The sequence below is a fragment of the Cavia porcellus genome, unplaced genomic scaffold (genome assembly GCF_034190915.1).
Source record: "Cavia porcellus strain 051 isolate PalLab524CR breed Dunkin Hartley unplaced genomic scaffold, mCavPor4.1 scaffold_19, whole genome shotgun sequence".
Classification (NCBI taxonomy): Eukaryota; Metazoa; Chordata; class Mammalia; order Rodentia; family Caviidae; genus Cavia; species Cavia porcellus.
Window position 1 is genome coordinate 32,476,673 of NW_026947502.1, and position 101,303 is coordinate 32,577,975.

At 44.0% G+C, this 101,303-nt stretch overlaps 3 protein-coding genes across 8 annotated transcripts; 2 read left to right on the forward strand and 1 right to left on the reverse strand.

Moving 5' to 3' along the window:
* The first annotated feature begins 4,688 nt into the window (after positions 1-4,688).
* Positions 4,689-11,245, forward strand: LOC134471691 (uncharacterized). Its single transcript, XM_063231342.1, has 4 exons — positions 4,689-4,828; positions 9,335-9,778; positions 10,450-10,719; positions 11,077-11,245. The coding sequence occupies exons 2-3, from the start codon at positions 9,335-9,337 to the stop codon at positions 10,657-10,659; spliced, it is 654 nt and encodes a 217-aa protein (XP_063087412.1). The 5' UTR covers positions 4,689-4,828; the 3' UTR covers positions 10,660-10,719; positions 11,077-11,245.
* Positions 11,246-19,619: 8,374 nt separating this feature from the next.
* On the forward strand, positions 19,620-58,517 carry Slc25a48 (solute carrier family 25 member 48). Of its 6 annotated transcripts, XM_063230922.1 has the most exons (9): positions 23,327-24,087; positions 24,165-24,256; positions 24,421-24,464; positions 28,665-28,736; positions 29,422-29,680; positions 42,507-42,764; positions 51,649-51,782; positions 55,217-55,350; positions 58,129-58,517. In XM_063230922.1, exons 4-8 carry the CDS (start codon positions 28,716-28,718, stop codon positions 55,337-55,339), a joined length of 795 nt encoding a protein of 264 aa, XP_063086992.1. In that variant the 5' UTR covers positions 23,327-24,087; positions 24,165-24,256; positions 24,421-24,464; positions 28,665-28,715; the 3' UTR covers positions 55,340-55,350; positions 58,129-58,517. The 6 variants fall into 6 exon arrangements, with proteins under 6 accessions (XP_013011695.1, XP_003473220.1, XP_063086989.1 ...); XM_013156241.3 differs by lacking the exons at positions 23,327-24,087; positions 24,165-24,256 and adding an exon at positions 19,620-19,852 and having other exon boundaries at positions 57,943-58,517; XM_003473172.4 differs by lacking the exons at positions 23,327-24,087; positions 24,165-24,256 and adding an exon at positions 19,620-19,852.
* A 9,756-nt stretch (positions 58,518-68,273) lies between these two features.
* Positions 68,274-70,816, reverse strand: Il9 (interleukin 9). The gene is made up of 5 exons (XM_003473264.1): positions 70,703-70,816; positions 70,573-70,608; positions 70,452-70,484; positions 69,424-69,555; positions 68,274-68,387 (listed from the first exon to the last, which is right to left on the reverse strand). The coding sequence occupies exons 1-5, from the start codon at positions 70,814-70,816 to the stop codon at positions 68,274-68,276; spliced, it is 429 nt and encodes a 142-aa protein (XP_003473312.1).
* Between the last annotated feature and the right edge of the window lie 30,487 nt (positions 70,817-101,303).

The following is a 101,303-nucleotide window of genomic DNA, read 5'->3' on the forward strand; positions in this document are numbered from 1 at the left end:
CGTAGGGTTTCAGAGTGAGGCTGGCTGTAGGCCAGCCTTCTGCTTCCTGCGGACAACCTTCACTGACTGTTGCAGCCTTCTCAGGTCTCTGCGGTCTCGGAACACAAGCTGCACTCAGCATTGTGGGGGCCGTGTGTGCCTGGAAATGTCACCCAGTGGGACTGTAAACATCCTAGCTGCACCATCCTCACCCATGCCTGCCGGAGCGAGCCAGTGGCCGCTGTCCCATGGATGAGGTCTGAGGATGAGATCCTAGGCAGGGCTGGTGTCCCTGTCCGCCCAGACTGTGCAGTCTGTCTGTGCAGAAAGCATGCTCCTTCTATACAGAGAGGACCAGAAACAAAGGCTGTGTTGGCAGGGGGACCTGGACATGCTGTCAGTCAACTGACCTTGACCGCTGCCTCTCCAGACGGCACAGGGGTTGTGAGGTGATGACACATTGACAGTGTTTACTTGGCACATGCAGAGTTTGGTGCTGAATCCTGGTTTCACCGCTACTGCCCTGGACAAGTGATTCCTTGTCCCTGCACCTGATCGTACCCAGCCAGTCTGCAAGCGTGAGGTCTGGTGAGGACTCAGCAAGGCTGCGAAGGCCAGCGTCTCATGAACCAGTCCACATGGAAAAGAATCAGAAGCTCTGATTTTCCACAAACTTAAAACTTGTCTCCTAGAAAAATTTTGTTCATGAAATAAACGAGGCACAGCCAAGGAGAAAATATTCACACTATACATTTCTTTTTAAATTAATTTTTATTAGTACATGTTTTTAATGCCTAATGAATGCATTCACTCTGGGGAATTGGTATGTGTGCATATTGCATCTTAATTCTTTTTTATTTTCCCTTTTTATCCCCCCTTCTACTCTCCCTCCATTCCTGGGTCTCTTTCTCGTGCAGAAAAGTTCTGTTCCCTACCCATTACGTACAAAGAACTCTTACAACAGGACAATGAGAAGACAAGTATATATGTGTATATATTCACAAGTATGTATATGGCAAAATGAAAATGCTAATGTGATAGCATAAACTCACTTGGTCCATTTTTCCCAGTTATAACTGAAAACTCTAGACAAGATTCACAAGCAGAATACCTGAGAACTCTGTAGAAGACAGATGTGGAGAATCTAACATAGATGTGGATAAGCGATTATGCTGAAAGTGGGTCCCCATATTCTCTCTCTGTCTCTATCTGTCTGTCTGTCTGTCTGTCTCTCTCTCTCTCTCTCTCTCTCTCTCTCTCTCACACACACACACACACACACACACACACACACTTCCCCCAGATGCTCCAATTATATATAGCAAGGCAGCAGTGGCAAGAGGATGCTCTGAAGGAAACCCTGTCTTCTTATCTTTCTGGGTTTAGGGCAGGAAAACCCTGATGGACACAGAATGTAGGAGAAACCCAGAGAGGTCGGTAGCCAGAAAAGCAGTCTCCTACTTCTATAAATAAATGTACATAAGACTCAGCCTAACTCTTGAGCTGTGCACGAGTGGGGCAAACACAAATCAGCACAACGAAGCATTAAAGGCTAAGCTGAAATTTAAACTATGTGCGTATGTTTTTAAAACATGATTGCTAAATAATTTATGCTTAAGACAAATCTAAATCAGTACACCAAGGCTTTGAGACCTGAACTGAGATTTGAATTACTATATCTGGAAGGCAATATAGAAATTTTCAGCTTGAATTTAACTGAACTGATTACCTACTAAAACAAAAACATAAACATATTCCAGAAGATTATGTACAGAACCCAAAGTTTAGAAACAAAATGACATTCTCAATCTTTGGATAATCCAAAATTGCCCAACATACAAAGAACTAGAAAAATGTGGCCAATATTCAAAGGAGAAAAACCAGTTGCTACTTCCTCAGTGACTCAAGTGTTGGAATTATCAAAGAATTCACAAAAGTTGTAAGAATGCTCCATCAGGTTGAGAAAAGCACATTTAGAGTGCAGAAGAAGATAGTTCTCAATAGAGAAATAGGAACTATAAAAATAACCAAATGGAAGTATTAGGCTGAAAAATTCTAATTCATAATGTAAAAATTGGATGATTTCAGTAGCAAAATACTGAAGGTAGGAGGAAATATCTGCTCATTTAAATGTAGATTAATAGAAATTGTATTATCTCAAGAACAGAAAAAAAGGACCAAGAAAAAAATTAAGCACAGTCTCAGGGACCTGTAAGAAAACACATAAAAATATAACATGCATGTCACTGAGGTCCTAGAATGAAAAGAGAAATAAAGTGGGAAAAATACATGATAAATAAAGGTTTAAACCTTCTCAAATTTAGCAAAAGACATAAATTCATGTAGTCAAGAGGCCCTTAAATACCTCAGCAGGATAATGTGAAAGAAAGCCATGTTAGTCTCATTCTAAACTATTGAAAAACAAAGATAAAAGAAGAAAAATCTTGGAAACACCTAGGGAAAAATCAAGGTTCTCGTATATCCTTGCTACTTAACGAAAGAGGAATAAAATAGATTCATGCAATAGCGCGGATTAATCTCAATAGCATCATGCTGAGTAAGAGAAGCCAAATAAAAAATATGCATTTTGACTTCACTTATATAAAACTGTAGAAAAGGTAAAATACTAGGGACAGGATGCAGACCCAGTGGTCCAGGGATGGGAATGCAAGGGAGGGGGATTATCAAAGTGCATGGTGAAATTTTAAGAGCTGCTAGAAATGTTTATCTGGAATATAGTAACAGCTTTGTGCATTTATCAGTATGAGAAAGCTGATCAAATTTAAGTTTTGAACATTTATAGTTTATTGTATTTTAATTATAACAAGTTATTAAAATGGGCAAGAGATTTGAGCACTTAACAAATTGGCACCATTGGCAAGGAAAGGTACTCACATCTTTACTCACCAGGAGTATACCATGAAAATCACAATGTATAGCACTGTGCAGCTGCTAGGACAGCAAACATTACAAAGTGCTGGTGACAATGTAAAGAAATCAGACCCTTTGTGCATTGCTATCAGGAATGTAAAAATGGGACATCAGTTAGGAAATCAAGCAGTTTGTTAGTTATAAATGCACTTACTATGTGATCAAGCTATTAAAATCCTAGCTATTTACTAGAAGCAATGAAAGCTACACTCACAAAGTCTTGTGCATACTATTCGTTGCAGCATTATTGCTCGTGGAAACACCTGAAATGTGTCTACACAGTGGAGCGAGCAAACAAATAGTGTTATGGCACACTACTCATCAGTAAAAAAGAGCAAACGGCATGCCACAGCTAGGACAAATCTGAAAGCATAGTGCCGAACTTAAGAAGTGAGTGTGCAGAGAGTATTGTGTTATTCCACTTATTCTAGAACATGAAAAATGGATCTACAGTATCAAAGAACAAATCAGTGGTTGCCTGGGACTGGGAAGAAATACCTCTGTAAGTAATGTCATTAATTACATAGGTGTATGGATTTATGAGCAGTATACTTTCTGGCATATGTAAATTAGCACTAAAAAGTTGATTTATAATATAGGAGGTAACTATGCAATCTGAACTAAACACATATAAAGTTAAAGAGTTCAAAGAAACATGGTATTGGAACCAAGAGAGACAGAGAGATGGATAGCAAATAAATTCTAGAAATTGACTTGAGTTTAGAATAGCCTAAGAATTTAGAATGTGGTTGTTGTGGTATTCCAAATCAAGTTGGGAGAAAATAAATTATTCATAAATGATGTTGGATCAACTGATCATTTAAAATGAAAAAACAAACAAACAACCAAAAATAATCAATCTACTACACTTACAAAAGTAAATCCCACAGGGCTTTAAAAGTCTATAAGGAGAAAAGTCACCTTAAATGGCCTTGCAGGAGAAGAGTTTCAGAATCCATGAGCACTGGGTAGGAGACAGTGAGGGAGTCCCACTTTGTCCCACTTTGCCCAGAAATCAGCTGGGGGCGGGCTGAGGTCCTCTGTGGTACACGGAGCTCTCCTGCTTCAGCCCTAAGGCTAGAGAGGAATCTGGAGCCCTTCTTCCCATCCCAGTGCTGTGGCTCAACCCTCGTTTGTGAAATGGCACAAGAGTGGCACACTCCTGACTTACAAATGTCTAGTGAGGACCACGTGATGCTACGTGGCCAAGGAGGTGTCACATGGCTGTTCCCTCCTCCCTCTGAGGAGAAGCACCAGGCCTGGGCCGAGAGCAGGGTCATAGCTCTGTGTGAGAAAGCAAGTGTTCTGCATGGAATCAGTCCTCCCTCGAGTGTGTCACTTAGCAAGTAACACGGCAAGAACCAGGGAAGCAGCTGAACTTGAGTGACAAGCCCAGACAGCCTCATTCAGGTGCAGGCGTGAGGACCTTAAGAGGCTTAGCCATGGACAACTCACTCCCTGGCCTTAGTGGAACCGGCCCTTGGCTCTCCCCTTCACCTGCTACTGGAAATGCTGGGTCACTCAGAGGTGTCCTGGAAGAAGTCTACACAGCCCACTGATCTCAGGTGCAAAGACCTGATCTGATTCCAAAAGATGCTCAAATTCTCTTTGTTTCTCCACTTTACTGGAGAGATCTGGATTAATACGAATTAAGAGGCAGGTGATGATCACAGGTGCTGGGCACTTGGGTAGGAATCTCCATGGTAACAGAATCCTCTGGCTCTCTTGTTTGGCATCAGGCTTCTAGTGGAATCTTCTCCTAACAGGCAGAGGGGTTTGGCAGATGAAGAGGGGACCAGGAGGAGGATGAGGCCAGCGAGGGAGGCCTTGTCCTTCAGGCCTGAGTTTGAATCACGTCAGGACTCGGGGCTGCTGCTGACTTCACCTGGGAGCACCTGAGGCGGTGCGCACTGAAACTGTGAGCAGCATCATACCCCGCACGGGACGCCCCCATCTTATGGCTCACCCTGCTGAGATAGCTCTGTGCTTTCTCTGCATTTGCCACATTTTGAATAAACTTTTGCTTTGCGCCATATATCTGCCTTGACACCCCAGTTTTCCACTGAGAGTCTTACTTCATTCTTCATCTGAGTGAGGGCAGAGACCGGGAGACAGAGGGTCATTACGGGGTTCCCCAGCACCTCCCCCAGACACACCCTGCTGGACGTAACAGTTCCTTCTTGAGACTCCTAGGGAGCATCTGTTCCGTGTCTCCTTCCTGGCTTTTGGTGATGGCTGACAATCTTTGACATTCTTTGGCTAATGCCTGTATCAATGCAGTCTGTGCCTAAATTGTCACGTGGCCTTCTCCCTGTCTCTGTGTCCAAATTTCCCTCATCTTCTAAGGACACTACTCAGGATTTATGGCCTCCCTTAGCCCATGATGACCTTATCTTACCTTGATTACATCTGCCATGATATTGTTTCCAAATCAGTAAGGTCACACTCACAGGTCCCCTGTGAAACACAACCAAGTATGAGTTTCAGGAGGACACAGGCTTTGCAGTGGTGCCCTCTTGGGCTCAGAGCCTGGTGCTGCCATTCAGCCACCCTCTGCTTCCTCTGCTCAGCAAAGTTGGGAGGAAGTCCACCCTCCCAAGGGACTCCTAAAGCTTGCCTTGTAGAGAAAGGACTGCAGAGCTCCATGGAGCATTTGGGATGGCAGAGATTCAGCAAAGATGGCCCTGAACAGGTACCTAGAGCTCTGGGTGGCTCTGATGCCTGTTCTGTAGAGCTCAGTCCATGAGCCAGACTGACTCCATGAGCCAGGGTTTTGCATTACAGGGGGCCTCTGTGTTAAGGCTACGTGCAGAGAGATGGGGTGAGCACTGACTATAAAGTCATGTGACCAGGAAAGGGGATTCAGGATCCTGAGGCCCCAGCAGAGTCAGGAAGGATAAGGAACAGACTGCAATGGACCAGACCGTTGTATGGAGCCTAGAGTCCACAAGCTAGTACAGTTTGAGGCTCGCTCAGCATCAGTGGGTTCCCACATGGACTCTGGAATGGCTCCGTGAAGCAATGTGGAACACAGGCTGGTTTTCTACTACCAGAACTCTAGGCCTCTATGAGACTTCTGGGCCTCAGAAGAGGTTCCTCACACTGCTTCCCTGCATCTCCCACCACAAACACTGAGTCTGGCAAAACTTAGCTCTTGGCTGAGGCACCCGTGGTATTCTCTTTCTATCTCTTTCCTTCCCTCCCACCCTTCTTGTCTGTCTTCCAGTACTGTGTGATTACCATAACCCAGGATCCTTTTAGGCCCTGGGGATATATAGATCGATCTAAACTGATGGAGGGAGGAGTTTATAACTAATGGGATAAGCATTAACCAAGCAACATGCAGACAGATGGTTTACAGTGGAGCAGTGGGCATGCTGAATGATAGGCAGCAAGGTGGTGAAAGTCAATATTAAGATGATATCCTGAGTGAATCAGTGCTCAGCGCTCCTCCATTAGATCCTGGAAGGCAGAGCCTCTGGAAGGCAGTGAGTCTGCGCTCTGCACCCTTCCATTACATCCTGGGGGAGTGGCTGGACTAGAAGACAGTCAGGCCATGCTCAGCACACCTCCATTCTATCCTAGAGGGCAGGGCTGGCTGGAAGACACTGACTTTGCCATCTGGGCCTCCTGTGTTGCATCCTGGAGAGTGGGCCAGCTGAGAGAGCGAAGACCTACAGGAACCCCAAGACCCAGCACAACAGCCCAGCACCTAGACACACACTCACTGCTGGAGGGCAAAGTCATCAGTGAGGCCAGTAACGTGGATCATCTGAAGCAGCAGCAAGGACACAGACAGCAGTTGCACCGTGGAGAGCCCCACTGAGGGAAGACCAGTATCAGCCTGTACATCCAGAAGCCAAGATCAGCTCCGTACCCAGCACATCTCTGGGATGTAACATGGACAGTGTCACAGAACTGCAAACACTGGAGAAGTTAAGGCTCTTGGGATGGCTACAAAGAGCCAGCTACATCTGGAGGACATCTCCTTTCCTCCTTGAGAGAGGCCTTGGAGTTCATGGTAGAGTTACATGTTGTAGGAGGTTGGTGGGCATCAACATAGAAGACGAAATAAAGAGGATAAAATGGAGAATGGCAGAAGTGCAGAGGCAGGGTACAGCTCCAGGTCCCCAGCCCACCCATAAAGGGCCTGCAACTCAACAAGATGGATGAAGTTGGAAGTCAAATACTGAAAGTTTCTGAAGTGATAACAACAGAAGTGAAAAAAGTGGAAAAGGCTATAGAAGGAAAATGATCTCTCAGATACAAAAAGAAATGATGCCAAGATATTAGAGAAGACACAAAAGAATAGATGAGTTTAGAAAGAGGTGGAAAGAAAAAATGTCCAACGAAGGACAGAAATGGAATCTGTGAAACAGATACAAAAAGAGATTCAGGAGATTAAAATGGCCAGTGAAAGTATATGTAACAGACTGCATGATGGAAAGGATAGAATTTCAGATCTTGAAGACAGAATTGCAGCTAGTGATCATGAAAAGAAAGGTATATTAAAAATGACAAGGGGCCACGAGAAATCAATTGAACAGCTACAAAATGAAGCAAAGAAGAACAACCCAAGATTGATTAGGGTCAATGAGAAAGCTGGAGACAGGACAAATGCCATAACCATTATAAATATATATGTGCCTAATAGGGGAGCATCCAACCAGATAAGACAGTAATTGGCAGACATGGAAAGTCAAATAATTAATAACACAATTGTAACAGGAGGCTTCAATATCCCATATCACAGAGAAACAGATCAAGAAAATCAACAAAGAAGTAGCAGAGCCAACCCAAACCTGAGAACAAATGGCCCTACTCCAGCAGCCAGAAAAGATTCCACGAGCCCAGCACTGGCCCCAGAGAAGAAGCCACATCCTGAGCAACCCCCTCCATCATCAGGGGAGCATCTGTGAACCACCACCCTATGCCTCTCCACCATTCTGGGAATCATGGGTTAGAAGAGCTTAGGTTCCTGGACCAATCCCCTTCTCCAGGGGCTGGCAGCAAATGCAGGAAGCACCAGAGATGCAGCAATGGACTGATCTGGAAAAACAGGAAAAGGTCAACACAAAGGAGTTAAATACAATCTCAGACCTCCAGCCCCCACAGAACAAGTTCAGAAGACACGGACATAGAAGAAATTTGAAGTCACACACCTAAACTTCTGAAAAGATAACAGAAGTAAAGAAGCAACTTTGTTCTTGCCCTGATTGGCTAATTTTACATGCCTATGTCTGATGGTCTGGACAGCTTTTTTGAATACAACAAGAAGCATTAAGGGAGCCATTGTTATTCCTTATTGTCTTGTTTTGAAGTACTGTATCATTTTTACAGTTCTGTTTTCTTTTGATTTTATTTCATTTTGTTTTATTTGATTTTATTATGTCTGATGGTATGGGCAGCTATTTTGAAGATAAGATATATTATGATAGCCATTGTCAATCTTCTATTATTTTGAAGTTTCTTCAAAATTTTGTATCACTTTCATTGTTTTATTTTGGTTGATTTTATTATGTCTGATGGTATGGACAGTTACTTTGAAGGTAACAAAAAGCATTATGGTAGCCATGAATGATTTCCTATTATCTTACTTTGAAGTCCTCTTTCACTTTCATTGTTTTGTTTTGATTGGCTTTATTCTGTTTTACTTTGTTTGGTTTTGTTCTCTTTGAAATAAACAAAAATTTAAAAAATGACATCACCCTTGTGTAAGCAAGTGAAATAAGGGGCATGACCTTCCTCTGAGCACCAAGGAAGGCATCACCCAGGGCAACAGAGAGGGAAAGGATCCCAGAAAGGATTGTTAGCATGCATAAAGGCCCTGTGGCAAAAGGGTGCTTGGCAAATTAGAAAGGTCAAAGAGGTCTGTGTGGCTGGGCCGGACAAAGTGAAGGAAATATAAAATGAGCTCAGAAGCTAAGATTAGATCAATTATTTCTTGAATAATTATCAGTTAAGTACCTATCATAGGCATCATGCTGAAGGGCCAGGGAGGCACCAGAGAGACTGAGACTACTTCACACTAGAGCAAGCAGACAATAGACAAGAAAAGCATCTCAGCGAGGCAGAAGTGATCTGGAGTCATCCTGAGGGGATGCTGGGTGCTGGGAATGAGCTGAGAATTGAGGAGCAGATCTGGGCCAAGACAGGGCCAAGTATGACAATGCTGGGGACTGGGAAGAGGGCTGGTGTATGAGGAGCAGGGTGAGCAGGGGAGACAGATGTAGTATGCTGTTGCAGGTGTTGATGGAACCAGTGCCTCAGGCTTTTGACTTACCTTACTGTGGCTGAAAGCTATTGCTGGGCTTTCAAAGGAGCACAGTTAGATTTGGGCTTTGCATGGCCCCTGTGACTTACTATGGGCAGGACTGGAAGGAAGTTGGGGTACAGTTACAGATGGAACAACCTCTCTTCCCAGATGACCCTGAAGAACCATGAAGGTGAATCTGAGGCTTTGTTCTCTCCCAGCCTGCTGGAGGAGGAGGATGCAGGGCCCTCGGCCAAGAAACCACAAAGCACCAGTTCAGCTAACAAGGAGCTGCTCTGCCTCTCCTGCAAGACTCCAGAAGGTTCAGTGTGCCTGCCCTTCTTCCGCACCTATGACTGGCTCTTGGCTGAAGAGAAGTTGGTCCTGCAGCCTGAGGTTTACATGAACCAAGGAAGCCCGTGGACCAGGCAGGCACCATTTCTGGAGGATTCAGTGCCAGCCAGTGGCTTCTTCCCTTACTATCGCTCCAAGGAAGACAGTCTTCCCAGCCTTGCCTTTCCTAGCCGGTGGCATGAGCACTCCCAAGACTCTCTCCCTGGTGGGAAGGCACAGGAGGACTGGTTCTGCGAGACACCAGTCAGGGACAGATGCCCTGTGAGTTGGGTCCATGAAAGGACGGAGGAGTACCAGGCCCCTGAGATGCTCCTGGCCTCTGCCCCGGGGTCCTCACCCCAATAGGATGCTTTCCAGACCCCCGAGGGCTTCTGGGCTCTCAGAACCACATGTCACTAGTTAAGATCACAGAGCCTGGAGCCAGGATGCCCCTGCTCAATTCCAGCTCCACCACTTGTTAAGAAAGTGGCCTGGAAACTGCTTTCTTCTGGTTCTGTCTAAAGGAGGAAAAAGGAGCAGCTGCTCCGAGAGCTACTGTGATGACTGTGCCCAGTAATGTTGTCCTTGTGTCCAGCTAGGTGCTCAGTCACACGCTTCACATGCATCTTCTCATGAATGCTAATTACAGTCCTGCAACTTAGGTCATATTGTTCCCATTTGATGGCTAAGGAAACACAGCTAGCAGCTGCAAGCCTGGGATTTGGCCACACACCCATTCCCTGTTACCTTACAGCTGCGGGCACTGTGTCCTGTGACTATAGAGGGAGATGAGTTTGAGGCCCAGTCCCAGTCCTCCCCATGGTCCCTCTGGACATAGGTTGGTGGCTTTGTGAAGTGCTCCTCTTCCTGCAGAACCGGCATGGGCCTTGCTTTCTTCCCCGACCGTCCAGCCACCAGTATCTGGCTGACCCCCTTGTTTCCCTCCGACCCAGGATTCTGCTGCAAGCTCTGATTTCATCTCCTGGTCCTCACACTTACTGGCCCCCGGCCCCATGCTGCTGCTCTCTGCAGGGAGCTCCTGTGACTCTCTCTCTGGGACCCAAGGCTTTTGTGCCACAGGATTCGTGCCTTACTACAGAAGCCCCGAGGAGAAGCTGCACACTGCCCCAGGGCCTCCTGCTTCACTGTCCAGGAGAGACTAGGAGCTGCTGGGGAATGAGGCCTGGCACCCAGTTCTCTGCAAAGGCTGAAGGTGGCTTGAGGTGAGTTTCTCACAGCTGTCAGTTTTCTAGAGATCAGAGCTGGGCTGGGATTCAGCTCTCAGGCCTTTGCTTCCCACCTGCACCCTGGCCTCAGGGCCCTCAAACTGTGACCAAGTAACATGCTCTCCCTGCAGTAGGAGGTCAGCAGGAGGAACTGACACAGCCCATGAGGTTCACCCCATTCTCTCAGGGCTTGGAGCTGCACACGCTGGTGTGACAACTCCTGTACCTGTGTGCACATGAGGAGGCTTGCGGTTGGCCTGTATCCTGGAGGAGCAAGAGGGAGCAGCTTGGCCATCTCACCCCACCCCACAGCAACCTGCCCACTCCCAGGCTTCCCCTGCTTTGTTCTCCTAGCTGGAAAAACTGCCCAACAAGGAGTGACCCGCTGCAGCTGAAGCGGTTCTGCCGAGGAATGACTGTCTGGCCCAGCACTCCAGCCTGAGTTTCCTACCATAGCCTGCCCTAAGTTGAGACCCAGGAGAGCAGGGGCTGCCTGAGCAATGGAGGAGCAGGGTGCCCAGAGGTCAGTTTTGCAAATAAACCATAGAACTATAAGGCTTGGATCAGTGCATTCCTTTGTTGCTTGGAGAAATACCTGCAGCTTCTATTTCTGAGCATTTACTATGTACTGTCTTACAGAGAGCATCTCTGTGATCCTTAGACATCCATTTTATAGGTGAATAAACAGGCTCCGGAAGGCAAGGCAGCATGCCCAAGCCCATGTGGAAGACCAGGCATAGAGTATCTACCGGTCTCCCCACACCACACGCACCCGGAGCCCTGCAGCTGATGTCTCCTGGATGCACAACAGAAGAGACCCACCCACGACACTCCCTTTCCTTTCCTTATGGAGCCGTAGCTTTCAAGAGCCCTAAGACTATGTTTGCATTTGGCAAATGTTAATCCTGGCTCATGGTGGTAGAGAAACTGGGTGTATTTATGCAGACAGTGAAAGTGAGGGCAAAGGCCTGTGGGAGTTTCTACCACCTCTTGAGGTAGCTCATAGGCCCTAGAGTCGCCAAACAACAGGTGTGAATCAGCCATCAGAGAAAGTGCTTAATCTTCCTGAGTCTTATTCTTCGCAGATGAGGAATGGGGAATTGCTGTGCCTGAGACTCAAAGAGATGTTACTAGAGCACCGTGGGCTGGAGCATGAGGTGGAAGCGTTGGTACTCTGAGGCTTTGGTAAACCAAGGCAGGTAAACAGGAGAAATCTACCTCTACAGCTGCACTCCGCTCCCAGTACGCGGGCTTCTTGAGTCTCCTCTCCAGAGAGACTCCTGTATTAGAATCTCTATTGCCTAAGCATAGCCCAGGCTGGCTCCCTGCCAGGCAGCACCAGGGAAAACCTCCGGGAAACCTTCCAGAGCTGTCAGCCAGGAGGGCTTTTCCACCCGGGAGCCCCAAGTGCTGTGTGGCAGCGCCCTCTGCTGGCAAGCCTTGACAAGACGCTCACAGTTGGGGGTGCGGCCCAGAATCTCATCATTTGAACGTCACCGAACAGGACACCAGTCCCTCTTCCAAAAGTCAGAGGCGAGTAGGCAGCAGCTTCCCTGCCGGCCCCTCTGTCCTCACTGTGCAGCCGCTTACTTCAAGCATCACTCTCAATCAGTGATGGCCTGAACACTGTCCCAGCATGCTCTGCACGGAGCCCCTCGCAGAACTGCCAAGGAGAAGCTCCCCAGTGCTTGGAAGTCGTGGCATGTCCTTTCCCTTTCCTTCCACCTGGGGAGCAGCCTCGGAGCTGCTCCTGTCTGCAGCCAGTGTAGCAACGATGAAGCAGGCCGAGCTTCCCAGGGACAGCTCACGCATAATGGCTCCAGACAGTGATGCAGTCAGGTGGAGAGGTGGGCGTGGGATGGCCTGTAAAGAGGCGTGAATGTTAGGGTCACTGAGGAGAGGAGGACAAGGGAGAGAGGAAGGAAAGATGCGACCTGGGTTGGTTGCATGCTCATAGTATGTACTTGGCACGCAAGGAAATTCTGCTGCTGTTAATAGGCATTGGGCATTAAATTGGACATTGAAAGAGCCAATGGGAAATGGGAATTATCAAACCTATTATCAAAGGATGCCAGCTCTCCCGTCTGTAGGAACCCTCTGCAGGGAACAATGTCCTCAGAGTCCTGCAGGGAAGACCTGAGACAGCAAGGCCATAGGAGGTACCATTTCTGTCTGACCCTAGCAAGATGAATCTCTTTGTGCCTTGCTTTTTGTTTTAACCTATGTCATGGTCAATGGCTGCCTGCTGTCCAGCGGGTAGCATGCAGGTGTGAACAGATGTGAACAGCAGCACTGTCCACGCTGCTCCAAAGTGCAGAAGGCAGGTACAAGGCGTGACCCAGATCCCTCCCAGGAGCCAGCATTCTGCTGTGTCCCACAGCCCAGGGCTCTGGGACTCTCTGAGTCCAGTCCATAGCTGCTGCTAAACTGGCCCTGGCCCTCCTTTGGGTGATGAGTGTCCCGAGCAGATCTGTGGTGCACCTTCTGGAACAGAGCACAGTGGTTCATTCTGAAAATGATCCCACTCCTTTCACTGTGCGCCAGCTCATTAGCAGTTTAATCAGCAAGCTTCTGGGCTGAGAAAGCCATCCAGCGCTGCCAGGAGCTCTGCTTGCCAACACAGGGCCTTCACTTCCCTCGTGGGTGCTGGCACAGGCCTGAGGGGTTAGCAACCTGCCTGACAGCTCTTAGGTGGTCCTGCAAAAGTGGCCTTGGGAACTGACCAGCTTTTTACATGACCAAAGGACCACTCTTCAGAGACCTTAGGCAGCACATAGCTTGAGCATTCATGCTGATGGCATCTCTGCCTCAAGACTAAAGGGTCACTGTGTGCTGCAAAAGCAGAGCTCAAGGATAGGGTGTGACTTCCCACCTCTTCAGAGGATTTTGTAAGACTCCCCAGCAGGCTCTGTGCTCCACCCTAGGCTCTTCCCCTCAAAGGGCTGCTTCTGATTCTCACGCCTGGACACAGGTTGTCTGTGCACCCAGGTAGGAAGTCAGCAGGGGCTGCATGAGTCCCCTCCTATCTCTAAGCCCTTACTTCTCAGTGGGCCCCTTTAGGATCAAGTGTCAGTGAGCAGACTCCATCTTGCTTTGGAAGAAGTAGCCCTGGCCAGCTGCTGCATGTTGACTTGGAAGAGGTGACATGGGTGTCTGGCTCTTCTCCAGACAATACTCCTCATCTCTCTTGTCAGCCTTGGGGTGTCTTGACTGGGACCCATGGCTGAGCCCACCTGGAAATGAGCAGGATGCTCAAGGACATGGAATCACTTAGTTTAAAGGGGGAGGAGGTCAGAATATTCCCATGGGAACAAAATTTCCCAAATGTGACCGATACAAGACCCCCTATGAGCATGGCCATCACTGGAGGATTTGGCCAAGTGTGTAGTCTGCCTGCAGAGAAAGTCTGGAGGAGAAAGGACATCCCATTCCCTTCTAAGGCACTGTGGGCACAAGGCACTGAGTGGGACATAGCTATGGTAGGCAAAAAGATATCAGTGCCTGGGCTTGGGAAGGGGGAGAGGGAGCCACAGGTGGAACCACACTGTTGGTACAGGCACACATGGTCACCCCACAAACGCTATCTCAGGATGAGGGGTAGCTAGAGGGGAAGTATTAGGGGTGGTATCAGAAAAGACAAAGGCCATCCAAGTTGTTCCCGGTTTACTCAGCTACGTTGTGGCTGTGGGATGATACTCTATGCCTTGATTGGATCTCTTTTAACATCTTGAGCCTCGGAGGCACGTGTGCTGCTGAATGGAGCTGGTGGCAGGCAGCTACGAGCAGGTCCTTTTTGGGTTCACTGTACACCCGGATCGTAAGGCGAACGGCGACCCCGAGCTCCATTGGAGTAGGAGCTTCTTGTTCCCTGCTGTGCATCAGCTGCCTAAAGTGGTGCCAACCATGTGGTTGAAGTCATCATGTGTCCCAGACTGGCCTTAGACTTGAAGCAACCCTCCTACCTCAGCTTCCTGAGCACTGGGATTAAAAGTGTGTGCCGGGAGACGGGGAGAACATGGCGGACAGACAACAGCAACTACTGAACGCTCTCTAAAGGCTCGGCTCAGAGGCCAGGAATGATGCGGACTAAGGAGATACGAACCAGTAGAGATATGCTCTGCTGACTCAGGAACGAACTGGGCTGAGAGAATCCAACTTGGAATACAGTCCTGGCGCTAAAATAGGAACAGAAAAATCTCGGTGTGGAGGCTCGACTCCGCGCCATTGGAAACCGCGGTTTGGATTTCCCGCCGCCCGGCGGCTGGCTACCTCCACAGCGGCTCGGCAAGGAGAGACACGCAGAGGCTTGGGAACGGGAGTCTGTGAACGGAGTCGGAAACGCGACGGACAGGGAGGAAGGCTGACTGGTGGCGAGGTGAGCGAGGAACTGACTCCCTACCGCAGTTTGACTCCAGCGGAGGTTTTTCTGGGCGTGGGCAGTCCTGTAAGAGCAGGGCGCGGTGGCAACTGCAGCCGCACATTCCCCTCTAGGACGGGATTGGTGAAAGGTGCCTGGCCGGAGGGACGCTGCTGGCGGACTCCCTAGGCTGGCCTAACCCAGATCCCAGAGCCTGACGGTGGCCCGGAGGAGCGACCGACTCCCGTGTAGGCTGCCTCCTCTGCAACTCCCTGGGGCGCAGCGGTGAGCGGGAACAACTAGCCAGCGCAATTTGATCAAGCTGTGGCTGACAGGCAGGGAAGCCGGGCCTCCTGTGTAAGATTACATTTTATAAGGAACAGAAAATATGGGGAAGGGAAGCAACAAAAAAGGCTCCTCGACCCCCAATCCTGAGAATCAGGCAATAGTGGACACTGCACCAATATACATTAAGCGCCATATAGAGAGCCTCATAGACCAATTCAGGAATGAAGTTATCAATGACCTGAAGCTAGAAGTATGCAGAATAGTTAGAGAAATGCTAAGCACCACCCAGGAAAAAGCAGATGGTGGAATGGAAGAACAGAAAAAGAGGGGAGAATTGCTTGATGGAGAAAACAGAGAAAGCATTGAGTATGTGAAGCAGGTGCAAAGGGACTATCAAGAAATTAAGAAGTCTACCCAAGACTGGCATAACAGCTTGAAAGAAACTAAGGACAGACTATCTGAATTGGAGGGCAGACTTGAAACATGGGAGAATGAAATGAAAAACTTCTTAAAAATAACAAAGAAACACACAGCAATAATACAAAGACAAGAAGATGATAAGAGGAGCCATAACTTAAGGATTAAGAACATAAAAGAAGAAGTAGGGACACAAACAAGTGAACTACAAAAGCTACTCACAGAAATAATCCAGGAGAATTTTCCTAATTTAGCAAAAGGTAAAGATACTCAAATGTATGAGGCATACAGGACCCCAGCTACCTACAACCCTAACAGAGAAACACCCAGGCATATAATAATAAAAATTCCAGAAATTCAATACAAGAACAGAATATTAAAAGCTGTAAGAGACAAGAAACAGATCACTTACAAGGGAAGACCCATCAGAATTACAGCAGATTTCTCTTCACAAACCATCAAATCATGAAGATCATGGGGAGAAATAATTCAAGCTTTGAAAGATAATAATCTACAGCCAAGATTGAGATATCCTGCACAACTGTCCCTGGAAATTGATGGAAAAACGAGGTGCTTCCAGGATAAAGAGGAACTGGGGGAATTTGCAACCACCAATTCAACCCTACAGAAAGTATTGCAGGATATTCTAAAAAAAGAAAAATACAAAGAACCCAGAAATAGGGGCGGGGAGGCCACAACGAATGGAGCAGAGAACAAAATGAAGAAGACAAACTGACAGCTACTGACAGAAAAAGAGCTCAACAGAAATGAGACAGAGAAGATTGGATGATAGGAACAGTTTTTTTTGGAGAAAATGACATCTTAATAGGTAATGCTGATTTAGTACCATCTTGTTTTGAAGTCTCATCTAGCTTTTGTTCTTCTGTCTCCAATGGTCTAAACAGGTTGTATCTTATTGGATTTTGTTATGTACGATAGTATAAGAAAAAACCTTTTAAAGACAAGGGGATTATACAGAGACCATTGTTCATTTTCTGTTAGTCGATTCTAAATACTCTATAATGCTGTCATTCTCTTAAATGGATTTACATTGTTTTGATATACTTAATGCTACAGTATATGAAGTTGTACTCAAGGACTTCAGGGAGGGAGTCAATATGGTAACTATTTTTGGGTCAGGATTATCTGGTGGTGAAACACTATTCTGCTTAAATGGTTATGTTTTGATCTGCCCTGTTTCGCTGTTATGCCCTCTTTTTTCTCAATCTCCACTCCATTATTTACTTTTTTATTTTTATCCATTTAATTAAAGGGAAAAATATAGCAGGATATAATATAGTAACCCACTTTGACTTTCTATTATCTCGATTTGAAGTCCTGTGTTACTCTCACCATCTTGTTTTTGACTGAGGTTCCTCTATTCTGTTTTGCTGGATAGTATCAGGTTCGAAAGTTTAGGCATCAGCTGAGAAGATAAAGAGATTCATTATAACGCCCATTCTCGTTGACTTTTATCTACTTTTGAAGACCTACAATATCTCCAATGTTTTGGTTTTGTCGGTTTTATTCTTTACGGTTTTGTTCAATTGTATTACAACTAATGATATAGGCAATTCTATTAGAAATAGCGGGAGGCATTATGGTAACCATTGTTGATCACCTTGTATTATGTTTTTATATTATCTATTATGTCCACCCTTTTGACTTGACCGATTCTGTTCTGTTATGTCACATTTGGTTTTACTCTCTTCCAAAAAAGCAACAAGAACCGTGGGAGCAATGAAACCCAAAATGTGTAATAGTCACTGTACAAAAGAGAGGAAAAGAAAGTGCTCTAAACTATATAACTGCATGTATATTTAAATGTATAAGATAGAAAATGATATCACAGAGTTTTATTGGATCATTGAACAGAACTGTCTGCAGTATCATTGTTGGAATGTCCACTCTACAAGCTTTAATTTTGTGACTTGAACAATTATTTCTAAGATGGCAATATGTAATCCATTAACTAGTGATTTCCTACTGCGCATTTTTTTATTCTGTAAATCTGTATAACTTGTACCCCTTCACTGTTTTTTTTCTTTCTTTTCTTTTCTCCTTAAATAAAAATTAAAAAAAAAAAAACATCTTGAGCCTCAGTTTCCCTCAAGGCAACAGAGTATATTAGTCAGAGATCTACCGAAGAAATGGACCCAGCTGGTGCACATGTGTGTGCACACTTGTGGGTCTGACCTAGTGGGTCAGAATCTGCAGGAAAGGCCAGAAGGTTGAAAACTCAGGTAGGTGCTAAAGCTGAAGTCCCAGGTTGGAATGTTTTCTTCTGTAGGCTTTTTGACTGACTAGATGAAGCCCACTAGGATGAACAAGGATAATCTCCTTTTCTCAAATCAGTCCATTATAGATGCTAGTCACATTTACAAAATACAGTCAAAGCAACACTTAGATTAGTGTTTGACTGAATCACCTCAGACTGTAGCCCTGCCTAGTGGATACATAAAACTGACCATGAGTGCCTGCTCAGGTAGACTGGGAACTGTGGGTGTGGAGCCCTCAGCCCAGACTTCAGCTTATAAATATCCACAGGGGAGGGTTCGTGAACGGAAGTTCTCTGTAGAAGCCACATGCACATGGAAGAGCCTGTAGACAAACTAGAATATCATGATTATGGAGAGAGGGAATGTGTACATTGGGATCCACAGTCATCTTGGGCTATTTTCAGTCACTTTTAATAGCCATTTTTAAGTCCATTTCAGCATCTGACTTAACGCAGGCATCCTTATGAATACTGAGTAGAACTCTTGGAATAACAGAGCTAAGCCTCCCGCGTCTCTAGCCTCCACAGAATCTATAAGAGAGCAATTAAATCTATAGCAGAAATTCCACCAGCTAAAGTCAACCATAGAAGCTATAGAAGTCAGTTACAACATCCCCATGATGCACTCGCCTTCCACACACATTAGAATTTGGGGGACATGTTAGATATTCACACTGCCTGCTTACCTGATGCTCCCACCGATGACATTTGTAAGTATTAACATGACTTTCTTTTGTTCTGTGACTGTAAAACCTATGCAAACTCTTCCACAGGGAAACACACCATTCAGGGAAACAGGAATTGGTGTTCCCAGGCCATGTTCATTCATATTTGGCCCAGAATGAATGATTTTCTTGTTTCCTTTCAGGTGGAATTTGTTATTTTATATCAACAAGCTCCAGTCTGGTGTCTGTGTGCTTAAGGAGAGCACACAGGTGCAGAGTGTGTGTGTGTGTGGGGGGGTGGGTTAGGAGCAGTTTTAGCTCAGCCGAGAGAACAGGTTTGGAGCTTGGTTCCTGCAAAACACAGAAAGCTGTCCCAAAGAATTGTGGTGGGGTGGCGCAGGGATTTCTGTGGCTTTCGTCAGCTCCCTTCACTCCTGGGCCCTTCTCTGAGAGCCAGGTCTTTGGGAAAAGACACAAACCTGTTTTCAGTCAGCAAAGCCTGCAGCTCGGATGTGGCAACGTTCACTTCCTGATTTAGACCAGTTTTCTAAAAGCCTGACATCGGCGTATGAAATACACAAACGTTATATACCTTAGGTATACAATAACTTGCCGCATTATATGAAATGAGGTTACCCTACCAACCTCACAGTTATTACAAGGAGTAAACTCAGGTAGAGGAAGTGGAGTAGGATTTCCATGCAAAAAAAAAAAAATGATGATCGTCAAGAGCTAGTATTCACTTAAACTTGGCTTAACGCTGACTTCCGAGCGACACGCTTTCCAACACGCATGAGGGAATTCCACAGGACAGCCCTTTCCTCTTTGGACCAGGACCTGCGCGCGCGCTCTTCCTGCCTGAGTGCAGCTCCTTCTAAGGTCCACTAGGGGCATGAAGTCAGCGGCCACCGGCGCTTGCAGAGGTGAGCGCAACAGGCTGGGACTCCGGGTTTGCAGCAGGAGCAGCAGCGCGCGAGGAGACTCCCACTCTCCTCGGCGCTCCTGGACTGGCGGGCGATGCTCTGACCCTGAGCGGGCACCTCCCGGCTCGGAGGGCGAGGCGCCCCGCGGCACCAGCCATGAGCAGCTTCCAGCTGGAAGATTTTGTGGCGGGCTGGATTGGAGGTGAGCGCGCTGAGGAAGGTCCCGCGGAGCGGGCACCGCGAGCTGCCGAGCCCCGGCGGAGTTTGCACGCCTCCGGGCTGAGTCGGGAGCGTCCACCCCACGCTACACCCCTGGCTACGCCGGCTACCGCCCCAGTGCTCTCGGGTGGTCTTGCAGACTTTTGCTCTCTCCCGGGGCTAAACTCGAGCTTCGCAGCGACTCACCCTGAACTAATTTGTCTCAATGTTAGGACCTGAGGAATTCGATCCAGTAATGATTAAACAGCCCTTTAGAGCCGGCAGCAAATGGGGCCTCCAGGGTGCGCACACACCCTTCGGAGACCTGGTGTGCTCCTGGATTTTGGGACAGGTCTCTGGAGTTTGGGTATAGAATCCGGGCGTGTGGTGGTGAGGAGCCCTACTGGAGAGCTGGATGGCGATAGGGGGCGCCCTACCAGAGCGGACAGGGATCTAGGCGGGTGGTGCCCAGGACAGCTGGGAAGCGCACGTCCTGTGTTCAGCGGCTGTCTGTGGTCAACGGTCAGCGGTCAGTCGTCAGCCAACGCCTTCCTTCAAGGAACCTCTATCTGGAACTAGCTGCTTCCAAGTTTTCCTTTTTCTCCTCCTCTTTTTCCTCCTCTTCTTCTTCTTTTCCTCCTTTTGCTTTTAAACCTCTTATTTTATTTTATTATTTTAAAGAGAAAAAAATGATAAAAATAATGAGATAGTTTCAAAACAAGTTAGCAGGGCAGTTATAATAATTAATACATTGCTCATGGCTGTCTTCATAGTGGTTATTTAGAATACCTCTTCCCAGCTGGGCGTGGTGGCTCATGCCTGTAATCCCAGCACTTGGGAGGCTGAGGCAGGAGGATTGTTGAGAGTTCGAGGCCAGCCTGGGCTACAAAGTGAGCTCAAGGTCAGCCTGAACTGCACAGTAATACCCTGTCTCAAAGACAAAAAAAAAAAAAAAAAAAAAAGGAAAAGAAAAGAAAACCTCTTCCCTCAGGTACTGGGACCATGGGCATATGAGGGATGTTTGCTTACTGTAAGAAAATTCTTTTGAGCCATCTAAGGAGTATCTTAAACAGGATGCTGTTAAATGTCAAGAAAAAAACAGACTAAATGAGCAACAAACCACATAGGACTCCTGATCCTCCTCGCTTATCAGGAAGCAGGCTCTCCTTCCCCAGTGGTGGCAGCAAAGTCCTTGTCTCAAGCTTCCTGAGCAAAGATGGCTTTTCCACGGTGGTGGGCAGTTTTGTGGGCATGGGAACGCATGGGTGGGGTTGCGTTTTGCCTCTTCCGACTACCGGCCAGGGGCCTGCAGCCATGCACCTTCTGGGCATATCCAGGCCTTCTTGGGCTGGACAATCCTTCAACCACTGAAGGATGGGTAGACGGAGGAGACCCTTCCACCTGCTGCCGTTACCTTCAGGGGGCTGCAGGTGGCTGTTTGTGAGCCGCTCTGGCGGCTGGGCTGAGTGAGAGTAGCTCCAGCCACTGATTGGACAGAAGCATTTCCTTTCCCCCCTCTTTTCTGAGATTTCCTGCTAACATGTTTGTTCTATGTCTATGAAATGATCATGAGTGTAGTGACAGCTGGTGTTTAAATGAGCTAGGTATGTTTTAAAAGCACATTTATTGAGGCTTATTTTGTATATTGTAAAGTTATCCCATTTTACATGTGTAATTACATGATTTTTAGTAACTTTACTAAGTGCAGCAATCAGCATCAGTTGGTATTAGAGTATTTTTATTCCATTGGGAGGACCTCTCATGCCCATTAGCAGTTGAGTTCTGCCCCTACTGTAGGGACCTACTTTCTGTAAATTTGTCCTCCTTGAATATTTCATACTGATTGACGCATGCAATATGTAATCTCCTGTGTCTATGTATATATTATTATTATTATAGCAACCCCAGTGAAATATGCAATGTTACGTCCTCCCGTTACAGATGAGATCAGTACAGAGAAATCCAGTGGCTTGCCTAAGATCATGCAGCTACATGGGATTCTAACCCAGGCTGTCTGACCTCCAGGCCTGCCATGGTCCTAGCCTCCAGATTATTGATAGCTGTTCTTTGTCTTAATGATCTGACATGATGAAATTTTGTCATGGTGCCCTCCACATTTTGTTTCAAGTTATACCTGTCTCTGAGATCCTAAGGTCTGGACACTGCTAACCCGATGATCCCATTTTGTAGTTTTGCACCTCTCCCTTCAGATGAGTAGGCTGATGGATGTGGAGTGGGAAGGTGCTGGCCCAAGGCTGAATCTGAGATGCTGTTGGGGCCTGAGGGGTCCCCGCACTCACTGCGAGGGACACTGGAGACTGAGGACCAGAGCCCCCTCCTTTCTTTCAGGGAGTGTCCTGCAGAGCGAGGCTGAGAGTGTCCGCTCCCACTGTCCAGCAGCTTTCTGCCTCTGCAGGGAGGCAGAGGAGACAGGGGAAGAGAAGAGGCAAGGGAGAGCAGGTGGTTCCGGCCCAAGGGAACAACTGTTCTGGACTGAGCTGGTTTCTCTGTCCCTGGAAACAACTACTATCTCAGTTCTTGAACTTAATTCTTTCCACATTTCTGGTGATAGTACCTCGTATTCCGGGCCTTTTACTCAGCTCACCTTGCCTAAACCACCTCAGAGACGCTGAGGACTTTCTCCTGTTTCAGTCTCTGTCGCTAGTTTCTGCAACCCTACACTCTACATTCAGGTGGTCTAAGAATAAACTCTCTTCCTTTCCAGTCTTACAGGCCTTGGGAAGATGTGTGTGGACAGGCATTTCTCTGTGACGAGATCTAGCACATGCAACAGCTTTCAAAAGGGATCTGCTTATTTTGCAAACATAAGTAAAATTTAATTGGAGTTATTTCTCATAAATGCTTATATTGTTGAAAATCAGAATTTAAACTCAGCTACTCAAAAGTAAACAACTAATATATGTAACTAGGAGGTTTTCAAACAGGGTAAACCAAAGCAGGCACCTGTGTAGCCAATCAAATGCTGTGGTGTGCTGAAGCTTTGATCAGTGGTGGGCCAAGTAGCATGGGTAGGTCTGTCTTGCAGGTCCATGTGAGTATTTGTGCACTGCGATGTTTGCACAAGGTAAAGTGCCCTAACCAAGCATTTCTCACACTACTATCTCTGTCATTACATGGCACATGACTTTTTCTTTTCTTCATTTTGCTGTCCATCCTCCCTTTTCTTGTGCTGCTTTGGTAAGGACCTGAACTACTCTTGCTGTGGAGTTACCTGGCTCACCAGTGGTTATTGTTTAATTAAATATTTTAAAATATTTTTCAATTTGCTTCTTAAAATGCTCCAAGACACTCTTGTATCTGTCAAATAATCACTCCTAATTCCCTCAGGTCCTAGCTCTGGCAGCCTTCAATCTGCTTTCTGCATATACAGATTTATCTATTCTGCATAATTCACATAAATGACTTTGTACAGTAAGTTGCCTTTATGGCTGTCCTCTTTCCCATATCAGTGTGTTTTTTTTTTTTTTTTTTGAGATTCTGCATGTGGTGGCATGTGTCAGTTTTTTTTATCCTTATTAATAGCTAAATTATATTTCATTGTATGGACATTTTATTCCGCATATATCAGTTGATAGACGTTTGGGTTGTTTTGGATATTGTAACACCGCCATAAACATGTTTGTTTTCAATTCTTGGATATATCTGTGGGAATGGAGTTATCAGACTGGGTAATCATTCTATGCTTGTTTTTTTTGAGGAGTTGCCAAACTGTTTGCTACTATTTTATATTCCTACCAGCAAGGCACAGAGATTTTAACTTCCCTACATGCTTGTCAATACTTGCTATTTTCATTTTTTATCATAACCATCATAATGAATATGAACTGGCAGCTTACTCTGATTTTGATTGAATTTCCCTAATGATTAAGGTACTGAGCACCTAATAATGTGCTTTTTATCCATTTATAAATCTTCGTTAGAGAAGTTGTTCAGTTTCTTTGCTTTCAAAGCATTATTTTACTTGTAAGCGCCCTGTGTATATTCTGCATTCTAAGCTATTATCAAATAGATGATTTGAAAATATTTTCTATCTGCAGTTGTCTTCACTTTCCTTGGAGTGTCATGTGATGCAAGAAAACTTTTATGAAGCTGGCTGATCTATTTTTTCTTATATTTTTTATGCATTTGGTGTCATTTAACAGTGCTTTGCAAATCCCAAGTCATGAAGCTCTTTTACCATGTCTCAGTCTAACAGTTCTGGAGTTTTAGCTCTTCTGTGTAAGTCTTTGATCTATTTTGGATTAATTTTTGCACATGGTCTGGAGTAGGGGACTAATCCTGTCTTTTGTGTGTAGACATCCTGTTGTCTTAGCACCTTGCTGCTCTTCATGGGGGATGCTCCTTGAATTAAGGCCCTAATTTGACTCCATTTTCTTTACCTTCCCTGGTAAGTGGACTAATGTTAAGCTGTTGGAAGCTACTACTAGCAACTGATTATTGACTGAATGCGTGAATGCTTGTATCCGAGCCCTCTGTGCTGTTCCAAGATGCAGGTGGTAGAGACCAGATGTCCCGGCTCTGGGTGACCATGTGTTCTTCTTGGATCTACAGGTACAGCCAGTGTCATTGTTGGCCACCCTCTGGACACAGTCAAGGTATGGTAGCAGTGGTTCTCATCACCTCTGTAGAAGAGTCCCAGAGCAGGTCTGCTTCTGGAATCCTGCCTGCTATTCTGGATCACGCTGAGTCTCCAGGCTCTCTGCCTGCCTGGGAGGGGGTGGTAACATCTCAGGAGGCCTCGTTGGGGTCCTCTTTCTTCTCTTCACTCTGCCCCTGCATCCCAGAGGGGAACCCTTCCTGAGACATAAAACCCAGTCTGTGTTCAGCCTAAGAAGCTCATGCTGGGGTACAAGGCTATCAGTGTGGCTCACATGGCTGCCTTGAGTCCACAGGAAGATGGCACTGGGCCCTTGTTTACTCTGGAACATCATCTTACTTTCTTTCTGGCTGAATTTTCTCAAGAGTCCCCACCCAGGGAGAAAGACCTGGGCAAGTACAAACAGCCTAAAGCTTAGTTCTCACCTCGCTCTCTACTCTTCTGTGATCCAGAACAGAGCACGTAGCCTCCCTGAGCCTAAAATGGGCATGTGGGACTTCCCTAGTGAGTCTGCCATGAAGATTGTTCATAGGGACTCTGAAGACAAACAATGAGCAACACAGCCTCACCCTAGGGAACAGACTTGCCAGGGTGCAGGAAGCAGATGCTGGCTTGTCTGAGATCTTAGGGCTCACCCATGGGAGGCCCACCTACCAGGACCTGGGCTGCTGACCAGATCAAAGGCTGTTTCCCCTGCCCTGGGCTGCCCATGCAGGGGTGCGAGACAGTAGCATGGAATTGGGATGTGTGGCATCTAGAACTGTATGAAAATAGTCTTGGATTGTTTTGTGCAGCAATGAGAAACTAATACAGGCACAGCTAATATAGCTTTCTTCATCTATGAAACATAGGCAGTATTCATGCTTCTCAGTATTGGGGGGATTCAGTGAGATAAGTTCTCCTAGGTGCCTACATGCACTGGGTGTGTACAAAATGCCACCTTTTGTTGTCACAGGGATCCTGGAGTCTCTGTGAGGACGCAGCATGGCAGGCTTTTGCTCTATGGCTTTAAAATGATTCGGTAGTGCAGCTTTGCCCTTGAGTTAAGCCACCTCAGGTACCATTTGCTTGAATACCCAGCCAATGTGGAAACCTGATTTCCCAGGGACACTTACCATTCTCACTATCCAGGGAGAGGCCTGGGATTGTGGGGCCAGCAGGGGACAGTGTTGGGCCTCATACTAGCTTTATTTTATTTCATTTTTTAAAAGGATAGATTTAGTATTTTATTGTCATTTTTAATCAGATGGCAGTTGGGTATATAGTTTCCATACTTTATACTTTTTGTAAATAAAAAAGTGTTAAACAGCTGATATCTGGTTATATTCTTTAGAAAACAATTAGACTAATTCATTAATGGTGGCGTCAAGCTTTTCCTTATTAGCACCTGAAAATTCACCCACTTTTTCATCCTGTTTAAAAACCTGGAAATCGTGATGAATTGGACTTCATGCTGGCTTTAAATGGGATGCAAAGAGAGACCTACACTGCCTCCCATGGCCTGCGTCATTGTGCTGACTGGGAACCACCACCACCACCACCACCTGCCTCCAAGATAGACTTCTGCAGTTCTGCTTAACAAGGAGACCATGCAGAGCCAGTTTCCATCTTGGGGCTCCTCCCAGGGGGTCCCTCCTACCTTCCAATCTACCAGTGCATTTTCCTTGGCAGCCCTTCTGGTCCTTAGGCTATTTTTCTCCATAGCACTCATCACCATATAATACCTATATTGTCTTGGGGATTGTTTTATATTGACTATCTTTTCCAACCCCACTAGTTCATAAGTTCTATAAAGTCAGAGACTCTGTCATCTTTATTGCTGAGTTTCCTGAGCTTGGGACAGACTCCTATGATCTAGACTCTCATCAGATATTTGATTTTTTAAAACTAATTTTATTGGTACATTTTAGACATGCAGATATTTATTGAACGAGATCATAAATACATTTCTCTGATAATGCAAGTAACACTTAGGAACGATGTGATACCATTTCCTAATATTTTCTATGGCTACATGTGGTTGTAAAACAGACAGGTGCCAGTCACACCCTTGGTCATGCTGTTGGTCACAGTCACTTTGATATAGAGGAAGGAAACTCCCAGCTAGCTGGATTTCCAGTATGAGTTCATGTTTCCTAAGATTGAAGAATGCATTCTAGGAATGAAGGAGGTTAAGACCAGAATGTATTTATTGTGGGAAGAAAGCTCTGAGAGAGACAGAAGGGTTCTGAGCACGTTGCCTTTTCTAGGGATTTTTATAGAGTAAAACCATAGGGTGAGGCAGGTCCAAGGTGGGCAAAAATGGAAAATCACAAGATGGGCATGAGGTGGGACAAAACTATGATCAACCAGTAAGATTAGGAGCATAGTTACTCAGGTAATATTGATTAAGTGGGAATCAAATGGGGAAGCAAGTCACATAGCAAATGGGCACCAAACAGGACAGGGCTTTTCCTGCAGGGGCAGAGTCAGTGGCTCTGCCCGGCTTTCCCAAGGTGATGCATGCCTATTTAGAGTATCAATCACTGTTGTTTATCCTTTGGGGATTCATTCTATGGGTGGATTCATTCTATCTTTTATATTGAGGTTTAGCCCTCAGCAGCTGTGTCTGGGTCTTCTCCACAGTTGCCTTGTACCCCATCTTCTGCACTGGTTCCTTTGAGCACCTAGTCCTGTCTGGCTACCTATAATATTTCTATTTAATTTAGCTCTCTATAATTTAGCTCATATCAAAGGAGATTTTTAACCTTACATGTGATAGTGAAATTTTTATGGAGAGAATGTGTTCCGTTATGAGTTGTACAGTTAAAATTACTTTTAAAGCTATACAAGTTAAAAATAATGAAAGTCGTCCCTGCTTGCCTTAGGAAAGTTGGAAATACGAATTCCATACAGAAAAGCGCCATCTGGGAGACTGCTGCTTTGATGGTGTCTGCTCCTCAGGAGGCCTCTGCGCTTGACTCAGAGTGGAGCTCAGACAGTGCGGGAGGAAGAGCCATTTCTCTGGGCCTTAGCTCCTCACTGCACCCTGCATGCTAGGGACAGTGCCAGTATCTTCTCTGTGCCTCCCACAGCTCCTTTCTACACAGTCGGAGCTCACTATGGGTTCTGGGAAAGCATTTATGGAGAATTAGAGGCCATGCCATGCCTCTTAAAAGAACTGGACCCTCTGAGACCAGGGTAGGGGTGCTGTAGGTAATTTTGTGGGCTTCCTCTGAACATCTGTGTTTGTCCACTACTGCCCCGTGGTCACCAAGGCCAACATCCCTTAGAGGTCACTGCACCTTTACCACTCAGCTTCTTGTTTGGCCAGTGCAGAACAGCCACTGTGACAGGACTGTACTCAGCTTCAGGCAGGGAAAAAGAGAAGGAAGAAGGTGGCCCTGCACTAGTGGAGCAATACAACATAAACCCTGCCTAAAGGAGCAGCATTCACACTCAAAGCAACAGGCATACAAGTGGTCAGGAAGTCTTCCTTCCAGGAGAGGGAGCAGCTAGGGCAAAGATCTGGAGCTAAGAGTTAATACTCCGGAGAGCGAAAAGTGCATGTGCTGGGAATAGGGGACCAGGAATGGGAAGGCAAGGGCTTGTGGGGTATCAGGCAGGCCTAGGAGTTTCCCCTGAGGCCTCTGACCACAGATAAAAAGTGTGAAATTTGATGGGTGGCCACTGGAGATCTGTAAACAGAGCCACAGTGATGTCACTCTGGTGGTGTTTGAAAAAGATCCATCCCACTGTTGTGTTGAGAGTGGGGAAGGAAGTGGTGGGAGGGGTGCAGGTGAGAGGCGAAGGGAGCACTGACCAGGGTGGTGGTCCTCTGGGCAGAAAGAGTAGGTCTCCCCGAGGGTGTTTAAGGGGCTGAGTGGCTGACGACATGATACAGATTAGTCTGGCTTTTTGTACTGGAGAGGCAAGGATTCTAATCCCATGCTATCATTTGTACATACCGAACGGCCTCCAGCCTTCTCCCTGGAAAAGGGGCCTTCTGTTGCATGAACAGTGTGAATGGGACTTTAAAGGGAACTTTGCTTGCAGACCACAGAACACTAGGCTAGCTGGGATTGACACCTAGACTTCCTTTCAGTCTGAGTCAGTTGAGTCAGTTCGGGCAGGGGTTTCCCCTCTCTGGGCATCTTTTGGGGCCATAGGTGTGTCACTGATCTCTGAGTGGGTCCCGCAACCTTCCCTGTCTCCACAGACTCGCCTGCAGGCTGGCATCGGCTATGGAAGCACCCTCAACTGCATCCGCATGGTATACAGGAGAGAGAGTGTAAGTGGCTCTGGTGGCTGGAGGACGCCTGCCATGGCCTTCCCTGGACCTGGGCCCTGGCCCACTAGCATGGCAGGCAGGAGGTCTTTAATTCCTGCCCCTCCTGATTGGCCCAATTTTCCCTTTTCATCTCATACCACACCTCGAACGGTACATTTTACTTTAACCTAACCTTGTTGCCTAATATGATATTCTTGGGGGGTAAAACTGGTTTTGTGTAACTTCCCTGGAGAAATCTTGAGAGTCCATGTAGAGAACCACTGTATGGAAAATTCCTGCAAAAACAAGGCAATCTGTTTTTCAAATAATGAATGGCGGGTCAGCCATTTGCTAACAGACTGCCCTTGACCTTCGATCTGTGCAAGGCCTGAGCTGGAGCTCGCTGCAGACACCAGAGCTCATAACCATCCATGTGGCAGATACAGGCCTAGGTCAGTGTACCATCAGATAGGAAGGAAAGTGTTCTGCAGAAGCTGTTCCTCCTCAGGGCAATCACCTGCCACCTCTCCAGTCTCAGCATGATCCTCTCCTACACTCCCATCACGGTTTATTCATCCTGGGCATCTCTCCCAACAGCCTCCAGGCTCTAGAAGAGAAGGAAAAGAACCCTATCTGTGGCCTGCTGGCCTGCACCCAGAGGGTGCAGCCCTGGGTCTCATGTTCCCTCCCACCGGTCTCATCACAGGTGTTTGGCTTCTTCAAGGGCATGTCCTTCCCTCTGGCCAGCATTGCTGTCTACAACTCAGTAGTGTTTGGGGTCTTCAGCAACATCCGGAGGTTCCTTGGCCAGCATCGCTGTGGGGAGCCTGAGCCCAGCCCTCACCACAGCCTGTATGACCTGCTTCTGGCCAGCATGGTAGCCGGCGTGGTCTCTGTAGGGTTTGGGGGGCCTGTGGACCTCATCAAGATCCGGCTGCAGATGCAAACACAGCCATTTCGGGAAGGTAAGAGGCCAGGGGAATGGGCATGTGACCTTTCCTAGGTGGCTAGATCTGGAGTACAATTATTAGCATCTGTTTTATTGGGCAGGGCACTTGTGTTTTTCCACAATACTATAATCATTATTTCCTATAGAAGTAAGTACCAATGGTTGTGTATGTGTGTGCCAGAAGCCTGCTAAAAGCTCTGCATAGGTTGTGTTACCTCATCTCCCTGACAATTCCTCGAGGCAACTGCTGTCATTATCTCTGTTTTACGGCTAACAAACTGAGGTTCCTACAGACTAAGATACTTTCTCAAGAACAGATCATGATTGGCACATGGGGATCATCTACATAATCAGCAGCTCTCGGTGCAAAATGAAAATGCCAAGGTGCCTTGTTCAAACCTGGATGTGAGTTTTATGTTGGCCACAGCAGAACACCTGCCCTGAGCCAGCCACCCATCTCCCTACCCAGCAGGGCATGTGCGGAGCCTGAAGCCAGGCTGTCCCAAAGAAGTGCATCACTCTCTAATGCCCATTGTCATGGTCACCATGTGGGGAGATGCAGGACCACAGTGGGGTCATTGGGTGGGCATGTATTTGCCTTCATCTGCTGGGTATACTGACTTGTGTCTTGGTACAGTTTAGTTTATTAAACAAAGTGTTTAATCCTCTGAGAAATGTTTGAAAATTTTTGATCTGGCCCTTCCCAGAGATAAAGCAAAGATATAGAGGGATGAAGGGCATCATGAACAGACTTAGAACTCAGATATCCTGCCCCAAAGCTGACTATTAGTTCCACCCTGTCCACTTCAGAAAACCTTTCCTAAGGTTCTGGTGCAGAGGGAAACTCTATAAGTCTAAAAACTCTTTGGGGTCCACATGTTGGAAGAAGTTCAAGGATGAGGTTGCTTGGCTATTGAAAAAGCAACCTGATATCTTGGTTACTTCTCTCATTGCTGAGACAAAATTCCCAACAGCCAAGGTTAAAGTAAGAAACATTTATTTAGTTCAGCTCGTAGAAGTCCCAGTCCATCACCGGCTGGCTCCAAAGTGAGATGCGATGGCAGAAGGTCTTCATAGAAGGTAAACAGTCCATGACCAGGCAGGGCAGGCAGAAGGCAGCAAGGAAGAAATGAGCAGCTAACAAGTCCCTTTCTTCTCCAAGATATCCACCCACTCACAGCTGTAATCCTGACAGTGCATCCTTGATCTCAGCGTCACACACTCTAGATCTAGTCACTTCCAAAAAGCCCTGCCTTTGATTCCATGAGGCTTAGAGGGGAGAGGGACAGCTAGACACAAGCCATAACACCTTCATTACGTTCTCTTGGTGCCTCAAAGAAGAGAACCTAAGGGTAGGTGTCTGTCTGCGTGCATATGTGCACTGTGTACATTGTGTGGCTTCTTGTCTACTGGGAACACTTTAGACACTTTATCTTGTTTGACATCCAACACAGCAGTGTGAATTAGGTATGGTTATCATCTCTCTTCCTTTACCTGACAAACATAGTTAGGCACCTGCTGTGTGCCACAGAGCTACATGCTGGGGACATGGGGGTAGACTGAACAAAACAAAAACCCAAAACTGAAACAGAAACAAAAAGATCTCCATCCTGTCTCCATCCTGCTGGAATCATCCAGGCCTGATTCCAGCAGACAGACAGAGAGAAACTGGGTCACTACCATTTGTGACAAGTGGGGCTAATGCTTGGGCTGTGAGCCGGGCTGCTCAGAGAGGGAGCAGGGAGGGGAGAGGGACAGCACACAGGGGCCCAGACACCTGGATGACGCACACACTCAGAGTCATGCTCAGGGACTCCCAGGCCTGCCTCACCTGGGGTGTGGGAGGAGCATGGCCCACCTGGCCTCCGTGGATCTGGAAGTGTAGGTCCCTTTCCTGAGTCAGCCCTCTGGGCAGTGAAAACACAGGGACCCAGGAACCCTCCTCCTCCTTTCGCTCTGAAGGGTGCTGACAGTGTCTCAGGAGAGCAGGGGTTCCCTGACCGAGCTGCACAGCCCCTGCTGCTGGCCTCAGGAGGCCATTTCATCAGTGATGGCAGAAAGAAAGGGGCTCTCTTAAACCCCTTGAGGAAGTGACAGAAAATGAACACGTGTTTATCTGTCCTTCCCAGTGCACTAGGAGCCTGGTTTTCTGGGAGCACAGAGAGGTTCTGCATGGAAGGCTGGGGAGGGCCCATGAGTTTGGAGTCCTTGGCACCTGAGCCCAGAACTCAGTTTCCCCGCAGGAGTGGAGGATTGAAGAGCCAAGCTCAGCTTACCCATCAGCCTCTGTTTCCTGGCTTGGCGGAATAGTCACAGCTGTGGAGGCCACACAGCCCATGTTTACTGAGCCCTTAACCTGTGCAAGGCACAATGCCAAGAGCTTCACATGTGCCTTGTCTTTACCACACCCCTTCTGGGGGTTTCACAAAGGAAAGGCTGAGGCACAGAAAGGTTCTATAACTTAAGATCTTTGCCCTAGGGTGAGGTAGGGCAGAGATACTGGCCCAGGAGGTCTGACTCTGAGCCCACAGCTGTCTCTGCCCCAAGACTTTCTAGAACTTGAGGCTATAGCAGCTTTGGTGCAGCTGTACCAAAATTTTGGTCCTGTACCTGGGCCTTTGCACAAAATTTTCATGCATTAAAAACAGCTTAAAATTTTGGGAGAAGTTGGGCTGGGAATATGTCTCCAAAATTTCCTGATTTTGCTCAGGAAATGGACACAATTCCTGGTCTCCCAGGCCTAATAGGTCTCAACTGCATGATTTTCGGGTGATGCTCTTCATCACCTCCCTGCAAAATTTCTTGGAGGAAGGCCCCAGAGTTAACCACAAGTGCGAGGCAGTCAACTCCTGGGGAGGAGTGAGAAGTGGACAGAGAAGCACCAAACAGTATTTTGTCTTCTAAAAATTAAATGAAGGAGGATATGATTTTCTTTAACTTCTTTTGTAGAAGCCCTCTAGGCCAGAAAAAGAAAATTCAAAGACTAATTTTTTTTTTTTGCAAGCCAGTAACAGTGTTTTTTTTTTTTTAATTGGTACTGGAGATCAAACTCCCAAGCGCATACTTGCAAGGCAGGCACTTATGCCTGTTGAGCTAAATCCCCAGTCCCTCAAAGACTAATTTGGATGAGGGCTATGACATCAGTGAGTCGAGGAATCCAGGCAGTGTGCCCTCTACTATTTTTATGGAGATCCATAACTCTCTTACCACCCTGAGTTTCAGTTTTCCTTTTATGATTAAAAGTGCAGGACACTTTTCACCATCTGCTGCTCCCTGCTGTGAAAAGCAGCAGCTCAAACACAAAATGCCAGCTTCAGTGCATGGGGGCAGTGGCGACTGACAAGGTGAGCGCCCATCCATCGGGGACAGCCGTGACTCTGTTCCAGCTGACTGCTGTCACACAGCTTGAAGTACTTGGAGCCTCTGATTTTTTAGAAGAGGTGAAAAGAGATGCTTCTGTAAGATATTTCAACTGGAAAGTCCTTGATAATTCCATTTAAAACAACCCGTGTGAACTTAATAGAATAGGGCTGGGGCTAGAGCGCGGGTCAGCTTGTCTGTGTCTATTCCAGGTTGGACAGGGCCATGTCTGGGTGGTGGCTTTGCTGACAAGGACATTTCCAGACAGTCTTGGGCACAGTTTGTGGGTTTCCCTTCTTGATTTTTGGTTTTAAAACTAGCAGTCCACTTCCAGGGCAATGACTATGTGATGCGGGAGACAATATCTTCTCATTGAAGGCACAAGTCAGAGGGCTCTGGCTTCTCTGGTTTTGGATATGAGACAGGTGACCTGGAAGGAACTTTGAAGTAAAAGCTCAACTCATCTGGTGGGCAGACTGACAAATAGAAAGCCAATAATTGTTCACTGGTAGTGATTCATGATTAAAATTTTACAAACTATAGGATGTCAAAGGCAGAGAGAGAAAATACCACGCACCCACACACAACCCAGAGTGGACACCCACTTTTGGCACATTAATGTGTCTTGTTTTCCCGTTCTATATACTTATTCTAAAGATTTTAAGAAGTCATACTTATCCTATATAGCCAATTTTAAATCCTTTCAAACTCAACATTGTAACAGAGACATTTATTGCTTCTCAGCCTTTTGGCTAAGATCAAGTAAATAACAAATATTTTAGGTTATTAAAACGATATCTTAGTTATTTTTCTCTGATGACTAAGATAAAATAGCTGACACCCACAGTTAAAGGAGCAAAAGTTTACTTAGCTCACAGTTTGTAGAAGTTTCAGTCCGTAATCTACTGTCTCTAAGGCAGGGTGCCATCGTAGACAGGCATCAAGAGGCAAAATAGTTAATGATGGGCAAAAGATAGCAAGGCAAGCAAGGGAAAGCCACAGCTCCCTCTGTCCCTTTTATTTTATCCAGGTTACTTAGGCGGATTGCATCCACACATTTCATCCTAGTACCTCTGATCCTAGCATTGTACCATGAATCAGTCACACACTCTAGATACAGCCATCTCTGAAACAACCCCACCTATGACTGCCTGCAGCTTTGGGGAACATCTAGACACAAACAATAATTGGAATGTAACATTCATTAAAATACATGATGTTACATGTGGATATGAAATATTACCTAAAGGCTCATGTATTGAAGACTGGGTCCTCAGTGATGCAGTGTTCAGAGGTGGGGCTTTGGAAGGGGGATTGGGTGATGAGGGCTCTAGATTTATCAGTGAATTAATCCATTGACAGATTCATAAATTGATGGCATTATTGGGAGCAAATGGAAAATTAGGAGGTAGGGTTGTTTGAAGGAAATGGGTCATGAAATTATGAACTTGAGTCCCCAGCACCCTTTCCTCTTTTCACCCTGTCCTTTCTTCTTCCCTCCTTCCCATATCTCTCTGTTTCCTAAATGCCATGAGCTGAGAAGATTTTCTTCATGATGTTTTGCCTCACTTAAGGCCAAAGCCATGGAACCAGCTGATCAGAGACTAACACCTTTGAAGACATGAGTCAGAATAACCCTTTCCTCTTTAAATTGTTTATCCTCAGGTATGTTGTTGCAATGATGGAATTCTAACACAGATAAGTAATTCTAAAACTACCTGTGCAATGTTCCATCAACCCCCATCCTACATACACAGAGAGGGTCAGTGGCATATGGTAAAAATTTGGTTTCTGGTGTTAGACTACCTGCTCTAATACTCCTACATTGAAGGCACGGAACATTGGATGACTCCTCTAGCATCATTAATTTACATAACTATACAATAGACATAACAATAGTAGCTATTTCCTAGCTGGGATGGAATTGGATAACACGGCATACATGGAAGTCTTGGCATGATATCTAGTGTACTAAACATATGAAATAAGTGTTAACTACACTACCAGTAATATATTATTTAACAATCTTTCTACTGGTGAACATTTAGGCTGTTTACAAGTTGTCTTCTCCCCCAAATAGCAATGTCATCAGCAAATCTGATTATAAAGGACTGCTTTTATTTAGGATTATTTCCCTAAAAGTGTGGGCTTTTGGACTCATGAGTGGGTAAAGGATGTGACCGTGTTTAAGATTCTTGGTACATGCTGTGACATGGTTATTCAGAAGGGCTGTGCCAGATTACATGGGCAGCTGTTGAATTTGGAAAGGGATTTCCAGTTGGTGATGAGTCCTGTTGCACACTGAACAGCAGTTTCCCCTCAAGAAAATTATTCTAGTTTCCCAGAGGTACTCTCTGGAGCCTCTACCACTTGGCAAGCACAGAGGGCTGGCCTGGGCTTGGTGGAATGTGCTTTTTACAGTGAAGAAATCTTCCTTTTAAACATTACTATTACCCTTTGCCTAGGCACGGTCCTACCTGAGTCCCTCACTGGGCCTGGCTGGAGGTCAGGCTGGGTCCTGAGGACCAGCAGTCCCCCTGCTGCCCAGGCCAAGTCTTATCCTAGAGGCTAATGGTCAGTGCCACCCTCCCTCCCCCACTGGGCAGCTCTCAGGTCTGTATTTCCAGTAAAAGCCTAATTAAAATGCAGATCACAAGGCCCTCCCACAAAGGAGGGCAGAGTTTAGAAGAGCAGAGTAGGACTGGGCGTTAATTGTGTACCAACCACACTAATTATTCACGAGGCCCAAAAAGGGGCTGTGAGTTACTTCCATTATTTGCAAGCACTTCCTGAGCAGGTGGAGGGGTGAAGTGGAAATGCTGGAGGTACAGCCATTCCTTTCAGGAAGCGCAAGTCTAGAGAGGGTCCAGATGTATGCAAAAATGAGAAGGGCCCCATAGAAGGTTCTGGAACTCCTGATTCTGGTTGTATGGATCTCTGGAGAGAAAGGGTCTCGATGAGGTCTTTGAATCCTGAGTGGGATTTGGAGTCAGGTCATGAGTAGAGGGTGGCATTTGATACTGAGAGAGCAAGGTAGGGGAAGGTGCAGTGGCAGGAAAACGTAGACATGTGGTGAAATGAGGGGGCAAGTTATAAAACAGAGAGGACAGGAGGTTGGAGAGATGCAAAGCAAGTCATGAAGAGCTTGAATTTCTTAGCTGAGAATGGGTTAAGAATCTACTTACCAGACAGTGAAGCAGCTTAGACAGCGTTATGGTCTTACCAGGTGGTGTGCCATAGAAAGATGGACGTAGCCTTTGAGGGGATAGAGAGTGGCAGAAATGAAAGAAGTAGGTAAGCTGACATGGTGACTGCTGCTCCTGCCCAGAGCCAAAGGCCTGGGAACAGGGAGGAGTAGAGATCAGAGGCATTCATGGTACAGAACCAACGGGCCAAGCGTGAGGAACAGGTAGGAGCGAAACACATCAAAAGTCACCCAGGTGACCTAGGAGATAGAGTCAAAAGGGTACAGAAGGAAAAGGCTTTCTTTTCCAGAGAACAAGAAGAAAAGAGAAAACATAGAGATCTTTTGAGGGAAGAAGGAAGGACGTTAAAAGAATGGTGTCAGAAGGCCTGGCTCCGCCATATTGAAGATGGTCTGGGTGAAGAACAGGGGACACGCAGTAGCCAGGACATAAGGAAAAGAGAGCCTTGATTTCTGGCCATGCCAAGAAGAAGCAAGCTGTCCTGAGTGGAAAAGGAGCTGCTGAGTGGTGGAGGCTTGTTGAAGGGTGGAAGTAGGCAGGTGAGATCATCAAATCTGCCCCACAGCTTGAAGCCCCTGAAGTACATGAATCTCTATAGTGATGAAATGCATCAAGACCATTTCTCTGATTTCCCTGAATCCTCAGAAATTCCCAGCTGGGAAGTTTGCAAATTGTATTTCTGAAATCCTGAGTTTACCAGTTTGTCTCCTTGGCAACATAGTTCTATTACTATGTCATTGCCAGGCTGCTTAGTCTTGGGAAGGCACAGTAGATTTACCAAGACTTTCCCAGTACAGAACAGGATTTGTCTATAGTTGTTCTTTAAATTGTTCCATTCAACTCCTCGAGAAGGAAGACTCTATGTGTCCCTTAGAACATGTAAGGGACACAAAACTCTGGAGGCCACACAGGGCTGTATTGCCTTGGCTTTCTTCTCAAGTAGATTCTGAGCTGCCAGTAAGAACTGAGGGTTGGAGCACTGGCAGCCCAGGAATGAAGTGGGAAAGTGTGTGGAGAAGCTAGGGAAATGGCCATGCAATACAAAAGTCCTCGAGTAACAGTTTTACTTTGCAAACTCTAGTCCCACATGACTACCAGAGATTAACAGAGATGCATACAACATAATGCACCATTGTAAAAATCTTACATGCACTAATGGTAAATCTTTCTTTTAAAAAATCTATTGATAAGAGCAAGTATTATCCTGGTTTTGGACTTGATACAGGTATTTTTCATTTTGACCTAATGTGCTAATAGATAGACATTAGTGACCTCCCATAGTAGGCTTGGCTGCAGGTCACCAATGCCCAAACTTGGGAGGTCCAGCACTTCCAGATGTAGAGTCATATCAGGCTAGAGCATTAATAACTGTTTACTTTCAGTAAAGGACATTTTTACAATGTGTATTTTAGTAAGGTGTATTTTCATTCTCTTTTAATGTTCACAAAGCCAAAAGAAGTGGACCAGCCACTTATCCTCCTCATTCCCCACCCCATACCTTTTACAAACGTTGAAGAAACGAAGGGCAAGTGAGGCTAAGTCCCTCCCACAGGGTTGTACTGTAATTAGTGACTGAACAGGAATGCAAATCCTCTGTGCTTCTAATGCTGGGCTCTTTCTACTAAAGCAACTCTCTACTTTGGACCCTACAGATCTCAAGGAATTGCTAGGCTTCTTAGCAAAAGGAGCTAACAAAGAGCTTCCTAGTGATGACACCCTGAGGGTTCCACAACTTGCTATACCTAAACCCAAGCCAAAAATTTATAGCTAGCTGATGGGCTGAGGTTGTACATGTTACTAAAAGCTGCAATAGCATCATTGACCACTGCTGTCTGTGACTTTGGGAGTTTTCTTTTAACCACCTAAAGTGTCTGGCCCAAGGATCAGTCTTTGATGAATTCTGAGGCTAGAGGTTTTGGAAATTTGGTGCTGGAACACACACACGCGCACGCGCACGCGCACGTGCACGCCAAATGTTCCCATTCATGGAATGATGCTGAGATGCACAGCGACCCAGGCACTGGGTCATAGCACAGGCCACAGTGTATTTTTCCTTCCATCAGGAAATTCACTACTGCAGGAGATACAAAACACAAGGAAAATAGCATCAAAGTCAGATCTGATCATATACACTCCTAGAAAAGCTCCCTCAGAGGTATCTGACTTCTAGGTAGCTTCTAGCCCAGAAGAGAGAGAGAGAGATCCAGAGAGCTTGAGGACAGGAGCATGAGAAGATTCTGTGCAGGACTGCTGGGACTCTTCTCCACTCCCGGGTGAAAATGACAAACAGGGTGGGGCCAGTTCCGCTGACCAGAACATCATGCCAGTCTTGGTATAGAGAGTTTTAAAAATCCCAGAAAATTAAATACATTTCACTGTAGAAGAAGGTATACCTAATGCCAATCCTTTCACAGTCCCCTGTGACCAAACCTGAAATGTTTGAGGTCAGTATGTTGGGAGTCAACAATTCAGTGTGAGCTGAGTACTAACCCAGCATTCAGCAATCTGCCTCAGGTCCTTATACAAGCGGAGTGCAAGTCCAAAGAGTCTAGTTGCATATTTCTAAGAGCTACTTTCTAGCACATCCTACATTAGCTCTCAGAGTCACCAAAGTTTGTTTTTCCAGCTAAATTCTATCATAGCTTTACAGTGTTTATGCTCTTGCTGCTTGTTAAAAATAATTATTAGGTAAATTCTTCATTGATTTAGGTTTTTTGAACTTGGGCTAACCATTAGTAGTATGATGGGTGTTTTTTTTTAGATGAGCCTAGAATTATGAAGGCTGAATTGATGACACTGTGGTTTGTGTCTCCAATACCACTGTTATGTATTAATAACTGTAATAAGCCCTGTCCCAGAGAAGTTTGCATCTCAGGAGCGCCACCTTAGTATTGTGGAGTTCTTTTCCCCTGAGGATCCAGGGAGGGTGGTAGGCTGTGGGATCTGAGCACTGCCTAAGTGGACTCTGACCAAAACATTTTGCTTCTAGGATAAGAAGTGATTTTTATGGCAGGGTGTGGTTCCATAGATGTACGTAACTGTCAGAACTCATAAACTATGTACTTAAGAGCTATAGTTTTTATTGAATGTAAATTATACCTCAATTTCAAAACAAATTAATTTACACAATGATAGGAGGCCACAAGAGCAAAGACCAGGGCCTCATGAGGGTGATTTATTTTTATGGGAATGGAGATGAGACTTGAGAAGAGAGAAAAAAAATTCATGCCAAAAATGCTTAATTTTGAGATGATAACAAGGAAACATCAGATAAACCCTGAAGGGGAAATGCTCTGTTAACAAGATGAAGGTGGTGTACTCTTACAAACTGTCATAAAAAAGAGGAAAGACATGGAAATAGTCCAAGTTAAAAGACTGCATTCTCTACTAGGGAAGAGTAATTCTATAAAGAACATATATCATGAAATCAACTGAAAAATGGTAATAGATTTGATAAATAGTATCAATGTAGATGTGTGAGATGGATAATTCTTCTATGGTTATATTAAGACACCATTTTTTCTCTTAGAAGATATATTTGGAAGGATTTAGGGATAAAGAACTATAATGTATATAACCATGCTGATACAGCTCAGAAAACAAAATGATATATGTATGATAAAAATATATGTATGTTTATGCAAAGAATTTCTTTATTTCTTGTTTTGAGAAGAAAATAGAAAAAGTACAGGCTTGGTTCTCATTCGGGGCTTGTTGGCAAAGCAAGTTTTGCTGATGTGTTTTTCCACATCGGTCTCTCCATACAAAGAACATTTGATCAGGACACTGCCCCTCATTCAGTAACCCCTGAAAGTCATGTCCTATCATAGTTGGAAGGGATTTAGACAACTAGGAGGAGATTCAAGGACTTTGCAGTTGCTATGACTTATTGGATAAATGTTCCCCCATGACCCATATATTAAAGGTTTGGATTTCAGGCTGGTGCTATAGAACATATTAGAACCTTTAGGAGGTGGGGCCTAATGGGAGGTACTTAGGTCACTGTGGCCCCAAAAGGCCTATTGGAATCCCAGCCCCTTCCTTGTTTCCTCCTGCTCCCTGACTGATGAGATGAGCCAGTTTGCTCTGTCATGCATTCCCACCATGGTACCTGCCTTGCCACAAGCCCAAAATAATGGGGCAGATGGACCATAAGAAGGATTTCCCCAAACTGAGGCAAAATCAACCTTGTGTCTTAAGTATTATGTTGTACTGATGGAAATCTGATAACACAATAACATAAACTGGGGCCGGTACAGAGCTGTGTCAGCATCCTGGTGACTATGATCTCTATGTCAATCATATTAGTTTAGTAGTCACAAATCAGTAATTCTTGAGCAATAAAAGCTACATTATTTATATTACATACTTGGGAGGATGTAAGAAAATTTCCTTATTGCTTATCTTGGAGAGAAATGGAAAAAAACAACACAGATATTTTTATTGATGAGGCCAGTAGGCAGTTTAGATAGTGTATTTTCAAGATCTTCACCTCTGAACAAGTCAATCACTATCTGTGTTTCAATCAGTAACTCCTGAAAGCCACATCATATTGATAGCTGATTCATGAAAACCTTGACTCCTGTTCAGGTCAATGTTACCTGGCGACGAAAGCAGCCTGAACAAAGTTTACACGATGACAATGACCTCGAATCTGTCTAATGACAAAATTTCCCCTGGTGGCCCTGGGTGATATCACGGGTTTGGTAAAGGAAGGAGATTCTAATGACGTATCAGTGGGCTTTCAAGGGCAACAGTATCTGATCTTACTCAGAGGGGACTTGTTCCCCCTGTGTGACTTTCACTTCTGCTCACCTCCTGTGGGTCATGTGGAAGGACATGAATGTGCCCTGCCTGCGCTGGTTTTGGCCAAGTTTGGATGGCAGGGCTTCTCTGCTCCCCCCCCCCCACCCCAGAGAGACACAGACATAGGAGGAGTTGGTTCAAGTGCTCCTCCCAGACCACCTCCACCTCACAGACTTCTGGGAAGAGTTTAACTGCACGTTCCCTTCTGTTCCCAAGTCTCCAGTTCGGACTGTGGAGTCATGAAGCTGAATGACCCTAACCTTTCAGCCCATAAAGCTCAGGAGACTTGGAAGTCAACTCTATGCCATGAATGGCACCTACTGCCTGTGTGCACAATGTGTAAAATCAGGTTAAAACACTGTATGCAGAGAACTCAGCCCAGGTGGCAAAACAGACTTGTGATCGCAGACGTATTTTACTCTCTTTCTTTCCCAACCCTGTCACCAGAGTTCTTTGATGAGGGAGTGCTGACAGCAAGAGGCACTTTTTATGCATGGGGACTGAGAGGTGGTTCTGGGCAAGAGCTAAAGCTCGCTGATGGCCTAAAGCAGGGGAAAAAGGAGCCTCAGGCACAGCAAGAAGCTCTGACCAAAAGGGAGAGAAATCCTCTGTGGGCTATATGGCCCCCTTCAGGAAGATGCCAGCCAGAATGAACTACAGCCTGCCAGCCCAGACCCCAAGACAGAAAGGAGGCAGTTCACGCAGGCCCTGGACTTTGCAGAGTCAATGACCTTGGTGCTACCCTACAGCTGTTTCAGGGTGTAGCCTAACCAGGGCTAGAGTGAGTCAAGGAGAACATGCCTGGCCTCCCAGTCATGGGGCCCTGCATCCAATTCACACCAGCCACTTCTCTCTCTGCTCATCAGTTACTGAGCCCCTACAGTGCTTTCATCTCCACATGGCCTGTGTGTCACCTCATTAATACTCATGGCAGCCTGTTCCTCCTTTAAAGATAAGGAAACAGGTTCTGAAAATGCTGGGCTGACTGGGTCAAAAAGTGGTAAGTGATAGAGCTAGCACGGCACCCATCTCATATATTTTCCCCAGTACTGGGTATAGGTATGCACACACATGTGTATGCACATCCAAGTATCACACCACACACAGTGTGAGAGTTTCCAGCTTCTTGAAGAAGAGTGTGTGCTTGTCATAATTGATCCTAGGTGTTCTGCAATCACTTCTGTTTAAAAAGATGTAGCGATGGTTGACCCGGAAGCTCTGGGAATCCTAAAGCAACTTTTACCTTTCACCTGCCTAGGATTATCTCCAATGTGGCTGTGTAGATTAGCAGGGACTTCTTCATGGGACTTCAGCATCCTAGTGTGAGCTGCCGAAAAGGTCAGAAGTTTTGGTGAAAATTGATGGCCATGAGTAGGTACTGTCAGTGGGTTGGGCAGGCTGCAGGCCAGGAAATGGTCAGGCTTTTGCCCTCCTGGGTCACTTGCTATGTTTTCCCTTCTGTCTTCACAGCCAGCATTGGTTTGAAATCCAGAGCAGTGGCGTTTGGCGAGCAGCCTGTGTACCAGGGGCCAGTACAATGCATCATTACCATTGTGCGGACTGAGGGCCTGGCTGGTCTGTACCGGGGTGCTGGTGCCATGCTGCTGAGAGACATCCCGGGCTATTGCCTCTACTTTCTCCCCTATGTGTTCCTGAGTGAGTGGATCACACCTGAGGCCCGTGCAGGTCCCAGCCCCTGCACCGTATTGCTGGCGGGTGGTGTGGCAGGTAAGGACAGAAGTAGCCGGAGCCCTGTCCCTGGGTAGCCATTGTGGTGGATCAGGGCCAAAGCCTGCCATGCCCTTCTCAGCTTGCAGGGGGGCGGAACTCCTACAGCCACACACATGGGCTTAAGGCATTACTCCATACCAGGTCCAAAAGGCAGATGAAGGGCTAGGAATGAGGAACGGCTCCTTATTCTATCATCTACCTTCTTTCGGAGCTGTGAGATGCAGTCCCTGTGTGGATTCACGGGCCTTTCAGGCACAGGTGTGAGCTTTTACTCTGTGCCAGGCACTGGGGAACTCTGGGAAGGAAATCTGCTCCCATGGTGCATCTTTACTGAATATTGGTGCACCATGTACCTGTCTAGATTTTTTATCAGTACATGTTTGCCATATATAATGATTACGTTTACTGTGGGAAGTTGGCACAAATGCATAATACATATTAATTCTTTTCTTTTTCATTTCATGTCCTGTTCTTTCCCTGCCTCCGCTCCTTTCAACTCTTGGTCCCTTTTGCAAAATCTCTATTTTCATTTTTTTCCTTCAATTCTTTTTTTCCATTCTGTTTCCCTCTCTTCCTCCCACTTTCTCTGTCTCTTGTTCCCCTGTTCATTTGAACAAGATCCCTCTACTGACTATTTATTTTGTATTTTGTTGTTTATTTACAGACCTACATTTATTAAGTCTCTCATTTAGAGAAACTATACAGACGCTTGCACTATGAACCTTTTATTTTTAAATTTCATTTTGTGGAAAAAATAAAAATTCACAACAAAATAATAGGAGAAAAACAATATTTAACACATTGTGTGTTATTTTCTCAAAGTAGTTACACAGAGTACAAGATAGGGGCATATAAAATTCTCCAAATAACACTAGCATAAACCTTTCTTTTCAATGAACTAACAGAAAATAGGAGTGTAACTGACTTGTATTTTTTTCTTTCCCTTCCCTTCCCTAGTTCCTTTTGAACAATTTCTTCCCATTCCATGATGTCTTTTGTACATTTTAGTCCTTATTAACTCTTCAGTTTCTCACACCAGGGAGACAATAAAGTGTTTACACATGTGAGTCTAATTTCACTTATGAAGTATGGTTTTAAGTTGCATTCATTTACCTATAAATGCTGCAAGGTTGTCCTTCTTTTTGGTTGAATAGTATAAAAAGTCCACTGTATAAAAAGGCCAAATCATTTGTATCCATTCCTCAATTAATGGGCATTTAGGTTGTTTCCAAGATTTAGCTACTGCAAATTGTGCTGCTATAAATGTGGGTGCACATATATTGCTGTGATATGTTTTTACTTTTTCTGAGACTATACCCAGAAGGGGAATAGCTGGGTTGAATTGGATCTCTAATCCTAGTTTTTTGAGGAATTTCCACATGGAATTCCACAGTGGTTGCAGTCAGTCAATACTCCCACCAACAGTGGAGAAGAGTTCCTTTTTCCCCATAGCCCTGCCAGCATCTGTTATTGATTGATTTGTTATTGATTTCTTGATACTAGCTCTTCTTACTTCAGTGAGATGGAGTCTGTGTTATTCTAATTTGAATCTCTTGAATGACTAATTATATTGAACATTTTTTCATGTATCTATTTTCCATTTGTATTTATTCATCTGAAAACTGTATCTCCATCTCAGACATCCATTTTTGGGTTGGATCTTTGAATTTTGAGGGATCTCATTTTTTTCAATTCTTCATATATTCTAGATATAGTCCTTGAACTGAGGGACTACTGGCTAAAATTTTTTCCAAGACAGCTCCATGAGTTGTCTTTTCTCTCTATTGGTGATTTCTTTTACTGTTCAAAAGCTTTTAAATAGGATCAGATTCCAGTTGATTCTTTGTAGTATTTCCTGTGCAGTCTGTTTTGTTCCTAAGGTTGCTGCTTATATCTATGTCTTCAGGATTGCTACCTATATTTCTCTTCCAGCAGATTTAGTGTTTCTATTTTAATTTTTAGATCTTTGATTCATTTTGACTTTAGTTTAATGAATAGAGATAGATATGGGTCTAGTTTTAGTCTTTGGCAGGTGGAAAGCTAGTTTTCCCAGTATCATTTATTAAAGAGATTGTCATTCTTCTAGTGAATATGTTTGCCTCCTTTGTCAAAGATAAGATGGCTGAGTATGTTTATAATTGTTTCTGCATCCTCTAACTTATTCCACTGATCCTCAGGTCTGGTTTTATCTATTTTTTTTTCTCTTTGTTTTTTGGTCAGTACATGCTGATTTTATTACAGTAGCTTTGTAATATAATTTCAAGTCAGGAATTGTGATGCCCACCCTGCTTTGCCTTTGTTGCCAAGAATTGTTTTTGCTGTCCTAGGTTTATTCTGGCTCCAAATCACTTTCAGGAATGTTTTCTTTAGTTCTGTGAGTTACGTTAGTGATATTTGTTTTGGATTGCTTTGAATTTGTGTGCAGGCTTTTGGCTTGGCAGTCTGCATGCCAGCATGACAAGCAGAAGGTCACTTGAGCCCCCACCAAACTTGCCTGCCAGGACCCACAGTCCTGGCTCTCTCTTGCATGGAATTTGTATAACAATTTTGGGAGTTTGATCATTGGCACTACATTGTCTTCCTATCCATGAGCAAAGGGTATCTTTCCATTTTCTGATATTCTCTTTGATCTCCTTTTTCAGAGATTGCAATTTTCAATATATATCTTTTACTTCCTTTGTTAGATTTATTTCTATGTATTTTTTTGGATGCTATCATGAAGGATATGGTTTCCCTAATTTTCCTCTCAGTGAGTTTGTTGTTTTTGATTTTTCAGTGTTTACTTTCTGCCCAACTATACTACTAAATTTGATTATTAAATCTACAAGTCTTTCAGTGGAGTTTTTGGGGTCTTCTATGTAGCGTATCATGTCATCCACAAAAATGACAATTTCACTTCTTCTTTTCCTGTCATTATTTCTTTTATTTTTTTCTCTTCTCTAATTGTTCTGGCTTATGTTTCTAGAACTGTATTGAATAGGAGTGGTGATAGTGAACATCCTTGTCTTGTTCTTCGTTTTAGAGTAAAAGCTATTTTTGACCATTTAGTATGATGCTAGCGGTTGGTTTATCATAGATGGCTTCTATCAGATTGAGATAAAGACCATCTATTCTAATTTTCTGTAGAGTTTTTTTTAAAATCATGAATAGGTTTTGGACTTTGTCAAATGCTTTTTCTTCATCTATTGAGATGATAATGTGGTTTTGGTCTTAGACTTTGTTAATATGGCGTATTACATTTGCAGATTTGTGTATATTGAGCCATCCCTGCATCGCTGAGATCAGTGTTTCTTGGTCAGGGTGTGTAATCTTCCTGATAATATGCTGCATTATGTTTGCACGTATCTTTTGAGGATTTTGGCATATATGTTAGGAACATTGGCCTGTTTTTTGTCCTTCTTACTGTTGTATCCTTCTCTGGTTTTGGTATTATGGTAATACTTGCTTCTGGGAATGATTTTTGGAATATTGCTTCTTTTTTAATTTCATTAAAGTTTTTCAGCATTAGTGGCTTTATTTCTCCTCCAAATTTCTTTCTCCAGATTTCAACAGTAAATCTGTCAGACGTGGACTTTTCTTTGTTAATAAGTTTTTAATTACACATTCAATTTCATTGATATTGGATTATTTAGAATTTTTATATCTTCTTGATTCAGTTTTGACAGTTCATATGCATCTAGGAATCCGTCCACTTCTGTGTTTCCTAGAATACAGGTTCTTAATAGGTATTGATGATCTTCTGGATTTCTGCCGGATCTGTTGCGATTTCCCCCTTTTCATTCCTAATTGCTTGGATTTGAGTCTTTTCTTTCTTCTTTTCAATGAGGCTGCTTTGGGGTTTATCAATTTTATTTACTCTTTAAAAGAACCAATTGTTTGATTTATTCTTTGTACCGTTTTCTTAGTTTTACTGTTTAGTTGTACTGTTTTCTTACATTCATTTATGCTAATATGTGGTCTGTTTGGAGACAGTCCCATGCTGAGAAGAATGTGTATTTGGATATTCTGATGTGTATTCTGATATTGTGGTGTGAAATGCTTGGCAGGTATCTGCTAAGTCCATTTATTCACAGGTTTGGTTTAATTCTGATATTTCTGTGTTGATTTTGTGTCTATTTGACCTAATTGTGAGAGTGCAGTATTAAAGTCCTCCATTACAATTGTGTTAGTGCTTATTTGATTTTTCAGGTCTGTTAATATTTGCTTTATGTAGTTGGGTGTACTTCTTGTTTTCCCTTAACAAATATGCGGCAACCTTGTTTGTCTCTTTTGATCAGTCTTGACTTGAAGTTCCCATTTTCTGCAAATAGGATAGCTACCCTTGCTTTTTCTGGGTTCCTGTCACATGGAGTATTGTTTTCCACTCTTTGACTTTCAATATATGAATTTCTTTTGGAGTTAAATGCAGCATATTATTGAATCTTGATTTTTGAACCTTTCTGCCAGTCTGCGTCTTTTGATTGGTGAGATGAAACCATTTATGTTGATAGTTAGAACTTATATGTACTGGCTTAACTTTTTCATGTTATTTTTCTATTGTTGGCTCCTGTCTTTCCTCTTTGTTTCCTTTGCCTGTTGAGCTTTTTTTAATAGGTGTTCTTATGTTTGTCTTCATTTTCTCTTTGTAATGTATTCTTTGGAGAATTTTGAAATGCTGATTTGGTGATCATGAATTTCTTCAATTGTTCTTTGTTGTGGAAATATCTTCTCATCTGATTCTGAAAGAGTTTTGTAGGGTATAACAATCTGAGCTGGAGGGTATTTATTTTTAGGACTTGAAATACCTCATTTCAAGCTCTTCTTGATTAGAGGGTTTATGTAGAGAAGTCTTGTGTGATTCTGATGGGCTTTCCTTTATAGGTGGTTTGTTTCTTTCCTTTGGCCTCTTTTGATATTCCGTTATTGTGCCAAATTTCTGGAATCTTTATTTACTAAATGCTTTAGTGTAGTTTTTAATCATGGCTCCTTGGAGTTCTATATGCTTAATTTATTTGTATGTCCAATTCTTTATCCATGTTTGGAGAGTTTTCTGTTATTATTTCTGTGAAGAGGTTTTTCCTAATGACTTTTGTAGTATCTCCAGCTTTCTCACTGACTCTAATCAATTTTATGTTGTCTTTCTTTGCTTGGTCTTCTAGCTTTTAGCTTAATTTTTCATGGTCTGTTGCTATTTTTAAGATATCTTTCTTTTCGTGGTTGCTAGCCATAATCTTGTCTTCCAGATTTTCTATTTAATCATTGCCTTCAGTCTGTTGCATATACTTTCAAATGAGTTTTTAATTTCCTGAACTTCTGTTTGGATCTATTTCATGTATCCCATTTCTTTCCATTTCTTTCCTATGTTTGGTATTCATGTCTTCTTTTTTTGAGCTTCTCTCTCTCTCTCTCTCTCTCTCTCTCTCTGTCACACACACACACACACACACACACACACACACACACACTTTTTAATCCATGTCTGCTTTAATATTTTTCATTTTGGGGCTTGGGGCTTAGCTCAGTGACATAAGTGCCTGTTGGCAAACGTGAGGTTGTGAGTTTGATCCCCGGCACCAAAAATAAATAAATAAATAAATAAATAAATAAAGTTCATTTTGATCATCATTTCTTTTTGCACTTTAGAGATTATTTTTTCTATAGCCTTTTCCATTTGATTTTCTACCACTGTTGCTGTTATTTCTGAAAGCTCCAGTGATTAGCTTCTGATTCCCTCTCTCTCACTGTGTTCTGGGCTTGTCCCAAGTGGGTTGACGGTCTGAGGTTGCCTCTTGCTTCTGCATCTTGTCATTTTGTCTTTTCTATTTTTTAAATTTTCTTTTGTTTTCTGTGTTGAAGCTTGTTTATTTCTTACTGTAGATAGCTTTATCTTTAGTCTCAAGGCTTTCCTAGAAAATGTCTGTTTCAGGGATGTCGTCTAGATGTAGCTGGCTGTTGGGCTTTGTGTCTATCCCAAGGGTTTACCTTCCAATGTATTGAGGGTGAGAAATTGCTATCTATTTGGCTCAGGCTCCAGTCCTCTGGGTATTTGGTACTGGACTGTGATGGCTATGACCCCACACAGCCATGTTACACACAAGCCATGTTGCATAACAGGCATGATATCCTGACTAAAGTAGTACAGTTAACAATAACTATCATCTCAAGCGCAGCCTGATTACTGACAAACTGGTAACTGTTATAACCATAGGAGCAAATCCTACAGTTATGTAACAAAATCCAACATACACCAGGAACTTGTATGCAGTGGCTTTCCCTCAGTGGAGTGATTTTACTCTGCCGTGGCAGGGGTGGGGGGTTAAGGAGGATAGGGGCAAGATACTGATGATTGAGATCCAATATCGTAGGACCAAGGCTGGGGGGCAGAGAGTGATCACCCAATTTTGGGAAACTGGAGGACACAGGAAGAAAGAAATGGAAGCGAGAGCAAATGAGTACTGAAGTGGACCAGAAAAAGAAGAGACAATGTTTATCCCCATGAAATTACCCTAAAATCATGCTAGATAGTTGAGGAAAGAGAGAAAAAAGACAAGTAGAAGAAAACAGAAATGGTAAGAATTCTAAGTCATGAAAGTAAGAGCAAAGGAAAAAAAAAAAGAAAGAACAACCACAAAAATCAAAAGAAAACCAAACCTAACTGGATAGGAAAAGAAAAACCATTCCTCTGGTGTCTACAGTTCTGGGGTAGGTCCAAGTCAGATCCCAGAAATGTGTTGTGTACTCTAGCCAAGTTCACAGTGGAATTTGTGCTAGGTGTGGGCCTGATCTTGGCCTGATGTGGGGGCTGGGACTGTCTTCTGTTGTTGGAATTCTCCCAGAATCCTTTGATATAAAATGATGCCCCCATCCACCCGCTTCTATTGCCCAATCTGTGTGCAAAAGCACAATGCTGACCTACCTAACTTACCAACTGCTGGCTCGTGTTTTCACTGCTTCTTTGAACGTTTTCCACTACACTGGTCCCACCTGCCCATCATGTGTGACCTCACCCACACCCCTGGGCCTTGTTGGTCATTGAGGTCTCACCTGGGCCACGCTGGTGTGCTGAACTTTTTAATAGGAAGACTTCATTAGGCCAATAGAGTAGGAATCAACCTCCCCATTTAACAGATGATAAAACTCAGGTTTAGTCATACTAGATAACAGCCTAAGATCCTACAGCTACAAATAGTACAGCAGGGATTCTGTAGTCAGAAAGACCTGAGTTCAAACCCACACTTGCTTATATTGTGACCATGTTCATGTTGCCTAATCTTATACAGAACCCTGCACTTCATCCACTTGTTATTTAGGATCAAAGTCACCATCCCTGCAATGGTTTTCCAGGCCCCCTCTGATTTGATTATCTGTAATTTTCTTACCTCATGTTTCTCCCTTTGCTTCCTCTTCTCCAGTCAAAATATTCTCTTTGCTACAACTTGACTATGCCCTGCTCTCTCCTCGCCACTGGGCCTTTGTACTTGCTATCATACTATTTGGATTGAGAGTCATCTCAGTGAAGGGAAAGGAGTTAAAGATCTGACTAAAGTGGAACAAAAGAGAATAGAATAAAACATATTAGAGGCCCCAAGTATATACTGCACATCTGAGAGGTTGTGCTGTGCTGTAATAAGAAGTTGAGAGCTGGAGCTATAGTCAGGGGAACCTTTGGAAGTCAAGAGAAGATTGCTTTATAGCAAGGCTGACGTCACATGTGTGATGCTGACAGGAAAGATTCTACCTGGAGAAGACAATCTGTACTCCTCCTCCTTCTCCTTTTCATACCATCAGAAGTAGTTATGCTTTAAACTCACACCAATTGCAGAACAAAGTCCAGTCCTAGCCTCCAAGCGCTGGTGTTCCCTTTTGCCCTGGTGTGCAGGAAGCCCACCCCTTGCCTGCTCCCACTCAGAGTCTGTAAACGCGGACTAGCTGAGAGGACAACAAGTTCCCTCTGCCTTCCTTTCTACTGAGATCAGGTGCAAGTGGCCAGTATCGTGATTCCCCTGGTGAGGCTGAGGGATGAGAAGGAGCCCGGGCAGCAGATGAGAAAAGCAGCAGCCCATTGTCCTGGAAGATGGAGGGGAAGGGTCCATATCCAGAGGGGTTTCCAGGGGCCTCTGGGGAGGGACTGCAGAGCCTGGAGGTCATCAGTGGCAGAGGGCCTAAGGAAAATCAAGTTCTCTTTTGGGACCTTTTGGGCATTGTTTATAAAACCTAACAAACCAGCCGTCCCGGACTTTGACAGTGATTTGTTTTCTCTTCCGGCCCAAGAATGTACCAATTTCTGTGTTTATACAACCAAGTGGCCTTGTTTGCCTAGAGTCCTTTAAAGTCACAAAAGTGCTCAAACTGAGAGATCTGAGTATATCCCATGAGGCTGACCCAATGGTATGTGGTGCCAAGATTCTATTCTACATATTTGGGAAGGAGACTTGAAAAATAAAAATAAACCAAAAGGCAGCCTCTGATTGCGCTTTGCTGGTCCTGCTTGGTGAGCAGTCTGACTGCACATGCTTGCTTAGCTTCTCCATATTCAAAGAAAAGCCTGCCTCTGGGAGTGGCACACCCTCCGCAGGGTGCTCACCCTGGCTGAGGACTGGGCCATGCTTGAAGTTTCTCAGACATCAGGTCATTGTTCCTCACAGCAGGCTTGGGGAGAGAGGCACTGTACCTCCATATTACAAGATGCAGGGTCCCAGACTAGTAGGAGGTGGGAGCCTCACTGAGTCCCCCAGCAAGTGCAGGGAAGGGTGGGAAACAGACTCTGTGCAACCCAATCACAAACTCGATCCCTTGCCCACAGCAGCTTATGGAGCTCAGATTGATAGAAACCTAGAGGAGCCAGGCCCCTGTGCACCCTGGAAAGCCCCACCCTGACACCTGTGCCTTTCTCTCTCTGCAGGAGCAATTTCCTGGGGGACAGCAACTCCTATGGATGTTGTGAAAAGTCGACTCCAAGCGGATGGGGTCTATTTAAACAAATACAAAGGTGTCCTGGACTGTATATCCCAGAGTTACCAACAGGAAGGCCTTAAAGTAAGTAACAGAAGGCCTATTGGGTTGCCTGGGGTGGTGGTTCAGACATGTGGGGGCTGTGACCCTTTAAGGAAGGGAACTGGGAGCCTAAGGTGCTGGCAATTATCCTGAGCAGGAGCTCAGGTTCACTGATGTCACCTCCAGCCAGGGAAGGAGGTAGAGACAGAGTTTCAGAGAGACAACCAGAGGCCCACATTGCTGGTGCTTGATTAGGACACGGCCAGGACCCACATCTATGGTCACCACAGTTTGCTTCCTCGTCAGGACAGGAGGTGAAGTCTTGTGCCCCTCCTCCGATTGGCAAGTTCCAGAGCCACCTTGCATCTCTCCTGCCCCTCAGTTCTGTTCTCACTAGGTACGTGCCCCTGGTTGGCCTTTTGCTTTCATGTCTCAACCAAGACCATTCCCATCAGCTCTGGACTCGGCTGTGGAGGCACCTCTGACCTGGCTCCGTAAGCCTTGTCTCCTCTGTTGTCCACCCTATGGCCCATGAGCTTAGCTTAACCACACACCTCTTTCTCCCAGATTATAAGCAAATTGTTCCCACAGTTGTCTCCACAGTTATAAACAAATTGACCACGTCCTAGAGAAACCACCCTTTTGCTCCTCTTCTACAGGGCACAGTGAGGTCTTAGCATGGTTCTTAGAATAAGTAGTCTTGTGTTCAAGGTAAGGGCAGATTACCTGTGAGTTGGGGTAATTTAAACAAATGGATCTCTCTGGGCCTTGGTTTCTCTGAGGATGCTCATTCTTACCATTGAAGGTCAAATGAAATTAGACATAAAAAAGTTGCAGAATTTCATGCACAACACCTAGGAAATATTTAGGAACATTTGTTATTGATTAATAGTGTCAATATTACTTTCAGCAGTGTTTTTTAGCATTGAGCCTGGACCTCTTCCCCCAGCTGCCTTCCCCTCCCACCTGCCCCAGAGACCTGTAAGTGACTCTGCTCACCCTTCTGGACTGAGCACTCCTATTTCCAGGTGCCAGTTTGTTTCTCCTGTCCCCAAACATGGTGCACCTCACATTTCTGTGACAGACAGCTCTGTCATACCTCCTCTTTTTATAGCAACACTGTGGGGGTCCTGTTCTACTCCCTCCCTAATTTGAGGGAAAATCTAAGAACTCAGGATGACTCAGAGGAAAGGGAAAGATCCAAACAGCCCCAAAACTGTGGTCCAAGGGCTCAGTCTAAAGGACAGCACTACCAGAAGTTGATATAATGTCCAGTCCTTAGTATTAAAAGTCAATTGCATATGGGTCAGAGATTTAGCTCAGCTGCTTAGTGCCTGCCTTGCAGTTGCACAGTTGTGAGTTCAATCCCAACTCATGTGATGGCCACCACCACAGGTCCCTGAGATCGTTCCTTCCTCCCACCCAAGAGCTTGTTAATTCCTTCACTCACTCAGTGACTCACTTTATGAGCATCTGTAGGAGGTCGTGGTGCTGGCAGGTGCTGGAGAAGAAAACCATACCTAGCGCCTCTGCTCATTGCCCTGGGATACAGTGGGGGGCAGCAAGGTAGAGCTGAGGGGAGAACTCTGTGGAAAGTGACATGATGTGGCAGACACAGCATGTACAGAAGGTGACAGCCTTAATCCACCTTGTGGCGGCTATGGTAGGTTGGCTAGAGGCTGCAAGCCTCCTCTGGAGAGTGTGGCAGGTAGAGGGGACCAGAGGAGGCTCGGTGACGGGAATGAGCTGGCTGCCCCAATGCATGACAGGTGGTCCACCAGGGCAGTTGGGTTTTGTAGGCCAGGGAGAGTAGGGACTTGACCCTGGGCAGAAGGAAAGCACGGGGTCTTCATGAGGAGGGACTTGGCCTAGAGGCTGTGTATTCCAGAAGCTCTGGGTAAAAGGCAGCCTGTCTGTGCGTTCTTTGCCCTCTATGGGCCTCACAGCCCAGCAGGCCTTAGATGCTGGAGGGAGGTCTGTTTGTGGGGCAAAAGGCCCACACTTGAAGCTGGGCTCTCCTGGCTCAGCCTCACAGCGCACAAGTGAGCCAAGCTGACAACCACCGGGTGCCTCTGTGGGTACCAGCATGGAATTTTCCTCCCGGATCCTGACCCAGTTCCTTGCTGTTACTTAGTCACTCTGGGTGAGCCTGTGGCATTCCGAATGCGCTGAGCCGGTACAGAGGGCTGCTAAGGTTACCAGCAGTCTGTCCGTGCCCTGCCTGCATGGCTCCCGCTCTGGGTTGGCCGCTCGCCTGCCTCTCAAGATCCTGGTTCACTGATTCCATTCTGCATCCTGAGGCTGCTATGGTCACCTGGCATCTTGTTAATGACAGCAGCCTTCATGACTTCTGTCCTCATCAGTACCCAGAAGGCAAGGAAACTGAGGAAACACAAAAAGCTGGTTTCTACTTTCTTAAAATGACTAATTTGTTTCCTTAAACTAGTGTCTTATAGATGGATCAGAGCAGGTTGAAACCACATGCCCAGTAATTCTTGGGTCACTTATGCTTGGGTGAGGATTTGTCTTTAGATGGTTATTTCTTCCCCTAGAACAAATTAAACCACATTTCTCCCCACCCCAGGCTTCATTCAGGACTTGTCTGTTCCCATCACTGCCTGGCCTGTTATCGTTGCTCCAGGAATGGGGCTTATCTCTTCTAATAGATCACAAGCTTCTCACATTTGTCCATGAGTATCATCACCGAACAGGAAGATTCCATGAGGGAAGGGAGACCTTGAGAAGCGTCCCATCCTCCTAGGGGTGGAAGACACAGACTGGGACAAGTAACAGCAAAGGCAGCGCTCCGCAGCTTGGCAGTGTGGGTCAGTCCCCCTCAGTATTCACCATGTAGAGAATCAGATGACTCAGTGATGGAGGCTGGGTCCTTCTCCCTGTCAGGTGAGGACCACCAATAGTAACATTGGCAGTGTGATGTTGGCTGGGACTGAGTGCTCCCTGTACCCTGAGCCCTGTGGGAGGGCTGCTTTGGAAGTGCTCTCTTTTAGTCCCTCAGTCAACCTCAGCAGCTCAATACTGCTGTGACTCCTGCTTTCTAATTGGGAAAACTGAGTTCCAGAGGGCTTGCCTGAGCAGCATAGGCTAAGTGTTGGGAAAACTGTATCCCAACTCCGTGTCCATAGTCTTAAGAGTTCTTCACTTGCACTTTGGGGTTGTCACCTGATGTGCCTGTCACAAGGGCTGGACATGGCTGGTGGCTCTTTCTAATTAAGATTTCCAGACAGAAAGGCGGAAACAGAATAACAGAAAAGACAGAGACGGAGAAAGAATGATTAAGAAAGAATGTTTGAGGAACAATGCCATCAGATGCAACTTGGGTCAGGGCAGAGGCGTGATTAGGCCATCCCTTGTGGTCTTTGCTTGCACGAGTCTCTGGGTTTTGTTCAAGCCAGAGGCTAAGGTGGGCATCTCAGATGGTGCGAGTGGCCCTAGAATAACTGACTTCCTGGGCGAAGGTGTTTTTCAGAGGCATCACCGTGAATGCTGTGCGGGGCTTCCCTATGAGTGCTGCCATGTTCTTCGGCTATGAGCTCTCGCTGCAGGCACTCCGTGGGGACCATAGTGCCACAAGCTCGTGAGTGCCAGCCAGGTCAGTGTGCTTCCTTCGCAGCCTTTTGTGAATTTGAAACTCTTCTTCATTATGAAAACATCGTAGTCTCTCAAGTGTCCCTCTGTCACTGTGATGGGCTGGAACGCTCACCCTTTGACCCATCCTACAGCAGTCCTAAAAACTCCCCAGGGACTAGTGGCATTCTGAGTCCCTGGACTGAACCAGGCCAGAGTCAGCCAGTTCAACTCCCCATTCCCCATCACAGCTTCTGCAGTCCTAGGAGAAGTGTGTTTAGGTTCTCTGCACGGATGCAGTCACTCAGGCATCAACCGAGGTCCCATCGTCTTGCCTACACGGGACACCATCTCCCTGCTAATCTTTAGACAGAGCCTGTCTGACAGCAGCTAGCGAGCTCCCAGAGCCCCTCAAGGCAAGTATCTGCTGCCGTTCCTTGCCTGCTGCATTTCCTCCTTTTTCCTTTCTCATTACACAAAGATCCCTGCGGCCTCTAAAAAGGGAAGCCAGAGCTCCAGTGTCCTCAAGGGCTCCCCAGGGCCCTGCAGACACAGCCTACCATTGGTGCTACTTCCTTCTCCAGGACCACAATGCACCACAGTCCTGCACAGCCCATCCTCCCTCTCATCTGGGTTCGTGCTCACATTGTGCTCCCAACCGACTCCCTCTCCTCACTCCTCCCTTCCCCGCTGTCTGAGCCTCAGCAGCGCTTCCTCCTCCAGCCCTGGGCAGAGCAGCCGCTTCTCGGGAAGCCCGTCTAGTAATGTAGGTGCTGGGACGACTCCAGCCCTGCCCCACCGCATCCCAGCTGCCTGCTGGCTCCCCTGGCTTTTAACCAGGTGAAGGCCCCAGAGCACCCCAGCTGCTCCCCGCCCTCACACGGAGCTGGCACTCAGATGGCCGCTCAGCAATGGCACTGGCCGGAGCGTGGTTGCCCTCCAATATCTCTGCAGTACCTCCTCTTCCTGCTTTCACTTTCGCTCCCTCCTTCTGTTTCTCTGGCCCCAAGCCTTGTCTGGTTACCTGCCAAGTTCAAAGGCAGAGAGTGAGTCACCAAACTTTCTAGTCAAAAGCCATTTCGTTTCAGCCTCAATGACTACAAATTCTTTCAGGGAGGATGTTCTTCATCAAGGGAGTCTAGAAAACCTTGCTGTGGCCTCCCTGGGGTCCGGGGGCCAGACGGGGCCTTTGTGGGGTCACAGTGACTCGATGGGAAGCATGAGGGGACCTGATCCTGGAGGAAAGGAGAGGGCGCCATCAGTCGGGCTGACCACAGTGAGCCCTGGACCGACATCGGAGCTGGCTTTACGTAAACTGCTTTCAGCTTTTTACTAAAGCACCGACATGCACAGCTCTTCTGGCTCTTTGCCCTTTTGTGTAAAATGAAGAGTGGTGACACATTTTACACAATTAAACCTTGGCGAAGGGTCCCTGAATTTGGGTCACATCCAGGACAGTGCAGAGATTGTCTTGTTTTTAAAGCTGTGCTCATACCTCAGCTGCTCTCTGCTTTTAAAAATCCCATACTAAAATCAGTATATTTGTTGTTGTAGACAAAGCAGAAAGAACAAAATAAAGAGACCTGCAGCCATAAGAGCTTGTTACTATTCCACATATTTTCAAGTGTGTCCCCCAAAGCAAAGTCTACTTTACACAGTGTATATCACCCACTTGCACCTATCTGTTAGTTCAAGGCCATTTTTCCAAATTAAACCTTTAGCTCCAACATGGTTTTATTGCCAAGCCCTCCCAGATCCCAGCCTGGATGCTTGCCCAAGTTGTCATCCTGGGCTACTCGTGGCCACCCTGATGACTGGCATGTAAAGGAGGAGGACGTTTCTGATGAGCCAGCTCGTCATGGTCGTTCTAGATGTGACTGTTAGGAAATTGGAAGCTTTTCTTCCCGAAAGAGCTCTTTCTTGCATGGGGTCGGGCATCTGTCTTCCTTTGGACAGTGGACTGCCACGTGAGAGAGGGAGGTTCCTGGAAAGCGCTCTAGGTTCTGTCTTGAACAATCCTAGCCCAAAATGTTCCACTTCCTCCTCTAATGGAGAACCAGGAATGTCAAGGCCTTTTTGTTGTTGCTTTAGGGCTAACTGTGGCCAGGCCTGGAACCCAGATCCTTTGCACTGAACTACACTCTCAGCCCTTTTGTTTTTTAAAGATAGAATCTTACCACATCACTAAGTTGCCCAGGCTGGGCTTGAATGTGTGGATCTCCTGCCTCAGCCTTCCAGAGTATTGGGATTGTAAAGGTGTGCCACTATGCCCAGATCAAGGCCTTTTAAGAAGAACTAGACTTGAATCTAAGATTTCGGGCAGGTCATGCTCCAGGCAGCAGCAATATACTCTCTTAGATGAGTGTATATTGCGTATACCAATGCCGCTTCCATCATGGAGACCAAAGAAGAGTAAGATAATGTTTATTACAGGAGCAGAGGGCCCCTCGGTTCCTAGGGAGGAGTGGGATGGTGACTCTCAGAGTCCCTGGGCACAAGTAACAGACATGACATGTGAATTGTTTCCAGATGTCTTCAGGGGGATGAAACAGCCAGCTGCTGCAAGTGCCATGGAGGAAGCACACTTCTTATTCACCCCTGTGTCATTCTCTTCTAGACCACATGTCACAGTGACCCAAGGACACAAGAAGCCAGTGTGTGAGGCTGCTTTTTTGTGATAGGCTGAATTTTATCTGCTGACATCAGAGGTTCACGGAGATAGTCTCGAAGCAGGCAGTTCAACCTTAGAGGCTACTGATACCCTTGAAAGATGACCTCCTCATACTTCCTCATTTTTTCCCAGGCTTGATGTCACCTGAACATGGCCTCGTTATGCTATGGGTCAGTGCTGGTAGCATCTACAAATGAGTAGCAGTGAGTTTACAAGCGAGAAAGAAGCACCTTGGCCATCCAGATTGTGAACCAGGTGGGCTCTTGGGTAGCATGCTGACCTTGGCACTCCCTCCTTCACAATTAAGGCTCTTCCTCACTTCCAGCTGGACTGCTGAGCTGCTGCTTCAGAGGCAATGGACCACTGGCCAGGCAGTCACCATCTATTTTGGCTCTGAGCCAGCATCTGGAAAACACTGGAGCAAAATAGACTCTACCCTCCTGGCTTCTGTGAACTCAGTGGGGATTCATTCAAGAGCTGGATTTAACTCTAAGTTTCTAAATAAAAGTGTTGAAAACCTCTCCAAGTTGTTTCTGTATCTGATGGCTCTTCCAAGCTTCCAAGAAGTATCAGCATCCTCATTCCTACCCTGTTGAGGGCCCTGGAGATGTTGCTGGCCCAGAGAGAGACCAGCTTCACCGGGTAAGCAAAAGAACTATGGATGGTAGCTTTACTTCCTTTGTACCACCAGCCTGAGGCAGGCAGGGCAAGGCACAGGGGTTGGAAAGGGCAACCAGGCAAAGCATTCTCCCTGCCCTGAGCAGTGGCGTGTGTTGGTGGTACATAGTGATGCACTTCAGAGATGCTGTCCCTGAGCTTGGATGGCAGTGGGTATTATCTGGGCCTGATTTTCACATGGAGAACAAAGTGAATGCTTCGTGTACACAGAACATTTCTAGAGTGACTTCTAGATTTTCTTTCCTGTTAGAATTATGTGGAAGGGTGTGTTAGCGGTCACTTTTCTGTTATTGGGACCAAATATCTGACAAGTTACAGAAGAGTTTATTTCGGCTCACGGTTTTGGAGGTTTCAGTACATGGTAGATTTACTCCAGGGGAAAAATATCATGGTGACAGGAGGAAAGCTGTTTAACTCATGGCATCCAGGGAAAGTGTACTACTGTGTATATTTGGGTGTCTCATCATAGCGTGAGTATATCTTAGGGGTAATGTCTAGTCCCCCATCCCTTCCTTTTTGCCTCTTCCCCTGTTCTCTACTTCTACAGACCATGAGTTGAACGGCTTGGCCAGATGGTAACCTGAGAGTTCCTCCAGGAGGCACCAATCACCCTCACTCTTCGCTCTCCTCAGGCCCCTGGAGATGTCACTGGCCCAGACAGAATCCTGCTCCACTCAAGTGAGCACAGGAACCATGGATGGTGGCCCCACATCTTTTCCCCAAGTCACTAGGACACAGCATGGTGGTTGGAAAGGGCCTCAAAGGTGCTCTCCCCAGCAGTGGGACACTCATTTTTCCAGTCACTCAAACATCATACATTTGCTGAGCACCTGCTGGGTGTCATCTCAGATGTTGGGGACAATACAAGGGGCCCCACAGCAACTCCATGCTGGCATGTTAGAAAGTCTCTATTGGCAGCAGAGCTGAGTCTTTCTGCCTACCCAACATCACCTGGCCTGGGCGGGTGCTGAGGATGCTGGAGAAGAGATGCTTTTGGTATCTGGCTCACTTGCAGGTGGACCCAAATCTCTACTGTAGCAAATCCTAAGGCATCTTTGTTAGGTTTGCCTCAGGAAGGCTACTTCCTGGTCCTGGTTCTGATTGTGCAGTTGGTTTGGAGGTGGTGCTGGCAGCATCATGAGGCTTGTTAGATCCTTGTACTGGGCACTCCTGACAAGGCCAGGGAACAATAGCTTTTTTCAGCTAAAGTGCTTCCCAGGTTTTTTTCATCACCCTAGTGCCCCTTGATGATAGCAGAAGGTAACTGAATAAAGCATTGCTGATCTAGTTTACAGATGGGCAAACTGAGGTTTGAACGGATGTGAGACTCTGATAGGGACTTGGATCACCAGTTTCCTCTGGTAATTTCCTGAAGGCACTCTGCCCTTGTGGTCCGCCTTAGAGTACCACACTAGCAGAATTTCACAGTGCAAAAGAGAGAAAGTTGTTGGAGATGCATAATACTGGGGTCTCCAGCCATCACTGACGGCCTTCTGTAAATGACAGAAGCTTCCCTTCCATACATCCACCATTGCTCTGTGGTTCAGCCACTTCCTCTCTTACATCTAGTGCTAGGTACATAACGGGTATCCAAACACTTGCTGAAGAAATAACTGAGTGATCCAATGGACCCCTCTGGACCAGGTGCTGTCTATCACCTCCCTCCAGGACTCCCTGTTCTGCAATTTTATTCAGCCTAGACAACTCCAACCCATCTTCAGGGTTAGGAATGTCCCCATTCAAGCCCAGCTTAAGGCTTCCATAATTCTCCCTCTCCTTTCAACAACTCACAAACATAAGTGTTTTATTTTCTTTGCAAACAAAGGAAGCATCATAATGGTTATTGAGAACCTCCTGGAACAATAGAAATTTAGAGACTTTCTACTTGTCAAGGAGGGGATTAAAGCAATGGAGATGCATTTGTCTTCTAGAAGTGTCACATAGCCATCAAAAAGAATGAGACAGGACTTCCACACCTTGTTACAGAAATATGTCAGAAGTATATGAGTACAGAACTGACATGGCAGGGAAGAAAGTATGTTGCTCATTTTCATTTTACAATATATGTCATATATGCACAATTATCTGGGCACTGAAAAGTGTCAGGAAAGATCTAGACCAAACTTTATGGTGATGTTCCTGGGAGGCGGACGTGGTGGAGGAATTTCAATTTCTCCTTTGATGCTTTATGTCCAACAAAGTGGTTTCATTTTTCACAGTGAGCACATGTTGGTTTTATGCTTTACCATTACAAAGCACGTGTGTGTGTGTGTGTGTGTGTGTGTGTGTGTGTGTGTAGCAGGACACACCCTTGGCAATTGCTTTCCAGACTCCCGGCTGGCTCCACCATGCTGCCCGCCCTCAGCAAGGCTGTGACAGCTTTGTCACCCCTTATTGCCCCACGTGGAACAGGTGACACCTCAGGCACACTTCGTGCATCCAGGTCCCCCCAGAAGAACACCAGGGCGGGAACAAATGAAACTCAGTTCTAACGCAGAAACTTGACCCCAACCCTGACAAATCCCATGGAACAAGGAGGGGTCATCCAAAATAATCTAGTGGACAGCATTTGGGGCCAATAGCTTGGGGTTTTTTTTTCAGTCAACGTATATATGGCTTTTCTCTCATTCCATCACACCCCCAAAACAGCCTGACTTTGTCCAGTTTTGTGCCAGTCATGATGGCAGGGACCTTGCCCTCGGGCACCTCAGGTTTAGACAGTGATTTCTATGTCACTAAGAATGTCTTTAAAGAAATTATATTGTTTTTTTTTAAAAAAAAAAACAACTCCAAGCAGAGCTCCAGTTTTGATGTCGATGTCCTGGAGCCGAAGAGCTGTCAGCGTGGCAGGTAAGACTCAGTGAGAACCGTAGCTTTGTGGTCAGCTGCACTGGTCAGCAGCTGGCCTTTCCCATCCAGGAAACTGTGAGGGCCACCACTATGTTCCCTCCTTCCCAGCCTCCCACTGCAGGGGGCACTGCTTTTCCTCCTTTTTCTTGCCTCAGACTCGCTCTACAGAGCCAGATTCTCTTCCTCCCTTTAATAAAATTTTGCTGTCATTAAAAATTATTTAGGGCCCCCCAAAACTTTTGCTTATTTACCAATATGCACCAGGAATAAAAACTTCTAAAAATATTTCTGCATATAAAATACAATCATAAACTCACTACTTGTCAGCATCGGTAACATAATTTATTAAAATGTTTCTTTTGAGCAAAAATGATGATAAGGTTGGCCTTGCTTTTCATATTTACTACTCTGCTGTCTGGTTTGAATGGAAGGCAGCTGATTCCTCCATCTGCTCCTGCTTTCAGTCTATGCAATGTCACTTGATATGCAGTATCTGGAAAACGTCAAGCATATTCATGAGAAAGTGAGAGGGAGGAATGCAGATGACATCTTTGCGTTACATAAACATAATTTTGACCTTGTGAATGCCTTAGAGAACCACTGCCCTGTGAGGCAAATCCCTCATCCAAAGATTTGAGATGTGTTCTTGGCTGATATACCTCATGATTGCCACTTGGTGGCAGCAGAAGTCAACTAAAGCCTTGACAGGAGTCCCCACCTAGTGGAGGATGACCTAGGTTGGCCTTGGTGAGAGTATTTGCCCTCTGATGCTTTTCTTCCTGTTTCTGGGTCACTATTTCCTTTGTTGTTTTCCATTTCCTTTGTAGTGGACACAAAGTCAGATTAAGGTGATCACCCTAGGATTCAGTCCTAGGTCAGCCATTGGCTACTTGCGTGATCTCAGAAAGCTTTTGTCCCCTGGCCTCAGTTTCCTCATCTATAAAAATGGCCACACTGGCTTCTTTTACCTACTATCTCTGACTTCAGCGAGATTCAAAAAAAAAAAAGGTTTTAAAACTGTGAAATCCAAAACATAAGGGTTGGAGGAAGGCAGGAGGCACTGTATCATTTCTGGTTTGGGATTTTTGCTGCTTTCTTAAGTCTGAGTTTTTGTTCTGTTTTGTTTTTTGAGCAGACACGAGGTTCCTGTAGTGGCATTCTTGGGGCAGATCTCTGCCTGTGAAACCCCGAGAACTGCAGGTACGAGGCCTTCAGACCCTCAAGTGGACACCCCATAAGTGTAGAGAAGGTGGGGGGATTGAAGTAGACTTTCACATGACCTTTCTGATGTTCAGGATGTCTGTAGGGGCACTGATTACAGCACTAAAAGGTTCTGACTTTCAGAAGGTTCCAGGAAATATCAAAGAGGTTTCCAGGAAATATTTGATGCAGCAGAGAATCTAAGCTAAGAGGATCGGGAATCCATCCGGAGATCCATCCGGAGATATGATACCCCTTCCTCGGTCGGAGCGTGCAGAGAGGCCCACGTGGCTCAGTCTCCTGGCCTGTCACAGGGACTTGCCCTTGCGCTTTTCACCTCTTCTCAGTACCAACCAGAGTTCTTCCTCTGACATCTGTAGAAGTTGAGGCAACGGCAATGTCCTACCCGCTGTATGCTGAGCCTGGCATTTGGCACTTGATGCTTGTGGTTGTCAAGTGCTTCAACTTGATATGCAGGCCTCTTCAGGCGTGCAGAAATGTGTGAAGCTTGCTCTGTTTTCCTACTGAATTTAGTTGTTTTTGTTTTTTGTTTTAAATTTACCTAATGGCTGAAAAAGAATTGCCATTTCAGGGTAAATCTTAGGAATTTCAAGTTAAATGCTCAGCTCAAGATTTTTTCTTCCTTCTCCCCCACCTGGAGATGACCTTAGATCCTGTCGTGTGGGATGGGAGATGAGATCTGAACCTCGGAACATGCTCCTGTCCTGCCCTGCTGCTCTTCCTGGCCAGCACCAGGCGTGCCTTTCCCTCAATGGTAGTTTCTACAGAGGCTGCTTCATTCCCACCTGGTACCCGATGATGGGACCCAGGTTCACCATACCTGCTAACCCTGAGACTTCATCCTGCTTTGGGGAAACCTTCTCCACTGAAACCCCCAAAGGGCACATCCAGCCCGCCTTCCTAAGGGTGGGGTACGGGTGGTCCTCCCGACTCCACACCTGGTTAGGTAATCCGGAGCTTTTTCTCTTCAGACTCATCTCCCAGGGGATTTATGATAGCCAGCTCAGGTGTCCCCGCTCTGAGGTCCTTAACCCTAGCCGTCACACAGGCTCAGGGCACAGCCCCATTTCAGGGCACAGCAGGGGCTGCCTCCTCCTCTCCTCTCCAGCATCTCTTCTATACCCTGTCCCCAGCCAGAACTGGGAGCTTTACCTTTGGAAATCCAAGTGCCAAGAATTAGCCTCTCTTTTAATAAATAAAGGACTATTACATCAATGCATGCCAAAAAAAAAAAAAAAAAAACCCATTTGACATAATGCAATACTAGTTCATGATAAAATGCTCAACAGGCCAAAAATAAAAGATAACATTCTCAGGCCAGTAAATAGCATTTATGTACAGCCCCCACCTGAATCATACTTAACAGTGAAGGGCTGAAGGTTTCCTCTAAGAGCAGGAAGCAAACATGGGGGTCCACTCCTCATTGCTTTTTTCAACATTGTGCTTGGAGGCTCTAGTCAAGGCAGTTAGGTAAGAAAGTGAAATATACATAATCCAAATTGAAAAAGAAGTAAAGCACTTCTGTTTGCAGATGATATGCACTTGTATAGAGAAAATCATGGGACTCATATCTTAATAAAACTATTGAGCAAGAGAAAAGACCGCAAGAACCTTTTGGGAATAAAGAAAGGACCTTTTTGTGTTCCTGCTGAGGTCCTCTTGTGGGGATAGGGAGGTCTTGGACCAGGAAAATATGGGGAGCAGCACAGTGACATGGGGCATAGAAAGAGAATTGTTGAGTTGCAATTTTACGATTTTCCTGAAGGATAGATGGAGGGATGGGTGGATGGTCTTGACCCACACCCTCTGCAAACTACTCCTGGGAGCTGGCCACCTGCTTAGAGCAGCGGAGTTAGAGTGGGCAACGTGCCCCTGGCAACTTATGTAACCTTTCTGGGCCTCAACTGTCTTCTCTGTGCAATGGGATATGTATAATATATATAATAACGAAATAAATACACCATGAGATTGTTGTGAGAATGCAATTAGATATTCCTCACGGCATGTTTGGCAGAGGGCCTGCTGCATACTATGAACTTAGTAAATGTTAGTTTTTCTTCTCATTCTCCAAGGTGGCTCCTTGATAAATCTCAGCTCTGTGAATCACAGGCAAGAGATCCATATCAGCACCACTTCCTTTGGCAAATCCTCCTCAGAGCTTCCTACAGGGGCAAATCTGTGACTTTCACAGCTTTTGCAAAGAAGAGAGGGAAAGCACCAAGCCAGCAGGTGCTTAGAGCTGCATTTACACCACTCTGTTTTCTCAGAGCAGCTATCAGCTGCTGCCCCACTGTGATGCTGCTTAAGTGAGCACGGCTGATCTGGGCATCTCCCAGGAAGCCACACTGTGTACCACTCAGAAAGCCTGGCTGCGCCACCTGGGTGCCTTGTGGCCCAACCAGTTAGAGAACAGCAAAAACCTCTGCCTAGCTACAACCAGCCAAGCCCTAGATAAAGAATAAATGGGCTCTGAGTTAGGGAAAAAACAAAAACAAAACAAAACCCTGTTTGTTTGCTCAGCCCGCTGATTCCTTATCACCATTCTGAAACCCAAACAATTTAGGAAACTCAAGGTCGTTGTGACTCATTTGGTTGCAAACCTTGATCGCTTTGTGAGAGCACCACTGAGAGAGTTAGCTCCTGTGTTGGGTTTTGCTCCAGAATATTGATGCGTTTAATTAGGGAACCTTGCCCCAGGCCCTGCCATGGGTGTTATGTAATATGTGGTACATGAATTGTGTATTAGCTTTCAAAAGGGCGAACACGCTTCAATTCTGATCCTCATCTGACCCCCAGGTTCCTGGAGGAGAGCACATGTACTGGTACTGAGGTGAATCTATCTTAGCCTCGGGCAGTGGTCAGAGGAAATGCAACCTGCAAATCGGATGTAAACAGGATATGAGGCAAGCAAATGGGAAGAGCAGAGGGTTTGGAACCTGAACCAGCAGGGAGCGATTCCCTGCCTCAAGTATCACTCACTAGCTGTGAGATCTTGGGGAAGTCATCCGACCTAGAAAGCTTCAGTTTCCACACCTATAAAGCACAAATAATATCTACTTCCTACCATTGTTAGGGATTAAATGAAACATGCATGACCAGTACATCAGAGCAAATGCTTAAATATTAAGAGCTTGATACTAATGAATGTGTCACTTGCTAGATACTCTCTGCTCAGTACTCACTGCGTGTCATGCAGAGTTGTAAGAGCCAGGGGGGAAAGGTGACCTGTCCTTGGGTATCTGCAGGCCACAAGGGAGTCAGGCAAGACAGGCATCCTGAGTCACCCTATTCAGGGGGCTATGCAAGGGCAGGGGTCCAGCACTGGCAGCCCCACTCATAAGGAAAAAAAGAGCCAAGAACCCTGAGTGGTCTCCAGGACCAAAATATACAGGAGGTGCTGATATGTATTACCAGTAACAATCGGAGTGCTAATTCTCCTGTTCACTGCTATGGGAGACTCCCTGGCAAACCTCTTTTGTAGAATTTACACCGTTTCCACCCCATCCCCACTGCTTGTGATGTTTCCATGCCTCTAGGAAAGCAGGGGTGTCTCCAGGAGAGATTACTGTCAGTACATTTTAAGTCTGAGACTCCACCAAAAATGCTTGGCGGCCTTCAATAGCATCAGTGGCCTTTTGAAATACAGCATAGTGTGAAACATAGCACATTGAACTTTGATTTACATGGCCCCAGAAATAACTGAGATCTTTCTATCCCAATTAAGGCTAAAACTATGGTTGGGTGTCACTGTGGGCCCAGGGTTTCTGCACTCTGGATAAAACATTTCCCTGGCCTCAGGCTTTGGGCAAAAATCCCTCTCACCCGTGCTGTGCAGGATGGGCTTGGTGGCAGGCAGAGGGCAGAACATGGGGCCCCCTCCTCTCTGAAGCAGCCGCACAACTCCAGGGCTGGGCCTTCTGAGAGGATACCTGCTTGCGGGGCAGGTCCCATGCAGACTTTGCTGGACATTATAACTGATGACATCAGAAGCGGATCTCAGCGCTTTGAGCAACTCTGACTCTGGCTCCTCTGAACTTTCTGTATTGTAATGAGAAGCAGTCACGATGGGCTAGAGTGGCTCTTCCATCTGGGAGAGGAGGCAGTTCCTTTTCTGGAAGAACCTAAGTGACTTCTCCCCCACCATGGACTTTATCCTGTCAAAGCCCTTATGTCCTGGGGCTTGAGGTGTAGCTCACTGGTAAAGCCCTTGCTTGGAAAGTACAAGACCCTGAGTTTGATCCCACACTCTGCAAAAATAAAAAATAAACATAAATAATGAAAGGATCTGAGTTCTTCCCAGTCCTCCAAGTGTTCAGGTTGTGGGGAGTGGGCCATTTCTTCAGACAACCCTGATCCAGTCTTAACTCTGGCTCCACCTGCCCACAACATGGGGCCCTGGAGGCCACATAGGAGTCTGCCCATCCCAAGGGGCTAGGTGATGTGAGCTCAGCCTAGACCTACCCACAGGTGTCAGGGAGGCCACCACAGTGTGCCCTGGGTTCTGTCCCTCCCCCAGGGATAAACAGTCCTGACACAGGCACGAGTTACCACTGTGTTCTTACATCCCAAAGCCTTGTATCTGTTCAGACCACACTCGCTTGGCACCTACCCTGTGCTGACCCAGGCCTTAGAAGTGAACAAAGCAGTTCTCTGCCCTCAGGGAACTGGCAAGTGAGCAGGGAGGGTCAGATAATAACCAGTAAGCATGGAAGCATCTTCGAAGACAGAAAGCCCAGTGAAGCGGAGGCCAGGGAGAGCAGCAGCGCCGGGACAGGCAGAGTATTAAGGTGTGGTGTGCAGCTGTGTGATCCCAGCCATAGACCGTGTTTCAAGGGTGCCTTAGAACTTACCCCATGAGAGCCTGCACCCAGCCAGGCCTTGCGCTGGTATGTGCTGTGTGCTTGCCGAAAGCCTTGCAGGCGAATAGATGGTATTGATCTCAGGGCTTCTCTGTTTCATGGTCTGCCCCAAAAGATGTTCCCTGTGACAGTCTGCAAGTTCAGCTTCAAGCTGTTTGCTGTCTTGTGCACGACCGTCCCATATTCTTGAGCAGTCCCGAAGCTACTGGATTTACTAAGTGGTCACCTTTTCCTATTTCCAGTGCACGGTTGGTTTCTCAGGAATGAAGCTCCTGGGCAGTGCCCTGTGTGCCCTCAGCGTGCCCTCAGGCTCTGATGCCCTTCAGACTGTCCCAGATGAGCACTTTATAACTGTACCCCTGCGGTCCCACTCTCAGAACCATGTGTCATTTTATTGTGGAGTCTTTTATCCGTTCTCTTCTTTGACAGTTTCATAGCTTTCTTTGTTCTGAGCATCAAGGAAAGAATATGTCATGAAGAAGCACTCAGAGACAGCTTGTATTCTTTTTCCCATTATATTTATTCCAAAATAAAGTTATAACATCTTAAACAAATGATATCAACTGATTTTAATTTAAAGTAGCTCACTTGATTTTTTAATTATAAAAACTTATAGAGAAGACTTTTAAAAACTCAATAAATAGAATAAATAATGTGTCATCTTCATGCTTAAGCTTTTCTCCCCTTCATCATTTCTTTCTGGAAAGGTTCCAGGAGATGCTGCAGAAATGTCACCGTGTTGCCTGCTGTGGTTTGGTTGCATGGCTGTTCACAAGAGAAAAACTGCGGAGATAAAAGTTGACAAGGACAGTGACTAAAGCAGTATGGAACCAAGCAGCCCCAGCAAGAGCCCTGCTCAGAGGCTGGGAGGACAGGAATACAGAGGAGTGAGACCTGGAGCAAATAGGAGTCTGCTCACATTCATCTTTGGACGCCTAAGAAGTCGCTTGGAAGCTCCCCATTAGAGGAAACTTTTACCTGGAACAGTTTGAGGTCTCTAATGTATCATCATCCTTTTTCCCTGTCCTTTCAAGGCCATCCTAAATCACAATGGCTAAAAGTGAAACTTTAGGGTCACAGAAACCCAAATTCAAATCACAATTGTATCATTTATTAAATATATAACCTCCGGCAAATTAGTTAACCTTCCTGAGCTTCCGTTTTCTCTCTCACATGAAGATGAGAACTTTGAACAACTGTTCCTAAGACAACTACTTAGCAAAACAGGTTATATCGGTCTAGAAGCTGTTGGTGGTAGGACACCAGCAATTACATAACCAGCCAGGGCTGCTGTGCAGGTCAGCAGATGCTAACACGGAGGGAAGCAGAGAGGTCCTCAGCCCCAACCCCAACACAAGGACATATGAGGAAGATGGGCAAGTGGCAAGCATCTACCTTGGTCTGCGTGCATTTTACTTTAAAAATCTACTTAGACAGTTGAGGGAAAAATCTTTAATTTAGAGACCACCATATCTACTTAGTTAGCAGATGGACTCTTTTAGATAATTTAAAGCGGGATCTAGTTCTTATTTTTTAGGTTGTAGCTTCTAATTATAATTGGGATAGATTCTTTCATTATTCAAGAAGAAAATGGCTACACAGATACCAGAATTTTTTTTTAATTCAGGAAACAATGGAATCCCTGGGATAAATTTCACTTTGATTCCATTGTTTCTGATTACATTTCTTAGGTGTCACTTTATGAACATTGAAATACCAATTTCAACTTTATCATCATGCGCCATTTAGTCACAGTGGACACCCATCATTTGCATAAAAATCACCTACAAGAACATTTCACATATAAATGTAAACTCACTGGACACTTGTTGTTCTTTAGGACTTCAACTGTTCTTTTTATTCGGTTGAAGATCAGTGAGAATTTTGTTTTCTGTATGACACTGGTCATCTGTGACAGCCCCTCCCGGAAGCATGGCGTGGTGCAGTTGTCCTAGAAAATAACAAGGATTTCTGAAAAAGAAGCACTATAAGGACAAAATCACCTTAGAAACTATTTTAATTTGACTCATGTAGTCTAAAGTCACACTATTTGTTCAGAGGTCCCTTGCCAGTTTAGGAAGGGACCTTCATTCAGTATTTCAAGGCTTTCTCACTTTTCCACACTGACTCTGCCAGAAGACTTCTAGCATGTTCCATCCAGGAAACACAGGCTGTAGGCTGTGGCAAATACACAGCTCATAGCTCTTTCCCAATGCCCTGTCCCCCAAGTCTAACAGGAGAAAGTTTGACAGTGCGGAAGGAGGAAGCCCCTGATACCAGCAAGTGGGGTGTCCCTTGGGTGTGGGTAGCCTATCAACAGAGTCAAACCCCGGCACTGTGGACCAAGTGGGTGGGGCTCTTCCTCACCTCTTCTCACCTCTGTGACTGATGGTCAACACAGGGCATGGTATTGACCTCAGCTGGGGTGGGAAATTCAACTTCTCCCAGGCCCGGCTTGGGTGAGCACTCAGCCTTAGTTGCGGTGAGATAAAAACATTTCTTTTTCCTCCCTCTGCCAGAGTGGGGAGTATCTCTTTTGGGGTCCCTTCCATTACTCACAAACTCTGTTCCATCAGAGCATAGTTCAACAATGTAACTGCATACTGTATGTATGACCGTTTATCTAAAAGGATAGCCACACTTTTTTTGAAATATTGAAGTGTTCTAACTTCTCAAAGACCATAAAGTTATCCAAGTACAAGGAGATGAATATAGCACAGAATTTCAAGATCTGCAACAATTACAAGTAAGTAATAGTTTCTCACTTAAAATAGCAAAATGATTCATTTTTAGTTAAAAACCTTAACCGAAAATAAGATCAAGATCATTATCTTTTACTATACTTACAGAAGGGATGGGCAGGCACAAACAACGGGTCACCTGCAAAAAGAGAAATTTCAGGGTAAGGATTCCGTATGTGAAAACCAAAATTAGTGAGGAAAGTTCTTTACAAAGAGCGGGCACTCACATTGGCACTGCAGTTGCATGTGGACTGTGCATCTTTCTAAAGTAGGGAGAGAAATGAAAACCCACATGAGTTGTGCACAGAGCTCTCCGCTGTGGTCAGCCACTGTGCTCCCTGCAGCCCTTCAGCCTACCTGCAGATTATTGATGAGGTAGTTGATGTCCCTGATTCCCGCAGAGGTGGAGCACTGCTGCCCTGTTGCAGAGCAGAAGAGCAAGGCAGAGGTGAGGACCGCGATCAGGAGCATCTTGACAGAGGACTGAGCTCGCTTGGATTGCAGACACCTTCCAAACTGGTGGCATTTAAAGCCCCTCTCAAACAGGGAAAATCCCTCTCATCAAACTGATACCAAGGCCCACTGTTTCTCTGTAATTTAGGGCCACTTCATATTGAAAAAACAAAACAAAATAAAAAAACACACTGAGTCACTTGACAAAGATAATGTTGTGCCAGGAAATAGCATTCCTCAGAACATACTTTTCACAGGGTTGAGTTTTAAGGTTTCAAAATCATATTTTTTTTAAGACAAGGATTCTGAGAGTTACAATACTTTCCATGAAAGCTTTGGTCTGTGCTTTCCCTCTTTTCATTATTGGAAATGCTGATATAATAGCCACTATGGGTGCGGTAATAAAGAGCTGGGGAAGGGGCAGGAGAGGGACGGGTAGGGTGAATGGTGTGGTGGGTACCTCTTCTTTCGGTGGGGGTTTTCTTCCAGTGATTGCAGTCTCAATCTTGCTAGATTGTATTTCCAAATCTTCATAATGTCTTTCATGGGATGGAGCAAATTCTCCACCTCAGGCAAATGCAACTGAAAAAAATTCTATACAGGAATCTGAGAGAGGAAATTTACAGTTGTAAGTGCAAGAATGCTCTAGCAGTGCCTGTTAAAAATTGCCCTGGAATGTTCCTTTGTATCTGGTTGGTGGTGATGGTTGGTGTTGAGACAGGGTTTCATTGAAAGTCCAGTCTGGCCATTTCTGAGTACCTGTATAGACCTTACCTAGCCCCGTGGAGATCAGATCAAACCAAAGCAAACCAACTCAGTAGTTAAAATAGCATCACGGCTAATTTTTGTGCAGGATATTGGGCATTGAGTCCAGAACCTTTACACTGAATTCCATCCTATTAGGAAAGAAAAAAGAAGAAACAAAGACACAAGGTCAACAGGACATGTTTATTTCAGAACTGACCTGAGAGGGAGCACCCCCACATTCAGACCGGTCACTTTCACACGGGCCAGATGGTCTCTTATAGGGTCATGAGCATGCAGGGGGCTGTGAGAGGAAAAGGTCCAGAATGGAACTGCTGTGGGGGAGAGGTCAGTGGAAAGGAGTTGTAGCTGCCTGCCAGGAACAAGGCTTGGGAAAGCTCAGGAATGCTGGCTGCCTGACAGGAGAGGGCAGAAGGATGGTGGGAGTTACAACTGTAGCTGTGCTTACTGGGCCTTACGAACCCCTGGGTAGACATCTTTCGCAGGTATAAAACGATAGCGGATGGCTTAAAGTGGTCTCTGGTCAGCTTAGGATTCCGGAGGTCAGACCCCTTCATAGCTCACCCCTTTTTTCATTTTGTATTTTGAGACAGGGTCTTGTTAAATTACCCAGGCTATGATCCTCCTGCTTAGCTTCCTACAGTGTTGGAATTACCACATCCACTCATAGCAAACATGTATTGAACATTTCCTACATACCAGGCACAATTCTATGTACTTCATATAAATTAAGCCACATAATACAGTCAAGCCAGACAGGCACTAGTTTGCCATCCTCCAGTTTCTACCTTCTAAAACATCTATATCTCAGCTTTCGGACCTTGTTTATCACTGTGAGCCAGAAAGCAGTCTCACTGTGGCTCTGAAAAGTAAGTATTACAACTATCCCTATCAGAGAAACTGAGGCACAGAGAAGCAAGTAATTTGCCTGAAGTCACACAACCAGGAAGCCACAGAATCTGTATTCATGCCTGGAAATCTGTCTCCTAATTCCTAACCTTCCCACTCTGCCCCTTGTCTGGGTGCCCTTTGGCTGTGTCTCCTACCAGGACATACATTCCAGTGACTTTAGGCTCTTTTCACTCTCTATTCTCAGCAGTTGGAGAGGTACATGAGGAACCATGAATTAATTCTCACTCATTGATTATTGAGTTAAAACATTAATTTGAAACATAGTTCTTCAAACAGAAAAGGGCATGTAAACTGGAATTTTGTAACACTGCAAATAGCTTCTAGGGTGTGAATTTGGAAGTATGTGAAAAAGAAAGCATATCTTCTATAGAATAGACTAAAAAAGTTGAGACATTTTTTTGACTCAGCACTTTGAGTTATGGCAGTCACCAGAGACAAACATACGTAAGGTTTCCTCAGCACCGTTGCAAGAATCGGTGGCTAGATTGTTTTTCTCACTGTATATTATTCTTTACGAAAGGCAAGGAATGGGCAAAACTTGGCTGTGCAGTAAGGAACTGGTATCTTGATGGGAAACAAGGAAAAGACAAGGATTTTGGGGGGGCTAAATTTCTCCAAATCATCCCACAGCTTTGATTTGTATACATTCCTTTGCAGACATTAAGGAAAAACACCTAGACAACATCCCAGACTCAGGCAAACACTTGTTACACCATCCAGGATCTGTCCTTGTTGCTTCTAAAACTACCCTGGTTAGTCATTGTCAAAATGTACCTAAAAGGCTGCTTTTTCAGCTCATTTTTCTGCTCTGGGTAACCATGTGACATGGTTTGATCAATGCAACCTGTTGCCTTTCTCAGACCAAGTCCTAGCCAGACCAGCAGGCTTCCGCTCACCCCATGCCCTGCCATTCCCAAGAGTCAGTGCAGGCCAAGGCAGTCCATGTGCATGGGTGGTTCTTGGGTGTGTTTTTAGCCTTTGTAAGCATCAGTGTGCACCAACCCTCCCCACATCAGGAAAGGAATCTCCTCAGAGCATTTTTGTAATGAACCTGCTCATAAAGAGATCATCAAAGTGATCCCACTGAAAATATCAGCTACTCACTAGGCTGAGATGAAGGTTCCTTAAGTCCAGATGCTTGAGGCCATCCTGGACGACATAGTGAAATCTCATCTTAAAAACAAAAGATCAACAACTAAAGAACCCACCCCCCCCACACACACACTAAGAATAAATTTAAATTTAACCAAGGAAGTAATGACTTCTGTAATGAAAGTTACAAAATGATTATGAAAGAAATAAAACACACACACACACACACACACACACACACACACACACACAAAAGAAAAAAGAAACAAAGAAAGGAAAGAAAAAGAGAAAAGAAAGGTCTCCCGTGTTTGTGCACTGGGAGAATTAAGAATTGATATTGTTAAAGTGTCCATCTCCTCAGAGCAGGGCAGGTAGCTCAGCAATGCACCACCTTTGCATGGACCCATGGCCTTGTCTGGTCCAGACCCTCAGGTTCTGCTCTAGGCCTTGCCTACCACCTTCCAATCACCTTAGTTTCTTTTTCCAGCCTACAGACCTTTGTCTTTGCTCAGCTCCATCAGGAATGTTCTTCCTCAGTACTCCCTTTGTGACCTCTTTGCATCCTCCAGGTCTGCCCTGGCCACAGTAATCACTGCAATGTGCTTGTATCCTTTTCTGTCTTGTAAATTAACACATAACCATTGCGCATATTTATGGAGTACAGTGTGATATTTCAGTGTGCCCACAATGTATACCAATCAAATCTGGGTAATCAGTACTTCCCTCTTATCACTTCTTTATTTTTAGAGCCTTCTAACTCCTCTCTTCCAGCTACTTTTTTTTTTTTTTTTGGTACCGGGGATTGAACTCAGGACTGTGTGCTTGCAAGGCAGGCGCTTATGCCACTGAGCTAAATCTCCAGCTTCCTTTTTATTCTTTTTTTGTTTTTATTGTTTTGTCTTCCAGCTACTTCGGTAAATCTGTAATATGTTGTTGAGAACTCCCTGCTGTGCTATGAGCACTAGAATTTGTTTTATTTATCATACTATGTTTTGGTACCTGGCATCCAACCTCGCTGTATCCCTCCTTCTCCCCAACCGTCTAACATCTAGTAATTACCACTGCACTCTCTTCTACTTTGAGAACAACTCTTTTGGCTTCTACATATGAGAGAGATCATGTGGTATTTGTCTCACTGTGTGTGACTAAGTTAATTTAATGCTTTCCAATTTCACCCATTTTGTCACAAGTGAAGGGATTTCATTTTGTTTTATGGGTGAATAGCATTCCATAGCATATATATATATATATATATATATATAATATTTTTTAATCCATAATGGAAACGTAGGTTGATTTTATATCTTAGCTATTGTGAACAGTAAACATGGGCATGTAGATATTCCTTAAATATGCTGATTGTGTTTCCATGGGCTGTACACCAAAAAGTTAGATTGTTTGATCATATTGTAAATCTATGTCTTGTTTGTTTTTTCAGAAAACTCCATATTGTTCTCCGTGACCCCTGTGCTAATTTACATTCTACCAGCGGTGTGGAATGTTCTCTACATCTATCCAGAATTCACTATTTTTTGCTTTTTTTTTTTGCAATAAAAGCCATTTCCACAGGAATGTGATAAATCAAGAAAATAAATAAAAGACATACAAATACGAACAAAGAAAGTCAAATTTTCCTTCTTTGCAAATGACATGATTCTATGTAGAAAAATACCTAAAGACTCCATCAAAACTGATAAATGAGTAAGGTAATGTGCAGGATACAAAAGCAACACCCCAAAATCAGCAGCATTTTTACAATGAACTTGCTGGTAAAGCTTGGACAAGATCCGGTGCATTGAGGGTGGTGTGGTCGTAGACTGAAGTTGCTGACAGAGAGATTATGAAAGTGACCCCGCTCAAAATATCAGCCACTCACTAGGCTGAGACAGGCGGGTTGCTCAAGTCCAGAAGCTTGAGCCCAGTCTGGACAGCATAAAGAAATCTCATCTTAAAAACAAACACACAAACAAACAAAAAATGAACTAAGAATAAGTCCAACTAAGGAACTAATGACCCCTGTTATGAAAATTACAAAATGCCGTTGAAAGAAATAGCAGACAGACAGACAGACAGACACACACACACACACACACACACACACACACACACACACGAAAAGAAAAGAGAAGAAGAAACAAAGAAAGAAAGAAGGAAAAAGAAAGGTCTCTCATAATTACGCATTGGGAGAATTAAGAATTAATATTGTTAAAATGTCCGTAAGATCCAAAGCAGTTTGCTAATTCAATGAAATTCCCATCAAAATACTAACAATGTTCTTCACAGAAATGGGAAAGACAATCACAAACTCCTGCATGTCACTCTTGCAGTCTCTCAGTGTCTGTTACTCCTCGAAGAACTGAGCTTCGCAGAAGTCAATACAGTGACTCATGTTCATCACTGTATTCGCAGGGCTTGGCCTCATTTAAGTGTTTAGGAATTACTGGTAAAATGAATAAATAAAAATTTTAAAATGAATAACAGATTTAGTTTTGTAAAACTTTATTAAATTTATAGTAAATGATTAACAACAACAACAACAACAACAACAAACCAGCAGCTATAATGTTATAAAAACTTGAATGTGGAAAGTATTTGCAGAGTGATGAAGCTGTGAATAGAGACAACTTCCTGCTCTGTGTCCCTGGCACTGGTGCAGGGTTACAGAGCCCTGCCCTCTCCTGGAACATCTCCTCCCTCCTGACATCATAGAGCTGCATGTGTAAGGCATGCCAGGGGTCGGATCTCCCATTCTGTAGAGGATGAAACAGAAAGAGAGGATGAAGTTAGGTTGCTGATTCTTTCCCATTTCCCCACCCACTGTTATGCAAAAGCAAAGAACAAAAACTAAGAGTAACCCTGCATTTCACACCACCATACAACAGCAGATACTTATCTAGACAGTCAACAACTTTTGAGGTCTAGCTTCTAGTATTTTTCTTGGTGTCATAAGGCAAGCATGCAAATGATCTCCTACAGAGGAAATACACCCAGCTGAGAAATCACCAACCTATTTTGCATAACAAAAAGCCTGGAGAGTGGGAAGCACCCCAAGATGTAACACAGATAGCATATTTCACAATAAATGACAAAAGGCAATAATCAACCATTTATTTCGTTCCAAAGATAAAGTTTGACTTTTTAATTTTGTGATAAAAGCCCATGTGTCATGATGGTTTTTTCCTGTGGGAATATAATTTTTATTGTTCTAGGAAGCTACAGCCAGAAAAGGAGCCCCACTCCACTCCCAGAGGACACTAAATTTCTAAGCAAAACTCATTTTGCATGTTATTCTAAACAGGCAAGAGGGAACTAGTTGTAAGAATGTCCAAGCACTAATTTCTCTGTCGAGTAGTTTTTTCTAGATCAGTATTTCTCAACCGAGTGTGATGGGGTAACTGTGTATACTTCCCAAAGGAAAGTGAATTTTAACTGGACACCTGACCCTCCCTTCTAAGTAAATTCTGGCTTTATCTCCCTGCAGGGCTTCCACAGGTTCCCAAGCTAGAAGATCTGCTCACTCTTCACTGCTGGCTCAGTCAAGGTTACCTTTATAAATGGAATTTTTACACCTTCTCATCAGCATAATCTAAATTGTCCCTGTAGTCCTCAGACATGTGGGTTCTCCTTTTGCTATGGCCAATTTGTTGTTGGTTATCTAATTCAGAAAGACGAGAACTCCTTTTGGATTACAGTGAAGAAAGGGTTAGAATTTGTTAAGTATTATTATATATGAGGTAGTTAGCATGTTAACTTTATATTTCATCTCATTTGACAACAGTGTTTATTAAATCCTGTTCATACACCTAGCAACTGGAATAGGATTTACCTAAACTCAGAAATCTGTGTTCTAATACAGTGTCACATATCAATATTCATTTCCATTAATTCATACTGTACAATCTTCCAAGTGTACTTAATGTAGTCGGAAAGTCAATTTATGACTTTGGGTATGACTTTGAAGGTAGATTCCAGAGAGATTCTATTAGTGTTCTATGGTTACCATAACAAAGACCACAAATGGGTGACCTAACTCAACAGAGTTACTCTCTTACAATTCTAGGAACAAGAAATGCAAAATCAATGTGTCCACAGACAGAGTTGGAATCAGGCTGATCCCCACAGAGGTGTTGGAAAGAAGCAGAAAATAAGTCTGAAATATTAGAAAGCAAAGAGTAGCGCTCTGTGCCATCAAGGACATTTAGCCACAAATCACAGAAACCCCAGTTAACCCTGGCTGAAGCAAAGAAGAAATTTCCTCTTTTTGAAAAACACTAAAATTCTCTGGTTAGCGTGGGCCTCAAGGTAGTTGGAAATGGTACAGAGGGCAGATTCCTGCTGCTCTCTGCGGGTTGACCTGACCTTCTTTTTGGCTACCAGATAACCATCTCGGTTCCAGTTTCACATCCAGGCCTGATAAAGTAAAATCTAGACTTGAGTTGATGGTCGAGGAATTTGAGCGCAACCACTTTCAATCCATATTGCTGAACTGTGCTTCAGAAAGATCGAGAAGATACTTTATAATAATTCTATCAATCAGGTTAAGAGCCTCTGCTTCTAACACCCCTGCCAAATGATGTGTAATGACTTTTTTAAATTTGGTCAGTGTGTCTGGCATATACATGATGCTAATCCATATTTGCTGAATTCGTAGATTAATGAGTTATTATTCTTTTGTCTTCCTCCATTTGTAAATTAACCTGGTTGTGCCCAGATAATTTTCTGTTAATATATTTATCTTTTACCTACTAATTTTTGAGAGTTCCTGGCGTAACTTTGTTTTTCAAATATATATTTTCTTGCAATATAAGAAGAATCTAATGTTTTATTTTAGATCAATATAATTATTGACTGAATAATCTTTTCCTCACTTATTTGAAACACCAGCTTACTGAGCACTAAATGTGGTATATTTCAGGGAGGTACTATAGCTGTCTATTTGTACTGGTAGCATAGTACCTACCATGATCTTATTACCGCAGCTTTCTCTAATGCCTTAATAAGTGGTAGGGAATGTCTGCCTGCCTCTTATAACTTGTCATTTCTAAGAGCATTTTAGATAACTGCAAACATTAATAACTTTTCATTGCCTGTAATGGCAGGATTCTTTTGATGATCCTTCCAAAGAAATTCATTGAGATCATGTCCAATGTAAAGTGAATTTGGGTGGAAAAAAATGATACCTTTAGAATATTGACTCTCTCTAGGAATATGAGGTGCTTGCAGATATTCAAGGTTTCTTTTAACTCTCTCAATTCAATTTTACACTTTTATTTCTTTCATACAGGTTCTGTGCATGTTTTGTGAATTATATTCCTAAATTCACCTGCTTACCAATCATATTTACTGAGAATTTATATTCTGACATTGTTTTTAGCCTCCTGGGATGATACAGTGAATGCAACAAAGTCCCTGGATTTGTAAGCCCACATTTTAGAAAGTGGAGAAAGACAGAGTGTGTACATTTATGACAAGCGGTGACAAGTGCCATGAAAAACAAAAACCAGTGATGTGACAATGCCTGGTAGAAGGAAGGAGCTAGTTTTCCCCTGTGGCCTGTGAGGACCTCTGTGATGTGGTGGTTTGACCAGAGGTCCAAATAAAACAACCGAGGAAGCTGGGCAGATATTTGGAAAAAGAACATTTCAAGCAGGGAAAATGGAAAGGCAGAGTCTGCGAGGTTAGAGTGTATCTACAGGAAGAACAGCAAAGAAGCTAGTGTAGCTCCAGAAGAATAAAAAGGATGGACATAGTTAAAACCCAAATCATTGAAAGACTTACAGGCAGTGGGGAAGAGTTCAGATTTCATTCTCAGGTGGGAGCACTTGGAGGTCTATGAGAAAAAAAGATGACATGATCTGACCTGCATCTTAGAAGTATTCTGGCTGCTCCTTGGAGATACCTGGGACAAGAGACATGGCATGAGAGATTTGATCATTTCTTCAGTTAGGAGACCAGCACAAATGCCACTGAGATATTCCCTACAGGGGATGATGGTGCGTTGGACCAAGACAGTAGCAACAGAGGTAGAATGTAATACTCAACCTAGATATGGTTTAAAGGTAGAACCAAAGAGACGTGCTGATGGGTTGGAGGTCAGAGTCTTTGACCCAGCAGCTGGCAGAATGGTCATTAACTGACATAAGGAATACCGCAGGCAGAGGTGGATGAGCTGTGTTGGGGTGAATTTAGTTTAAAATCTTCAGTGTAAGGTTCCTTATTAAACACTGAGAGTCCATGATAAGTTGCTAGTTGGACACTGAAGTGCAAAGAAAGGAGTGATGTTGTACATTTCAAGACCTATTATAAACACGGTATATATTTTCTGTTTATGCTGATATTTAAGTGTTATGGTCTTGCTGTGTAACAAACATCCACATTACAAGCATGCAGCAATGTTCACTAACTTCACATCCCTCTCCTGGGCTCAGCTGGGTTTTATGAGACGTCTGTACTGAATTTAGTTGGGGTCCCTTACACCCGATGGCTTTTTCTGATTCAAGCCTGACTGAAGTCATTTGCTCTCACATACCCTGGGCTGATGGGATAATGTAGACACCTCTTTCCAAAACAGTGGGCAAAATACATGAGCAAACGCTATGCTCAGTGTCACCTAGGGCCCCCGTTTGCATTGCATCTGCCACTTTCTCAATGCTGACAACTGATATGAGTGACTAATCACCAAACAGCCTTATCCCTGTTCAGGCCTTGACCAGTAATGTGGCAAAGAATATGGATAAGGGGAGGAGGAGTTAGGTCAAATGATGTAATCAACACAGTAGAAAAATTAGGAATGATTCTATCTTTGTTGAACACCTACCAACTACTGAACCTTTTATTGTAGTAATTTTCAACTGATTTTTTTGTGCAGTTTCCCTGTAAGTAGATGTTTTCATTTGCAAATGATGGTTCTCTAGCCAAGGGATTAGCAAACTTCTTAACTGGCCAGATAATAAATATTTCAGGCTCTGTGGGACATGTGGCCCTTTGCAAAACTATTTAACTCTTGTTGCACAAAGGCAGCCAAAGGCAACACATGAATCTATGTAGCTTTGTTCCAATAAAATTTTATTTACAAAAACAGGCAGTGTACATGGATCATAGTTTGCTCATGAACTGATTACAGAGCACTCCGGCTGGAATCAACGTCTTTAGAATTCTCCATTCAGTTCTTTCTTTTTTTATTTGTTTGTTTTCAGTTTTTTGAGACAAGGTCTCATTTTATAGTTCAAGCTGGCCTTAAGCTGACTCTGTGGGCTAGGCAGGTCTCAAACTCAAGGCAGTTCTCCTGTCTCTGCTTTGTGAGTGCGAGGATTGTAGGTGTGCACTGGCATGCATCTATTTATTTACTTATTTATTTATATTAGCTAGAACTAAAAAATGTAACTGTGGCAATAACACTGCTGGCATTTCCCTTTATTGGAAATATGGTTAGTGCTTTCCATTTAAATATCCTATTTGCTATGAATTTCATGATAGGGAACATGTACTTTAAATTTCTAGTTCACTAAGTTTTATGGCCTTCATCTAGAGATCCCCTCACATCCTCATGTGGTTGGATGTGAGGCTTGTTGCCCTGGATCTAGGGGGTCAAGGAAGTGATGCTGGGATGGATCCTGAGTGCAACTCTAGGGTTAAGGCTGCCGCACCCTGGGTGCCAGTATTTCTCACCATGAGGGCGGGGAGCACTGGGTAAGACAGAAGGCACAGAAAGAGGGTCATCACTGGTCACTTGTCACTTGTTGCTTGCTGCCTTCTGCCTGTATGAACTGCTTCTCTTGTGCAGGGCTCCTCTGTCATGCCATCCTGGCTTGGAGCCAACCCACTACGGACTAAAACTTTTACAAATTGTGAGCCAAATAAGTCTTTCCTACTTTAACTTTAGATGTCGAGTATTTTGTCTCAGCAACAATAGAAAAAGGAACTGAAACACTGAGTTTTTGTTAGAATAATAGCTGAAGGCTGTCAAGTGTCTTTTAAATCCTTTTCAGGATCCTGAGTTTTATCTTTCAACTGCTTCATGAGATAAATTACTTTAATAGATTTCTAAATATTGAGCCATCCTCACTTCCAAGATTGAGTTGTATTTGGTCATATTATATTGCCATTTTAATGTGTACTGGGTTCAATTTGCTCGTCCTTGATTTTAAATTAAGAAAACAAAACAAAAGAAAACAACTCTATGATGCCCATCAGAGGTCTTCGTTTAAACATCCAGCTAAGCATAGGCTCACTACACATTCAGCGTTAAGACTTACGTAGGTTATACTTGGTACAGGTCTCTTCTGAAGAGCAGAGCAGAGGACATAGTTCCTCAGGGGGTAGCATGGCGGGCAGTGCCCTTCTTCAGTGAAGATGGTCTCAGGGTCATTCAGGAGCTAGTCTCTCAAGAACCCCAAGTGATGGCTCAGGTTGAGGCAACAGTACCATTGGGTGGGCCAGAGAATGTCCTAACTTAAGTCACTGTGTCTCTCAGGAGGTTCTGTAGTAACCCTTGGAAGCGTTCCATAGGCATAGCTTCTGGGGCCCACAGTTGTGATGTGTCCCTGTCAGAAATTCCTAATTCCGGAACAGCCTGCCCTCCCATGCACACACGTTCCCAGTCAGGACCAGCTGGCAGTTTACCTGCATCTGGCTCACAGGGAAACATAGTTTGACAGAGAACAGCCAAATTCTCGTCCAGAAAAGTGCGCCATAGTACTTTAGTCGGATCCTCTCCCTTAATAAATGAGTCCATTCTTAGTCTTCTTTTTTTAATGTCTTCTTTGGGTTGTAATCAGAGTTATAATGACCTGATAAAATGAGCTAAGAAGTTTCCCATGTTTTTTGGTATACTTTGCAATAGTTTGATTAGTACGGTATGAAATTTTCAATGTTTGAGTTGTATAGAATGAAATTTTCACTCCTTCGGGAAAAGCAAAGTTTTCTCTTATTCGTTTCTCCAAACTTAACGACATTGCAGTGCCTGGGACATGTGTTCTAATTAGAATATTTGCTGAAGGAATTAAGCTAAACTTGCTCACAATATCATGTGTGATGGCTTTCAGAAGTTAATTCTTAGGCATACTTTATTTGTCATGCTTTTTTGTTGATATTTTAGGCTTCTACTTCTTAATTTTTTTGTGTGCATTTTCATAGAAAATGTCCACAGATTTAGGCTGACAATACTTGCAATTTATGCAATTTATGCATTGTACACATCTTTTCTCTTTAATAGAAATTGTAAGAAACGAGTATATTTTATTCATTTCAGAGATTCAAATTTTGCTTTTGTTTTTCAGTTCTCTCTATGCCTTTTCTTACCTCCTTACCTTAGCATATCATGATTTTTCCTTTATTAATTGCTTACTTGATGTAGGTGGATTTTTTGTTAATTTTTTTTTTTTTTACTTTTTATCGGTACCGGGGATCGAACTCACGATCGCCTGCTTACAAGGCAGGTGCTTATGCCGCTGAGCTAAATCCCCGATGTAGGTGGATTTATGACTGCTTTTCAACTCTGATTCAACCCCATTTATTAATTAATTTATGTCAGCGTAAATCCATGGGTATGTATTTCATATATCATGTTGCAATCTAGTTCTTTATCTTGTTGTTCAAGTTGTCTCATTTTTGGGCATTAGGAGACCCTTTGAGCTGGCTCCTGTGTTCCCCCTTTAATCCCACCGATGTGGCTTTTCTTATTTGGGGATTTGATTTTTTTCTTTCTTACATTTTTTTCTCTGCTGTTTCATAGAAGATACTCGAGACATGCATTGCTTATTTCCTGCTCTAAAAGCAACTCTTTTTCCCAAAGGATGCTCCTTCTTTTTACTGGGGAATGACATTAGAAATCAGGGTGAGTCAGATGTGCTCATTGCTACTAGTATTCCACTGAGATGTTTTTCTGCCCCCAAATCAAATTTTTAGCTTCAAGAATTATTCAAATATTGTTTCTTTCTTTAACAACTTGTTCTCTATTGATGCAATGCAAGAATAAGAATTAAAGTTAAGGCAGGAAGCAAGAATGAAGGAAAAAGCTCTTTAGTAAATGGTTTTTCAATGAGCGTCATTCGTTCTGAATGTTCTTTTTACATTGCTGAGTATTTTTAATGCACCTAGCAATTTTTTTGCTGTCCTGATGCCATCGGATAGTTGTTCAGAAAGACAGTCACTTTTGGTAGCTGAGATAGGCTCCAAACTGGGATGGTATATATAAATCAATGTGATTTCTTTCAGTCCGTAATAAAAAATAAAAAGCAAATTTAGATGTATAATTTCTATTTACTCACTTAGAGACTTAGTGGTCTATTCAGCGTAGAGATAGTGCTACGCGCAGTTCTGAGAGCTGCTTGGGTGGAATTTTATCTTCTCTTGGAAACTGTAGGCCAGCTGTCACGGCGTTTCTCTCCCGGGAACATCTCGGCTGCTGCTACCCTTGAAGACTCTCTAACCCAGGGAACAGGTCCTGCCTTCTGTGGCCTCAAGGATGCAGATTATAAACTAGGTCATTAGGGCCTATTCCACTTTGTCTCTGCCCACTTTCTTCCTTGTAATCCGCTCTAGTTCCAGCTACCTGCAGGTGGGGACAGTGAAGAAGGATCATGGTTTGGTGACCAACCAGCACTCTTAATGCTATACTTGTTTGTGCCATTCAGACTGAAACCTCATGAACAAGGTGAAGTTATAGTCATTGATGGCTGTGTAACAAGTTGCTAAAAATCCTAAAAGCTTAAAGCAACACATATTTAGTATCACACAGTCCATGGCTGTCAGAAGTCAGGTGTGCTTAGCTGGGTGCCCTGCTGCCATCGAGGTGTTGACAGTTGGGGCACAGTCTCATCTCAAGGCTCCCCTGGGGAAAGACCTGCTTTGGGCCCATGTGTTTGGGTGACATGCAGTTCCTCAAGGGCTCATGGACTGAGGACACCTGTTCCTTCCTGGCTGTTCCTGGAGGCTCCTCCAATTCCTGTCGCATGGGCCTCTCATATGGCAGCTGGCTTCATCAGAGTGGGCAAGATGAAGGCAGTGGTGAGCATCAACTAGCTAAACAGAAAAAGCGATCTTTTATAACTTAGCTGCAGAAATGCCAGCCCATCTTAAGCCCAGTTCATACTCAAGAGGAAAGTGTCATACGTGGATTTGAATGCAAGGAGGTAGAGATCATCTGGGACCATCTTAAAAGTCTGCCTACTGCAGGTATGGATAAGACCCTAGCCCAGTCTCTTGCCAGATGGGGCCATGATTTTCCATGTGGTACAGGTTGGATATTTTTTTCTCTGAGATTTTGAAAAATACTGTTCATAGAAAAAAATGGGCTTAGTGCACTATTGCACCTCTGATGCCAAGAACTTAATTTTTCATATGCTGAGTTTGAAATCTCTGAAGGAGCCTGAGAGAAAAATGTTCGGTCTGCTGTCGCTAGCAATAGTTCCAACCCTTCCCACGAGCTACTCACTGACTTAGATATTTTATAGCCATCGTCTTATCATATACCTCACATTGATCTGTAAAGAACATATTTCTACCTGAAACTTTGGAAAAAGAAACAGAAATAAAATAACTTCTCTGTCTCTAAGCATCCAGTCACCTAGGCAGCTCCCCCCACATTCCCTAAGTTACCTAACATAACTAAATGTAGTCTCCATCTCAAAGAGCACAGGGCTCTGTAGATCAGCACTTTAGAGCCAGGAGTAGGTTCCACTTCCTGCGCTGCTCCTCAGATCTGCTGACTTCATCTGAGGGTGGCCCCCAGGGCAAACCATTGGCCTCCATCTTGACTGACACCTCTCTGTCCTGCTCCCATGAGTAGGATGCGTCATGGCAAATCTGTTCTTCGTTCTTAATTCTTGTCTTTAACCCAAAGTCATGACAAGCCTTGTTCTTCTGTCATGAATAGTAACTGGTCCTAGAAGCCAAGTTGGAGGACAAGTTTCCCACTACTTATCACTCAAGTCATTGGATTACTTCAACCTGAAACCTCACTTCCCTAATGAGAGACAGAGCCAGGATTCAACCCAAATCCTGTGTGTTATCTCATTCTGCTTCTCAGACCATTACAGTAAACAGATAATTCAAACTCTGAACTCAAACTCTATTTTCTCCATGGTCTAGATAATCTCAATTGGATTAAATAGGGAAGATGGTAATTTATGGCAGGGAAATTTATGTGATGGTCACAATCACAGTTGTGAGTAAAGGCCAGGGCAGGAGGTGGGCACCAGGAACTCAGGGCAAGGTGGGGAGAGGCAGCGCATGCAGGAAGCTTGTACCCTGTAGGTTTCTGTTGCAGCTCTTTTTGGCTGGAAAAAGCAGCTGTCTCATCATCACCTCCAGTGCACCTAGGACAATAAGCCTAGGACTCAACAGGACCTCACCCACAGGCCCATGCTTTAATGTCTGCCTGAAAGAATGAAAAATGAAAGTATTTCCCAAGTTGATTTCAGAAAAAGATAAGCAAAGCAAAGAAAGACACAGTCATCCTCTTCCTTATGATGCCTCATAAAAATCAGACAGGCAGATCCTGTGGAGCACTTCTAAAAGTTCTCAGTAACAGAAGGGGATCCCCGATTACCAGGGCTTATTACTGCAACCCTTTGATGGGGTTTCAGTTTAGCTCAAAAAGCTTTATCTTAAAACAGTAACACGATTTCATGAAGTTTTATTGTTAGTGGTTCTCACAGATAGCTGGTTCCTTGATTTATTATTTGGAAAACTATTCTTCACTGTTGTTTTATGGGAGGATTGAAGGTCTGGGGCAGGCTCAGGGGTGGGATCAGAGTGTGGGTTACCAGCCTTCTACAGTTGCAACGTTTGATTCCAGAGTGTTCTGCATTCTGGAAACCTGCAATCTCCTCACCCTGGTGATACTACAACTCACACACTCCTCCTTCTATGCTTTCTTTGTGGCTCTTTTATTCTTTATTTCTCAGCCCTTAAATAATAGATTGCCCTACAGACTCTGTTCCGAGCTTGCTGCTCTTCTCCATTATGATTTGGACGTCCTTGTTTGGTCTCTAGTTTTACTCGTTCACGTGTCAGGGGCTCTCATACGGTATCTCCGGCCTGACAGTTTCAAAGAGCCACAAACTGCGGTTGCAAGAATGCTGCATTTAAGTGTGACTGGGTTTTCTTTCCCTTGCGAAAAATCAAATCATCTTTCTATAACCCCCTCAGCACCAAGGACTAGCAGTGAGACTGGAAAGAATTTTAAAAATTCTCTCATGTATTTAGGGCCCAATATACAAAGAGAAGATTTTCCTCCCAATGCTGGTGCTTGGGCTATAGTGCATGCTTCCCCAGGGCAGAAAAAGAATAGATCAGAAGGAGCACAAGTTGGCAGCTCACCTCCTTTGGTACCAATGGATCATGGGGAGAGACAAAGGGACAGGATGGACATAGGAAGGCATATGGATTCTGAGCTCCCCTTTTTGAGCCTGAAGATGGGGAGAGAAAATGTGTGAAGTTCTGAGAGGAGAATTTTTGCCTGATTTACTGCCAACCTGGGTAATGAGGTGGAAGTGGAGACATGTCAGCATGCAGTTAGCCATCCAGCAAGGTCAAGAAGAAATAGGGAGGGACTGTATCTCTATAAATCTCAGTTCCCTGCGGTGACGATGGGCCTTAGAAATTCCCACATTACCAAAGAGCGTGTGGACCACTGTTGAATAGTTAGTGGACATTAACCATCATAAACAAGGTAACCCATTAAGCTAGGAACTGAGTGGAGAATGTGGCAGACGCCCAGAAGATCCAGCTCGCATGGGACTAAGTCAGCCAGGCAACTTCAGAATCTGTCAGTGTCTGGCTGCCACAGGGAATGCGAACAGGCCAAGCTCTGAATAAGGTGTGTTACCACAGACTGAAAGAGAGGTAGAGGAGGGTAGAGGCTGTGCCTGTTTAGTTGTAAGCCCTTCGCTCAGGTGAAGAACTCCAGACTGAGTAACTCTAGTTTTCTCTTTTGCTCTGCACACATCTCCTAAGAGAGATTTCTCGGATCTTTTTGGCACTTCTAAGTAATACTTAATGAATTGCCAGTTTCCTCAACTCAAAAACCTGTTGGTTTCACATCTAGCATGTCTCAGGCTGAATGCAGATCATATTGAATTTTCTTACCCCTCCATTCACCATAATACCCCAGTCCAGTCCCAAGTCTCCCCATCTCAGTCAGACACAGCAGCTTAGCCCATGCATGTAAGGTTCACAGTTGGTTATTCCTTCCCCCTTAACCACCTGCCTGCCATCAGCAAGCTCTCCTTCAGGCACACTCTGAACCCACCCATTTCTCTCTACTACAACTCTTCTCTCAAAGACTACTGCAGTGTTGTCCTCCCTGTCCTTACTTCTGAAACCGGTGTTTTGTGTGTAGTGAAAAATGGTATCTCTCAGCCTGTGTGTCTCTGTCTCTGTCTGTCTGAGACTCTCTCTGTCTCTGTCTCTGTCTCTCTCTCTCTCTCTCTCTCTCTCTCTCTCTCTGTGTGTGTGTGTGTGTGTGAACATGATGGACACAGGGTTTGATGAGTGGAAAGGACTGAATTTTAATCCCAACTTACCTGTTCTGCTAATAGGATCCAGATGACAAAAGCACAAGCAGCAGCGCTCCTCACTGTGATTCTTGTTCCTTAGGACGCATTACCTATCAGTATAAACCAGGCATCGATGTCCTGATGAAGCCCCTGACCTCTTAGGACAAAGTCGAAACATCCTACCACGGCCCACGGTGCCCTGCACGCCAGAACCCTCGCTTGCTTCCCCGTCATCGCCGCTCTCTCTTTTCCTTCTACAGGATGCCAGATCCATTCTTTTTGCTCTTGCTGTTCTATTGAACTGGAAAACACAGGACATCTCTTTCTTATCGTGTAGGTTTGTGCTCAGATGCTACAGCCTCAGTAAGGATTTTTTAAATGGTCCTGTTCATATTGCCTCTTTGTACACTCTCTATCATACTACATTTTCTTGATAGCATTTATCAACCTCTCAAATCATTGTTTCCATTTATTTTCTCCTCAATATACTGTTTCTTCCTCTGTCTTTCCCACTATAATAAAAACTCAAAAATCAGAGAGCATTTCTCTCTGGTCCACTTCTATTTCCAGAGTCTCAAACAGGGAATGGTATACTGCTGAATGAAGGTTTGAGTTAAAGAGTTGGTGGTTAAAATCGCATGTGGTGCTATTGTTCATCTTATAAAAAGGCTCTAAGTTATGAACCAGCAAAGTGAGATTTTAGAATTTCAAAGAGGGATAGTGATGTGAACTCAGAGACACAGTTAGAGGAATAAATGTGAGAAAACAATAAATAATTTGCTGAACAGTAAACCATGCATTTATGGGATATATATTTCAACATTAAATTACATGGTATGTTGACATCAGTGACATCAGCAAATCTTAAAAATTTTTTCATACCTAAATTTTTAAAATATTTTGAAAGTTAAAAGTTGTTTTTATAAAGTATTATGCTTTAAATATAAAGCTACTAGAGAAGAAAAATATCAACAAAAACCTTTTATAACTAAGACTAGATATATTTTGTTCACTTGTTTTGTTTTTTGTTTTTGAGACAGGGCTTTGCTGTGCAGTTTAGACTGGGCCATGAGGCCCAGGTTGGCCTCAAATTTACAGCAATCCTCCTAACTCATCCTCCCAAGTGTTGGAATTATAGATATGCTCCCACGCCCAGCATGAAATAAGATCATTTAAAATGAGTTAGGCTAAGCATTTTTTGCCTTAAGAAAAATGTATTTATTTTTCAGTATTTCAGAATTACGTGAAGCTTAGTTATTGAATAGAATATGATATGTAATGAAAATAGTGACTACACTTATAAAAATATATATTTGCTGGTTTGGAATAAAGTATTCTACAGAAGCCCATTAGGCCTAGTTGTTTACAATGAAAGAAACTTACTTGAATATAACCCACATAATATATTCCGGTTTGCTAACTTAATGAGGGTAATAAAATGAACAGTTACATCTTTCCTTTTTTATGTCTACATATTTATTAAATACAGCACAGTAAAAAATGCCTAAATTGTTTTTGAGGGTGACGCCTGTCAATACTGAAGTTTAAAAGTAGAAAATAGCAGGTCCTAAAGTGGTTGAATACTTGCACAAAGCTATGCAAAGCAAATTCCTTTGATGACCATCTTTTTTCTGACTCTGAGACTTTTCTGCATCCTGTTTGTGGTTGAAAAAGTCTGATCACAAAGAATGATATAACATACACTAAACAATAATTAGAATAACCTCCCAATCTAGTCATCATGAAGTTTACTAAAACCTTATTCGTTGTGTTAATAAATCCCAAACTACCCACTTTCACACAACTTGCACACAGCCTTGGTAAATGAGTGTTACTCACCACGACTGAGCTCTGTCATAAGCAGTTCACAGAACTACTACAATGAGATCTTCTATCAAAAGTCACCATCTCCTGTTACCTCATTTGCTCCTGATCTGCATCCCTCCTCAGGCAGCCTTGTGGTCTGAGGCTATGACTTGAGGTTTCTCTTCTCACAGTGTCTTCTGTTTAACTTAGAAAAGCAGTGGTGCTCACTGGACTAGGCTTCACGTCATCTTTTAAGATCCTCTGAGAAACTAGTTATTAAATACAGCTATGTTGAACAGTAGGAAACACCATTTTTCTTGAAACCTATTCAAATTTTCTTTCTTCCGTCTCTCTTTTTCGCTTGTCCCCTTCCCTCCCTCCATTCTTTCCTTCCTTCTTTCCTTCCATACTTATCTTCCTTCTATCCTTTTTACCTTCTTCTATCTACTGAATTTCAACTGTGAAGGAAGTCCAGGATGAAGCAATTACTTATGGACACATTTATGAAAAACTGTTGTATGTGCTTAAAAGATAATAGACCTTCCTTTGGAGAAAAAAAAAACCAGAATCATATTTTCTCCCCTTAATACTGATATGACTAGTATGACTATTATTTGGACTCAATTTGATACAAATCAACTAATCTAAAATCTCTTCTCACATCATAGAACCTTTAATAAATAGTCCCCATTATTTTGCTGAGATGAATGAATTTTGCTGTGACACAGTCTGATATGGAACAAGACCTGCATTATTACTCAGAAAGTATGAAGTAATTTACAAGATACAATATATAAAACACAAACACAGTGTGGCAAGAAAAGTCCTGGAGTGGAAATCAGTAGATCTGATTTCCAGTTAAGATATTGTGTCCAACATTCTGTATAACCTTGATTCAGTCACTTGCTCGCCCCATTTGAACATAGAGAATGTCTTAACCAGAATTCTTTGAATTAAAAATGACAAAACCCCAGTTAAAACTAGTTCAGGTGTCCATATCTGACTGTAGAAAGAAACTAAAAAGAGTTGGTATGACGAAAGTATGTCCTATGCAGACAATCATCTTCTCCTCCATGCCTTTAATAGACTGAGACAAGGACCAGAAAAGTAGTTCATCTTTGGTGCAAAATTATAGCCTGTCTGCTCTGTCCTAGGAGTGTTATTACTTTTTGTTACTTCCCAGGAGGTTTCTATCTCCCAAAAAGATGAAGTGCCTTCCCAAAGCAAAAGTCTGGATTATGACAGTCTAGAGTAATGCTTGTGGTGGTTAATTGCTGGTCAACTTGAGTGGGAACAATTAGATGAAGTTGGAAGACCCATTTTGGGGAGGACTGTTGTTGGAATGCTATGAAAAGGAGAATGGGAAGGAAGGCGTTTAGTTGATTTCTCTCGGAAGAGCTTTGTTCTGCTTTCCTTGGGAGGGGCTTTGACTGCAGCTCTTGGCCTCCACAGGGATGGCTGTTGTTCTCTTTAGAGGAGCTCTGGCCTTCACCTTTGCCGTAGGTATCCTCTCCTGGCTTTCAGCACAGACTGTTCAGCTTCTGCACTAGCCTCTCAGCCTGCAGGCACCAGTTCTCTAACCCCCAGCTTGGTCTTCAGCCTTCCATTACAGACTCTCTGGCCTCCTGATATAGGTGTGGGACACTGTCGGGGGCTTCAGGTTCTTTGGCTCTCTAATGGGCAGACAGATCACATGTCACACTGTGGGTGGGGGCTAATCCTGTACATTTCTGTACTGTGCATTAAGTGTTTCTCTTGCGAATATCGACGACAACAATTTCGCACACACCTTCTTTTGTCCTTTATATTCTCTACCCACATTCTCCAGTGTGGATGACAAAGTTAGCTGTTCCTAGATCCAGTTTACAAACCTCACTGTTCTATATTGTTTATATTATTAAATCATGGGCATTTTTATTTTTATAACATCCTGGCTAACAAGTTCCATCGTCTCAAACCAAAAGGGAAGGCTGAATAATCATACTAAATAACAGAACCATTTACAAAAGCTACATTTTGTCACTTCCAAGCATATGCAAAAGTTAAGATCTGCACTCTGTCCTGAGGAATTCACAGATTAGCAGTTGATTTTTGGAGCTTGTTTTCCTCACCTAGAAAGAAACTTCTATGCATTGAGATTTGGCTTCATTACTTGTAAGGTCTTCTTGTAGTCTGGGAACATGATTGAGGGGAGCCCATGGTCATTTCTTTCAGGTGGCAGACTTCTGAGTTTATTGAATAGGTAGAGAAGTTTCATGCTGCATGTGTTTGGGGTAAGGGCCTGTGCCTGTCTGTTCAATTTTATCTCTAAGGCACTGACAGTTAAAGTCCTGTCCCCCAACACAGAGGATGCATCTGGGTTGTTGACTCCTAAAATTTCACGGTAGGCATTCATTAGTTTTGTTTCTGGCTTTGATCTTTTCAAAGAGACATACAGGATAAAAACATTGGAAGAGACAAATGCTTAAACTGTGACCAGAGGCTTTCCTGAGTGTTAGCTTTGAGAGGACAAAGAATAAAGGTTCTGGGCATCTGATGAGGGGATTCTGGAGACTAAAAAGACCAGAGTACCAAAGCCACACTTTAAATGTACAAAATTTGTAAATGCTCCATCTCATGAAAAGCATTTGTCTTTCCATGAGTGCGGTCACCATAGAGCACGTGTCGTTCACACTTTGACCTCAGGGAAACACTTTTGGTTAACCACTAAGAGTGAGTCCCACTTCCCTCTCAAGTCCTCCCTGAGAAATCTGCTCTACCATGACATGCTTGCGGAGATTGGAACAGCGAGCAAAGTGAACTGAGGTGACTGGCTGGCCCGAGGTCATCGTGGGATTCTGTTGATAGTCTGGAAGTCATTTCACCTTTTCTTATGCTAATATTCCATGCAATAATAGACTTTCTAAGACTCAAATGACATAGTGTAAATGTCAAGCTGCCACTTGGGCTTATCTCACATTTTCTGTTCTAATACAAATGTGTCAAAATCCAGTGAGATCTTGAATCCATTAAGCCTCTATTCCTACTTGATGTATAATAGTGATGTATAAATACATGTAATTACGGTACTCTTTTTCATAACATATTTTAAGATGTTCGAATGAAAGGCATTATTTAATACTTAATTTCTGAGAAATACAAAATGTAAAATGATTATACGCTTTCTTTAACGTAAAATGGAAGTGTTCTATCTGTGGTTGTATATTGGTACTTAATATGTTGTGCTGCTTTTTCTTCTAGACTGAGTGGGAGAGCTGTGGTAGGTCATACCACATCTATTGCCTATCTATCTTTCTATCCTTTATCTACTGCCTTGCCTAGTTTGTCTGTTCCAGAACAATTTTATGAGATGACAGGACATTCATTTATCCATCTCCTCCATAGTTATGCATTGAGTACCCCGTAGGTGCCAAGCACTGTTCTAAACAGTTAGGGTACCACAGTGAACAAAGACAGAAGTCTTAGTCTTCTGTGAGCCTGAATTCTAGTGTAGGAGACAGATAAGCAAAACATGCAGAATATCACACAGGGGCTACAGCTAAGAAGAAAATAAAGAGTGAAGAAAACTGGAGAAAATCCCTAAAAGATGAAAGAGAATTTACCTTACAGATATCGATGGAAAGAGCATTCTAGGAAAGGAGAAGTAAGTGCAAAGACACTGAGGCAGGAGTGTGCCTGGAGCATTCACGGAATGCAAGGTGTAGGAGGGCCTTGTGGCTAAAACAGAAGTAGGGAGAGAGGGGAAAGGTGCTAAAAGATGAAGTCAAAGAGATGAGGAAATCATGGGTCCTGCTAAGGAATGACAGGAGGCCTCCGAAAGGTCTTGAGCAGAGAAGTGACACAAGTCGACAGTTTAGCAGCACCGCTTTGGCCACTGCACCTTAGGGACGAGAGGAGGCAGGGGGACCAGTTAGAAAGGCTGGTGAGGTGACGACTTGGGCTGTACCAGTGGCAGGGTGGCAAGAAGCTTTCAGATTCTGGGCATGTTTTGAAGGGAGAGGTGCAACTTGCTGACAGACGGGGAGAGAGAACACGAAAGAAAACAGAAGCCAAAGACAGTTTCAGTTTTGGGCCTCAGTCAGTGAGAACTTCGAATTCTTAGAGAGACAAGCTAGGGATGGCAAGCAAGCAAAAGGAACAAGTTTTAGAGGAAACTCACTTTGGACATAAGTAGGAGACGACTATGAATTCTAATGGAAATCAAATAGAGAGTTGGATACACTATAAAGGTCTTCAGTTCAAGAAAGTAGTCAGGACTGGAGATGGAGATTTGGGGTAGAGACTGAGCTTAAGGCCAGGAGCCAGGAGCGTGTGGGAAGGGAGAGGAAGGCCTAGGGCTAAGCCGCGGGGCACTGCAGGGTGCAGAGGTTGGGGACATAAGGAGGGCAGTCAGGCAAGGAGAAAATTAGCTGCAGCAGGCGAGGACAAAATCAGTCACTAAGCGCATACTGCTTTGCTGTGGAACAGAGCAAATTAAGCAGTTAATATATAAATAAGACATTTTACATTAATTGTAGTATATTTAAGAGGTTGTCTATGACTGGTCCTGAATGTCAGATAAGCTCAGAGTAAAAGTATTATATCATGCCATTCAATCAGAGTCTATTTGGGTACATCTCCCACAATTGTTTTTACTCTACAAGAGGCTGTACAATGAAGTTTAAGGTTCAAATGATTTGATTTCAAAATTTTGGGGAAGAGAAGAGACAGCCACCTAGGGGGTCACAGCAAGAATAATCTCTGAATTTGTGCTGAATTTGTGCTGGAGAAAAGCAGATAGCACGAGTTGGGAAACAAAGATACCCTCATATGGGAGAATGAATAAACAGAAAATGTAGCTGAACTAAAATCCAGTGTCTAAGTGCCTGTTAAGAAATCAGATCGCTCCTGGGTGATGGTTCCCAAGCCCCACCCCAGACCAGCTGACAGGCCATCTGGGGAGAATGAGGGAGGCATCAGTTACTGACCAAACAGAAGCACGGTCACCCTGACCTCTCTGCTGCACAGAAAGTGAAACGTGTAGCCCAGGGATTGGGAGAAGCTGACAGCAGAACCAGCAAAACAAATCTCCACGCATAAACAACAGCACTCCAGCACCTGTGAGGGGCGGGACTACGCTGAGATGGGAACAAAACCCACTCCCATCATATGCAACAGGAGTGCTGCTTGTGGGACATTCGGCGCCCACCCGCAATTGCGGTGGGCTCCCACACACTGTGGCCAGCATCTCCTAGCTAAGGACTCCACAAATAGCATGGAGGAGGAGCAGGGAGTCCTGAGGAGCCACTGGCTCGCAGGTGACTTGGGAAGCAGGAACAGAGTGGATCTCCCCTCTGCTGGCTCCAAAAACTGGAGAGGTCAATGATGGGGTGAGGTCCTGCCCATTGCCCTCTGCGGGCAGAGGGTCCTAGGCCACAAATGGGGCACACAAGGTTCTATGGGCCAGGCTGTGACAGATGTGCTGGTGGATGGATGGTGAGTACGCCATGGCCAGTGGTCTTTTGGCCAGTGAAGTGGGTTTGTGAACAATATAGGAATCTAAGCAGCCAAATTGGTAAATTTGGAATTTTATTAAGCTGAGCTCAGGACCACTTGTATAGAGACCTCCCTGTTTCAGAGTCTCACCGAATAGTCTGGAACTGGAAAGTTACAGAGCTTTTAAAACAGAGAACCACAAAAAGACATCCTATTGGAAACAATTTAGCTAGAATCTTACATTAATTTTTGAGTGACACCTGTATTCTGTTTCTTTGTTGAGCAGGTTAATTTTTCTCTTGTGGGTACAGCTCATTCTGCTTTCCTTATGGGACTGTACTCTAGGTAATTTTCTGTCCTCCTGGGGACTAGTTAAATGCAGGGCCCAAGATGGAGTCAGTTATGCCAAGCTACAACAGCCAGGAATTAGACTAGGAAAGTCTGTGGAGGGCAGATGCAGAGGAGCCTGCCATATTTACCCCCAAATCGATGAAGAAAACTGGATCCGGTACCTGCACCGGGCCTTGCTCCCCACAGAGCTTGCAACCAGGGCTCAAGTTTGGAGGATTCAGGTCCTCATGGCTTCAGGCCTCTAAGCAGCCGCAGGGCGACTGCTGTGCTCCGGCCATCAGAGGGCGACTCCAGACTAGGGCAGCCATGTGGGGCTCCGGGTTAATCCCCTATTGACTGGGTGGAAGCTTTTACTTTTATTTTGATTCAGTTTTTTGGTTGTTGTGGTTATTATTTCCTTGCTTTTTTTGTTTCCTTTGGGGCATGTTGGGTTTTGTGTTGTTATTTTGTTTTTCTGTTTTCAATACTTTTCTGGGGTTTTTTTCTTGTTTATTTTCTTTTCTTACAGTTCTTGCTTCTTTATTTGTATTATTTGGATATTTTTCAAAGTTTTCCCCTTTGACTGACTCCCTCTTTTCGTGCTTCTTCTCTATTTTTGACATGCTTCCCTCTTGTGACCTTGCTTCCTTTCCTCCTCCCCACTTGTCTAACAGCGTAACAGAGGTCTAGCAATTGCACTAAAGAATAAGAATAGGCAGCAGAAATTAAACAATATCATTCAAAGGCCTTAACAAAATTGGGGTTACAGAACTCAAACAAAACCAGCTACAATACACTAACAGGTTCTGACAACCTCACAGCCTCCCGAACCTCTCGATGTGCTTCTGCCCACAGGGGTATTCTCTCCCGCCTTTGCCAATACTCTTCCAACCCACAGTACGAACCTCTAAGGGGTGGAAAGCCGCGGCCAGCCTGTGTAGCTTTCCGAGCAGGCAGACTGTTAAAGTGCTGGCTTTCAATCCAGGGGGTTGCCTGCAACCTACACAGAGATGATTGTACTCTTTATTGACGAGCATGAGCAAGGACACAGGTTGGCTTGGAAGGTAGCCAGAGCCTGTGGAGTATACACAGGGGAGCTCTGAGCCTGCGGCACCTCACAAACCCACAGTCTGTAAAGCTAGGAGGAGTAAACTGTGACTTGCTAGATTCCAAAATTGCGGAGTTTGGGAAGAAACCACTCATTCAGATACACAGAAGAATTTATTTCAACTAATTTTTGTTGTTGTTGTTGTTTTTCATTATTTTATTTGGGGAATTTGGGGTTTTCCTTTTACTACGTTTTTTTTTCTTGATCTTTTCCTTTGTTTTATTTATTAATTCGTATTTTTCTTTTTGACATTTTTTTCTGTTACCTTTGTCTAATTCTATGAATTGCCTTTTACTCCTTCATAGAATTTTTGTCTCAATTTTCTGTCCTCCTTTGCATCTTCAATTGCTTAATTTTTCAGACTTTTCTTTTTCCAGTTCTGTTCTTCACTCCTTCTGTCTTTACCAGTAAAACATTAAGCTTTAGTAACCCTAAGATACTTACTTAACTCTATGCTACTACTGTTCAATTCTTTTCTATGGGAGGTATGGTTGTTGCAGTTGGTAGCTATTCACTATATGTTAGTATTTAGTTTCATTTAGAGTTTTTACAATAATTTTAGAACTCTTTTCTGTAGTATAGGATGCTATATTGTTGGTTCTTATAGTATGTCAATATCCAATTTATCTTTGATGCTATCATTGTTGCTGATAATATGCAATAAATGCTATTGCCAAGATGTTGCTATTAATAGATTTTTTTGTTTATGTCAATATCACGGTTTTAAAAGTACTATAATTTATTCACAGAGACCTGGAGGCTGGGCTCATTACACTATCATCTCTATCCAAATGAATCAGGTAGTCAGATCTTGGGACAGAGGCAAAGGCTTATAGTGAGCCACATCTAGAATGTATCACTGAAAGTAAAGAGACTTCATACTAACAGTGAAGGCTTTCCATTATAAGCACCCACAATGTTCAGTGCACACACACATGTGCACACACATGTGCACACAGACACACACACAACTACAATAGAAACGCGAAGACAAGGCAACAACGTGCCTCCAAAAACTTCCAAGTGTTCCAACACTGATCCCTGGGGGACCAAGGGGGAGAATATCAAAAAAGACACAGCCAAATAATTTAAAATGATAAAAGAATATATTAAAAACAGATCAATAACATGGTTGGCAAGCTCAAAGAAGATACAGTTAAACAAATAATGTATTTAATAAACAAAACAATCAGTGAATTTACAGAGGACACTAATAAAAGACTAGATGAGTTAAACAAAACAAGAAAAAACATGAATGACCAGTTTAACAAAGAATTTGAGTTGTTTCTATTGTAGTTGTGTATAAATGAAAATGACCAGACTACCTGCTAAAACTGCAAAGTCAGTAAAACACTAAACATTGCAAGCATTAAATTGTATTTTATCTCAATAGCTATCATTGTGGCCCATGCTTCTTTGGATCAGCCAATTGCTTAGAGCAGCAGAGAGGCGGTGGAGAGTGTTGGCTCTTCTTGTTTCCCAGCCATGCTCCAGAAGGGGCTGGCATCTGGCTCACCCCCAGCAGTTCCTTGAAATTTCTTCTGCAAATTAATTAGTCTGCCACCCTTAATTTCAGTCTCAGGCAAAACTCTGGACACAACCATAATGCAGACAATTTTTTTTTTGCCAAGCCATAACATACATCACTTGGAGTCTAGCATCCAATGTGGTCCTTCTTTCCAGCAGAAACCTCCAAAACCTGGTCTTTACTGGCAGGATTTCTAGCAGCCTCCTGTTCTTCTGAGCTCTGGCCAGAATCTTCCATACAGAACAGTCTAAGGTGTTTCAGTGCTACTCTTTTAGGCAACATTTCCAAACCCTTCCATACTTTTCCCACAAATCATTCCCAAAGGCCTTTGAACCACATGGTCAGGTATAGTCACAGTAACTACCTCACTTCCCTGGTAACAAATTCTATCTGGGTTATTTTTATCTCAATGCTAAGATAAAATATCCAATACCTAAATTTAAGGAAGGAATGGTTTATTTAGCTCACAGTTGATGGAGGTTTCAGTCCATAATCAACTTGCTTCAAGGCAGGGTGGCATGGTACCAGGGCAACGCTTCAAGGTGGCAGAATACAGCAAAAGCAGGAAGAGCAAAAAGAGGAGAATAAGCCTCTCTCCCTTTATTGTAAGCAGGCTTACCACTCAGGTGAATGTAACAGTCACAAAATCTCTTGACAGACTGAGGGTGTTTACAAGTAAGAACCCTGGTTCCCTGTTGAGTATCTTAATTAAACCTCAAACTTCTCAACATAACACAATGTAACAACCATCACAACAGTAAAATAGGTAAGACTCTTGAAGTCATAGGCTTCAAAGATTTTCTGAACAGAACCCCAATTGCCCAAAAAAATCCCATAAAGAATCAGCAAGTGACATTATATTAAATTATAAAGTTTCTTCAAAGCAAAGATAAAACCAATAGAAGAGATAATCTATGGAATAGTAAAAAATTTTCCAACTACATCTTGGACAGAAGACTAATATCTAGAATATATAAAGTACTCAAAAATTGGGACACTCAAACTAAAAATTTCAGTCAATAACGGTGACTCACATGAATAGACACTTCTGAGAAGTACAAGAGGCCAATAAGTGCATTAAAAATTCTCAACATCTCTGACAATTAGAAAAACAGAACTTAAAGCAACACTGAGATTTTGTCTCACTCTAGAAAGAGTAACTACCATCAAGAAATGAAATACAAATGTTGGCAAGGCTGTGGGGAAAAGGAACACTTCCATGTCGTTGGGGGGAAGATAAAGTAGTAAAACCACCATGGAAATCAGTCCAGAGACTCCTCAATAAATTAAAAATAGAAGTTCCATTCAACCCAGCTATTCCCTTTGAGGTATCTTCCCAGAAGAATTAGACATACTGTTAGAGTGGTACATGTATATCTGTGTTTGTGTCAGCACAATTTATAATGGCTAAATTTTGTAAGCATCCTATATGTCCATTCACAGATAAATTGATAAAGAAACTGTGATTTTTATGCGCAATTATCACTTTGCTATAAAAAAGGGTAAATTTGAGTCATTGGTAGAAAAATGGATGCAACTTGAAACCATACTATTAAGTGAAATAAATCAGACACACAAGTTTAACATGGTTTCTCTTACATGAGAAATCCAAAGTATAAATAAATTAAAGAGCAATATAAAATACAGAGGGCAGTAACAGAGAGATTTTTTGAAAATGAGAAGGAGACCAAGAGGTGACGGAAGAGGGAGAGGGAAGAGGAAGAAGACTTCAAAAAGAATTAAGATTTCTCATATATTTGTAATAGCTCTCCACAATAAATATAATCATTTTGTACCACAAGTGTTGCTAAAAAAGTATTTGGAAGTTTTTATGCACACATGGGTGATACAATAGTCACAATTTTCAACATATGTCCATAGAATAATATCAAAAGGCTGTCTAAATTAATTGTATGTTACTGGAAAATACATTTGTATGAATTCTAGAATTTAAAGAAATCAGACTTAGTGAAATGGATCTTTTTAAATTTTGTTTTATTTTAAAAAGAAATAAAAAAGGATAGAAATGACACATAATTTTTAAAAATAGAAGCAAATAAACACTAGTTAATATAATTGTATACTGTTATCTTAGAAGTTCAGGTTACAAGATTTAGGCATGAAAAATATGATCCAACAATCAAACAATGCAAGCCTGAGGACAACTAGGAAAAATGCTAGAGATACTATGAACGTTGCATACTTAATTCTATAATTAGGCTTATAGCTGGGATATTGAAAGAAACATAACTGAAGTATTATAACAAGTGTCACTAAAGTATTTGCATACCATAACTACCACTTGTTAAATGCAACAATATCTCTGGATTAAACATGAAATCTCTGTGAATTAAAAATCCACATATTTCTGGATTAAAAATGAAATCTCTGTTCAAAACACCAGTAAGTCAATGGGCTCTCATCTGAAGCTCTGTATAATTATGCTACTAAAATTAACAATGTACTTTAAGACATGACTCAATAGCAATTTTTTCTTAATGAAATGCTTCATTAAGCAGTGGATGGTGGTGTGATTTCCTTTCCAATATTTTAAAAGCTCCCTAAAGAATGTGATGGGCACTGACAAAGGACAATGAGTAATAAAATACTCTCTGAAGAGAAAGCCTCATTGATCAAATATGGGCAAAAGTGCTCAATAAGGGTTTGAGGTTCTAAAATATACTCTTTTACCATGATTCAAACTGATATATACATTGTGAGAAAAATATATTTCCAACTCTCATACCAGAAGTTTGCTCCTTTCTTCTGGTAGAAAACTGTCTTCCTATAGCCATTTTTGTGCATTCTCAGAAACCTGGACTTGAGAATCTGCCTTAGAGCAACACCACTTCAAGTGCCAGATATGCAAGTGACTTCACTTAAATGTTAATCTGTACATGTTCTGCATAATTCATCCCATTTTTTCAAGACACTGAATATGAGGATATAACTGTAAGTGTGGTTCAGTGGTAGGTCACTTGCTTAGTA

Coding starts and splice junctions, on each gene's coding strand:
- Slc25a48 (XM_013156241.3), top strand. CDS start 19,807: ATGAGCAGCTTCCAGCTGGAAGATTTTGTGGCGGGCTGGATTGGAG. Junction 19,853..24,420: donor TGTGGCGGGCTGGATTGGAG/GTGAGCGCGCTG, acceptor TTGGATCTACAG/GTACAGCCAGTGTCATTGTT. Junction 28,737..29,421: donor TGGTATACAGGAGAGAGAGT/GTAAGTGGCTCT, acceptor GTCTCATCACAG/GTGTTTGGCTTCTTCAAGGG.
- Il9 (XM_003473264.1), bottom strand. CDS start 70,816: ATGCTCCTGATCGCGGTCCTCACCTCTGCCTTGCTCTTCTGCTCTGCA. Junction 69,556..70,451: donor TGTGCCTGCCCATCCCTTCT/GTAAGTATAGTA, acceptor GTTATTTTCTAG/GACAACTGCACCACGCCATG. Junction 68,388..69,423: donor TAAAGAACAACAAGTGTCCA/GTGAGTTTACAT, acceptor TTATCTCCGCAG/TTTTTCTCTTGTGAACAGCC.
- LOC134471691 (XM_063231342.1), top strand. CDS start 9,335: ATGACCCTGAAGAACCATGAAGGTGAATCTGAGGCTTTGTTCTCTCCC. Junction 9,779..10,449: donor CAGTCAGGGACAGATGCCCT/GTGAGTTGGGTC, acceptor CCTCCGACCCAG/GATTCTGCTGCAAGCTCTGA.